This window comes from Papio anubis, chromosome 4 (assembly GCF_008728515.1).
Source record: "Papio anubis isolate 15944 chromosome 4, Panubis1.0, whole genome shotgun sequence".
Classification (NCBI taxonomy): Eukaryota; Metazoa; Chordata; class Mammalia; order Primates; family Cercopithecidae; genus Papio; species Papio anubis.
Window position 1 is genome coordinate 96166364 of NC_044979.1, and position 144179 is coordinate 96310542.

At 43.1% G+C, this 144179-nt stretch overlaps 3 protein-coding genes and 1 long non-coding RNA gene across 14 annotated transcripts; 3 read left to right on the forward strand and 1 right to left on the reverse strand.

Moving 5' to 3' along the window:
• Positions 1 to 3488: 3488 nt before the first annotated feature.
• On the forward strand, positions 3489 to 14901 carry LOC110742838. Its single transcript, XR_002521004.2, has 3 exons — positions 3489 to 6981; positions 9077 to 9170; positions 13928 to 14901. It is a non-coding gene; the product is annotated as an uncharacterized LOC110742838 (long non-coding RNA).
• Positions 14902 to 29498: 14597 nt separating this feature from the next.
• On the forward strand, positions 29499 to 58995 carry NFE2L3 (nuclear factor, erythroid 2 like 3). The gene is made up of 4 exons (XM_009203206.4): positions 29499 to 30397; positions 51052 to 51231; positions 56674 to 56757; positions 57550 to 58995. The coding sequence occupies exons 1-4, from the start codon at positions 29831 to 29833 to the stop codon at positions 58792 to 58794; spliced, it is 2076 nt and encodes a 691-aa protein (XP_009201470.2). The 5' UTR covers positions 29499 to 29830; the 3' UTR covers positions 58795 to 58995.
• Positions 58996 to 63240: 4245 nt separating this feature from the next.
• On the reverse strand, positions 63241 to 74120 carry HNRNPA2B1 (heterogeneous nuclear ribonucleoprotein A2/B1). 8 transcript variants are annotated; one of them, XR_644957.4, is made up of 14 exons: positions 73915 to 74120; positions 71144 to 71179; positions 70935 to 71045; positions 70624 to 70770; positions 70119 to 70329; positions 69873 to 69974; positions 69719 to 69799; positions 69153 to 69215; positions 66902 to 67021; positions 66545 to 66667; positions 65807 to 65889; positions 64735 to 65650; positions 64306 to 64441; positions 63248 to 63774 (listed from the first exon to the last, which is right to left on the reverse strand). XR_644957.4 is itself a non-coding variant. In XM_017956842.1 (12 exons), the coding sequence occupies exons 1-11, from the start codon at positions 73918 to 73920 to the stop codon at positions 65828 to 65830; spliced, it is 1062 nt and encodes a 353-aa protein (XP_017812331.1). In that variant the 5' UTR covers positions 73921 to 74120; the 3' UTR covers positions 63241 to 63774; positions 65807 to 65827. The 8 variants fall into 8 exon arrangements, 2 of the variants coding, with proteins under 2 accessions (XP_017812331.1, XP_003896220.1); XR_644961.1 differs by lacking the exon at positions 64735 to 65650 and having other exon boundaries at positions 63241 to 63774; positions 64369 to 64441; XR_644960.1 differs by lacking the exon at positions 64735 to 65650 and having other exon boundaries at positions 63241 to 63774.
• Positions 74121 to 74801: 681 nt separating this feature from the next.
• On the forward strand, positions 74802 to 86545 carry CBX3 (chromobox 3). 4 transcript variants are annotated; one of them, XM_009203202.3, is made up of 6 exons: positions 74802 to 74919; positions 76316 to 76367; positions 79660 to 79802; positions 81671 to 81833; positions 84881 to 84975; positions 85298 to 86545. In XM_009203202.3, the coding sequence occupies exons 2-6, from the start codon at positions 76344 to 76346 to the stop codon at positions 85422 to 85424; spliced, it is 552 nt and encodes a 183-aa protein (XP_009201466.2). In that variant the 5' UTR covers positions 74802 to 74919; positions 76316 to 76343; the 3' UTR covers positions 85425 to 86545. The 4 variants fall into 4 exon arrangements, with proteins under 4 accessions (XP_009201466.2, XP_031521188.1, XP_003919488.3 ...); XM_003919439.3 differs by lacking the exon at positions 74802 to 74919 and adding an exon at positions 75045 to 75173; XM_031665327.1 differs by lacking the exon at positions 74802 to 74919 and adding an exon at positions 75195 to 75800.
• Positions 86546 to 144179: the final 57634 nt, after the last annotated feature.

Consider the following 144179-nt stretch of genomic DNA (forward strand, 5'->3'; position numbering starts at 1 on the left):
CCCCAGCCACCGCTGACATCGCCCAACTGGCCTGTGAACAAAGTGGCCATGGTGACAGTGATGGAGGTTAAGCATGGGCTCAGCAACATGGACTTCCACTCACCAATACTGATCTGGCTACAACCACTGCTGAGTGCCCAATTAACCAGCAGCAGAGACCAACACTGAGCCCTCGATATGGCACCATTCCTCGGGGTAATCAGCCAACTACCTGGTGGCAAGTTAATTATATTGGACCTCTTCCATCATGGAAAGGGCAGAGGTTTGTCTTCACTGGAATAGATACTTACTCCAAATATGGGTTTGCCTATTCTGCACGCAATGCTTCTGCCAAGACTACCATCTGTGGACTCACAGAATGCCTTATCCACCATCATGGTGTTCCACACAGCATTGCCTCTGACCAAGGCACTCACTTTATGGCTAAAGAAGTACAGCAGTGTGCTCATGCTCTTGAAATTTACCGGTCTTACCATGTTCCTCATCATCCTGAGGCAGCTGGAATGATAGAACGATGGAATGGCCTTTTGAAGTCACAATTACAATGCCATCTACTTGACAATACTTTGCAGGGCTGGGGCAAGTTCTCCAGAAGGCCGTGTATGCCCTGAATCAACGTCCAGTATACTGTACTGCTTCTCCCATAGCCAGGATTCATGGATCCAGGAATCAAGGGGTGGAAGTGTAAGTGGCACCACTCACCATTACCTCAAGTGATCCACTAGCAAAATTTGTGCTTCCTGTTCCTGCAACATTACATTCTGCTGGCCTAGAGGTCTTAGTTCCAGAGGGAGGAATGCTGCCACCAGGAGATAAAACAACGATTCCATTAAACTGGAAAGTTACGAGTGCCACCTGGACACTTTGGGATCCTCCTGTCTTTAAGTCAACAGGCTAAGAGAGTTACAGTGTTGGCTGGGGTGATTGACCCAGACTATCAAGATGAAATCAGTCTACTACTCCACAACAGAGGTAAGGAAGAGTATGCATGGAATACAGGAGATCCATTAGGGCCTCTCTTAGTATTACCATGCCCTGTGATTAAGGTCAATGGGAAACTACAACAGCCCAAGCCAGGTAAGGCTACAGATGGCCCAGACTCTTCGGGAATGAAGGTTTGGGTCACTCCACAAGGAAAAAAAAAAAAAAAATACGACCTGCCGAGATGCTTGCTGAAGGAAAAGGGAATACAGAATGAGTAGTAGAAGTAGTAGTCATCAATACCAGCTATGACCATGTGATCAACTGCAGAAACAAGGACTGTAATTGTCATGAGTATTTCCTCCTTCTTTGCTAAAAACATGTTTGTGCATGTATACACTTATACTAATTTTATTTCACTTTATTTCCTATTTCCTTTATCATGTGACATAAGATGTGTTGACCTCATATCAGCATTTAAGTATTGTAAATTTTAGGTAATAATATTTTGGTTGGGGATTGGTGTGTTTCTGGTTGTATGAAGGATAGTTGTATTATGTTAAGCATAACTATGACCTTATTATTGTCTTTATTTGAAGACTATGTATGATCTCAGGAGATGTGTATGGGTTCAAGTTGACAACGGGTGGACTTGTGATGGTTAATACTGAGTGTCAACTTGATTGGATTGAAGGATACAAAGTATTGATCCTGGGTGTGTCTCTGAGGGTGTTGCCAAAGGAGATTAACGTTTGAGTCAGTGCTTCAAACTATACTACAAGGCTACAGTAACCAAAACAGCATGGTACTGGTACCAAAACAGAGAGATAAACCAATGGAACAGAACAGAGCCCTCAGAAATAATACCACACATCTACAGCCATCTGATCTTTGACAAACCTGACAAAAACAAGAAATGGGGAAAGGATTCCCTATTTAATAAATGGTGCTGGGAAAATTGGCTAGCCATAAGTAGAAAGCTGAAACTGGATCCTTTCCTTGCTCCTTATACGAACATTAATTCAAGATGGATTAGAGGCTTAAATGTTAGACCTAAAACCATAAAAACCCTAGAAGAAAACCTAGGTAATACCATTCAGGACATAGGCATGGGCAAGGACTTCATGTCTAAAACACCAAAAGCAACAGCAACAAAAGCCACAATTGACAAATGGGATCTAATTAAACTAAAGAGCTTCTGCACAGCAAAAGAAACTACCATCAGAGTGAACAGGCAACCTACAGAATGGGAGAAAGTTTTTGCAATCTACTCATCTGACAAAGGACTAATATCCAGAACCTATAAAGAACTCAATCAAATTTACAAGGAAAAAACAAACAATCCCATCAAATAATGGGCAAAGGATATGAACAGACACTTCTCAAAAGAAGACATTCATACAGCCAACAGACACATGAAAAAATGCTCATCATCACTCGCCATCAGAGAAATGCAAATCAAAACCACAATGAGATACCATCTCACACCAGTTAGAATGGCAATCATTAAAAAATCAGGAAACAACAGGTGCTGGAGAGGATGTGGAGAAATAGGAACACTTTTACACTGTTGGTGGGACTGTAAACTAGTTCAACCATTGTGGAAAACAGTATGGCGATTCCTCAAGGATCTAGAACTAGAAATACCATTCGACCCAGCCATCCCATTACTGGGGATATACCCAAAGGATTATAAGTCATGCTGCTGTAAAGACACATGCACATGTATGTTTATTGCAGCACTATTCACAATAGCAAAGACTTGGAATCAACCCAAATGTCCATCAGTGACAGACTGGATTAAGAAAATGTGGCACATATACACCATGGAATACTATGCAGCCATAAAAAAGGATGAGTTCGTGTCCTTTGTAGGGACATGGATGCAACTGGAAACCATCATTCTCAGCAAATTATCACAAGAACAGAAAACCAAATACCGCATGTTCTCACTCATAGGTGGGAATTGAACAATGAGATCACTTGGACACAGGAAGGGGAACATCACACACTGGGTCCTATTGTGGGGAGGGGCAGGGAGGGATAGCATTAGGAGATATACTTAATGTAAATGACGAGTTAATGGGTGCAGCACACTAACATGGCACATGTATACATATGTAACAAACCTGCACGTTGTGCACATGTACCCTAGAACTTAAAGTATTTTAAAAAAAAAAAAAAATTTGAGTCAGTGGACTGGGAAAGGCAGACCCACCCTTAATCTGGGTGGGCACCATCTAATCAGCTGCCAGCACAACTAGAATATAAAGCAGGCAGAAAAATATGAAAAGACTAGCCTAGCCTAGCCTCCCAGACTACATCTTTCTCCTGTGCTGGATGCTTCCTCCCCTCGAACATTGGACTCCAAGTTCTTCAGTTTTCGTACTCAGACTGGCTCTCCTTGCTCTTCAGCTTGCAGATGGCCTATTATAGGATCTTGTGGTCATGTGAGTTAATACTTAATAAACTCATATATATACATATAGCTATCCTATTAGTTCTGTCCCTCTAGAGAACCCTGACTAATACAGATGGGTGCAGAGTTTCAGGTGGGGAAGATGAAAACATCCTGGAAATGGATGGTGGTGATGGTTACACAACAAAAATGTGAATATACTTAATGCCACTAAACTGGACACTTAAAAATGGTTAAAGTTGTAAATTTTAGGCTGTGTATGTTTTACCACAACAAAAAAAATAGAAAAAAAAGAATGAATAATATACCCATTCTCCTATCAATGGACATTTGGGATATGTCCAGTTTGGTTTGCTTGTTTTTGTTATTGCAGACAATGCTACCATACACAGTCTTTACATGTCTCCTGGTACATATGTGCAAGAGATTCTGTAGAGTATACAACTACAAATGGAATTGCCGGGTCAACTTTACTATGCCAAATTGTTTTCCAAAATGGTCATATTAAATTAAATAATTTACATCATACAAATAATAATTTGTAAAAGATGTTCAGGAAATGTTAAATACAGCCAAAAGGAGGTAGGTGAATCTCTCAACCTGCCCAACCATTTAAAATTACATTGCCCAGAAAAGGGAGCTCTGACCAGACTACACCCGCCATATTTCATTTCTTTGCTGGGCACCCATTTTAAGACCATTGGCTAATTGATGCCCATCTCATGGTGGACCTCCAGAATGTGTAAAGCAGATTCACAGAACACTGGTAATTAACTTGTTTGAGTCGGATGAGACTGAACACCCACACACAAGTTACATGAAGGGGATTTATTACTTCAGACAGGCAGCAAGAGACAACAGAAGCCCAGGATTCAGGGTGAGCTGGTTCCCCAGGGCTCAGGAAAGCTGCCCGGAGTGGATGGAGTCTCCCACATGTGCTTCACTTGCCCAGCAGCTGAAGGTCCCCCAAAAAGCGACCTCCCTGGGTTTTATACCCCAGGGAACATGAGTTGCTGGGATAAAGCACTGAAGGACATCCTGTTTCTAGTAGGGGAGCTGGAGAGAATTCAGGCTGTTCCAGTCAGTCCCTCCCTATCTCGAGATGTTGCACTCCCAGCACATTCTACAGTTATTCTTGAGAACTGCAAGCAAGAAAGTCGGGGAGAACTGGGCCAGTCCAAGGTCACCCAGAAAACTGTCCTGCATGATGGTAAAAGATCTGGAAACTCTGCCAGGGAGGAATGGGTGCTGGTCTGGAAAAGTGCATGTGGGCCTTTTGGAGAGCCTGGTTCAGAAGCACAGCTACTGCTATGGCTTGGCTGAAGCACTGCTCTATGGGAAGTTCACCCTCTTTGATTAAGTGAGCAACTTCAGAAGCACCCAGATCTACAGAACTAACCTGGAAAAGGAAAAGGGAGAGTATGGGAAGCATAAGACCTAACTTCAAATCTTAGAAAGCCTGTTTTATAGAAGTGGGATTCACTGTGAGAAGTTCCAGAGATCAGGCCTCATGGTTAGAAGCCACAGGAGGACTTTATAAACTTCGAGCAGGGCAAGCACCCATGGGCTAGGCTGCCTGTGAGGTCCCGGGCATGTTCAACCATCTAGACTGTCAAAGAATCAATTGCAGGACTCGAAGCAGGGGAAGCTGGAGGAGATGCCAGCTAAGGTCCTCGCCTGCTCTGTGACGATGATTCAAATGCATCCAGGTGGTAGACACCCCACCTGCCAGGAACAGCTCTCAGTCTCAGAACCACTCAGTCAACACGTATTTTGAGTTGGATTTTCTAATTATTCTAGAACTTATTTGGATCTTGCCATGAACCAAATTAGCCCTTTCCACATTAGCTGCAGTCCCTGGAGTATTAAAAATGTTGCCAAGCCTTAGGTTTTACTACTTATAGAGTAAGCCTTGTGTTCTAATAAAATGATGCTTAAAGCAGATACATACATCTTTTTTTCTATATTCTAAACAGTACATAGTTTGCCACCTCTCCTATAAATGGGTCTACCATCTTTTCAAGATTTTCTCCCATAAGCACTTGAAAGCACTTCTGTAAGCCCACAAGATACTGAATTGAAAGATTTATATAAACACCTGCAGGCAGATCTCTTTTGATACTTGTCCAAGGCACAATCATGAAGAAGGGACCACAAAATAAGTCAGCTAATTACATGTCACTTTAAAACCACTGGATGTAGACTAAAGGCTGCTGAAAGGTTTTGAGCAATACTGACTCTGCCTTGGACACCATGAGTAATGTGATGCATGCTACTCATGTCTTTTCCTGGGCACCTCAATCTGGCAACTTCTTTTCTAAGCAGTAATTAAATCAGTGAAAATTGTATATAGTCATGTGAGTGGCAAAAATTTTTAGCAGCAATCATGAAACCAACCCCCCCCACACACACACACCGCTCAATACACTTTAAAAATCTACAATTGGCAAATTTGAAATGTCAGATCCATGCTAATTTATTTTGCAAGCTACTCCAAGGAAGCCAGACATCAGCCCGTCCCCTGCTGTTAGATGAAAGGTTCCAGAAAGTCCTGCATAGGTGACGGCAGGACGCAGTGGGCTCTCTCCTCCCTTCCCTGGCACCATTTGGTGGCATCATTGTGAAATGCTCTTTCTGCCGCTGGTACTGGCATCCTGTTAAATCTCGATTTGACACTCTGGTGTGCGCTGAGTCACAGCAGGTGCAAGACTTAGGTAACTGCTTTGTGCCCACATTTGAATATTTCAGCTCGTGAGCAAGTTGGCTCAGGTGTGCTTCCTTGTCTCATTAGCCATGGTTTTCTCAACCCAAGAGCGGTTGACTACCCAGCGTGACCTGAACTGGTTGCTTCATCAAATATTGACAGCATGTTTGAAGTTCTCCTTTTATTCTTACGAGGTAATTTCCTTCTGTGGTACTTTCCTTCAGAAAGTACTGTTTCAAGCAGTACCCAGACCTGGCCCTGAAATCATGTCTGCAGATGTCATGGAAGGGAGGCAGGCCTTGTATTTGGCCTTAGTAGCACCTCACCACCTTGTTCCTCACCCAGACTGCCAAGCACAGGGAAGCACATACCTCCTCTGTGAACAGGGAAAATAACCAGCTGACTCAGATTCACAAAGAACTTAGCAACAAATAATGAGAGCTTTAGCATCTCATGCTTGATAAGTGGGCAGGACCAAATAGATACTGTACCATTTTTTTTTGTTTTTAGAGACAGGGGTCTTGCTCTGTTGCCCAGGCTGGCGTGGAGTGGTGCAATCATAGCTCACTGCAGCCTCGAACTCCTGGACTCAAGCAATTCTTCTGCCTCAGCCTCTCGAGTATCTGGGTCCACAGACATATGCCACCACTTTGTCTGACTTGTACCTACTTTTTAAGGTTAACAATGATTATGAATTGGGAGGTGGCTCTCAGACTGACACAGGGACTGAGGCTGCTAATTAGAGAATGCCAAAGCAGTCTGTTAGAAACAATCAAGGCTTACTAGACACCCATGAGGTTTGCCTTTAACACACCAAGCTACTGTGTGACTTCACAATGGAACCAAGGATGAACCAAGGGCTCAGCTTCACGCTACACCTCACTGGACTGGCCCAGAGGTGCTGCTGAGAGAAGACAGAGGGACATAGAAGTGAGAGGTGGGAAGAACTAGAAGCCCAATATTCATTATTTTGTGCAGAAGTATAGAGCTGAGGAATGACCCAGAGGATGTGAGACCCTGTCTCTAAAAATAACAATAAAATAAGGAGTGCAGAGGCACAACCATAGCTCACTGCAGCCTTGAACTCCTGGTCTCAAGCCATCCTCCCACCTCAGCCTCACAAGTAGCTGGGACCACAGGTGCATACCACCATGTCCAGCTGATGGTTTTCTTAAATTTTTTGAGAGATGAGGTCTCAAACTCCTGGGCTCAAGTCATCCTCCCACCTTGGCCTCCCAAAGTGCTGGGATTACAGGTATGAACTACAACACCTAGCTTAAATTTTAAAAAAAACAAAAAACAAAAAACATCAGTATATTTCTAGAGCACCAAGTGTAAGGGGCCAGATTTTTCCAAGACAAAAGTGAAAATGGATGGTATCAGGAGGGGGGCAATAGTAGTTGCTTGGCCTGGCATTAGAGCCCCAGATTACCATGAGAGGGGAGGAAAGTGGGGCTGGAGACACTGCACTGGGCAGCTGGCATGGTACTGGCATAGAAGGTCGGATTCCTGCCCTGAAAAGCTGGGGCAGTGACTGCACAGAGCCCCTGGTGCAGACAGGCCAGACAGCCGGCCGCCGCAGAAACTTCTGAACCCCTGGGACTTTGAGGCACTTGGCACTCTCCCTACCCCACTTTCATCGAACTATTATCAAGAGGAAGGAAAAATATATTTCAGAATCCCATGAAAACTCTGGAATGAGCCAAATCTTCTTTTCTTGTGTAAAAAAAGAAAAAGCAAAAGCAAGCTGAGTGATCAGAAAATGAAAAATTATAACCTGACATTAAGTTTGAAATTTTTGTGAGTGACCTGAAGAGAACAGGATGGGAGATACATGGGGGCCTCTAGAAAGGAGGCCACCAGGGGAAATCAAGTAACCTAGAGACACAGATATGAGCCGGCCATCACCCCTTCTTACCCGGAAGAGAGCAGCAAACCATGACCTAGGCCTATGAGCCTGGAAAGGGGGCCTATGACCCTCCTTATCCTCGAAATAGCTGTCTGTGCGATGAGGACCACAGCTTTCCCTCACTCTCTCACTGGTGGCTATGTCTGCTCCCTCCCTGCCTCGGCTCCTGTCCACCTGCCCTGGAGCACCCCCTCCTTACCATGGCTTATCCAGCTTGCACTCAGCTCTCGGACACCTTACTGAAGTTACGGTCCTTTCCTCAGAGTGCACCGGGCTGAAATCACTGATCTGTCCTCTAAACCCACAATTTGATATTAACAGGTAACACTCAGCATTTGACCTTGTGCCAGGCACTGTTCTAAGTGCTTTTACGTATCTCAACTCCTTTAATCCTCATAACAACACTATGAGGGAAGTATTTGTCTCCACTTTATAGATGGGGAGCCTGGGACACAGGGAGGTGGAGCAACTTGCCTGAGGTCACATAGCTGCACTAGGATTTGAACCTTGGAAGGCTGGCATCAGCGTCTATAGTTTTAATCACTCCATTATCCTGGCTGTCCATTTCAACCTGTCCTATAGTGTTAGATATTAGGATGTGTCTGTTAATGTTTAGGCCCTGCTTTTTTTTTTTTTTTTTTAAGACAGAGTCTCACTCTGTCGCCCAGGCTAGAGTGCAGTGGTGCAGTCTCGGGTCACTGCAACTTCTGCCTCCCAGGTTCAAATGATTTTCCTGCCTCAGCCCCCCAAGTAGCTGGGATTACAGGAGCCCGCCATCACGTTAATTTTTGTATTTTTAGTAGAGATGGGGTTTCGTCATCTTGGCCAGGCTGGTCTCGAACTCCTGACCTCATGTGATCCTCCCATCTGGGCCTCCCAAAGTGCTGGGATTACAGGTGTGAGCCACCACGCCAGGCCAGGTTCTATTATTTTAGCCAGAGAAGACTCCCATAAGCGTACTCAGCCCTGCCTAACTTCTGAGCCCATCAGGACCAAGGCACTTTATTGCTGGGATCCTGGCACCCTGTCCAGCTCTTACCAGGTCCCTTCCCCAGGGGCTTGGCCCTAACTCTGTATCGCCAGCTCCTGGCTGGGGTCCTATCAAAGCAAACCTCTTACCTAGGACCACCATGCTGCACCTGGGCTGACTTTGAGTCCCATCTCTATATGGAATCCTGGTTACTTCACAGCAGTCACAGGACTGGACCCTCTTAATGGTAAGTTGGCCCAGGATCCCTACTTTCCTTCACACCGGACTGCTCACACCTCATCTTCTCCCCAGCTTCCTCCCACTCCCTACGAGCCCCTGCTTCCCTACAGCGCCTACCTGAATTATGACAAGCTCAGATATCCTATGAGGGCAGGGCTCTTGTCCATGAGGTCAGCACTCCGCACAGCTAGTGGACTGGTCCTGGCTCTTTAAAAGCAAGCTGGTAAGTGAAACACAATGAGAGTGGACACTTCTTCCTAAAGGTCACATGAAAGAAACACTATGAAATCCCTGCCTTTACAAAGTCAGTCAAGGGCCAGATGCAGTGGCTCATGCCTGTAATCCCAGCACTTTGGGAGGCCGAAGCAGTCAGATCACAAGGTCAGGAGTTCAATACCTGCCTGGCCAACATGGGGAAACCCCATCTCTACTAAAAATACAAAAATTAGTTGGGTATAGTGGCGGGCACATGTAATCTCAGCTACTCAGGAGGCTGAGGCAGGAGAATCGTTTGAACCCAGGAGGCGGAGGTTGCAGTGAGCCGAGATTGCGCAATTGCATCCCAGCTTGGGCAACAGGGCAAGACTCCTTCTCAATAAATAAATAAATAAATAAATACATACATACATACATACATAAAAGTCAGTCAAGGCCTCTACTACATCACCTCTCCAATGTCTCATTTGCTATCAGCTAACCACACCGTGCAAGCGGTGACAGAGTTGACAGCACTGTGACTCAGGGAAACAGAAGGGGAATGGTCCCCTAGGTGTGCTTCAGAGATTACGTGGAGGAAAGCAATGAAGACAGAGAGTAACTCTATCTAGTATTAGCATCCCTGGGTGCACCCCAATGTGGCATTTCTTGAAGGTTTATCACAGGGGCTACCAGCAAGCACTGTAAGATTGAGGTGATACATGAAATTGATATTTTCTTCTTTGCCTCCGGCATTCATTCCCAGGGATACAATGTCAATTCAGAGTTTCCAGGTGAACCTTTGCCAGAAATATTGCCAATTCTGCCATCCAGGGCTTATCTAAGAATGCATTCAGCTTATTGTGAACACAGCCTCCAGGAGACTGTCAGATTGGTTCCAGACAGCTAAGGAACACATGCATATATTAATAAGTGGCATTATTTTAAGTAACCTAGACACTAAAACAGTATTCTCCAAAGCTTACTCCAGTGGGTAGTAAAAGATATGATAAACAATGTTGCAAGTAGCAAACAATGTTGCAAGTAGCAACTAGCTGGGGCTGGTGGCACACAGTTAAGGAATTTACCAAGACAATTGTAAGTAAAAAAAAAAAGGCAGATTTATAGGAGAAAGTATGAAAATACATTGCAAGGGTGCAATGGGCAGATCAGCAAGAGAGGAGCTGACTGCCAGGAGACAAAAGTTTGCTGGGGAATTTATAAGATGGTGCTTGTGCCGGAGAGGGCTATACCGATATGTTATGCTGTGCTGATAACACCAAGGTTGCGGTGAGCTAACTTGGATTTTTCTATCAGCCGAGGATCTGGTGATAAATCAGTGCAGGGACTGTGAGTTTTTTGTGCAGGAGGGCTACATGTCCTGGACCATGAAGAAAGGCAGCCTTAAAGCTTATCTTCTTTTTCTTTTTGTTTTCCCCTGCTCCCACCAGCCTAACTCCCTTTCCCTTATTAGGACTCCACATAGAATACAAAGTTCGTAGTCAAGTGTACTTGGAAAATACAGAATCAAACAAAGCTAAATGGGCTTCTTTCCTGCAGAACTTCCCAGGGGCAGTGGCAGTGGAGGCTGCGGAAAGAGGAGGCCATCAGAAGCAGGTTTTTCCTCACGTTTTGGTCACTAATCCCTCCTTCACCTCCACCCCCATTTTTTTCCTCTCAGAGAGTCCCATGAATTTGGTTGCCTAAAACAGAGCTGCTTTAACGTTAACTAAAAGCAAAATGGTCACAGCACCTCACCTCTATGAAAAGCACACTGTAGGAACCCTACTGTAGTAGGCAGTGACTGTCAATGGCAGCTAAAGCTGTTAGATGAAAAGTCTCACAGAGAACTTAATCATAAATGGATCAGGTTGATGCCAACTGAACCCACCCATCAATCCTAACAACACAAAAAGAGAGGCAGCGAGGCAGGCCGCCTCCTGATGGGATGCAATGAGAAGTTCCCAGCACCTCCTATGAGGTTGTCTTGCCAAAAAATCCCACTGATTACGCTTCTAGAACTGACTACTATCTGTAGGAAATATAGAAGGAAGTGAAACATTTTCACTAATGTCATGGGAATGTATTCAACAAAATCCAGAATCAGGGACATCTAAGGAAAAATGGTCAAGTTTCTTCAACAAATAAATGAAAAGAAAGAAAGAGAGAGAGAGAGAGAGAGAAAGAAAGAAAGAGAGAGAGAGAGAGAGAGAGAGAGAGAGGGAGGGAGGGAGGGAGGGAGGGAGGGAGGGAGGGAGGAAGGAAGGAAGGAAGGAAGGAAGGAAGGAAGGAAGGAAGGAAGGAAGGAAGGAAGGAAGGAAAGAAGGCAGCCTGGCCAACATGGTGAAACCTTTTCTCTACCAAAAAATACAAAAATTAGCTGGGTGTGGTAGCATGTGCCTATAGTCCCAGCTACTCCAGAGGCTGAGACACAAGAATCGCTTGAACTCAGGAGATGGAGGTTGCAGTGAGCCAAGATCGTGCCATTGCACTCCAACCTAGGTGACAGAGTGAGACCTTGTCTCAAAACAAACAAACAAAAAGGATGGTAGGGTAAATAATCACGTTTATTCTTTTTAGATTTATAAGACCTATCAACCAAATGCATGCAGTGTTTGAATCTTGATTTAAACAAATCAACTATTTTTAAAAACACATTAATGAAACAACCAGGGAAATGTCATAACTGGCTGGATTTTTGGTTGTATTAAGAAGTTATAGTTAAACTTTTAGGTGTGATTATGGTATTGTGGCAATGCAAAAAGAAAAGGTTTTATTTTTAGAGATACATACTGAAGCATTCATAGATGAAAAGATATGTCTTGAATTTGCCTCAAAATAACTCAGTGTAAGGAAGGGAAAGAAAATGGATGGCAGAATAGAAGAAACAAGAATAGCCTTGAATTCATAATTGCTTGGAGATGCCTGTTCTATCTAATCTTGTATTGAATTTGAAATTTTCCATAAGAAGAAGTTTTTTAAAAAAAATACATTGCTGAGCAGCAAAATGTAGAGAAGGGCCTAAAGCCTTGGACATGGGGCCTTCATTTTCTAATAATCCTACCTTTTGTAGATGTAGGATGTGGAAATTCACCTAGAGATTACAAGACCAGGATTTTTATATTTGCTTTCCATCTTTTCTGTCAATTTTAGAAAAGACAATACCGTTAGAAAAAGACAACACAATTTTTATAAAGCAGAATAGAGAGCTCCTTTAGAGTCAAGGAAAAGTAAAATTTAAAGGTAGGCTTTTTTCAGTACTCACTATGTGTGACATATTGTGTTTTGTATGTATTAATTTCCTGTTCAAAATCCTCTAATAGGCTGGAGACAGTGGCTTACACCTATAATCCCAGCATTTTGGGAGGCCAAGGCAGGAGGATTACTTGAGGTCAGGAATTTGAGACCAGCCTGACCAACATGGTGAAACCCTGTCTCTACTAAAAATAAAAAATAGCCAGGTGTGGTGGTACACATCTGTAGTCCCAGATACTCAAGAGACTGAGGCAGGAGAATCGCTTGAACCCAGAAGGCGGAGTTTGCAGTAAGCTGAGATCATGCCACTGCACTCCAGCCTGGCTGGCAAAGCGAGACTGCGTCTCAATAAAAATAAATGAATAAAAATAAAATCCTCTACTAGCTTCCTACCCTTCTCAGAATGAAATACAAATTCTTCACCACAGTCTGTGATGTTCAGTATGATTTGGTACATAATACAGTTTTTCCTTCCTCCTACATTGGCCTCTCTCCATTCCTCAAACATGGTTGGTCCTCTCCTGCCTCAGGTTCTTTGTACTTGCTATTCACACTTCCTGAAATACTCTTGCCCAACCACCAATAACTGTGTGGCTTTCTCCCTCTTTCAGGTCAGACTTTCCCTGCCCACCTCCTTATGTAACACAGGTAGATGATCCCATCTACATACCATCACTCTCCTCCCCTTCATTCTTTTGCCCGTTTTATTTTTCTTCTTATCACTTAGTATCCACTAGAAAAAAAAAAAAAAAAAAATCTGTTGTCTGTCTCTCCCAAGTGGATTGCAAGCTCCATTAGATCTGGAACTTTGTTTTATTCATGGAACAATGTTCTCAGATCAATGCCTTAAATATAGCAGATGCCCATGAAATATTTTTTGAATTAATTAATTAACTTAGCACATACAAAAACCTATTTGGTAAACTTGCCCATGTATCTTTGGAGGCTGGAATTATGTGTTTCCATGGTGGCCAAGGTCCTCCTAGATGAGCTGTATCTAGTTAAACTGTGCTAAGATGTCTGCAGAGCAGCTGAATGCCTTGCAGTGGAAGAAGACACACGCTCCTGGTCTATTCCAACCTAAGGGAGGGACAACTGCAGGAGCTGGCCTAGGACCCTGGCTGAGGCTGGGATGACTGTTCTTTTCTTGGGAAAAGTGAGATTCGATGAAGGTCTAAACAAAGGGTGGCAGTATCTGTAGAAAATAAATTGGGAAGGAATGGCATAGCTGGATGGAGTGTTTGGGGGCTGCAAGAATGTTGTGGAGTCAGACTCTACAGATGGTTTGAGGTTTCCAAATTAATTCATTTTCAGGGAGAGCTAGAGGAGACACAGATGGATAGAAATTCTGAGGTGGCAAACATCCCACTGAGCAATCCACTGCAGGAGAAGAAATGGGTCCTGAAAACTGTCTAATGCATTTTGAAGAATTTCACTTTGTTGAACTCAAATGAAATACACAGCCAAATCTCTGAAATTAAAATGTTTTATTTGGGAAGAAAGAATTGCCATTTGGGCCATACACACAGACCAGGTGGTCTTCAGTATGTCTGAAGAACAAAGAGAAGGTCGGAAGTTTTCTTTAAAAGGATAAATGTTACATATTGCTCTTTGAGAAAGTTCATTGGCACTAGTAAGGTTTTAGGAAGCTGGCAAGTTTTGATTGGTAAATGATGGCAAAGGGTGAAATAATTCTTAGAGTCACAGGAGGTAGTTTCAGTAGCTAGTAGATAAAACTGGCTTTAGGCTACAGCAGGCAGTTTCAGCAGCCAGGCTTGCAGAGAATGACATTCTGGAGCAATGTTATGTGCCCTGAGGGCCTTCTCCCCCTGGCCTCTCAACTGTTTTAGTTGGGTAGAACAAAGATGACCCAATTTATTGATGAACTTTCACAATTCCCACCTGAGATGACCTTTTGAATTACTCTTCAGGTTACTATTTGAAGGAATCTTGAGTTTTCTCCAGAGGAATTCAGGTAGCTAAAACCCTCCTTTGGAACTCAAGTCAGATAACTGACCATACTCAGAAGCATGTTGAACACACTTGCCTCCTAAAAAGAAAGGCTATTGATGATGGGGGTGAGGTACCAGCATAGACCTGGGAACTGCAACACTCTGAGGTGCTAGACTTAGTGTGTTATGCTTCAGCCTGAAAACTGCAACAAAACTGTGTTTACATCCATAATAGGAGAAAGTAGTGAGTTTACTTGCTTCAGAGACAGCATAGTTGAAACAACAAAACCATGAGAGGGGCCTTGTGTTTTACCTATCAATTGCTTACTTTCTAAAATGCTGTACAACAAAATAACTTGTTAATGAACTGAATGTTTAAATCAATTAGGTAATCTTGCTGTTTAAAAGCTTCCTATGGGAAATACTTTGGTAAACATGGTAAACAATCTCTATACTTTCAAAAATGAAACACATTACTGTACTTCCAGTTTTCACATAACAAAGCACCTCTTTATTTATTTTAGACAGAGTCTCGCTCTGTCACCCAGGCTGGAGTGCTGTGGTGCAATCTCGGCTCATTGCAACATCCACCTCCCAAATTCAAGCCATTCTTCTGCCTCAGCCTCCTGAGTAGCTGCGATTACAGGCGTCTGCCACCATACCTGGCTAATTTTTTGTATTTTTTGTAGAGACGGGGTTTCACCATGTTGCCCAGGCTGGTCTCAAACTCCTGACTTCAGCTGATCCACCTGCCTCAGCCTCCCAAAGTGCTGGGATTACAGACGTGAGCCACCGCGCCCGGCCTAGATAAGCCAGTTTCTGATCTGTAAGCCATGTTACTGAATGTGTGTCAGTTATGCCAAATAATTGTCTCTTGGCTGGGTAAAGATTTTCCGGCAGGCCCTCAAAGACAAGGACAGATGGCATTCCATTGGGGGTACTCTTTGTTTTAACAAATATTGACACTTTTGTAGGAAACTGATCCAGATCCTGTTTCTTCCTAACTCTTCTTGGCAATCTTGAAGGTTTGAAGAGGTGTAGTTCAATAGAATTGTGAAACGCACTTACCATTGAATTATAAAAAGACATACATCTTGAAGAATAATGTTCTTGGTTAATTGCTGCTTCTAAAAGTCACAAAGTAATAAATAATACTGGGACACTGTGATCACAAAGCACTTTCAAGCAGAAATGAGACAGGAAAGAAACGGAGAGAGGAGAGGACAGAAGAAAAATGCTTCCCAAAAATTCAAATTGCTATATGAAACTTTTTAAATTTTTATTTTTATTGTTTTTGAGACAAGGTCAGCTCTGTCATCCACCCTGGAGTGCAGTGGTACAATCTCAGCTCACTGCAACCTCTGCCTCCCGGTCTTAAGTGATCCCCTCACCTCAGCCTTCTGAGTAGCTGGAACTGCAGGTGTGCACCACCACACCCAGCTAATTTTCATATTTTTTGTAGAGATGGGGTTTTGCCATATTGCCCAGACTGGTCTTGAACTCCTGGACTCAAGTGATCTACCCACCTCAGCCTCCAAAGTGCTGGGATTACAGGTGTGAGCCACCACCGCCAGCCTGAAACTTTTTTAAAAAGACCCTTTCCAACCTAGATGTTAGTAATAGCAAGGTTACGGTAGTTTACCTAGAAAATCAGGGAATATTTACTGTAATTCAAAATTTGTATATACTGTTTTTCTTGTTTGTTTTTCAGATGGAGTCTTGCCCTATTGCCTAGGCTGGAGTACAGTGGTGCAATCTCAGCTCACTGCAATGTCCACCTCCTGGGTTCAAGTGATTCTCCTGACTCAGCCTCCTGAGTAGCTGGGATTAGAGGTGTGTGCCACCATGCCCAGCTAGGTTTTGTAGTTTTAGTAGAGATGGGGTTTCACCGTGTTGGTCAGGCTGGTCTTGAACTCCTGACCTCAAGTGATCCACCTGACTCGACCTCCTAGAGTGCTGAGATTACAGGCATGAGCCACCATGCCTGACCCAATAACTCTCTTAGTAAAGCCTTAGATTTGTGTTTTCCTGAAGCCTTGTTGGGGATGGGAGGAGAAGGATGAAATGAAGATGGTACAGATCAACCTTGAAGGTGAGACAGGGACAGAAGAAAGGATTCAAGTGGTCTTCTCAGACAAGAACCCACTGTCAGTGCCAGACCATCTGCTGTGTTCATGCTCCATCATGTTAGACAAGTGCTGGCCCCGAGCGGCAGTATCTCAACGCCCTGCTTCAGCAGTACTCCCTCCTGTACTTTTGCTCCAAGGCTGCCTTGAACTTAGCAGCACCCAGAGTCCCCCAGTTTTTACTCAGGGAAAGAGTTCATTTTTTCCCCAGCTTTATTGAGGTGTAATTGACAAATTAAAATTATATATATTGAAGGTATACAATATGATGACTTGATACATTGTGAGATGATTACATCAAATGAATGAACACATCCATCACCTAACTAATGCAATTAGTTACCATTTATGTGTGTGAGTGTAGTGAAGACACTTAAAATCTATTCTCATTGCAAATTTCAAGTAAACAATACAGTATTATTAACTATTATCATCATGCTGTACATTAGATTCTCAGAACTTACTCATCTTATAACAAAGTTTGTACCCTTTAACCAACCTCCTAGCCCCTAGAAACCACCAATCCACTCTCTGCTTCTATGAGTTTGACTCTTTTTTTAAACGATTTGACACATTTAGCTGGGTGTGGTGTTGCACACCTGTAGTCCTAGCTACTCAGGAAGCTGAGGCAGGAGGATTGCTTTGGGCCCAGGCATTTGAGGCTGCAGTAAGCTATGACTGCACCACTGCACTCCAGCCTGGGCAACAGAGTAAGACCCTGTCACTAAAAAAAAAATTTTTAATTAAAAAAATTTTTAAGATTCTACACATAAGTGAAATCACACAGTATCTGTCTTTCTGTGTTTGGCTTATTTTACTTGGCATGATGTCCTCCAAATTCATTCATGTTGTGCCAAATAACAGGACTTTCTTCTTTTTATGGTTGAATAATATTCCAAAACTGAACATGGTGGCTCAGGCCTGAAATCCTAGCCCTTTGGGAAGCTGAGGCAGGAGGATCACTTGAGCCCAGGAGTTGGAGACCGGCCTGGGCAACATGGTGAAACTTTGTCTCTATCAAACATACAAAAATTAGCCAGGCATGGTGGTGTGCACCTATAGTCCCAGATACTTGGGAGGCTGAGGTGGGCCCATGAGGCAGAGGTTACCACGAACAATGGAGAATGCTCCATTGTACTCCAGCCTGGGCGACACAGCCAGACCCTGTCTCAAAATAAAAAAAAAATATATATATATACACACACACACACACACACACAGACACACACACACATGCACATATATTCCATAGAAATAGTTCTTATGTAGGCGGGGCACAGTGGCTCACGCCTGTAATCCCAGCACTTTGGGAGGCCGAGGTGGGCGAATCATGAGGTCAGAAGTTTGAGACCAGCCTAGCCAACATGGTGAAACCCCATCTCTACTAAAAATACAAGAAAATTAGCTGGGCGTGGTGGCACGCGCCTGTAATCCCAGCCACTCAGGAGGCTGAAGCTGGAGAATCGCTTGAATCTGGGAGGCGGAGGTTGCAGGGAGCCCAGATAGCACCACTGCACTCCAGCCTGGGTGACAGTACAAGACTCCATGTAAAAAAGGAAGGAAGGAAGGAAGAAAGGGAAGGAAGAGTTCTTATGTAATAATAAGAACAAAACAAAAAGGGAAAGAAAATAAAAATCATAGCTGTATTAGTTTCCCTGGAATGCCATAACAAATGACCACAAACTTGATTGCTCAAGATAACAGAAATGGGCCAGATGTGGTGGCTGACGCCTGTAATCCAAGCACTGTGGGACACCTAGGTGGGCGGATCACCTGAGGTCAGGAGTTCAAGACCAGCCTAGCCAACATGGTGAAACCCTGTCTCTATTAAAAATACAAAAATTAGCTGGGCATGGTGGCATGCACCTGTAATCCCAGCTACTTGGGAGGCTGAGACAGGATAATTGCTTGAACCAGAGAAGCAGAGGTTGCAGTGAGCTGAGATAGTGCCTCTGCACTCCAGCCTGGGCAACAGAGCAGGACTCCATTTCAGGAAAAAAAAAAAAAAAAAAAAAAAAAGACAACATAAATGTATTCTTTCATAGTTCCAGGGCCCAGAAAGTCTGAAATCAAGGTACCAGCAGGGCCATGCTCCCTCTGAAGGCTCTATATGAGGATCCTTACTTGCCTCTTCCAGCATCTTGTGGCTCCTGGCATTCCTTGACTTGGGACAGCATCACTCCAATCTCTGCCTCTGTCTTCATATCATCTGCTTCTCTGTGTCTTTATGTGAGTTTTTCTGTCTCTTTTAAGGCACTCTCATTAGATTTGTGACCCATACTAATCCAGTATGATTTTATCTCCATCCTTACCTTAGGGTTATGTCTGCAAAGACCCTATTTCCAAATAGGTCAAATTTTGAGGTTGAGGTAGATGTGAATTTGGGGATGGGAGGTATATTCAACCCACTACAATAGCATAGACACATTTGTTCAGCAAACTAAAATTATAACTAGCATTTACCTTTTAGAAAGCAGATAGAAGGCAGGGGTTGAGGGGGCTCAGAAGTTGGCCTAGATGGCTGGGGAGTCTCACCTTCTGTTCTGGTCCTGCCTTCTGACAATCAGAAGGCTGCTGCCTGGTTAAGGTCAGACAGAGATTCCACAGAGCTGACGATAAAACTTGGAATTAGATAAAGCCAGCAAGGACAAACAAACAGTTGAAAAGGAATTGTTTAATGATTTGAATTACTAAAGAGAGTATTGTAGCTGCTACCAAAAATGTAAATGTACTTAAGGAAGATGATTAAACAATTGAGAGAATTCAGGTGCTAAACTAACGGTCAGTTCAAATATAAAAAACCATCAACTTTATTAAATACTGATCAGGGTCACTGGCCTCAAAACTAAAGTTTTTTTCTAGCAAAGGAGTAATAATTAGGCGCTCTGCCAACTGTGCTTGTGTTAATTTTCAGTTACAGGTGCTTGGGTTTTCTACTTTGTAAATAATCAGTGACTTTGCCTACAGTCCAACTTACATATGTGCAGCTTTCCTACTGTCAAATAGTGTGCAATTAGGGAATGCAGATCCATATGAGTGTCACATGTTCACAATGTCATCCGGCAGATACATGTGCTGACAAAAAGAGTAAGATGCATCCCAAAGCCAGAGAGAGGCCTTTCAGATTCTTCCTCCAGATGGAGATTTAACCAAGAGTAGAGTGAAATATCTTCTTTCTTTTCCAAATCTATGTGGTAGTGCTTTTAGGGCTGAAAGCCACAGAGTTAAGCAAGAACACCAGAGTTTGGTCATTATTTAGCATAATTCCTCACTTGTTGCCAGGGCTTTCAGAGACACTCAAGGTGCAAAGGGAACTTAGAAATCTGTCCAGTTCAAGTCCTCACTGTGAAGGTGAGCGGCTCTGAGGTCCGGAGATGTAGTAGGTGTTCCTTCTAAAATGACTTGCTTGTGCCAAACTATGATGAGACCTAAACCCCAAGCTCTTTCCACGATGTGCCCCACTTTGACCATTCTCACCAGGCAGCATTTCCTAAACACCTGGACTGTCAGGGCAAAGTGCTGCTCTACCATGAACAAGTCATTGAGGTTTGTGTTAGTGTATTAATTCACTATGAGTGGCTAAAAGAATACGTTTAGTCAAAAAAGAGCAAGATACCCAGTAGGTATTGAATAAGTGGTTTGCAAATGAATGGAATACAGAATAAAACCAAAGGACAGTAACTTACCACATGCGGCAAAGATAGCCATCCATGCTCTCTTCTTGGTCTTGAGCAGAGTTAGGTCCTCCTTGCAGCTTCCCTTTGTTACCAGCAGTGAATCCATAAGGCTCTGCAGCAACCTCAATTCTTGCCTCCTCAGAAGAAAGAATGCAAACAAGGGGGAATAAGGCAGAGTGAGAGACTGAGGCAAGTTTTAGAAGAGGAATGAAAGTTTATTAAAAAGTTTGGGGCAGGAATGCAAGGACATAATGTATACTTGGAAGAGGGCCAAGCAGACAACTTGAGAGACCAAGTGCATGGTTTGACCTTTGACTTCAAGTTTTCTGCGTTGGCATACTTCTGAGGGTGTTTTGTTTTGTTTTGTTTTTGAGACGGAAGTACCCCTCTGTCACCCAGGCTGGAGTGCAGTGGCGCGATCTCCGCTAACTGCAAGCTCCGCCTCCCGGGTTCACGCCATTCTCCTGCCTCAGCCTCCGGAGTAGCTGGGACTACAGGCGCCCGCCAACACGCCCGGCTAATTTTTTGTATTTTTAGTAGAGACGGGGTTTCACCGTGTTAGCCAGGATGGTCTTGATCTCCTGACCTCATGATCCACCTGCCTTAGCCTCCCAAAGTGCTGGGATTACAGGCATGGGCCACGGCGCTCGGCTTCTGAGGTCTTGCTGTTACTTCTCCCCTGATTCTTCCCTTGGGGTGGGCTGTCAGCATGTGCAGTGGTCTGCCAGTGCTTGGGAGGGGCTGCAGGAGCAGTGTGTTTACTGAAGTTCTATGCATGCTCACTTGAGGCCTTCCTAGAGTAAGATCATAGAGCAGTTAAATGCTGCCATTTTGCCTCTTAGTGCGCATGCGTGAGCCCACTCACTCAACTCCTGAGATCGCGTTGGGAAACTGCTGATCACCAGTTTCAGGTTTTTCTGTCAGTTGGGAGACTGCCTTTCCCTGGTGTCGGCTGTGACCAATTATTATTTTAGAGAGACAGTTAACCATCACCTGATGGCCACCTGACATTCCTGGTGGGGAGAGGGAAGCCCTCTCCTGCCCTGTTGATGTCTGACTAGCTACCTACTGTAACACCTCGCCCTTTAGGTGTGGCCCTGTGGCGCGGTTCTGGCCAATGAAGTGTGAAGTGGAAGTCATGAACGCCACTTCCTAGCCTGGCCCATACCATCCTCCCGTGCTTGATTTTCACTTGTTCCATCCACCGGCTGAATGGACAGGACTCTGAGGATCCAGAGGAGCCCAGAGCCACAATAAGAAAAGAGCCTGTGTCCTCAAACGACTTTAAAGGACACGGTCTCCCTTTATCTTACACCCTTTTTCTGAACCACAAAATAAGCAAGAGGCCAGGTGCAGTGGCTCACGCTTGTAATCCCAGCACTTCTGGGAGGCCAAGGCTGGAGGATCACTTGAGCCCAGGAGTTCAAGACCAGCCAGGGCAACACAGCAAGACCTCGTCTCTAAAATACAAAAATTAGCTGTGTGTGGTGGTGTGCACCTATAGTCCCAGCTACTTGGGAGGCTAAGGTGGGGGGGGTGGATGGCTTGAGCCCGCAAGGCAGAGGTTACAATGAGCCAAGATCGTGCTACTGCATTCCAGCCTGGGTGACAGAGCCAGACCCTGTCGGGTTAAAGCACTGAGATTTGGGGATTGTTACAGTGGCTATCCCATCCTGATTAGTGCACTACGCTTGTGTGGGTCGTTAAACAGAACCAGATCCAGCACTTTGGATCTGATGGACAGGACAAAGGTTGCCAATGGTAGTTCCCCTTTGCTTCCAAATGATGTACGCTATAATCCCCACTGATCAGCTTGACTCCAAGGTCCCCTAGACCACTTTTCCTAATTCCCTTTCCATCCTCTGCACACACACACACACACACACACACACACACAGAGAGAGAGAGAGAGAGAGCGCGCAATCACAAACCCTGGAACCTTAACCTGAGTGTAAGAATTCCAAGTCACACCAAAGAGACTAGGTGGGAGTCAGCAAGCCTACTTAGCTTATGATTTCCCTGGGATAGGCCTGGTCCTAAACATGTTTCTCATATGAGGAGTCCCAGACTCCTCAATCAGTGGCATGCATTTCACCCTGTACACACCCTGCTTCCCTAATAAGACCGCAAGCTCTTGCCCTGACATTCTTTGTATCCCAGGGACTGTCACAAATGGATGCTTAAAATATGTCTTTGAGAGTAAACAAGGCCGGCATGAATCAATAGGAACAAAAAGAATGCAAGAATCACCAAAGAGCCAAGCAACAAGATAAAATGCTTTAAATACAGTTAGTTGTTTTTGTGTAAAAGATCAAGAAAGGCATCGTACGAAGGGGCAAAATCCAATACTTCATTTCTTCTGACACTTTGCAGAGAAGAGATTTTGGCAGATTTTACATTTTCCAAAGCTGGGAAAAGAATGCTTGGTTGAAGAAGGGCATTCCCTCTTGCAAAAGGAGGAGGCTGAGTCATGAATAAACAAGCAAAACAGTGCAGAGGAGTGGCGGACGGCAACAGAAAGTTGACAGATTGTTAATTTGCCGTTTATTGAGGGAATTTCCTTAGGCAGAGGGTGGCATGTCCCTGAGCCTCAGTGTCCTCATCTAGACTACATAAAATGGAGATAATTTTAGGAACTCTGGCTAGAGTTCCTAAAACCCTTGTAACTTCCTAAGTGATAAGAGTGATAAAAGTGGCCAGGCGTGGTGGCTCATGCCTGTAATCCCAGCACTTTGGGAGGCTGAGGCGGGCGGATCACGAGGTCAGGAGTTTGAGACTGGCCTGGTCAATATGGTGAAATCTGTCTCCACTAAAAATACAAAAATTAGCCAGTCGTGGTGGCGGGCGCCTGTAGTCCCAGCTCCTCAGGAGGCTGATGCAGAAGAATCGCTTGAACCCAGGAGGCAGAGGTTGCAGTTAGCCGAGATCGTGCCACTGCACTCCAGCCTGGGCAACAGAGCGAGTCTCCGTCTCAAATAAATAAATAAAAATAAATAAATAAATAAATAAAAATAAATAAATAAAGTGACAAAAGCATCTTTTGTTATGATATTTGGTTTTTATCCCCGGCTACCCTACTTCACAAAGATGCTGTAAGGAATAAATGCACAAAAAGGGGCCAGCGCAGAGCAGGGTTCAGTACATCGTGGCTACTATTGTGAATACTATGTGCAAGCACTTAGCGATCATTGTCCTCATGATGTCCAAAGCAACGTTAAAGTCAAACTTTTGGAATATTATAAACTAACCAAAAAAAAAGCACAAACTCATCCTTTGCATTAAGTATCAGTTGATTCTTCATCACCAAGATTGGTATTACACAGCAAATCAGGTCATTCATAAAGCTATTCTCTTTTGCAAAAGCCTTTGGCAAAATGTCCCAAGAATTTCAATTCTAGTGACTATACCTGTTTTAAACTAACTATACTTAATTATCCCTCCTAGATGATACAATGTATATCTTAATTTATGTCTTGGACTTTAACAGGCTATTTTGCTTAATCATGGAATTTCTACCACAAATTTAAATTTCCTGTGGCTAATATTAACAGACACTTTCTAAAAGAAGGATGTCAAGGTTTTGACCTGTTTTCTTTCTTGCTGATTTTGGATAGATGCTGTGATCTTGTAATACAATGAGAAATATATCTTTGGCTGGGTGCCGTGGCTCAAGCCTGTAATCCCTGCACTTTGGGAGGCTGAGGTGGGTGGATCGCTTGAGTCCAGGAGTTCAAGACCAATCTTGGCAATGCAGAGAGACCCCGTCTCTACAAAAACTACAAAAATTAGCTTAGTGTAGTCCCAGCTACTCAGGAGACTGAGGTGGGAGGATCTCTTTGGGAGGATCTCTTCAGCCCAAGACACAGGGGGTACAGTCAGTCAAGATTGCACCACTGCACTCCAGCCTGAGTGACAGAGGGAGACTCTGTCCCAGGAAAAAAAAAAAAAGAAAAGAAAAAAGAAAAACTCCAAACCCACCATATATACATAGGTCTTTGGTCTTTGTCTTGGCTCCTGGCCAGAGCACCTAAAACCCTTATAACTTACAATGTGATAAGAGTGGGAGAGGAAAGGGGCTAGAGATTGAGTTCAGTCCCCAAAGCCTAAGGAATTAATCAATTATGCCTACAAGCCTGGTGTGGTGGCTCACGCCTCTAATCCCAGCACTTTTGGAGGCTAAGACAAGCAAATCACTTGAGACCAGGAGTTCGAGACCAGCCTTGCCAATGTGGCAAAACCCTATCTCTACTAAAAATAAAAAATAAAAAAATAAAAAATAAAAAAAATTAGCCAGGCATGGTGGTACATGCCTGTAGTTCCAGCTACTAGGGGAGGCTGAGGCACGAGAGAATCACTTGAACCAGGAGGTGGAGGTTACAGTGAACCAAGATTGCACCACTGCACTCCAGCCTGGGCAATAGAGCAAGACTCTGTTTCAAAAAAAAAAAAAAAAAATCATGCCTACGTAATGAATACTTCATAAAAAATAAATAGACAACTAAAAGGACGGGGTTTGCAGACCATCTGGGTTGATGCACTCATAGAGATGCTGGGAGGGTGGTGTACCTGGAGAAGTTATGGAAGCTCTGTGCCCCTTCCCCATACCTTGCCCTATGTGTCTCTTCCATGTATTGTATCTTTTATAACAAACCCATAAACATGAGTAAATGTTTCCGCGTTTTATGAGCCATTCTAGCAAATTATCAAACCTGAGAAGGGGGTTGTGGGAACCCCCAGTGTATAGCCTGTCAGTCAGAAGTTCAGAAGGCAGAGATGAGATTGGCATCTGAAGTGAGGTCTGATGTTAACTCCAGGCAAATAGTGTCAGAATTGAATTGGGTTGGAGGACACCCTGTTGACCCCAGAGAACTGGAATCGAAGAATTGCTTGGTGTCGAAAACCCACACATTTGGTTGTCAGAAGTGTTGTGTGAGAGTATAGAGAGGAGGAAAAAAGTGTTTTCTATTTAGAAGTCTACAAGAAATTGCTATGTTGTGTTCATCTCATACCAGGTAGGGGTGGCCATGTTTTAGTGGTTACTATCTTTCATGGCAAGTTATAATTTTACATTTAAAGGGTTAAGCCCTTTAAATACATCTAGGGACTAGAATGTACTACTGTAAAGTTACTTCCTAGTTATAAATTATTGACTATATCATTAACTGCATGGCACAAATACAGTTACATTTTCAGCTTTTCCTTCTACTTGACTGATGTCTACCTCTTTTTCTTTTTTAAATAGAAACAGAATCTCACTATGTTGCCCAGGCTGGCTTGAATTCCTGGACCCTGGACTCAAGACTGGAGGTCCACCTCTTTTTTCTTTTTTTTTTTGGAGACAGAGTCTCGCTCTGTCACCCAGGCTGGAGTGCAGTGGTGCAATCTTGGCTTACTGCAACCTCCACCTCCCGGGTTCAAGCAATTCTCCTGCCTCAGCCTCCCGAGTAGCTGGGACTACAGGCGCATGCCACCACGCCTGGTTAGTTTTTTGTATTTTAGTAGAGACGGTGTTTCACCATGTTGCCCAGGCTGGTCTCAAACTACTGAGCTCAGACAATCCACCCGCCTAAGCCTCCCAAAGTGCTAGGATTACAGGCGTAAGCCACTGCGCCCGGCGATGTCCACCTCTTACACAAGGTATACAAGTTACCTACAACTATGCAGCAAATCATCCCAAAATGTAGTGACTTCAAACAACATTTATTATCTTAGAGTTATTTCTGGGTCAGGAATCCATGTGCAGTGTAGTCTTCTTGCTCAGGGCCTTTCACAAAGCTGCAATCAAGGAGTTAGCATGGGCTACAAGCCAACTTAGTCACTTCAAACCTCAACTGAAGAAGGATCAGCGTCTAAGCCCACTCAAGTGGCTGCTGGCAAGCCTCAGCTTCTCTCTCACTGGATATTGGCCTTGCCACATGAGCCTCTACGTAGGACTCCTTAAAACATGGTAGCTTCCTTGCTGGGCATGGTGGCTCATGCCTGTAATCCCAGGACTTTGGGAAGCCAAGGTGGGTGGATCAACTGAGGTCAGGAGTTCGAGACCAGCTTGGCCAACATGGTGAAACCCCACCTCTACTAAAAATACAAAAAATTAGCTGGGCGTGTTAGTGGGCACCTGTAATCCCATCTACTCAGGAGGCTGAGGCAGGAGAATTGCTTGAACCTGGGAGGTGGAGGCTGCAGTGAGCCGAGATCGCACCATTGCACTCCAGCCTGGGCAACAAGAGCCTCGTCTAAAAAAAAAACAAAACAAAACATGGTCATTTCCTTCCCCCAGAGTGAGGGCTCCAAGAGGGAGAAAGTGGGAGAGAGGGTAAGCAAGATAAAAGCCACTCCATCTTTTTGTAATCTAAACTCAGAAATGAAAGCCCTCCATTTTTGCCACATTTTGTTTATTAGAAGCACATCACCAGGTCTAGCCCACGCTCAAGGGAAGGGAATAATCACTGAACATTATCTTAGGCATTGCCTACCCTACCAGGATGCCATTTAAGGCAGTGCTTCTCAAACTAACCCTGGTGAAGAATCAATTTAAAAAAAAAATTCAATTTGTTGCAAGTCAGTACTTTTGTCAAATAAAATAGAAATTCATTTCTAGAAACCTAAAATTACAAAGGCATTAAAAACCCGCAAAATCTCGGCTCATCTGTTGATGTTGTAATGATGTCAAATTGCTATATAAATTTCTTTAGGCCAAGCATGGTGGCTCACACCTGTAATCGCAGCACTTACGGAGGCTGAGGCAGGAGGATCGCTTGAGCCCAGGAGTTCAAGACAGGCCTGGGCAACACAGCAAGACTTCATCTCTACAAAAAGAAAAAAAAAATTATTTCAATTCTCAATTCTATTACTTATCTCATTTGGATCAGAAGCAAATAGTTTACATATGGGCATCAGTTTCAGGTCAACCTTTGAGTAGCACTGATTTCAGGATTTTATGAATGCAGATGACTTTTCGAGGCTTTTACAAGACAATGGTTTGGACTTTTCACTTGGCTATTCCTAGATGGAGGATTCTAGAAATAAACCTTAGGAAGTTTTTCCTTCTAATTTCATTCCATTCTCTCCATGCTCCTAAAAATGGGACTTTTTATTGTGAGTAAAGTCAAGGGTATGTAGGATAGTCTCCTGGTTAACACTTTACTGCAAGATCTTTTAGGTACCATTGTTCCTGCCAGTCAGAAGCCACAGAGTTAAGCTACGCTTTTGAAGTGTGCAGTCTGAAAGATATTTAACACTGTGATTATCAATTCACATTGTAAAATGGTGAGGGGTCAGCCCACTTCCCAACAAATGTTAGAAGTTTGAATGCACTTCCTGTTCCTAGTCTATTCAGATTTCTCAAAATACATCTCAAGTGTAACCTCCTCAATTCAACTAATAAATATTTTTTTTGAGCATCAACTGTGTGTAAGATTCTTGAGGGCACCACTTTGAAGAAGGTACTGCCTCTACTCTCAATAGTTTATAGAGCTCCCTACATAAACCCTGAAGTAATTTACATCTAAGTATTTTGGCAATCGAATACATTATTTCTCTTGTTTCTTGGTATCTCACAAATTTTTATCTCATCTCCCTAGTGAAACCATAAACTTACAGAACGAAAGTACTCCATTTCATATCCTTCATGCCTCCAGCACAGCCTCAGGCAATTAGTAGGTTCTCAGTAAAAAGCTGAAGGCAGCATTTACTAAGCTGAGACTCTGAATCCCCTGTTCAGAGACTAAATGCTGTGAACGGGGTCTTGGTAAACTGGCAATCACCTTTCTTCATCCTCTTTGCCACCCCAACCCATCCTCCAAGGCTTAGCACAGAGGAAGCGACTTTAAGAAGTCTGTTTCTGCTCCTCTGGTCCCCGTTCTTTTCTCTTCTTACTACACTAGCCCAGGAGAGAGATGAAAAACCCAGGTGGAGGGAGGGGCCTTTTAAAACAAGTCTTGCTCAACTTTTTACACAACTGGCCATTCTCAGTTGGACATCCCCTCCTGTCCCCTTTTCTTCCAAGGAAGGGAGCTAAGGTTAGTAAAATCTACCCTTGCAAGGCCCAGTGCTGAGTACTGTGCATGCACAAAGGTGAACCAAACAGGTTCCTTGTCCTCAAGAATTTACAATGGGCAAATCAGACCGATTCTCATCTACAACACAGAGTAGAATGAGCCAACTGTTATAATGTTGGCGAACGGAGAAAGCACTGTGGAACAGATGGGGGAGAGATTAATGCCAACTGGTGAAAATTCAGAGGATGTAGCTTTGGAGCTAAGCCTTGAGGGTGAGTAATACAAACAATGGGTAGCAGGGAGCACTTCCTACCTATGCAGTGCTGTGGTCGGTGGTTTACATGCATTATCTCATTTGGGGCTCACAAAAGGTCTGCTGGGGAGGTGCTATTATTAGTCTCATTTTACAGTGAGAAAACTGAGGCACAGAGAAAAGGAGAGATTTGTCCAAGGTCGCCCCTCAAGTGGAGGGGGGACTTGAACTCACTCAGGGTAACTGTAGAGCTGGTGCTCTCATCCCTCAAGGAAACAACGGATAAAGAGCAAAGGATACCAAGAGAGGAGGTCTAGCACTATGCAGAGCACGCCCAGAGAAGAGAGAGGGGTCTGTGAGGCGGGGACTGGGGTGTGCAGAGTGGTAGGATGACTGATCCCAATGGCACATATAAATTTCACGTGTAATTTATATGTGAAACTCCGAACTGTACACAAAATATTTCATCTGACCTCATCACATCCCTGTTTGACAGGCGCTATGATCCCCATTTTACAGATAGGGGAACTGAGAGAAGTTACTCTTGCCCACTGTGCCCGCCAAGTGTCCTCACGTGGAGGTGGAAGCCCTTTGCAAGCTGCCAGAGGCCTCGCAGTTGCCCAGTCACTCTCCGCCTTATCTACACGTCCTGTCCCTTCCCACCCAGCTACCCTCCACCTAGTCCTCCACCCCAACTCCCGCCCTTGGCTTTCAGCTAGGATGGTGCAGCTCACGGGTGGCAAGGGGCCACTTGGTGCCCAGAACAGCTTCTGCTCCCAGAAAGCCTTGCGTTCCCCGAACATAAAGAGGCTTTGAGCTCGGGGAGCCCCGCCCCGCACGGCCCCTCCCACGGGCGCGGGCCCGGGGCGGCAGAGGGCGTGTTCCCGGCGGCTGCGCCCGCGGCCCGGGGCGGAGCTTGGCCACCGCGCCTGGCTGCGGGCGGCCGGGCGAACGGGCTCCGTGCGCAGGTGGCTCCTCCTTCGTTTCTCCCGATTCCCGGCCGTGCCAGGCACGGTGCCGGCTGCCGAGGGAACACCTTTGTGCCCGGTCCTGGGAACCCGCGACGGCCGCCGCGCGCGCCGGTTCATTGTTTCGCTTCTCCGGGTTCCAGGCAGGTGCGGGCGGCGTGTGGGGTCCGCACGTGTCACCCCGGCGGCTGGGGCGCGGGGACCTGCGGGCGCCGGCAGGGGCGTTCCCGGGCGCGCGGCAGCGATGAAGCACCTGAAGCGGTGGTGGTCGGCCGGCGGCGGCCTCCTGCACCTCACCCTCCTGCTGAGCTTGGCGGGGCTTCGCGTAGACCTGGACCTTTACCTGCTGCTGCCGCCGCCCACCCTGCTCCGGGACGAGCTGCTGCTCCTGGGCGGCCCGGCCAGCTCCGCCTACGCGCTCAACCCCTTCTCCGCCTCGGGAGGGTGGGGGCGCGCGGGCCAGTTGCACCCCAAGGGCCGGGAGCTGGACCCTGCCGCGCCGTCCGAGGGCCAGCTGCTCCGGGAGGTGCGCGCGCTCGGGGTCCCCTTCATCCCTCGCACCCGGGTGGATGCGTGGCTGGTGCACAGCGTGGCTGCCGGGAGCGCGGACGAGGCCCACGGGCTGCTCGGCGCCGCCGCCGCCTCGTCCGCCGGAGGAGCCGGCGCCAGCGTGGACGGCGGCAGCCAGGCTGTGCAGGGGGGCGGCGGGGACCCCCGAGCGGCTCGGAGTGGCCCCTTGGACGCCGAGGAAGAGAAGGCACCTGTGGAACCGACGGCTCAGGTGCCGGACGCTGGCGGATGTGCGAGCGAGGTAGGTGCAGAGCGGGACGCGAGCAAAGTGTGGCGTCTACGCCGCCCGGAGCCCCCGAGGCTTGTGTCGGATCTGGGCAGGGGCCACTCTCGCTGTGTCCTGACACCCTTAGTCCCTGGGCTTTGCAGGTTCGCAAAGCTACTAGTGCTGTTGCTGTGGCTTTTAGGTGTTTAAGGAAGAAGTGGATGAAATCATCCGTTTGGTTGTAGAGAACATCTTTCCTTGTGTTTGATGGCTGGCAAGAGTAGTTCGGGGATGGGGAGGGGAGAAGCAATGCCCGCTGCCTTCGCTGAGTACCTCATGTACACTGGGATGTCATTCTCTGGGACCCGTGCCCGACCTGGACGATGTGAAGGAAGCCGTGACCTCTGGGAGGATGCACGTTTTTAAGAACGACTCTCCCGGCCTAACGCAAGGGCCTTCGCCCTGATTTCAACCCAATTGCTGTTCGTTTTTGCTGCTTCCCTGGATTAAGGAGCCATGGTCAGGGTCTATTCAGAGGCCAGCTGGCAGGCGGTCCCCCTGTGACTTAACCATCCCCTGCACCTAGCAATCCTTCTTCCTGGAATTTGTGTAACCTCTTATTACCATAAAGAAAACAGGTACCTTGACAGTCACCTAGTGACTAACAAGTTCCCTTTGGTTTATGGGTCCAAACCCTTCTCTGGCTTAACTTCTTTCTGAAACCAAGTTTACCAAGATCTGTTGGTTGAAGTATCTGGTGCTCCCCATGGAACGTTTGAGTTCAGTGTAACGACACTTTAGCACCAATTTCCACAAAACCACTTTACTCAAAGTTCCTTCCATGGGACTTTTAAAATTCTGTCTTGGCTCAAACTTTAGTGTTTGCAACTGGTATCGATCGACCAGTGGTGATCAACAAGTGTTCTTCGGGTGTTGTTTTTGTGGGGCGCATTCTTATGCAAAATGGGATTTGGGGCTAAACTGGTTTGTTTGCTGCTCTTCAGAATTGCCGTTTGTGTAGGTAGTTGCCAGACAAGCTTCTCCACCCTCCTGGAGGGGTCATTGTGTGGAAGTGCTCGGTGATTCACTGTTATGCTGATCTGAGCCCTTCCTCTTCCTGGGGACCGGAACCAACGGGGTAGGGGCCTGTGAGAGTCTTGGAGGGATCCTTCTGTGTTCAGGATATACTGTGGGAGGTTCTTCCCCGCTCACTTATCCAATCTGGACCCTATGGGGTCTGTCTCACCTAAATACTCTGCCCTCTAATAAGCGAGTACATGCTGCACTGCCACCATTCCTGGTTCTGTAACACAGAATTGAAACCTAGTGCTGGATGCTGTAGCAGATGGCACTCTGCCACCCACACCCGAATGCCAGCCCGTGTGCAAAGTGTACAGGGACTTGGAGGTAGGAGAGAGAGGAAGCTGTTCAATCCTCAGAAACTTCCCTCCTACATGACCTGGGAGACAAGGTGGCCTTCCCTTGGCTGTTTTTTGTTTGTTTGGTTTTAAATACAGGGTCTTGCTCTGTCACCCAGGCTGGAGTGCAAAGGCGCAACGACGACTCACTGCAGCCTCGACCTCCCCGGTTCCAGCGATACTTCCACTTCAGTCTCCCAAGTAGCTGGGACAACTGGTGTGCACCATCATACTGGCTAATTTTTTGTAGAGAGAGGTCTCACTATGTTGCCTAGGCTGGTCTCGAACTCCTTGGCTCAAGTAACCATCCCATCTCCGCCTCCCAAAGTGCTGGGTTTACAGGCATGAGCCGCCGTGGGTGGCCTAGACTGGCAGGCCTGCCTTAGAGGCAGCTTTTGAGCCTGGGCCAGCCAAACCACTGTGGAGGCTCTGAGTCCAGCTTTCCTAGGGGAGAGAGTGAAGTTCCCCGATAACCATTCTCCTGGCAGTGCCTTCCTGGCTGGGCTGGCATGTGTGCACCATGTTCACTTCTGGGATGACCTGGTTACATTCAATCTGGCACAAATCAGCTGTCTGGCTCCTTACAGTTGTCACGGCCAGTTCACTTTTGTAGCCTTTTACATCAACCTTGTGTGATGCACTGGCCAGGCACCCTTATATACAATTTGTACTTAAGAAAAATAGGTCTGAGTGTGGTGGCTCACACCTGTTATCCCAGCACTTTGGGAGGCTGAGACGGGCAGATCACTTGAGGTCAAGAGTTTGAGACCAGACTGGGCAACATGGTGAAACCCCATCTTTACTAAAAATACAAAAATTAGTTGGGTGTGGTGGCACATGCCTGTAGTCCCAGCTACTTGGGAGGCTGAGGCATGAGAATCGCTTGAATCTGGGAGGCGGAGGTTGCAGTGAGCTGAGATTGTGCCACTGACCTCCATCCTGGGTGACGGAATAAGAATCTGTCTCAAAAAGAAAAAAATAAAAAGAAGAAGAAAACTAGAAGCCCAGGTTAGGGATTTGGCTAAAGCCACATGTCGGTGCAAAAAGAGGGACTAGAGCCTGAGTCTCCCGACTCCCAGACTGGCACATTAATTAAGTACCTGCACTGTACTCAGGCTCTCTGGACATCTGGGACGTCTCAGTGCATCTGGGATGGGGTGATTCAGCCTCCCACTGCCCACGCTAACCACTCTCCAGTGCTAGACTGTGCCATTCATAATGAAGAGGTTGCAATTTAGAACCATGACTTTGGGGAGAAAATGGGCTGGAAAAACAACACTGGTCTTTGTAGTCAGCTAGACCTGGGTTTGGGAGCATCACCTGCTAGTATGCCCTTCCATACGCTGCTTGAATCACTCCAAGCCTCAGGGTCTCATGTCAAGTGGGAGAGGAATGTGTACTCCAGAGGGAGTTGTGCTGATTAAGTGGGAAAAGCCCATTGGGAAGGGCAGCATGGTGCCTGGATTGTATAGCTGCTCTCTTCTGCCCTCCGTCCTTAACCCACCCTCCTTCACCTGTCCCTGCTCACTGGATTCCTTTTGGCTTTTTTGTCTACATATCTAGTTTGGTTGGTTATTAAAAAAGTGGGGTGTGCTAGACCCAGACTGCCTGGTTTTGAATCCCAGTTCTACTACTTCTGTGACCTTGGACAAGTTGCTTAACCTTTCTGTGCTTCATTCTCTTCCCCTGCACAGTGGGAATCAGAAGGGTGCTAACCTCAGAGGGTTGATGTGAGAATTAAAAAGTTCATTCCACGTAAAGGGCTTAGAACTTGCCTGTCACTTAAGTGCTTAGTAAATGTTAGCTACTGTTAACTTCAAAGAGAGGAAGTGCTTTGTCCCCTAGGAACATAATTTTTAATTTTAAAAAATAGATAATTCCAGTGGCTTACATTTGAGTTGCAGGAGTTTTATAGTATAATTTTCCATAATTTATGTACATATGCAAAAATACTTTGGAGTAGGGGATTTTCCAAGTATCAGAAGGAGTACTGCTTTGGTTTCACTTCTTACTGGGGCTTATCATTATCTGAAAACCGACTCTGGAATTCCCCAGGGCCGACACGCTTCCCTTCGTAACCACAGTCATTCACAACGGATGAAGCATGCATTCTTCCAAGTAACACACGGGTTAAACAAAGAAATGAACAGTTTTTGTAGAATTGAATGTGTAAACGTATGGAACAGCTGCTTACAGCCAGCTTCGGTATTTCAGAGAGTTGTTGCCACTTTGAAACTGAGAGGGCTTGTGGTCATTTTGATGTGGTTTCCTATCCTGGTACAGAGACCTTCTGCTGGGTGAGGGGTCTGGTAAGACCTCTTGATTAACTGCTTGAAGAAACTGTTGGGCTGAGCCGGGCATGGTGGCTCAAGCCTGTAATCCCAACACTTTGGGAGGCTGAGGCGGGAGGATTACGAGGTCAGGACATCGAGACCATCCTGGCTAACACGGTGAAACCCCGTCTCTACTAAAAATACTAAAAATTAGCCGGGCATCGTGGCCGGGCATGGTGGCACGTGCCTGTAGTCCCAGCCTGAGGCAAGAGAATTGCTTGAACCTGGGAGGTGGAGGTTGCAATGAGCCAAGATTGCTCTACTGCACTCCAGCCTGGGTGACAAAGTGAGACTCCATCTCAAAAGGAAAAAAGAGAAAAGAAACTGTTGGGCTGGTTTCTTCAGGGCACAGAAAGAATCTGATCTAGTCAATATTTATTTTTTTTTTTGAGACAGGGTCACTTTGCCTCGCAGGCTGGAGTATAGTAGTACCATCACAGCTCACTGCTGTCTCAACCTCCTGGGCTCAAACGCTTCTCCCACCTCAGCCTCCCAAGTAGCTCGGACTACCAACACGCACCACTGCTTCTGGCTAATTTTTTTTTTTGATAGAAATAAGGTCTCTCAATGTTGCTCAGGCTGGTCTCAAACTCCTGGGCCCAAGTGCAGGCATGAGCCACTGCACCTGGCCTCAATATTTAATTCTAAGAGTAAAGGAAAGAGAAAGAAGGTCCTTGATTGTTAAAGTAAAAATTGTTTTTCATTTCAGAATAAAAAACAGTCTCTAACGCCTGGGCAATTGGAAAAGAAATTTCAGACATTTGCCCGTTTTAAAATCACAGCTATGTTACGGAAATAGTCTTAAAATTACATACATTGCGTTTATGACAAGCGTTCACAGTGGGATTTGCATTTTGTTTACTAAAGGAAGTTTAAAGGTGCACTATTGTCTTTGTATGGGAAAGGATGTCGTCTAAGTCACTGTATGAGTTTGCTAGGGCTGCCATAACAAATACCACAGACTGGGTGGCTTAAACAGAAATTTGTTCTCTAACAGTTCTGGAGGCAAGAAGTCCAAGATCAAGGTGTCAGCAGAGTTGGCCCTCCTGTGGGCTGTGAGGGAGAAAGTGTTCCACAGCTCTCTCCTGCATTTTGGTGGTTTGCTGGCAATCTTTGGCATTCCTTGGTTTCTTCTCCATCACCTGAGCTCTGCCTTTATCTTCACATGGCGTTCTCCCTATGGGCATGTCTGTATCCAGATTTCCCTTTTTTGTTGTTGGGTTTTTTTTGTTTTGTTTTGTTTTTTATTTTTGAGACGGAATCTTGCTCTGTCTCCCAGGCTGGACTTCAGTGGTGCAATCTCGGCTCACTGCAACCTCTGCCTCCCCGGATCAAGCGATTCTCCTGCCTCAGCCTCCTGAGTAGCTGGCATTACAGGCGCCTGCCACCACGCCCAGCTAATTTTTTAATTTTTGTAGAGACGAGGGTTTTGCCATTTTGCCCAGGCTGGCCAAATTTCCCTTTTTATAAGGACATCAGTCAGTCATTGGATAAGGGTCTACCCTCCTTCCTATCTTAACCTATCTAGTTACATCTGCAATGGACCCAGTTTCCAAATAAGATCATGTTCTAAGTATGGGGTTAGGAGTTCAACATGAATTTTGGGGACACAGTTCAATCTATAACAATCACCATCTTCCCTCCATCAACTCTCGGGGTGTTCAGCCTGCTTATGATTAAAAGCTAAGTGAGCTGTTTCTGAAAGCAGCTGGTCTATATGGAAGATCATTTGCACAGGACTTGGTATGTGCTCCTGAGAAAATCTGGGGTTTTGCTGGCTTGATGTGCAACCCTGGGGAAGCTTGGCTCAAACCATCTTTTTCCAGTCAATATTTCCCCTCCATTAGTAGGTTGTGGAGAAATCATCTTTGCCAAGTCTCTTGTGTCATTCTCCTTCTTTCTGTGACCCCTACTTCTCAACCCAGACAGTGGGAAATTAGCATGCAGGGCCCAAGCCCTGACTTGATGCAGGCTGGTCTAGGGGTCTTGTGTGCTGGCCCTGGAGTCAGACCAGCTGGGGAATATCCCAGTGCCACACTGGTTGTGTGATCTGGGGCACACTTCTTAACGGTTCTGAGCCTTGGTTCCCTTATGTGTAAAATGGAATAGTAAGAGCATCTTAGGAAGTGGTGGTGAGGATTGAATGAAAGAGTGCAAGTTGAGCAGGGTTGATACACTGTTAATAATTTAGGTGGGGCTCCTACCGCTTCCTCCCCAATTTACTCCTGTCCATTGCGTTGTCAGGTGCAGGTTTCCAAAGCACACCTTGGTTCATCTCTCTGCTTTGTGTGGGATGCCTCCTCTAGCTCGCCATTGCCTACTTATTCAGTATTTTGTCATTCACGGCTGCCCTTGTGGCTTATGTGACCCAGCCCCCAGCTGCTCTTGCTGGGCCTCTCCATGTAGCCTTCTTTCCAGGAGAAAACTTTCTCCATCCCTTTCCCCAAACAACGCCATGATCTCCTGCCCTTTACTCTCTTACCTTTGCCCAGAATGCCTTCCTTTCATTCCTCTCTTTTATGGTTAAATTCTCAAACTGAGCTCAACCATCACCTCATCCATAAAACATTTCCTGTTCTTCCCTTTGAGCCCTATTGCACTCTGTAACGTTTCTTCTATAGGACTTGGCGTCCTCTCCTTTGAACTGCAGTGGCTGGAATGTGGAGACTGGGTCTTGGCTTTCACCTGAAACAGCAGCCAGGGACAGGGTTAGGAGCAGAGGTCAGTTCAGCCAGTGTCTGTCTGTTCAGCACTTATCATTCATGACATTGGCTTTGCAGAACTTCAAAGACACCACGGGTGTGAAGGTGTCTTGGGTTCTTCAAGGCCTGAGTCTCAACTAGAAAGTAGGTCAGATCTGAAATCCTGATGGGCCATCTGACTATTTAATGCCAACTGTCTGAGTGGATGGGGCAGTGGAAAGCAGACTTTCAGGCTGGCATTATAATTAATCAAGTGGTGAAACTTGGGATTGCCTAGAGTTATATAGCACGTTAGTGACCTTGCTAGGAATAGAACAGGTCACCGTTCTTAAGCACTGAGTAAACCACACCTCCTGCTCACTATAAACCTTCAAAGGTAAAAACAAAAGTCTCTCCCATTCATGGCAGCCTTGTGATCCAAAGAGTTTATTCTCAAAATCTTGTCACTTTTTTTTTTTCCTTTTCTTTTTCTTTTTTTTTTTTTCTGAGAGATAGGGTCTTGCTCACCCAGGCTGGAGTGCAGTGGTGCAGTCATATCTTACTGCAGCCTCAACTTCCTGGGCACAGCCATCCTCCTGCTTTAGCCTCCTAAGTGGCTGCGACCACAAGCATGCACTACTGCACCTGGCTAATTTTTTAAAAAATTTGTTTGCAGAGACAAGGCTCGCCATGCTACTTAGGCTGGTCTCAAACTCCTGGGCTCAAGCTATCCTCCTGCCTCTTCTCCTAAAGTCCTGGGATTACAGGTGTGAGCCACCGCACCCGGCTGGATCTATGTTGATATTCAAATACAGTTCTGGGCAGCTGAAGCCTGCCTAGGCTGAGGTACATCCCTGAGTTGTTTTTGGTGGAATTGCAGGTGGTGGTTGGCAGAATGTGGGCAAGTCACAGAGGCAAGACGTGATATTTTGAAATTGGGGAGAACTGGGTTCCTGTCTTTATCTGTCAGAGTTCTCCAGAAAAACAGAACAAGTAGAATGTGAATAAATAAATACACACATACACACAGATTTATTTCAAGGAATTGGATGATATAATTGGGAAGGCTGGCAAATTCAAACTCTCTAGGGCACCCAGAAACTCTGGAAGCTCTGCAGGAGCTGTGATGCTGCAGGCTTCAGGGAGAATTTCTTCTTTCTCAAGGAAACCCCAGTTTTGCTCTTAAAGCTCTTCAATTAATTGGAGACCCACCCAGATTATTGAAGATAATCTCCTTTCCTTAAAGTCAGCTGGTTGATTGTAGATGCTAACCACATGTACAGAATACCTTCAGAGCAACACATAGCTTAGCACTTAATAGAATGACTAGGAACAATAGCCTAGCTCCTTGACATTTAAAACTGACCATGATGCCATCCAGCTCCACCTCTTCCTGGGAAATCATGGTTTCCAAATTGGTGGAAAAGATGGAGAAAATTAACATCTTTCTTGAAGAGTTCTTATGAAGATTAAATGACACTGTATGTTTAAGGGCTGGTACAGTTCCTGGCATAGTAATAGATGGTCAACAGATGATTCGCTTTTATTGCTTCTGAGCTCCAGGTCAAACCTCCAGGACACCCTTCGTCTTCTAGAGGAAATTACCAAAGACTGGAATCCACTTCAGCATGAAAGGAACCCTTCCCTCCCCAAGGCGGAGGTCATACTGGAAATGGTTGAATGAATTGAGGCAGTTCCATGCTGAGAAGATCAGACTGAGGAAGGATCATGATCACCAACTTCAAATATTTGAAGAGCTGTTATGTGAAGGAGGCCTTGGACTTGTTGAGGAGGCAGAACTCTAAATGCCAACTGAAGTTCTGCTAAAGCTCAACCACAGGAAGAACTTAATTTCCTAGCTTTTCTCTCTCTTTTTTTTGGCCTTGCCTTTCTTTAGAGTTTCTCCAAGGGTCTAAGGGCAATTCAGTGACTAAATTGAGAGCCTCCTGGGGCACTAGTTAAAATGCAGATTGCCAGGCCCACCCATCTACCACCAGGCTGAATGAATACCTCTGGAGTTTTCCAGACCCCCAGGTGGTTCTTTTGCCATCCCAAGCTTAAAGTCCTCTGCCTTGGTGCTCCTCCCCCAGGGCTCCTCAGTGTCCAGCAATACCTGAATGGAAGGAGTGTCTGGCTGAAAGCCCTTCTAGGAATTTAAGGTCCAGAGCAGTTAAAAAACTGGGCCAAAGTGACTTACCAGGCACTTAAAAGTCAAGCCCAATTTCCCTAGCTCCTTTTATTATTTCCTGATATATTCTAAAGAACATCTCTCTGGGTGGGGGTGGAGGTAGGTTGGGGAATGGGGATCTAGCATGCAAAAACAATGAATGCAGAACTAGCTTGTACATAAGTGAGTTTAAAATTCATGCTTAACGCCAGGCGCAGTCGCTCATGCCTGTAATCCCAGCACTTTGGGAGGCCAAGACAGGAAGATCACTTGAGGTCAGGAGTTTGAGACCAGCCTGGTCAACATAGCGAAACCCTGTCTCTACTAAAAATACAAAAATTAGCTGGGCATGGTGGCACACACGTGTAATCCCAGCTACTTGGGAGGCTGAGGCATGAGAATCGCTTGAACCCGGGAGGTGGAGGTTGCAGTGAGCCGAGATCACGCTACTGCACTCCAGCCTGGGCGATACAGCTGGACTGCATCTCAAAAAAAAAAAAAAAAAAAAAATTCGTTCTTCAGTTCTAGAACAGGCAAAGCTGAGCTAAAAATATCAGGAGGGGAGAACTTTCTGAAATGTTCTGTATCTTGGTTGGGGTGTCAGTTACATGGGTGCCTCCGTTTGTCAAAGTGCTGCATTTCTGCGTGTATAAATCCTACCTAAAAACTATTAAAGAAGAATTCAGTGGGGAGGGCTGAAGGTATTGATGATAAAAGAGTGCTGATCATTGTTGAAACTGGGTAATAGTTACATGGAAAGTGCACTGTATGATTCTGTATTCTGTTTACATGTTTGAAATTTTCCATAATAAGGAAAAATACAAAAATATGTATTTTGAGGACCAGTTGGTCTATTCTGCCTGCTGGGATAATTTAACCCTAAATAAATGAATCATAAGTGATGCTCTTTACTGCCGCCCCCATGGAACATGGGCCTCTGTGTCTTAGCTTCAGCTACCTAGAGTATGTCTGCCAAGTTTTTCAGCTGTTTCCCTGCCTTCTCCAGGGGACTTTAGAAGTAAGTTTAGACTATTTGACTTTTTTTTTTTTTTTTCTTTTGAGACAAGGTCTAACTCTGTTGCCCAGGCTGGAGTGCAGTGGCATAATCAGGACTCACTGCAGCCTTGACCTCCCAGGCTCAGGTGATCCTCCCACCTCAGCCTCCTGAGTAGCTGGGACTTCAGGTGCGCACCACCACACCTGGCTAATTTCTTGTATTCTTCGTAGTGATGGGTTTCACCATGTTGCCCCGGGTGGTCTCAAACTCCTGGGCTCAAGTGATCCACCTGCCTTGGCCTCCCAAAGTGCTGGGATTACAGGTCCATATCACATTTTATTATGGAAAATATCAAGCATTTATTACTAGTGGAGAAAATGGAGATGGATAATGCCCCCCTTCCCATCACATAGCTTCAACAGTTACCAATTCATGGCCAGTCATGTTTCATCTTTAACTCTCGCCCTCTCTGTCTGCCCCTCTATTCTTTTGAAACAAATCCCAGACATTTCTTAGCAAGGAAAAGAGAAAAGACAAGCATTGTTCCTTTCTTACTCTTCCACTACCTCCATTAACTCAAAACTTTCTGTAAATATTTCAATATATATCCCCAAATCATAAGAACTCTTCTAAACATAACCACAATGCCATTAGCACACCTAAAATAAATTTACAAGGATTTTTTTTTTTTTTTTGAAACGGAGTTTTGCTCTTGTTGCCCAGGCTGGAGTGCAGTGGCACAATCTCAGCTCACTGCAACCTCTGCCTCCCGGGTTCAAGCAATTCTCCTGCCTCAGCTTCCCAAGTAGCTAGGATTACAAGCGTGCGCTACCAAGCCCGGCTAATTTTTGTATTTTTAGTAGAGACGGGGTTTCACCATATTGACCAGGCTGGTCTTGAACTCCTGACCTCAGGTGATCTGCCTGCCTCGGCCTCCCAAAGTGCTGGGATTGCAGGAGTGAGCAACCACACCCGGCCAGGATTCTTTAATAATCATCACATATCTAGTCACTGTTCAAGTTTCCTGTTATCTCATGAATAATTTTTCATAGTTGGTTTGAATCACAATCCGATGAGATCCATACCTTGCATTGCATCCAGCTGCTTTTGCCTGATAAAGTAATATTCAAGCAGACAGGTGCTTCACTGGATTTGTATGCAGTCAGCTCCTGCCAGCACTGCTGTTGTAATCTGTGTGATGCAGTGTGAAGCGAGCGGGTGGGACGGGGGGCGGGGGAGCAGAATTCACCCTGGATGGCTCAAAGGAAGACACTTAAATGAATGACTTCTTACAGCCATGTGGTCAGGGACAGACAGGGATGTTGGAGTGCCCAGAGGCTCCCGGTGAGAAGTGATGGAAGGAGTTGCTGGAGCCCAGGATGAGGGGCTGTCATCGTGGATCATGAAGGAAATGCTCTGACCTCCCTCCCCCTTGGCTACACCTGTGTTCTGCTCTAGCCTTCCCCTGGTGAACCCAGCTGGAAGCCAGCCAGCACAGGAGCCCTAGAGTTGCTCAGGGACACACATGGACCTGGAGGGGCAAACAAGAACCAGTACTGTGGCCAAGAACTGGCTGTGAAATAAAAACGCCTGCTGCCAAATCCTGGTTCTGTCATTTACTGGCTGTGTGACTTAAGGCAAGCTACTTAACCTCTCTGTGCCTCAGTTTCCTCTGTAATAGTCCTCTGTAATAACAATACCTACCTTGCAGGGATGCCGAGCAGCTTAAATGAGATAATGTACATAGGGCCTGGCCTACAGCCAGTGCTCAATCAACACAAGCTGTAATTATTACAAACTGCTATTAAAAACCACCCAGGCCAAACAGGACACAGTCTCTCTTTATCTGGCTCCATGTTTCTCTCTAGCCCTGATGACTCCAGCTTGCCTCTAGCCTAGAGACAGGCCTCAGAGTGCTTTGGCCTTACCACTTTCCCTCTGATGTCATCCTTCTCATAGGCACCACGCTGTTCTTTGTCTTTGAAGGTTCTCCCAACCCTAGAGGTCAAAGCAGGTCTCCATCCCTCCTCCTCCAGATGAATAAATGAAAGGCCTAGCTAAGGCAGCTGAGGCTGTTCACAAAGGGTATTTTCAGGGGCAAACCCTCTACCACATGACTCAGATCCCAGTACAGCATAAGCAGCACACTTGCCAGTTGACAGGGGTTTCAGAGACACTGCAAGGAGAAGAGAAAAGCCTAGCTTTTCTTCCTCTTTCCATTACATTACTGATTTCAGAAAACCTTTGCGCAAGACTCTTCTGCTCTGCTCCTTACGCGGGTGGCAAAGGTGAATGGCTGGAGGGCAGGTATGTTTACAGCCAGTAGGAAAGAAAAGACCCATATAATTTGTGATTTTAGATAGAACAGGATAAGTGCCATAAGAGAAAACCTAGAAGACATGGGATTTTTAGAGACAGGAGAACCCAGTTTTGGTTAAAGGGCCCAAACTGAGAATGTTCTGGATCCTTGCAGAGCACGGATGGTTCAGTTACCAGCACAGAGGGATGTGGTGGGGCGGGCCTTTCCAGCAGGTGCCAATTCTGTACAAGTCAGTAGGTGTTTAGTTGTGACTAAGGGCCCCAGCTCACAAGTTTACGATAGCTTCCTGTGTGGCAGGTGTGAAAATGTACTTTTTTTTTTTTTAATTGTCCCAGCCCCACAAGAGTAAAAGTCACCTGTTCACAAATAAAAAGTAACCTAATGATGGGTTTAACTTGCCTATTCTTTAAATAAAGAGCATGAACTATAAACCTCAAGTATACACAATAGAACTAGTAAAACATACTCTATCTCAGTTCCTTGTCACTGTGTTGAGAAGAAAAACAGAAAAAGAAAGCAGAGATAATAGTTACTGGCTACCAGGGCTAGCTGGTTTCACTTTCTCTTGAAATCCAGATTGAGTTATTGGCAGTTAATCATTAATTGCAAATCTTCAGAATCAAAAAGCAGTAGAAAGGAGTAATTCATGTTTATATAGCAGCTTAGACATATGAAGGGGCTATTTTTAAAATGAATATCTGATTTTTTAATTTTTAAATTATGTTTAATTTTTTTATTTCTGAACAGGTGGTAGTTGGTTACACGAGTAAGTTCTTTAGTGGTGATTTATGAGATTTGGGTGCACCCGTCACCCAAGCCGTATACACTGAACCCAATTTGTAGTCTTTTATCCCTTACCCCCCTCTTGCCCTTCCCCCCTCCCCTCAAGTCCTTGAAGTCCATTGTGCCATTCTTGTCTTTTTTTTTTTGAGACAGAGTCTTACTCTGTCACCCAGACTGGAGTGCAATGGCGTGATCTCGGCTCACTGCAACCTCCACCTCCTGGGTTCAAGTGATTCTCCTTCCTCAGCCTCCCAAGTAGTTGGGACTACAGGCACATACCACCATGCCTGGCTAATTTTTGTATTTTTAGTAGAGAAAGGGTTTCACCATGTTGCCCAGGCTGGTCTCAAACTCCTGACCTCAGGTGATCCACCTGCATCAGCCTCCCAAAGCGGTGGGATTACAGGTGTGAGCCACCATGCCTGGCCATTCTTGTCATTCTTATGCCTTTGTATCCTCATAGCTTAGCTCCCATTTATAAGTGAGAACATATGATGTTTGGTTTTCTATTCCTGAGTTACTTCACTTAAAATAATAGTCTCCATTTCCATCCAGGTTGCTGTGAATGCCATTAATTCATTCTTTTTTGTGGCTGAGAGATTATATATATATATAAAATACATATATGATGGAATACATATGTATGATGGAATATATATTTTATATATGATGGAATATATATATTATATATATAAAATCTCTCTCTATATATCCCTCTCACAATTTCTTTATCCACTCATTGATTGATGGGCATTTGTGCTGGTTACATATTTTTGCAAGTGCGAATCGTGCTGCTATAAACATGCATATGCAAGTATCTTTTTTGTATAATGACTTCATTGCCTCTGGGTAGATACCCAGTAGTGGGATTGCTGGATCAAATGGTAGTTCTACTCTTAGTTCTTTGAGGAATCTCTATACTGTTTTCCATAGTGGTTTACATTCTCACCAGCAGTGCACTTCCCACCAGCAGTGTAGAAGTGTTCCTGAAGAGGCTGTTTTCAACTAATTCCTTAAAATATGAATTAGATATTATCTTCTCATTTCGCACATGGGGAAACTGAGGGTCAAAGAGGTTTAGCAGCTGGCCCAGTCTTAACCAGCTATTGGGTAGGATAGGTCTTTTTACTCAGCTGGTTTGAACTTGGGCCCTCCTAGCCACTAGGCTGTTTTGGGCTTTGCAGACTGCATATTATATTACACTTGATTCTAGCCAAAAGGCTGAGAAGCAATTGCAAATTATATTACAAATTCCATAGGCCCTTTTTACTTTGTAAATATTACAGTAGCAAATCCTCCACCCCTCCCTGCCTTGAGATTCTCCCTTTCTCTCCCTCAAGGTAGAATAATTGCTAACTGTTACAAGTTGGGTTCTCTGGGAAGCAGACTCTGAGACTACCTTTAGGGTGAAGGAGGTTTATTAGAGGGAACCCTTGGGATCAATAACTGGAGACAGGCGGGATTAGACAGAAGCAGAAGTCGAATTGTGATGCAGGCTGGCAGAACCCAGCACCTGGGCTGACACGGATGCATCAGACTTGTCCCACATTGGGCCTAGATGGCCTTGTCTCTCTACTCTCACCTGATGGGTAATGGGATGTGGGCACACTGGGACGGGTGTGACCTTAGGGGAGGCAGCTCTTGGATGGTGGAGGCTGGCCACCCACAGGTATCCGGGAATAGCCACAAGTCCTCCTTTGAAGGGGACCTGGGCTGTACATCTCCACATGCATCCCACTAGCCCTGGGGGAAATGCTTCCTCTCGTTTATCACTTACGATGCTTGTTGTGTTTATTATATTTGCTTCATAATAGGCTCTCAAGAAAGAAAAGTCGAATGGATACAGGAAGGATCATCTAAGAAGATACTTATTCAATACCTAAGTCTGTGCAGGTTGAAGTATTTTTCTTCCCTCAGTTTGTGGAATTCAGTCTGCTATCCAGATTCTTGAGAGTGGCCGGGTGTAGTGGCTCACACCTGTAATCCCAGCCCTTTGGGAGGCTGAGGTGGGAGGATTGCTTGAGCCCCAGGAGTTCAAGACCAACCTGGGCAACATGGCGAGACCCCTTCTCTACCAAAAAAAAAAAAGTTTCTTAAGAGCTATGCAATCTCTTCTTCCCCTGTGGCCTCAAGTGGGTCACCATGTGGAATAGTCCTGGTTTATGCTTGTTGCCCAGCCTAATTGTTAATAGTACCCTCTTACCCTCTCAAAAGTGGATGCGTTTGGTGATAAATTATACGGTCACTTATTCATAGACCTTTGGAGTGTCAGAGCTGGAAGGGGCCTTCTCAGGAAACCAGGTTTTCAACACTGATGTGACATGGCCCCCAGGTCTTGCTGCCTTCCTCTCCTGCCTCTGTCTACCCGGCTAAAGAAAAAATACCCACTGTAGCCACTACCTTCCTTCCCTTGGCTCTTTTAGTTGCTCATCTTTAAGAGCAGGCAGACACTCTAACATTTCAAATCTATCCCCACCTCAGTCCAGAGTTGTGCCCTGACTGTCTTCATAGTCACCCCTTGTTTCCTATGTACACTGATACCCGCGAGACTGTCCTGCTAATGAGCTGTGTTTCTCACCTTTTAATTAGCAAATATTGAGAAACAAACCGAGGGTAGGTGGGCTGTGAGGAAATGGGTGTGCTCACATACCAGATGGCAGTATAGGTTGGAACAGCCTTTTTGGATGTCTGTTGGTCTATCCCATGAAATAAGTTTAAAAAGTTGTCAGAATAGTGTCTTCAGAAAAACAAAAAACTCCTGGCACAGACAGCATTCAAGGGGAATTCTTTCAAATATTCCAAGTATAAAGAATTCCGATGTTAAATAAACCTTCCCAATTCATTTTTCAAAACCAGGATAACAATGATACCAAGGCCTAAAAAAGCACATCAAAGAAAACCATGAATCACTCTTGGCCTGCATGACTCAGTCCTTTTGGAAGGCTGAGTGGGGAGCATCACTTGAGCCTAGAAGTTTTGAAACCAGCCTGGGCAAAACAGCAAGACCCTTATCTCTACAAAAAGTAAACATTAGCCAGGCATGGTGGCATGCTTCTGTAGTCCCAGCTACTAGGGAAGCTGAGAGGTGAGAGGATCACTTGAGCCCAAGAGTTTGAGGCTGCAGTAAGCCATGATCACCAGTTTTCATCTATCAGATTGGCACTTTTATCCTTTTTTGAAGGCCTTTTCAGTAGATTCCATCAAATAAAAAATACACATATCCATTGACCCAGCAAAAATTCCAGGAATGTATCCTACTTGCACACGTGTGCAAAGAACTATGGGTGAGGAGATTTTAATATCTGTTACAAGAAAAGATTACAGACAACTATCCACCATTAAGAAGCCAGTTAGGCTGGGTGTGGTGGTTCATGCCTATAATCCCAGCACTTTGGGAGGCTGGCAGGTGGATCACCTGAAGCCAGGAGTTCAAGACTAACCTGGTCAATGTGATGAAACCTTGTCTCTACTAAAAATACGAAAATTATCTAGGTGTGGTGGCAGGTGCCTGTAATCCCAGCTACTTGGGAGGCTGAGGCAGGAGAATCGTTGGAACCCTGCAGGTAGAGGTTGTAGTGAGCTGAGATTGTGCCATTGCACTCCAGCCTGGGCAACAAGATCAAAACTCCTCAAAAGAGAGAAAAAAAAGTCAGTTAAATAAACTATAGTAAGAGGCAAATGAGTATACCATTTGGATATTATCTATGCCGTGAATTCCTTTGTCTCCTTTTTTCACATAGCTAGCTCTCTCACTTACCATAACTTGCAGTTACTTCATTAGTTCACTTGTATTTTTGGTTCCCTCTCTCTTTAGAATGTGAGATCTGGCCAGGAGTGATGGCCCACACCTATAATCCCAGTGTTTTGGGAGGCCATGGAGGAAGAATTGTTTGAGGCCAGGAGTTCAAGACTAGCCTGGGCAACATAGCAAGACCCCATCTCTACAAAAAAATAAAAATAGAATGTAAGATGTGAAGGGGGCAGGGTCTGATTGTATTTTTTACTATCGTATTCCCAGCACTAGTGTTGTATTCGATATTCAATTTAAAATGACTGACTGTATCTCAAATACAAGTCATCCTTATTGGTGAAGCATTCTCATTAAAATTAATCAGCAAAAATATACCGTTATTATTTAGCATTATTTGGGAAGCATAGCCAAAGCAATTAGACAAGAAAATGAAATAAAAAATTTAAATGTTGAAAGAGTTGAAAATATTAAAGTTTATATGTCTATACACTTGGGGGCAAAATACAAATAAACAGAAAATTTAATGGGAGAATTATTCTGGGCTAACCCTTTGCTGTTGCCTTGGCCAAAGTGATTTTGCTATGTAGGCATTTTTAGGTGAACCTTTTAGCTAAATATAATTTCAAACTTTTAAAAAATGTATATATACCCTTTACCCAGATTTACCTATTTATGTTTTACCTCATTTAGCTATATTAATAACCATGTCTCTCTGTATACATATGTAATTCTGTTTTGAAACGTTTATAAGTGAAATGAAACCATTGCATCCCTGAATTGAAACCATTGCATCCCTCAACACCCAGATACTTATTAGTGTATATTTCCTAAGAACAGTGATTTTCTTTTCTATAGCCAGTTATCAAATCAGGACATTTAATATGAATGTAAGGCTACTATCTAATCTACAGTCCATTTTCAGAATCTGTCAGTATGTATTTAGTTGCCAAGTCTGTTTAGTCACCTGTAATGTGGAAACACTCCTCACTCTTGGTGTTTCTTCACCTTTAGATTGCTGAAGGGTATCAATCAGTTAGTTTGTAAAAATGACCCCCAATGTTGATTTATCTGATGTTTCCTCAATGATTAGATTGAGATTATGAATTTTTGGTGAGAAAACCACAGAAATGGTATCGTGCCCTCCATATCAGGAGAGCACAATGTTGGTTTAACTCCGTATTTTGATGATAGAGTTGACCATTTGATTTAGATGGTGTCTGCCAGATTTCTCCTGTGGTGTTACTATTATTATTATTATTATTTGTAATTAACAAGTAATCTGCAGAGTGATACTTTGAGACTATTTAAGTATCTTATTTCTCATAAAATTTTCACTCTCTAAGTTAAGCATCCATTGATGGTTTTCTAATTCATCATTCTTTTATATTTATTATTTGTATTCTACTTTAAGAAAGAGATTTCCTCTTTCCTTCATTTATTTGTTTATATTTGAGTGCACTCATTGATTCTTTTGTTCAACTCATTTTATTCAATGAGTTATGACCATTATTTTATTATAGGATTTTTGACCTAATTTTGGCTTCTTGTAGTGTGAATTTTGACCATATAGAATTTCTCTGCCTCCAGTCATTCTCTTCCTGAGTTTTCAGGCAAGACACCTTACATACCTTTGTTACCAATTCATTACACTCAAAAAGTTTCCCCCACAAAAAAAACCTTCCCAGACTAAAGTTTTCTTGATCAGTTCCTCTATGGGTTTGATCTATATCAACCACTTGTTTCCCTGTTACTATTTATGTAATATAGGTGACATTTTTGTGTTTGCATGTTTGTGTGTGTCCATGTGTGTTGTATTAATGCATATATTACATATTTAGGGGAGTTTGCTTCATGGTTCTAAAATAGATCATTTGATTTAGAGATTAGAAGTTCTCTCTCTACCAACAGCAAATTTTTAAACAAAGTTAGCTGCCTCAGGTATCCAAAGTTTTGAGTTTGATTATCTTCAGATTTAACAACAACAAAAAACCTTACCCTTGGCAAAAGATGAGAGGTAAAAAGTGATCAGTCACCTTTTCTTCCTTCCCCAGATTTTTATCAGTATTGTTGCAGGAAAGAACAATCCATCAGAAGTAGGATCTCTATCAAAGTCTTAGGATATTGTGTCTAAGAGTTCAGCTATTCAACAAATATGTAGTAAGGGTCTGTTATGTGCCAGAATCTGGGTTAGGAAGTGGCCAATAGCAGGAACCAAGCAGACAGAGCCCTTGCCTTCCAAAAACTAGCATTCTAGTAGGACAAACATCAAACAAATAAACATGGTAATATATCAGCTGGTGCTAAATGCTAGAGAAAAAATAAAGCAAGATAAGGGAAATAGATTTTGGTGTAGTTTTTTATGTAGAGTGATTAAGAAAGAAAACTGGGATGGCAGATATTTGAAGAGACCTGGGGGCAGGAGGATAAGAGGGTTGAGAGAGCTTATAGGCAGAAAGGGCTGCAAATACAAGGGCTGTGAAGTGGGAGAGTGCTTGGTGGACCTGAGGACTGAGCCTTGGGACATTGCTATGTTTAGATATCAAGGGGATGAAGAATCAGCAAAGCAGAAGTTCTTGATGAGGTAGGAGAATAGAGAGGTACTTGGATGCCAGGTGAAGAAGCTGTTTCCAGGAGGTGGTGGTAACTAAGTCAAATTTTGCTGATGGATGAAGAGAAAATACATTGAGTACAGATAACTCTTAGGAGGTTTTTGGTTTAAAGGGGAGCAGAAAAATGGGATGGGATCTGAAGACTAGTGTGGGACCAAGGGAGTGGTTTTTAAAGGTGGGGGTATTCGTGTATGATAGTAGGCTGATGGGAATTGTCCAGTAGATGAGAAACAACTGTTGATGCAGAAGAGAGGGGAGAGTAGCAGGAGCAATATCTTGAGCACATGAGCAGGGTTGTAACAGAATGTGCAAAGGGAGAGACTGAGCTAGGACCGAACATCATCTACAGTGTCTAGAGGGAAGGCACAGTGTCACAATTAGGCACAATCAGACAGAGAAGCCAGTAAACCAAGTGGGCCAGCAGAATATCAGCCTCCTTTTTTCCTTATCTTGCCATGATTTTTCTCCTTTCTTCTGGCATCTGTAAATTTCCATTTCTTCAACCTTCACTTAAAAATTTTTTTCCTGTGGTTTGGTGGGAAGGGGGTGTGCCAGTGTGTCTGTTCCTGGAAGAACAGAAATTGTGAAAAAGTTTGACAAGCTTTAATGTTATAGGGGGAAAAAATATATCCAGAGAGCTTTTGATATCATAGTTGAAACTATCTGAATATGCAGTACAGTCTAAATGGTAACCATATTTGAATGTTTAGAGGAATTCTCTAGCCTTTTAGTTATTTAGGTCTCCTTATTTATAAAGTAAATTAAGGTAGAAGGACATATCTGGGTAAATAAGTGTAGATCTGTGGAGATGTTTTATATTTATCATTTTCTTGATTATAAAAGGAATATGGCCGGGCACAGTGGCTCACGCCTGTAATCCCAGCACTTTGGGAGGCCGAGGCGGGTGGATCATGAGGTCAGGGGATTGAGACTATCCTGGCTAACACGGTGAAACCCCATCTCTACTAAAAATTAAAAAAATTTAAAAATTTTAAAAAATAGCTGGGCGTGGTGGCAGGCACCTGTAGTCCCAGCTACTCAGGAGACTGAGGCAGGAGAATGGTGTGAACCTGGGAGGCGGAGCTTGCAGTGAGCCGAGATCTCGCCACTGCATTCCAGCCTGGGCTATAGAGTGAGACTCCGTCTCAAAAACAAATAAAGCAAGATGTGTGTGTTGTAAAATATTCACAGTTATAGACATGTATAAAGTGAAGTAAACTCTTTCCCACCCTGTTCCCAACCTTCCAGAGAGAACCTCAATTAATAGTTTGTAATAATAGTTTCCATATTTGATCAGTGTTTGCTTCCAACTTAGCTGTTTGATTGATTTTGAACAGAAAACAAACTGCCTACTGGCAACATTAATTTCCATATCTAATCTAACTCATGAGTATTTTAAATTCAGGGGCTTTATAAGTGCGTGTTAATTTAAATTGCACAGATTCGAACAGCCTGTCTCAGGACAGGATATAAAACTGACCTTTGTTTCTGAATTAAATGTTTCTTTGATACTAAAATAATGAAATGCCAGTCTTAGCTTTTGACTTGTGGGTTTCATGGTCCCTGAACAATAAGCACAATGCAGTTTTAAAGACTGTTTGCTTATTTGATGCAATTTGGTACTTTTATAGGAGAACGAGGTACTAAGAGAAAAGCACGAAGCTGTGGATCATAGTTCCCAGCGTGAGGAAAATGAAGAAAGGGTGTCAGCCCAGAAGGAGAACTCACTTCAGCAGAATAATGAAGATGAAAACAAAGTAGCAGAGAAACCTGATTGGGAGGCAGAAAAGACCACTGAATCTAGAAATGAGGTACGCCTGTCAGAATATTCAAGCCTTGCCATTTTGGTTTTAATGTAGATTTTGTGGCATTGACAGTTTGTGTTAAGAATGAGCATGTAAGTATGCTCTACTGTTAACAAATATAATATATGAAAATACCTCTGTCTTTAAGTTATGGGAGTAGTAATTTGATTTATAAATGAATTAGCCCATACAGTTATTTCCTCTGGTTAAACTCAAGATTTTGTGTCTGTGTGCACACACCCCCTTCCAGGACCTTGCTAGCAGGTTTTGCTAGTTATGTTTGCCAAGGCAAGGGATGAAGAAATGGTGAACCTAGGAGTCCTCAACCAGCCACATGAACAGGCAGCCAGGCTGGCCTAGTCCAGGAGAGCAAGCTGAGGACCAACCCTACAGCCAAACACCCATGATGTCAGCTAAGGCTTGGACTCAAATCTTTGTTCAGTCTCCTGGCAGGCCTGGCCGAACCACTGGGCATCCATGGTCCAGTGGGACCACTTCCTTAACTCCTCATTGCCTAACCTTACTCTTTAGCTGTGAGAAGAGGTGTACAAATGAACTCCCAGAGCCAGGCTGAAGGGATGGATGCTTCCTGTGATCTGTGCTTCCTTCTCCTTTCATTTGGGCTATACTGCGGTTTCTCTTCAGCCCTGCTGAGGTCCTGCCCACAGCATAGCAAACAGGCACTCCAGAGATATTTAATAACCACGTGGCACTTCCACCTGGAAGGCATACCCTCACAGGTCTTGCCCTGATGGTTCTCTTAGCCATCACCTGCTTTAGCCTGTCCCCTTCCCAAGAAGGTGGAGTTTAGGGCTGCGTATTATTAGGGCTTGTAATATTACATGGAACATTACTTATTTGGCATGAAATCAGAAAACAGGTTTGTTCTCTTTGCCTACCTGCCACTCCCTTGCCCCTCCAGCTTCCACCTAGAGCCCATTGGTGAAATCTAGGGCAGGTCCCATAAATTCTAGATACTCATGAAAATCCCTTTGGCCATCCCAGTGCAGCAATTGATAAGAATAACCCAATGTGGCCATGTACAGTTGCTCACGCCTGTGATCCCAGCACTTTGGGAAGCCAAAGCAGGCAGATCACTTGAGCCCAAGAGTTGGAGATCAGCCTGGGCAACATGGAAAAACCACATCTCCACAAAAATTACAAAAATTAGTTGGTGTGGTGATGTCTTCCTGTAGTTCTAGCTACCCAGGAGGCTGAGGTGGAAGGATCACCTGAGCCTGGGAGGTCAAGGCTGCAGTGAGCTGTGATCACACCAGTGCACTCCAACCTGGGCAACAGAGTGAGACCCTGTCTCAAAAAAAAAAAAAGGTATAACCCAGTGTAATTTTCAAGAACGCTGAACCAAAAGTTAGCTGGGCGTGGTAGTGTGTGCCTGTGGTCCCAGCTGCTTGGCAGGCTGAGGTAGGAGGATCACTTGAGCCCAGGAAGTTGAGGCTGCACTGAGCCGTCATCATGCCACTACACTTCAGACAGGGTGACAGAGCAGGACCCTGTCTTAAAAAAGAAAAATCCAAAACAAAAAACACTGAGCTAAAAGTCAGCATCTTCCCTCAGTTTTGTGTGGCCTGCCCTGCTGATTTCTCTGGGGTTGAGGGTGTGGGGTGCTAAGAACATAGGAAATTGTTTCTCTTGACCATCCCATACATTTAAATATTATACAACTCTTTGTCACGTGGGCACTTTTTCATGTATAGGTTCTTTGGAGACCCCTGGCCCCACAGCTGGGAGTCTTCCTCTTGACAGAGGCAAATGCATCTCCACTGCAGCTGGTCCTTTAGGGCTGTTCCCTGAATGTTCTGTGGCATACATACATCTCACCTCTCCAGGTGGCCCTCTCAACCATTTGCTGGCCACCTAGCACCTTAGACCCTTTTTCAGTTCCCTAACTATGGCTCTTGCATGGTTTCTCACCCTTTATATTTCCCAGGCAAAAGTGGGACACTAAGCTTCTGTGTCCCCACAGTGCAGAGAACACACACCAAGTTCTAAATGGTCTCCTTGAGGCTCTTTTTGCCATTCTTCAGATGAAGGGGGTGGGTAGAGAGCACACCCCAAGGAACCCTCCCATTTTCACTCTGACCATTGCAGCTTCAACCCTTTTGTAACCCTCAATTGCAGCCTGGCATTTGGCAACTGCCTGTTCTTTTTTCCCAGCTGGTTTTCTCCCCAGCTCCTCTGACTTATCTAGGCTTTATATTTATATTTGGATGCGTTGTATGGTTTTACCACTCTCCCCACAGCGTACATACTGTATTGTCAAATCAATACCCATGGACTTTTACATTAAAATACGGACAGAACCATATGTATTTTGAAGGGGACATTTCTGACCACTTCCCTGAGTGTTCACAGTTCTCTTTGAGGGAAAAGATGTTTTCACTAGTCTTTCACTTACTTAACACTGAATTGTATATTGCCTTTCTCCGAGGTATGTCTTCATCTTTACTCCCTCACTGGGCTTCCCAGCAAAGCAAGAACTGTTTTCTCTACCTCTACCTGTAACAAATTAATTCACAGCTAGGCACAGAATAGGCACTTACTAAATATTAATGACAAGACAAATGAAGTAGAGAGCTTCCTTGGAGAGAATTAAAAATATAATTTGACATAGGACAAACATCAATTTGGACAAAACTTTTCAGAAACATACTAATCATTCAAAGCCAGGCATTTGTGCCTAGTTCTTATCAGGCTTGGTTCCTCATTGTGTATCTCCATGTTCCTAGCCTGAGCATTTACATCACATCTTTGTGTACTTACACTTTTTTTTTGGGTTGGGGGAGGACAGGATCTCACACTGTCACCCAGGCTAAAGTGCAGTGGCGCTATCATGGCTCACTGCAGCCTCAACCTCCCGAGCTCAGGTGATCTCCCACTTCAGCCTCCCAAGTAACTGGGGCTATAGGTGCACACCACCATGCCCAGCTAATTTTTTGTATTTTCAGTAGAGGTGGGGTTTCACCATGTTGCTCAGGCTGGTCTCAAACTCCTGGGCTCAAGCAGTCTGCCCACTTTGGCCTCCCAGAGTGCTGGGATCACAGGTGTGAACCACTGCACCCAGTCACATTTCTTATGGTAGTTCTGACAATATATTTCTGTTCTTTTATTGGGCTATTACTTAGAAGGTGCTTTTAAAGCTTGTTGAAATAAAAATGAGTTAGACCAGTGAATCACTGGCATTTCCATTCTTCCAGATGACAACTCTGGAAGAATATCTAGGAAATGGGGACTGGTACAATTCTGGCTATGCTTTAGAAATCAGAACCCCAGTGGGGGCCCCAAAGCTAGATATAAGATCTGAACTCACACTACCATCACCATCAAGAATCCTCAGCCAAGAGAAGTACAGTCTGGAAAACGATATAAACACTGGTTCTTGAAGAGAAGAATGCAAAACTGCTCCCCGAAAAGCTCACCTTTTAAGAATTAAAAATGACATAAATAGCCATGAGTCAGCATATGCAAGAGTCAGGATTCCTAGTCCTCTGAAAAAGACTCTAAAATAGTGTTTAAATTGTTCATGAAGGAACAGAATCTATAAGGCAAGAACAGACTATCATGAAAAAAGAAAAAGATCTAGAAAAGAGCCCACATGAAATTCTAGATATGAAAAATAGTCATTTTCATTGAAAATTCAGTGGAAGTGGTGTGAACAGCTAAAGAAAAGGGTAAGTTGGAAGACAGATCTAAGAAAATTATCTAGAATGTACCACAAAGATGAAAAATATGAAAGCAAAATTGAGACAATGATAGAAGAGAAAAATCTACGTTACTTCTAATAGGAGTCCCAGAAGAGATATAAAATATGAAAGAGAAGCAATATTTAAAATGAGTTTATGGCAGAATATTTCCAGAAAAGTCCTCAGATTAAAGGAGTACATAGAGCTCGTAATAAAGACAAATTAAGTCCCAGACATATCAGATTGAAACAGAACATCAAGAACTAAGAAGAAAAATCTTTTAAATTACCTGAGATAGAAAAAGTTCATTATAAATAACACTGAGAGCAAACTTACCATTAGTAATAAATGCCGTAAGACAGAGTAGTGAGGGAAAACATTAAACCTTAAATTTACCTGTTAACTCATCATTTAAGCATGAAGGCAAAATAATTCCATGTAGGCCAGGCATGGTGGCTCATGCCTGTAATCCCCTCTTTGTGAGGCCAAGGCCAGTGGATCACCTGTGGTCAGCAGTTGAAGACAAGCCTGGCCAACATGGCAAAAACCCATCTCTACTAAAAATATAAAAATTAGCCAGGTGCAGTGGCAAATGCCTGTAGTCCCAGCTATTCGGGAGGCTGAGACACAAGAATCACTTGAACCCAGGAGGTAGAGATTGCAGTGAAATAATAATTCCATGTAACAAAAACTGAGTTTACTGCTCAGGTTCTCTCTAAAAAGAATTCTGAAGAGTTCTTTCAGCTAGAAAGAAGCTAAACCATGAAGGCCAGGAGTGAGATGAAGCATTGATAAGTTGGTTTTTTAAAAAAAAAAAAATTGGAGTACATGTAAATAAATATTGACTGTAAAAATTACTTTTTGAGACAAGATCTCATTCTGTTAGGCTGGAGTGTGGCAGCGCTGTCACAACTCACTGCAGCCTCAGCCTCCTGGACTCGGGCAGTCCTCCTGCCTCAGCTTCACAGAGTAGCTGGGACCACAGGTGCACACCACCACACCCAGCTCATTTTATTTGTAGAGACGGTCTTGTTATGTTGCCCAAGCTGGTCTCCAACTCCTGGGCTCAAGCGATCTGCCTGCTTTGACCTCCCAGTTCTGGGATTACAAGCGTAAGCCACCACACCTGGCCAAAATTACGTAATTGTGTAACCAACTGGGAGGGCTGGCTGTGGAGGGGCAAAATAAGCTGAAACTAAGAACTAGCCAAAAATTATATGGAAGTTGTTTATGGAAGGTATAGAAATACTGATTAACTCTTTAAGTATGCATGTTGAAATATTGAGTACTATAAGAAAAGAAATAGACCACCTGCAGTGGCTCCCATCTGTAATCCCAGCACTTTGGGAGGCCTAGGTGGGTGGATTACTTGAGGTCAGAAGTTCGAGACCAACCTGGCCAACATGGTGAAACCCTGTCTCTACTAAAAATACAAAAATTAGCCAGACATAGTGGTGCACGGCTATAATCCCAGCTACTCCAGAGGCTAAAGCAGGAGAATCCTTTGAACCTGGGAGGCAGAGGTTGTAATGAGCTGAGATTACACCACTGCACTCCATTCTGAGCGACAGAGTGAGACTCCGTCTCAAAAAATAATAAAAAGTAAAACTTACAACCGAGGAACATAATAGGATAAAAACCCAGTGTGGAGGTAAGACCTGGTGATCCTTTAAAGATAAAGCCTAAAGCCCCAGACAACCAGTTCGGTCTTTTATGTGAAGGATGCACCTTTTGTGTTTCTCTACAGAGACATCTGAATGGGACAGATACTTCTTTCTCTCTGGAAGATTTATTCCAGTTGCTTTCATCGCAGCCTGAAAATTCACTGGAGGTAATTGGAACCTTGGCTTTTATCCTTGCAGGAACGTATCTGCACTGACTTTCTGGTGAATAAATACAACTCCTTTACTTGGTTGACACAGCAGTTTAAAGTAATGCTTATTTTTACAGAAGCACTTCAGCTCAGAATTAACCAAGTATGTATAGCATTCCTCTTTCCAAATCCCAAAGGTGTAATCAAATTTAGACTGGTCATGGAAAACAGTATGGAGGTTTCTCAAAAAACTAAAAATTGAACTGCCATGTGATCCCACTATCAGGTATTTATCCAAAGGAAAGGAAATCGGTGTATCAAAGGGATACCTGCACCCCCATGGTTATTGCAGCAACATTCATAATAGCTTTATCATTTTAGTGCTTAGAGGCATTTAAGCAACCTCTTTCCTCCAGACTACTACTTCACTGTAGTTTATTATCCCTGACCCGCCACAATGTGATTACCAACCTGCTAGGATGAGAGTTACATCTTATTATAAAGTAGTAAATTACAAGATTGTAACATTAGACTTTTTAATACGAAAATGCAGTTAGCTTTTATACTAATCAATCTTAATTTCTAGGTTACTCAGAATTCCAAGTATTCTGCAGAATTCCAAGTATTCTGATTTGGACTCACATCATGTATTGTATTGACTGCACTTTAACCAGGAAGTTACTGCCAACAGCATATCTCTATTAAATATAAAGGAACTGACAAGAGAGGAAACGAAAGTTGTGTTAGGTAATAGGACTGCTTCAGAAATAGGGCTATTCATGTTTAAAGTGTTTTTCCTTCGTTTTTCAGGGCATCTCATTGGGAGATATTCCTCTTCCAGGCAGTATCAGTGATGGCATGAATTCTTCAGCACATTATCATGTAAACTTCAGCCAGGCTATAAGTCAGGATGTGAATCTTCATGAGGCCATCTTGCTTTGTCCCAACAATACATTTAGAAGAAATCCAACAAGGACTTCACAGTCACAAGAACCATTTCTGCAGTTAAATTCTCATACCACCAATCCTGAGCAAACCCTTCCTGGAACTAACTCGACAGGATTTCTTTCACCAGTTGACAATCATATGCGGAATCTAACAAGCCAAGACCTACTGTATGACCTTGACGTAAATATATTTGATGAGATAAACTTAATGTCATTGGCCACAGAAGACGACTTTGATCCAATCGATGTTTCTCAGCTTTTTGATGAACCAGATTCTGATTCTGGCCTTTCCTTAGATTCAAGTCACAATAGTACCTCTGTCACCAAGTCTAATTCCTCTCAGTGTGTGTGTGAAGGTGCTACAGGTTATTGTACTGACCATGAATCTAGTTCCCACCATGACTTAGAAGGTGCCGTAGGCGGCGACTTCCCAGAACCTAGTAAGCTTTGTCACGTGGATCAGAGTGATTCTGGTTTCCATGGGGATCTTACATTTCAACACGTATTTCATAACCACACTTACCACTTACAGCCAAGTGCACCAGAATCTACTTCTGAACCTTTTTCGTGGCCTGGGAGGTCACAGAAGATAAGGAGTAGGTACCTCGAAGACACAGATAGAAACTTGAGCCGTGATGAACAGCGTGCTAAAGCTTTGCATATCCCTTTTTCTGTAGATGAAATTGTCGGCATGCCTGTTGATTCTTTCAATAGCATGTTAAGTAGGTACTATCTGACAGACCTACAAGTCTCACTTATCCGTGATATCAGACGAAGAGGGAAAAACAAAGTTGCTGCACAGAACTGTCGTAAACGCAAATTGGACATAATTTTGAATCTAGAAAATGATGTATGTAACTTGCAAGCAAAGAAGGAAACTCTTAAGAGAGAGCGAACACAATGTAACAAAGCTATTAACATAATGAAACAGAAACTGCATGACCTTTATCATGATGTTTTTAGTAGATTAAGAGATGACGAAGGTAGGCCAGTCAATCCAAACCACTATGCACTTCAGTGTACTCATGATGGAAGTGTCTTGTTAGTACCCAAAGAACTGGGGGCCTCAGGCCACAAAAAGGAAACCCAAAAGGGAAAGAGAAAGTGAGAAGAAACTGAAGATGGACTCATTATGTGAAGTAGTAATGTTCAGAAACTGATTTGGATCAGAAACCATCGAAACTGCTTCAAGAATTATCTTTAAGTACTGCTACCTGAATAACTCAGTTAAGGCTCTGGTTTTTTTTTTTTTTTTTTTGAGACGGAGTCTGGCGCTGTGTCACCCAGGCTGGAGTGCAGTGGCGCGATCTCGGCTCACTGCAAGCTCCGCCTCCCAGGTTCAGGCCATTCTCCTGCTTCAGCCTGAGTAGCTGGGACTACAGGCGCCCGCCACCACGCCCGGCTAGTTTTTTGTATTTTTTAGTAGAGACGGGGTTTCACCATGTTAGCCAGGATGGTCTCGATCTCCTGACCTCGTGATCCGCCCGCCTCGGCCTCCCAAAGTGCTGGGATTACAGGCTTGAGCCACCGCGCCCGGCAAGGCTCTGTTTTGAAGCTTACATGTCCGGCAAGGCTCTGTTTTGAAGCTTATATGGACAAATGTTTAGGACTTCAAGATCACACTTGTGGGAAATCTGGGGGAGCCACAACTTTTCATGAAATGCATTGTATACAAAATTCAGTTATGTCCAAAGAATAGGTTAACATTTTGAAAACCCAGTAAGACTTTTTGGCAGCCATCCTTTTTAGTAAGTCAGTTACTTCAGAAAGAGCAAACACTGGGGATCAAATTATTTAAGAGGTATTTCAGTTTTTTAAATGCAAAATAGCCTTATTTTCATTTAGTTAGCACTACAGTAAGCTTTTCAAACACTATTTTAATCTTTATATTTAACTTATAAAAATTTTGCTTTGTTGAAATAAATTTTGTATTTGTATTAAAAATTAACTTTTCCCTTTTATATAGAAATCTCAAGCAAATTTCTTGTTTTCCTTCCAAAATATCCACATTCAAGAATATAGATGAATAACAAATAGGGCAGCATAGCAAATTGATCAGACTCAAGCCAAATTGAGGCCAACATAGTATGCCAAAGTAAGGCAAATCCACCCCCCTCCATCCCAATACTTAACACACTGAATACTATGTGATATAGAGTGCATTGAAGACCTGGAGTCACTGGTAGTTTAAGCCACAGGCCTTCCTCATGTAACCAGAGATAGAATGGGCTACTTGCATAAACAGAACTCCTTGTGCGTGTATTAAATCCATAAAATCTCTGGCAGTAGTAAAGCCAGCCTGAAGGGATGGCCTCACATCTTAGAATACTGAGATCTCACCAGAACACTGTAAGCCATATAAACAAACCAACAGTAGGGGAAGAGTAACAGTGAAACCATCTAAGATTGTTTAAAATAGGCAAAAGCTATTGGGGGGAAAAAACAGGTGAATGTGAAAATAAACCAGGGTAAGGTAAATTCTAGAAATAATGGCATTTGAAATGAAAACCTCACTAAGTTCACTCTAACAGTAAACAGATTGAGTTTTCTGAAGACAGCAATGACTTCACCTAGATGACTGTCAAGTCCGGGGAACGTCAACACATTATGTGTACTATAATGTGTACATAAAATTTTATGTCCAATTTTTCAAAATGAAGTTTCTCAGATGCTATTTCTGCCGTTACAGTGTAGAGTATCACATAAATATCTTGGGCTAGAGAAACGCAGTTTATATATACCGTTGGATTTTTGTAATAAAAGTTTTTTTCCCAAGACCTGTTATTTTGCCAGCAATGCTTCTAGATAAAATTATTGCCCCATTCAATGACTCATGGTGTTCAATGATCATTTGTTTAGTCTGCTGACGAGCTGCTTTTTACAAGGGAGTATTTCAAATGTCTTAAGCTTTTGATAGTTATAATTTAAGGACACACGTAAAACATTTCAGTCCACAGTAGGAAATCCTACAGTACCAATTTACTTGTTTCAAAGTTGACTAAGTGCACTCGCACGAGTGCCTGCTTATCAGATAGCATTCTTCAAACCTCTAAAAGGAAAAGGACAGCAGAGAGCAGAATTGGTAATCATGGTGAGTCTTGGCACTGCTGAAGTGCAGTGGCCCCCAAAGATCCAGCCTCGAACTCAAATCCGCCTACCTCAGCCTCCCAAGCTGCTCAGATTATGCACCATGTCTGGCCTGAAGTTTAAGCTATAAAAAACCTTAAATACAGCACACAGATCAAGTAACTGCAAATGGAATATAAAGATAGTAATGTCTGTACTGAACTTTGTCAATTATTCCCCATACAATGCAGCATACTATTTACCAAGCTTCTATCTTGGATTAAATGAGAGTAACCTAGAGACAACTCAAGTGTATGAGACGTGCTTAGGTCATGTGCAAATACACGTTTCATACAAGAGGACTACAGCATATTTTGGTAGTGTAGGTTCCTGAAACTGATGTCCCCTCTCCCATACAAGGGACTTTTAATTGGTGCATTAAGCAGCCAGCTTTACAAGATCTAATTGGTTATGGGTTGGCTTCCTGACACAACCCCGTCTCCATCTTAACATGCTGGATTCAAGGCATATAAACGAACTGCTTTTCCAACAGTCCAGTTTTAAAGGTAGAAGGAATTCCACATTTGCTTTCCAGTGCAAACCAACTAGATTACAAAGTCAATGCCGAAAACCAAACCACCATTGCCTAGGACCCTCCACTTTACCTACCTAGTTGAGTAATCTTGATTACAGTATCTAACGTCTTAATCAGAATGAGGAAGATAGGGATAAAGACAACCCAAGTGGGTAGGATATCTTTTTCCAATTAAAACTCACTTGAGCATCTTCCGAAGTGTGATCAGATTTTAGGCCAATTGTATGGAAAAGGCAGGCTTCAGTTGAGCAGAGCTACAGAACCAGTATACAGGGTTTTTGTGGTAATACTAACTTCCCTAAATGCACTCAAGTGGCTAGATCCTTCTTTCCCCACCTCAGTTTTCGAACTATTTGTTCTCTGGTAAATCCATGCAACTCACTGGTTACCCCAATTCCCCTCCCAAAACAAGCCAGTGTTAGTGCATTACTAAATAGTACAAATGTCAAAATTATGTAGGGCCTGTCAACCATCTCAGTACATTAGTTCCAAACCTTAAAAAAGAAAGCAAATTTAAATAACATGCACTCCAGGTGACCTGAGATAGGTGTTTTCTACCTTTTGCACTTTTCAACCATCAGTGACAAACTGAGACTTGTTGCCTTACATTGTTAGCTCCCAATACCTAACATTTATTAGGTCAAGCAATTTGGCATCTACCAAATTGGGCTACAAGGAAAACCTTACACAGGGAAATCCGGTTTTACACTTATGCATAAACTGAATAAGGGCACACCCTTGAGTGTGACAGCCAGCATCTAAGATAGTTCCCAATGATCCTTGCCTGCTTGGTAATTTACCAGTGAATAGAACCCTCCCACCACATTCTGTGACCACAAAGGATGTAAGATGGCATGACTAAATGTAGTGTGTTCATTTTACAGCTTTTCTTGCTCACTCACCGAGGGAAGATGACAACCAGCATTAACTTTTCAGCCCTGTTAGTATGCCACTCTGGATATATAAAAAAAAATTATCCAATCCTAGTTTTCTGTGATTGCAACTGTGAGCTTTACCCAGAATCAGTTAAGTTGCTCCCAACTGCTGACCCATAGATGCTGAAGTTTGTTTCTCTAAACTGCTCTAAGAGTAAGTTGTTACACAGCAACAATATAAAGCCCCGGACAAAAGGCAGCCTTTCTTCATTTTAGGGCACTGTCTCAAAGCTGCACAAGAACTACCTTAAACTTCAATTTCTCCAAGAAAAACAGATTCAACACTATACACACAGAAAATAAGCCTATGTTGAATATCCAACATTACACCATGTTTCAGTAAACTCTTCTTCCATCAGTTCATTTCAGTCTATTGTGTAATTACCTAATTCTCCCCTATTTGTGTGATATTCCCTTGACCTTGCTGGATAGGAGTTGGTATTTTGAGGTTATGCATATCAACCTGATGTATTTCAAAGTTCAACGTCTTTGTACATCCAAACATTTTTAAAACTTCAAAATTTTCCTGAAGTTGGGATATTTGTACAAGTCTGTGATGAATTCAGCTATTTAAAACAGAAAAGTGCTATGTGTTACCCACTGTTAGTGTGACTTACCTGTTAGATCTCAAATTATCAAAACCAAAACAAATCATAGAAACAAATCAATTAACTTGGCCCTTATTTTTTGGTTTTCTTAATTCAGATAAATGTCCAAATAAACACATAAAAAGAAAAAAACACTGATATTCATTTACTCTGTGTGAAACACAATAAAACTAATTGACATGTGACAATCTAGTACATATTTTAAGCCTCAGTGCTTTTGCAAAGCCAGTTAATCTAGACCACTCTGGCCGGTTCACCTTTAAAATCCATGATTTTCAAAATGCCACCAGTATTGCTGAACATACAAGGTAAAGCCAGAAACTTTAGTAGGAGTACTCAAACGCTGAATATACAGTGCATAATGAACAGCATTTTATTGGGGACAGTCAATAATGTCCACAATGCTCTTCTCATTTATCTGTTAATATTAAAAGAAAATATGCATAGCCCCAAACTGCTTTAAAAAATTTAGGGGATGGTGATCTTTTAGACAACCGAATGTTTATAGAACAAGATTCACACATTTTATGTGTAAACATTACACGAAGTATTTGGATACAAAAAATATTTATTTTATAAACTTTATATTTAAAATAGAATTGTAATCTGTCTACTCACAAAACCTAATTTAAAACATGATACATTTATCTCTCTAGCCAATTTGATGTTAGTTTTACAAACAATACTCATTTTTTAATTGTTTTATATCAAGAACCTGAACTAAATGTTTGTTTTATCAAAAAACATTTCCCTTTTATTTTAAAGAGTGCTTTTTAAATGAAGGCACCAACAAGAACTACTTTCAGATGGTACAGAATTTCTTATTTCTTGAAGACTCTGTGGTTGACCACTTCTTCATTAGTTACCTGCAGCAAGACACCTTCCTGCCAAAGGAAAAAAAAAGTATCTGAAGAAGTTTATCATGTTTGTCCAAAAGAACCTAAACAACTTCAGTGGTGGTCTTAGGATCAAAGAAGACTCACTGGTGCATATAGTAGAGTAAGCCCTGAGTATCACATTCCTGTAAAGGCAATAAAGCCGGGCAATCAAACTGATGGTATCTAAGGAATGAATTTCAACAGCCAAACTACAACTTTCTCTTCAGGGTAAGACACTGAACTAAAATAACCACATTTAACCCACCTACTTGGTACTGGATACATACAGGCTTCATAATGTAGACAGACACTTCACTCGAGTATGAACTACTATCTGAAAATAGATTCAACCATTTTTGCCCTACCTTCAGTCTCTTCCTAATAAGCATGTACAGTTACAACCATAAATACAACAAATGTCTTTAATAAAAACCCCTAGTTCACTCAAAATGTTTGATCCAAGAAATGTGAATACACAAGGGTGTAACGATGGGAAATCTCATGATTTATTGAACTTGCAGCCTAACTTTTACCTACCATTTTACTACCAACACCACTGAAGGAACCAAGAAAAGCTTTATTAATGATCACTTGGCTTGCCTCAGCTGTTGAAATGAAGCACTTTACAGTCTTTGTGGCAGCAGAATATACTTGTCCATGGTTCATATCAATGCTAAAATTCCAGCAGGGAAAAAAATGATATGTTAAGCACCCAAATCTTCACACGGAGGGGGAGGGGGTAGGAAAAGAAGGAAAAAAAGGGAAAAACAACCAAAATAATTTAAGTAAATGACAGATTGGAAAACAGGGTTTATAAAAATTATTCTCTTGAGTTTATAAATTGTTAAACTCAATTTATAGCTATGTTAAACTACGTAAGAACCACTATACTGAAAGACCATTTAAGAGTATTAGTTTATCTTTTAGGGAGGAAAATTAAGAAAGGAAAAGTAAATAAGATCTTACCTAAAGAAGTTTAACTGAAGCTTAGAACTATTTTGCTCTACACCCTCAGCTTTCGTTGGCATCCTTAAAAACTACTGTAGTTAAAGTTTTGTAGAAACAGCACAGTTTTTTAAGACTGGCTGAACTTAGTAGCCGTCAAGAGTTCTCTTGTACTAGACCTGTGTCCCTGAAGAGTACCTCGCTGGGGTTATTTCCTTTCCTTGCATTGAAGAAGCAGCATCTAAAAGATCTAAAAAGGTGTTTCTCCTTGCAGAGATATCCCTTAAGTTATCTACATAATTTAATCCTGATGAATTGCAGACAACACACTTATATCTGACCAGCATTTATCTTATACAAATATAACAACAGCTTTGCAACGGACCTTAATTATACTACCCACTCCTTAACTTATTTAAAATAAAAAGTCTATAATTACACAATTTCCTTTAGAATTATTTTATTAAATCATAAATGTACAACAGCTTCTTAACTCTACACACGCACTTAAATTTTTTAAAGGAAAAACGTTATGTCTTATTACACCATGATCCTGGCTAATAGCTTTTCAAAACTTTGAGAAAAATCTTAAAAAAGGTTTCACATGTCACCTGAAACTTACAAATTTAACATTATCAAAGAAGGAATGCTTCTACACTCTTACAAAGACCACTAGAAAGAAACAACAATTAAAAAGCTAAGAAACTGTCTCAAAGGCATTTTTTTTTACAATCCTTCCTCCACAGTAAGGTAATGTTATTAAATAATCCAATCCATTCACAAAATGGCTCTCTGCATCTGCTCTGGTGTCTTCTGCCATATCACTGCATATTTATGCATGACTGAGATAAGAGTTTCCTTAACATTGTTATTTCGATAACCTGAAGCTGTTCTGTTACCTCTGGGCTCTCATCCTCTCCTATTTATACAGTGAAGCCTGTTTCAACAGAAGTAAAGAGTAAAAAAAAAATAGGTTATGAAATTATCCATCTAACCAGATTTTAAGGAAAGATAACATGATCCTAAAAAGCTTTTACTCCTGCAGCTATGTCTCCCAAGATAATAATAATTGTAAAACTCAAAAGCTACTTACCCATGGCAAATAGGAAGAAGCTCAGTATCGGCTCCTCCCACCATAACCCCCACTTCCTCCACTGCCTCCTGGACCATAGTTTCCTATAATTGTTGGAACAGCAAGAGAAAACAAACTTACTTTGATTTCCCATGATCACTATAACACTACAGCTGATTCTATTTTCTATCCATCCAGTCTTTAATAAAAACAAGCAGATCCTAACCCTTTGCAGCCAGTTAGCAGAATTACTTGGGAGATAAATTACTCAGGTTCATAGACATTTTTATTTCGTGGCTGATGCTATGCTATTCTTTAAAGGGTCCTCTCATCCTCATTTGGACTAAGGGATTTCTTAAAAGTACACCAAGAACAAGACACAGAAAATGTTTACTCCTGCTAAAAACCTCAAGAATAAGCTAAGCAATGGTTTGAATCATGGTTTAATAATTTAACTTCAAAGACCCTCATTCCAATTTACACCACTTGCAATGTGGGTTACAATTTTACTTAGCTGTTTACCAGCCCCCACCAGAAATTAAACTACTGAACTTCCCCACCTCCAACACCCCTAATCCCAATTTGATGTTGTAACTGCTTGCTGAGTACTTCTGTGGAGATTTATGCAAAATTTCTTTATTTTCACTAAGACCGTATATCCCACAACCCAAACTACTTAGTATGTTATTTTCCCTTTAAGTCACAAAAGGCTAATCCTTTAATCACAAAAATCTGAAAAATCTCAATTGTATAAATTACCTCCACCATATGGTCCCCCCATGTTCCTGCTACCACCAAAGTTTCCACTCTTCATTGGACCATAGTTAGAAGGTTGCTGGTTATAATTTCCAAAATCATTGTAATTTCCACTTCCATAATTTCCTATAAAAAAATTGGAATACTAGTATAATGGACCTCAGAACAATACATTAAACCAAAAGAACATTAAACCAGAAAAACATTAAACCAAAGATACATGCTAAGGATTTAGGACAAAGCTCCCACAAAAACAAAAGCAAACACTTTATCTAGTGACAAACATTGAAATAAAAGATCAAGTGTTACAAAGCCATTAATTCCAAATTCCCACATAAAGGTTGCAGGTGAATTTATTACCTCCTCCATAGTTGTCATAACCACCTCCGTAGCCCCCACCCTGGTTGCCATATCCAGGTCCTCCACCACCATATCCTCCTCTTCCTCCTCCATAACCGGGGCTACCTCCAAAATTGCCACCTATTATAAAATAAGCCTTTAAGTAATCGCTTAATATTTTCAATGCCATTTTGAACTGTCTCCTCACATCCATTTCCAAGTTTGCATGTGAAACAGTCAATGAAATTCCTCTAAAACAGCTTCAAGGACTGAATACCTACCCTTGGTAAACATGTGGTGGCTAGAGTGCCTACCCAGCCAAATGGATAACACCATGTGTACCCACTTAAATACCTGTAACGCTACAGCTTTCCCTCAAAACTAAAAATCTTAAGTTATCTTGAAATACTACATGTACATAGTGGGTAAGGTTGTGAGGCTAGACTAGCAGTGTGGGTTAGGGAGAAAGTAAGAGCACTTCCCCTACTGGCCCAAAAGAAAGTTTCTATTATGTCTCCCTACGAATTACATCTTTTAAAACAATGTTCTCGGTCAGGAACGGTGGCTCCCGCCTGTAAACTTTGGGAGGCTAAGGTGGGTGGATCACAAGGTCAAGAGATAAGACCATCTGGCTAACACGGTGAAACCCCATCTCCACTAAAAACACAAAAAATTAGCCAGGTGTAGTGGCAGGCGCCTGTAGTCCTAACTACTCGGGAGGCTGAGTCAGGAGAATAGAGTGAACCAGGGAGGCAAAGGTTGCAGTGAGCTGTTATTGCGCCACTGCACTCCAGCCTGGGCGACAGAGAGAGACTCTGAAACAAAACAAAACAATGTTGTTGGCCAGGCCCAGCAGCTCACATCTGTAATCCCAGCAGTACGGGAAGTTGAGGCGGGTGCATTGCTTGAGCCCAGGAATTCAAGACCAGTCAGGGCGACATAGCAAAACCTCTACACCTCTACAAAAAAACACAAAATTAGCTGGTTAACAGTGGTGCACCCTGTAGCTCCAGCTACCCAGGAGGCTAAGGTGGGAGGATGGCTTGAGGCTAAGGGTGCAGTGAGCTAAGATCACACCACTGCACTCCAGTCTGAGCAACAAAGCCAGACCCCATCTCAAAGGAAAAAAAAATAGGCGTAACACTCTACACAGTATGTTCTTTACTGTAAACAGAACTAGGGACAAATGAAACACTTTCACATAATGCAAAACCTAAACAAAACAAAACAAAAAATCCGGGCACAGTGGCTCACGCCTGTAATCCCAGCACTTTTGGGAGGCCAAGGTGGGCGGATCACGAGGTCAAGAGTTTAAGACCAGCCTGACCAACATGGGGAAACCCTGTCTCTACTAAATACCAAAATTAGGTGGGCATGGTGGTGCACACGGGTAATCCCAGCTACTCAACAGGCTGAGGCAGGAGAATCACTTGGACCGGGAAGGCAGAGGTTGTAGTGAGCAGACACACGCCACTACACTCCAGCCTGGGCAACAGAGCAAGGCTGTCTCAAAAAAACAAAAGCCACCTTATAAAAAGGAAAAAAAGAAAAAAAAAGGCTTCTGTTGTGGGCTGAGTCTCAAATTACTTGTAGTTAAATACAAGAACTCAGCTTTCTCTAAAATTTTAAATGGTAGAACTTAAGTCACACCTAATGAGTGGCAACACCAGAAATCAAGTCTATTACCAGCTCATAGTTTTAAATGTCCCTTCCTTATCACAGAATCTGTCTTGTGTACCACCCTTTCCTGTACACCAATAAAACTGATATATTTATTATATCACATTTCAGGTTCAATGGTAGTTCACAACCTTATCTGTAGCCAGGAGCACAGTGAACATTTTGGAAAATTTCCTTAGGTTACTTTTTGAAAGTCATCCTGGGATGCTTACCATCTAGTTAAGGGTTTAGACTTATTTTACATTTTTCTCCTACGTATTCTCCCCCCTTAGATTTTACTCAGTTAAATCCAGTCTTCTGCACTTTTCCAGAAAGCACAGTACAAAAACATATCTAGATCCAATTATTTTGCTTAAGATGGAATACTGTGATGATTATCTTTAAATTTTCATTTTAAATAGCACTGTATTCCTTAGGCTGTAACAACTAAAATGTCAAATTACTTATAAAAGAAATAACTGGACCACTATCACCTAAGCCCTTTATAAGGGGCAATATAAAATGTTTAAAAACTCAAAATATAAATGAACTAAATATACAATATGGTTAAGTATTAGTCACATAAACAAACCAAAATATAGAGGAAACTGACCTCCAGGCCCTCCTCCATACCCATTATAGCCATCCCCAAATCCACGTCCACTGCCATATCCATCTGTTAGGGGGCAAAAAAGATTACATTTATTATAAGCTGTTCACCATTATTACTAATACTCATTTTTTCAGTTCTCTTAATACCTCAGCACAATAATTAAGAACCTCAGAAAAGAACACGCTAGTGCTACTAGTTTATTCACAAAACATGAAAGCATATAGTTAAATCTCATTACCACCTAAATTTTGAACTCTTAACTGAACAAGTCTCAATTTTAGAGATTCCATTTCATTTATACATAAGAATGACACTTCATGGGGCCAAAGCTTTTCTGATGACACTTCATTTTACATTATCAATCCAGATAAATATAACTGTTATTAACACAACCCTATTAAACTTCTTGTCTGGCCAAGTCACAGGAACTTGCCAGGATACTATCTATTTGAAGTCTTAGGGAAAGGTTTTGATTTAGGTTGATTTCCTGATTCTACTAATGAAAACCTAATCATATTTAAAATAAAAGCACACTCATCCTTTAAACACATAGAATTTGAACTTACCAGATCCTCCTCTGAAGTTACTTCCTGGTCCTGGTCCGAAATTTCCACCGCCACCACGCGAATCCCCGAAGCCGAAGTTGCCTACAATAAATGCCCCAGTTAGAAGCAAGCCCTTATGTGAATAAAAATAAAGAAGAAACAGAATTGAAATTACCTCCTCTTCCACTCCTAGAACTCTGAACTTCTTGCATTTCTTGTCTAGACAAAGCCTTTCTTACTTCTGCATTATGACCATTGATGGTATGGTATTTCTGCACTGCAATGAAAAATTCAAACTCCTTTTAAATTAAATCAACAACATTAAACAACTTTAAAAGTTTACCTTTCAATAAAATCAGATGTTAACATACACAAAATTGAATACATGGTAAAAACAGTACATTTGTGGTTAGACACTTACATACGATTTTATCCACAGGATCATGGTCATCAAAAGTAACAAAGCCAAAGCCTCTTTTCTTTCCAGACTGTCTATCAGTAATTATCTCAATGGTATCAATTTTTCCATATTCCTCAAAGTAATCTCTAAGGTGATGTTCCTCAGTATCTTCTTTAATTCCGCCAACAAACAGCTTCTTCACAGTTACATGAGCCCCTGGTTTTCCAGATTCCTAAAATATTGGTGGGGTAAAAGTCATCCCGACAGAAAAAAACACAAGCATGATTCAAAGTAGCCGACCTTTGTACCATACTTGGCTTGTATCCACCTTAAAACTACCAGATCTACAACAACAGCTTTTAGGGACCTAGCTTTTGAAAAATAAGTTAGCTTCAGAAAATGGTCCAGAAACCCAACAGAGCTTTAATAAAATCTTGAGTTAAAACTAAATTCAGAAATACTTTCCGATGTTCAGCAAGGCAGCATTCTTTATGTTAATTGCACAAGACAGTCATGGTTTACTTACCTCTCTTGCTACAGCACGTTTTGGCTCAACTACTCTCCCATCAATTGAATGAGGTCTTGCAGCCATGGCAGCATCAACCTCAGCCATGGATGAGAAAGTTACAAAACCAAATCCTCTTGATCTTTTGCTTGCAGGATCCCTCATTACCTTTCAAACCAAAGAGGAAACTTTAGCATTTAATCTCATTATAACTTATAAGTAAACAGTCATTATAATAGAATTTTTTACTACGCTGACATAGTTACTTCCTCCATGATTCACTTAAACAGCTACGATACTAACATACAGTAACAATTCAGTAACTTACGTACCACACAGTCTGTAAGCTTTCCCCATTGTTCGTAATAGTTCCTCAAACTTTCTTCTGTGGTTTCAAAGCTTAAGCCACCAATAAAGAGCTTACGGAACTGTTCCTTTTCTCTCTGCAAAGGAAAATACCATTTCAATTTTTATTTACATTTTCCTCTTTGTATGCAGGAAATTAAATTCTTAAATATGAGGTGACCTGCTGGCAGAGTACCTTTTTCCTCTCCAAAGGAACAGTTTCTAAAGTTTTCTGGGGGGGAAAAAAAAAACTTACATCAAATTTAAACCATATGTTAAACTGCATATTAGTTGTGTTACACCAAAAAAATTGCCTCAGCTGATCTACACAAGTTTCAAAGTCATTAATGCTTGATCTAAATTTACTCAACATTAAATTATCTTAAACAAATGTATTATTACTTAATTTAAAAAATTTCTAAGGAGAAATGAACAAATGTAGACCGTGGTTATCAAAAGATTACTAAATCTTTACCAAAAATTTCAACCCTATAACCTAAAAACGCAGATTTCTATTTATAAACATCAGAAAATAACTTTTGGTTCGATGGTTATGACCCAAAGTTTTTATTTCACGATTCAGTAACATTTTCCCTTAACTGCCCCCTCTGGTGGTGATTCTAAGTATATTAGCCAAAAAAAAACTTTTTAAAATACTGTTTCTCCCTATGACTCTGTGACAAAAATATTTAAAATCATGATATGCATTAGCAATAACCTTAAAAATTACTTAAAACCAAGACAAATTTATTTTTATGACCAGCAGCACTCAAAGCTTAAAAGTTTTAACAGGTTTTTGGTGGACATTGTCTATAGAAGATATGACAATACAGAATATGAATTACTCAGCTTAACCTTATGTACAATAAAATACATTCACCTGGCATAATCTCTAAGCTATTACTGAAAGCTGAAGCTTACTGAACTTGATTGGCCATGTGGCAAGCGACACGGCACGAAACAATTTTCTAACTCAATAGGAAAAACCTCAGAGTTGAAATCTTTAATACCTGCAAACAAGCAAATATGTCGTATCATACAGCCCTGTATTTTGGGCAGTTAAGAATGTTAAGTAAACCTGTCTTAAAAGGTAACTACGTTAAAAAAAAAAAAAAAATTAAACGAGAGGAAGTGATATCCAGGACCAACTACTACGAATGCATAATGCACACTAAAAAGTCACACGTAATTTTGAATGAAGAATTATTTTTTGTTCCTAGCAAGAATTGCTGCTCTCAGCCCAGTTCTACAGAGCTCTCTCCCTCCATTCACATGCTCCCAACTGCTAAAAAAAAAAATAGTGGTAAATGCCAGTTCGGATTTTTTCCTGTAATTGTTTTCAGGACTGGTAAAAATTAAAAAAAAAAAAAAATATTAACCGAAATGATCAAACTACTTCCTATGAGACAGAACGCAGTCTTGAAATGGTTACTTGCCAAAATAGATATTTTCATTTTCTCAATTAGTTTTTTCTTAATTGTCGTCAGCACATAGATGTCTCTAAACTGAAATTACCGATAATGTACATTTATAACAAGTCTTACAGATCACTAACAAAAAGCAAAAACTCATTACTTACCTCACAATTTTTCCAAACTTACCCGATGTCCACTATCGATTTTAAACAATGTTATTTTATAAACGTGCTTAGGGTCAAAGAAAATAACCAGGTAGACCCCCTTCGCTTGAGACCTTATGCTTATCAATGTAATGTTCAACCAAGATTGCAAACATAAATGAGAAAAGTAACAAAGTTCAAATACAGAGCGGCCCAGGCCCAAAACAATTTTGCACAAAAATACACACGCATTACAGGAAAGAGCCTCTGAAGCCATGTTTTAACCGAAGTACAACTAAGGATAAAATCGTTATTTCGCTTTCCTCGTAATTTCTAACTAATCATCTATAATGGTCCATGGAACTGTCCCGTAAGGATTAAACTTCTCAGTAAAAACATTAGTTAAAATTCGAGTCGGCTCTACAACTTAAGCCGAATCCTTAAAAACAGTAAAGGCTTCTGACGCGAATATCCCTCCCCCGCCCAGAAAACCATCCTCGTCCCTGCCCCTCGTGGCCGATGGCTTCCAAAGTGTTTGTTTTGCTGCTGTTCATCTGCCGTTTTAGACCCAAATATATCCGTTACTCAAATAAATTTAAAAAACAAGAAAACTACAAAACGGTTTCTTTGTCCTATAGCTCGCATTAAACCCGGCCCGACGCCCTGGGTGGTGGTATCTTCTCTGAAACCGGGCCAGCAAACCCGGAGCACCCCCCCCGCCCGCTCTTCGGTGTGGCTTCCGAACGCAATGGCGCCATTTCATCGAGGGGAAGGCTGAGCGCCTTTAATGAGGTGCGCAGGACTCTAAAGATCCAAGCTCACAAAACACTCCAAATCCACCTCGAAACGATATGAAAAGAGCCCGAGAAGAAAGAAAAATAGTTAACCACTTCTATGCCTTGAGAGAGAAAGCACACTAAAAGAATAAAAGAGTTAAAAGAAAAACGCTGAGAGGAAGGCGAGCCATGAAAATGGCGGCCGCCAAATCCGGTTCCCGGGAGAGAGGGGGAGGGGAAGCTCCGCAGCCTCGCTCACGGGGACCCGCTGCCCGCCGAAACACTCGCCACGGAGACGCCGTGGCCCGCGAAGCACCGTGCTTTAAAAAGGGAATAAGAATTCCCGCCTCCGCGCCCCACTTTCACTCCAGCGGGGCAGCGTCCGCCATGTGAAAGCTCCCCATCCCCCACCCCCAGTGAAGGGAAATGGCGCCGGGAGGCTGAGGGTGGGGAAGCTTGTTTGTACGCTCAGGCCTCCGGTCAAGACCCCGTTCATAAACCTCAAGCCCCACTGCTACTGAAGCGGTCCGATTTCCTGCCGCTCTCCCACGGAGGCGGCTGGCCGACTTCCACAAGGGGGCCAACGGCCTCGCCATGCCCTTTCCAATAACTCATTGATTTCAAACCCGTTACCTCCATCGCGGACTCAGTCGCTTCAGCCCGATTTCCCGCAGCCGAGCGAGATGAGAGAGATCTCCGCGGACGAACACGAACCGGACTCGTCCTGGCGCTGTAGTGAGAACTGCCGCTGCTCGAGAAACAACACCGCTAGGAGTACCTCCGCACGGGACCCGGCGCTGCTGCTACTGCCGCTAGAGCCGCTGCCGCCGCTTTTCTAGAACCTTCCCCCCCACTAACGCGTCTTCCTCTACGTCAGGCCGTTGCGTAAACGCCCTAACCGCCGCCAATGGCGGGAAGGCTCTACGCCCCTCCTTACGCCAAATGCGTACTCCTCCCCCTCCTGTGGCCAGCGACAGTGCCCTACGTTACTTCCGTAAATGCGCTCAGTGAATTGCGGAAGGCTCGAGTCCCGCGAGTTACTACCTCTCGGAATAGGGTCCCGCCCCCCGCCTTGGCGCAAGGCAGGTGAGAAACGGTCGCGCAGTTTGAAATTAACGCCGACGGGAGGAGCTTAATCCGGAGCCCGGAGATCCAGCCCTCTCAACCTGGGAGGTGGTCCCTGCAGCTACGCCTTTGATAACCCCCGCCAGAAAAATCGTAGTATAATATGAGCCTTCCCTTTTCGTTTTCCGTGTCCCAACTCGGCGGATTGACTCGGCCCCTTCCGGAAATACCCGAATCAACTTCTAGTCAAATTATCGTTCACGCCACACTGACTTAACGCTGACCCGCGTCTATGCAGCTGACCCCTGGGGTACAGGAGGGGTCTCTGCTGAAAGTGGTCCCAAAGGGATACTAGTTTTTAAGCTCCCAACTCTCCCCAAGCGTTTGGAGGATTCCGCACCCTCGCACCGCAGGGGCGAGGAAGTGGGCGGAGTCCGGTTTTGGCGCCAGCGCCAGAGGCTGCAAAAGCAGAAAGTAGCTTTTCACCGCTTTAGGGAGGACTCCGGGTCACCGTCCTCGCCCCTCCTCCCCCTTCCCTCCCCTGGGGGACCACCAGGCGCCACGCTGCGAGCGGTAAGTGCCGCGGTCTTCGCAGCCGCCCTCCCCCTAGGGCCCCAATTCCCAGCAGTGTGGCGTGCGGCCCTCCCCTGCTGGGCAGTGCCCGCTGCCCTCACTCTTCGTGGCTGCCTCAGGGCGAGCACCCTCTCCCCCGGCGGCCCCGCGCACAGCTCCCGGCTCCCTCCCCCCTCGGATGTGGCTCGAGCTGTAGGCGCGCAAGGCCGGAGACGCTGCAGACCCGCGACCCGGAGCAGCTCAGAGGCGGTGAAGTCGGCGGGTTTTCCTCTTTCAGTCTCCGCTCTTCGGGTGGTGCATCAGATGCTGCACGCGCCCGGGGCCTGGCCTCCGCCCTCCCCTTCCTTGTTTATCACCGCGCCGGGAGCTGCGGGAAGGAGTGGAGAGGATCGGGCGGTGGCCTCGCGGCTGACCTGGCTCGGGGCCGGCGCCGGCAGTTAGTGGGGGGACTGTTCGGTCCTCGAGGGGGTAGGGAGCTGTGGCGACGGTCGCCCTATTTCGAGACAAAGCGCATTTTCTCTCCCCTCCCCCACCAGCGTTCCGGCGGAGGCGCCCCCTCCCCCAGCCGCCACGCGGGGCTGGGTCGAGACTTGGGCCTCCGGGAGGGCGGCGCGTGGTCCCGCGTCCGCGAGGCTTGGCGGCGCGCGGCCGACTGTCCCGAGGTTGCGGCGGCCGTCCGGTTAACGTGGCCGCCGCGGGGGGTAGGCGCGTGCCGTGTGGCGCAGTGCCCTTGAGCCCCCGCGCCGCGGCCTTTGTTTCTCCCTGCGGATGCGCTGACCACGAGGCCCGCGCTCCCGGGTGGGGGCGGGCAGCTGCGCTTAGGCCTCGGGACGCAGAGCTCCAGCGGAGAGGGTCGGAGGGGGAGTGGGTGTGTGCAAAAGGTGATTGCGTCTTCAAAGTGTCACGAAACGGGGTTGAAGCATCATTAAGTTTTTTCCTTTAGTTAGTTAACTGCTGATTGGAAAAAGAGAGGGTTTCTGAGCAGAAACAAACTTAGGATTGCAGAACAGAGAAGATTCACAGTGGTTTACAGTTGTGAGTTGTTTGGGTAATCGTGCATGGTTTTAAACCGAAAGGATTGTCCTTTAAAAATGGAACATGGACTTTATTACAAATGGGACTTAGATTAGAAAAGATATTTGTCCCCTATGTTAAGCCATGTGAAGCTGCCTTAGGTACCAAGATCCTCAGTAAAGTCTTTCTAGACTCACATGTTTAGAACACGTACTTACGTGCATCATAAGCAATGTAGGTAGGAGCGCAAATCTACTCTGGATTTGTATCAACGTTTGAAATGTGCGCTCCCTACTTGGGGGTTGGAATCCAAACAGAACTTGTATTTAGTTACCTTTTTTGTGTCGTGCAAACTTCTTTTAACTGTCATGCATTTTTCTAGTAATAGTTCTTCAAGTCTGCAATAAAAAATGGCCTCCAATAAAACTACATTGGTAAGTTAATGAAAAGCTAAAGTATGTAAGGATTTAACCCAAGGTTTTTTCCCCCAAAGTATAACTTTGCATCTTTGTGGTTGAGAAATTTACATCGACATATTTCCCAGCTCTCCCAGTATAATTATAGGGGAAAATTAGGAGCAAAACCAATTCATTACATGGAGATACTTGCTGACTTGACTTAATAGCGTCTTAACTAGTTTAATCTTTGAAGGACAGTGCAATGTGGATTTTGCTGAGGATTTTTATCTTCAGATAGAAATACCCACGTTTTTACAACGTGGAAAAATATTACATAAAATAATAAAGCCCTTGTTGGTTGGCATAATTTTCCTTAAATCCCCAGAATTCTGGAGAAGTATTTTCATTAAAGCCAAATTTAAAGAACCAGGTACCTTGTGCACCTAGGTTGGAGCAAGTTAGTGAATCTTTCAAATTGCTTTGGTCACTTTATCTTGTTTTAACTTACTCTGAAATATAGAAGAATCTTAAATATAATTCATTGCGGTGTTTTGTTTTTTTTTTTTAAAAAAATGATCGAAATAGCAAATACGATCCAGAAGGGAGAAAAGGCTAGATTTTTTGTATCTTATTCAGCCATATCATGTTACAAGTTTTTTAAAACCCTGGAATATTCACATAAAAATCATGAAATTCAAAGTTACAGTTTTCACAATATTTAACTCTCAACATATTGCATTAATCTTAAGCGCGTAAAGGTGAATGTTAATGTCTTCTAGGTAAAGTAAAGCATTTGTTTTTGGTCTGTATATGTTCTCTCTGGGTTTCACACTAGAAAGGGCACGTTGGTGATTTTTAATTTGTGCCATCATTAGATTCTATGTTAAGTCAGATACCCTGGAAAACAGAATTTGTTTTTGCATGCAATTGATACTCTTTGGGGTCTGTTATTTATTGGTATTTAAATAGTTTATTTTGTGAGGGATCACAGGTTGGCCACTTTAAAACTTTTTTTAACTTTTCATTTTAAAAATTCATTAGTGTTGTGAGATATATGTGCTGTTAATTTCACTTAAATAATGGGAAATTTATTTTGATTCAAATCCACATTTGGAAAAAAGTGCTGGGTTAAGCCAAACATATACTACAAAAGAAAATGGTGAGCATTTGAAACTAGCTTATGAATGCCATAGTAGTAAATACTGTATGGTATTTTGTCTGCCCCTTTTTTTTTCTTTTTTTTAACCTTAGTGTGTATCCTTTTCATTTTCTATATTTATTTTTTACTTCTTCTTTATTTTGTTAGCCTTCTCCCTTTGTGGCAGTAGCTGTTTTGTTTTTCATGTAGTATAGGTATCTAATACACTTCTGTCTCTTCCAGTTTGTTTTTGCTTCTCCCACTATTATTTCTACTTTCTTGTACTGTACAGTGACAGAAATCTGTTTGGGCCCAGTACTCAAGTATCTTGACTAATGAGAATCATAAGACCTGACTTGGAAATGGTATCCGAAAAAGTCAGGTGTTTGCTGCATTTTTTTGTATTCCAGGGGATTTTGTGTGTGTGTGTGTGTGTGTGTGTGTGTGTGTGTGTGTTACCTATATGCTTGCTTGCATAGCTTGAAATGTCATTTTGCAGTCTTGAGGCCTTTCTTACATGTGTGTCTGCGCACTTCATATGCCTGCATAGCTTGAAATGTCCTTTTGTAGCCTTGAGGTGTTGCTGTTAACTTTTTTCTGCTTGCTGCTTTACTTGTGGGATGGCTTTAGTGACTGGGCAATTAAGGTTTATCTTTTTTTAATAGTATTTGGGTTTTTTGGTTTTGTGGGGGGGTTTTTTTGAGACAGTTTTTCTCTTGTCCAGGCTAGAGTGCAATGGCGTGATCTTGGCTCACCGCAACTTCGGCCTCCCGGGTTCAAGCGATTCTCCTGCCTCAGCCTCCCAAGTAGCTGGGATTACAGGCATGCATCACCACGCCTGGCTACTTTTTTATTTTTAGTAGAGACAGCGTTTCTCCATGTTGGTCAGGCTGGTCTCAAACTCCTGACATCAGGTGATCTGCCCACCTCAGCCTCCCAAAGTGCTGGGATTACAGGCATGAGCCACCACACCCGGCAGTAGCATTTGTTTTAAGATGAAATGTTAAGGTGGATTCCTTCTCTGCCCCATAGGATCTTCTGATTAACCATTTCGGGGTTTTTCCCCCCCATTTTTAATCTCATAAAAATTTTCCCCATTTTTAATCCTCTCATAGCAAATCTTGAGCTATTGGAGAGAGCTGATTGAGGTTGGTCTCCTGCTTCTCTTAAATAGTGTCATACAAAAAAATGCCTGTTTAAAGTGAAGTTGGCTACCAATATAGACTTTGTCTTGAGAAACCAGGAAGGAAGGATTTTTTTCACCTTAGAGAATTAAAATCTCCCCTTTTGTCCTCTTGAAGTGACAGCTTTATAGGTTCTAAGTGGTAGGAAATATTATCTACAGAGATGGAAAAATAATCTTGTCCTTTAATTTAACCTCCTAGTGGTCTCCATAGTTGACCTTGCAGTTGGTATCAGGATTGTGAACCACGTGTTCATTCTGCACTTACCTTTTATCTGTATTATTGAAGCTTTTGACGTTAGTATTTGAATTGAGAAGGAGGCTCTTAGGTCTGTCGTTGACCTGTCACTACTATTTTCTTCTCTGTATCACCCTGTAAGTACTTCCTGCATAGTTGCTGTGTTGTTAAAATGAGTGAAAACTCTAGTAAACTTGGTCTTTTAAGACTACAGGGCCGGGCGCAGTGGCTTACGCCTGTAATCCCAGCACTTTGGGAGGCAGAATCACTTGAAAGGAGTTTGAGACCAGCCTGGTCAACATGGTGAAACCCCGTTTCTAATAAAAATACAAAAAAAATTAGCCCGGCATGGTGGCATGCGCCTGTAATCCCAGCTACTTGGGAGGCTGAGGCTTGAGAATTGCTTGAACCTAGGGAGGCAGAGGTTGCAGTGAGCCGAGATCACGCCATTGCACTCCAGCCTGGGCAACAGAGTGAGAGACCCTGTCTCAAAAAAAAAAAAGACTGGAAAAAAAGTAATTTTTCCAGATAGTGTTTTTGATTGTATTATTTTGGTGGTGGGTCATAAGTTTGAGCTACATCAACAAAATAAAGCATTCTTTTATTTTATTGTCTGTTGACTTTTAATCTTTCCCTGTCTGCCCTGGGATGTGGAAGTAAAAAGTAAAAATTTATGTTGAATGTAATAATAATGTAAGCAATTGAGCCTTGAAAATGTGCCCAAAATTCAAGAAGAATATTTCTTAATTTCTCATTTGTTTTATTTTAGCAAAAAATGGGGAAAAAACAGAATGGAAAGAGTAAAAAAGTTGAAGAGGCAGAGCCTGAAGAATTTGTGGTGGAAAAAGTACTAGATCGACGTGTAGTGAATGGGAAAGTGGAATATTTCCTGAAGTGGAAGGGATTTACAGAGTAAGAAACTTTAGTGCATCTGTATTGTATGTTTGACTGCAGCTAAGTGGTTTTAGAATTTGTTTTTAACCTGACTCTTTTACCTGCTTTCCCATAGATGTCTTTAAATGTAAAGACACCTTGAATTTAGGTATCTTATTTGAAGTCTATTTAAAAAGAACCAAAACTTTATTGTACAGTTGAAGCTGAGCAGACTAGAGACTAGTTTATTACCCTGGGGAGTCAAATTTGTAAAATTATAGAGTGTAGTTTACTATATAATATATTTTAATGTGGTTAGATATTATACTGATTATAACAATCTGCATTGTTTTTCCTCCACACAGAGGGTACTAAAAAACATTGAAGCTATATAGTATAGACTAGTGGGTCTCATACAGGATTACGTATAATCTAGGCTTTATACTAAGTTTATTGTGTCCTAATACCTAAGAAGTAGAGCCTGGGCTTGTTTTAAAGCTCTCTGGTTCCTTGTGTTCTTTGATATGGATTCTTGATAATTTTCACAAAATGTGAATAACTTGAACATGTAGCAATTACATACTTTAACACTTGGTGTTTGTTGTGCTTATCTGCTTTGATTCTTCCCTGTTACACCACAAAGCTCCATAGGCAGTGACAATTAAAAATGGATAGGTGGAGATCAATTTCCTGAGCTTGCTGGAGATAGAGCATATGGTAGTCAAATGATTGGGCTTCACATATCTGTTATCTTGTGCTTTCCCTGCTTTTCACATTTAATTCATAGCAGTTTGGGAAATATGAGTTGAATGGGAGATTTACGTTTTCCTGTTTTATCCTCCAGTGTTTTTAGTTGAAATTAAGTATGTATCATAAGTCCATACTTTATTAAGCCCATAAAACATGAAAAATTATTTTTACCCAGCAAAACTTTAGGAAATGAATGGGCTCCTCCCTTTTTCTTCTCCCAAAACTTAAGGCCACTAGCAAAATTATACTGCATTTGGCCATGTGCAGTGTAATAAGTAATGTAAAAGACTTTCTTTTCTTTTTTTTTGAGACGGAGTCTCGCCCTGTTGCCCAGGCTGGAGTGCAGTGGCGTGATCTCAGCTCACTGCAACCTCTGCCTCCCGAGTTCAAGCAATTTTCCTGCCTCAGCCTCCCGAGTAGCTGGGACTACAGGCATTTGCCACTATGCCCAGCTAATTTTTGTATTTTAGCAGAGACACGGTTTCACCATGTTGGCCAGGCTGATCCCAAACTCCTGACCTCAAGGGATCCACCTGCTTTGACCTCCCAAAGTTCTGGGATTACAGGTGTGAGCCACCACACCCAGCCAAGAAGACTTTAATGAAAATAATACTACAGAGCAGAGACTTTTATTGTTCTCTACCCAGTAATTTGGATTTACTAATTTAGAGTCTCAAATTAGAATGTAGGGCCTGGGTGCAGTGGCTCACACCTGCAGTTCCAGCACTTTGAGGGTCCAAGGCTGGAGGATCACTTGAAACCAGGAATTTAAGACCAGCTTGGCCAACAAAATGAGACCCCTTCTCTATTAAAAAAAAAAAAAAAAAAAAAAAGTGTGTGTTTTAAGTTAGCTGGGCATGGTGTTGCATACCTGCAGTCCCAGCTACTTGGGCTAAGGCGGAGGATTGCCTGAGCCGGGAGTTGGAATCTTCAGTGAGCTGTGATTCCACCACTGCACTCCCGTCTGGGCAACAAAGCAAGACCCTGTCTTTAGCAGAGGCAGGCCGGGGGGTGGGGTAATGTAGGGAAGGAGGAAATTACTAGTATCTGCAGTACAGAGGATTTTTTATTCCCCCAGGTGTCTATTAAAATGGATCTGGATAATGGTGATGAATCATGTCTAATTCAATCAAATTTTTTTTTTAAACTAAACACAGTGCTGACAATACTTGGGAACCTGAAGAAAATTTAGATTGTCCAGAGTTGATTGAAGCATTTCTTAACTCTCAGAAAGCTGGCAAAGAAAAAGATGGTACAAAAAGAAAATCTTTATCTGACAGTGAATCTGATGACAGCAAATCAAAGAAGAAAAGAGATGCTGTAAGTATAAAATATTGCCCACCAGCTTGTCCTTCTGTAAAACGTCGATGGCTTGATTTCTTTTTTTCTCCCCCCCATGAGATGGAGACTTGCTCTTGTCGCCCAGGCTGGAGTGCAGTGGCATGATCTTGGCTCACTGCAACACCACCTCCCAGGTTCAAGCCATTCTCCTGCCTGAGCCTCCCAAGTAGCTGGAATTACAGGCTCCCGCCTAATTTGGTATTTTTAATAGAGATAGGGTTTCACCATGTTGGCCAGGCTGGTCTTGAACTCCTGACCTCGTGATCCTCCCGCCTCATCCTCCCAAAGTGTTAGATGACAGGTGAGCCACCACCCAGCTTTTTGAGACAGAGTCTCCCTTCATGTCAGCCCAGGCAGGAGTGCAGTGGTACACTATCTCCGCTCACTGCAGCCTCTGCCTCCAGAGTAGCTGGGATTATAAGGGTGCGCCACCACACCTGGCTGATTTTTGTATGTTTAGTAGAGACAGGGTTTCATCATGTTGGCCAGACTGACCCCAACTCCTAACTCTGTAGTGATCCACCAGCCTCCCAGAGTGATGGGATTACAGGCGTGAGGCACCCCACCAAGCCCAGCTTTGATGGCTTGCTTTTTTAAAACTCAGATACTTTTATAAAAGGCCTCTTAATCGTATTTTAAATATTTTAATATTTAGGACAATAAGGATGGGCATGGTTTAGCCTACATTGTGTTAAATGTGCAGTAAGTGCTTATGCCACTTAGGTTGTGCTAGTGCAATTTTTCTTAGTTTCATGGATTTGATCCCTGAGTAGACCCATTAATTACCTGTGATCCCAGGCTAGCAATCTTAGGTACAAACAATACTAAGATTGGATTATTGAAAGCCTTTGCACTATAGTAAAAACAATGCAAATAGAACTTTCTGATTATAGTCCATTAATGGCATTGACCACCAAAAAGTACTTATATGTCATCTTTGTATTGCCAAACAGTGCCTTGATTTTGAAGTCTATAATCTTTGATAATCGTTACACACTTTCTTGACATGAATTGAGACATTTAGTTGATTCACTCTACATGTGTTTTGGTCCAGTCTTTGCTTTACTTATGTCTCTGTGGCTTCAGGCAAGTCAGGTAACTTCCTACTTACATCCTTGACTGTAAAACAGATTATACTTATGTTGCCCACTGTCCTAATGTGGCAATTTGGGGAAACATCTTGGTGCTGAATTAGGTTCTAGGCTTAGGCACTATAAATGAGATTTAAAACTTGATCATTTGAACTAGAAGCAAAGAAGTACAACCTTCATGATAACTCTGTATAAGGTCATAGGTATAATTGCTATTATAGATGAGGAAACAAGAGAATGACTACAAATTTGGTTTTGAAAGTAAATCACATGCTTAACAGAAGCACAGTTTTGGCCAGGCACGGTGGCTCGCGCCTATAATCCCAGCACGTTGGGAAACCAAAGCAGGAACATTGCTTGAGCCCAGGAGTTGGAGGCCAGTTTGGGCAACTTAGTGAGACCCCATCTCTAAAAAGAAAAAAAAAATTAGCAAGACATGGTGGATGCCTCCTGTAGTCTCAGCTACTTGGAAGGCTGCGGCAGAAGGATTGCTTGAGCCTGGGAGTTGAAGGTGCAGTGAACTGTGATTATGCCAGTGCACGTCAGCTTAGGCAATGGAGCAAGACCTTGTCTCCAAAAATTATTAAATAATAAATCAAGCACAACTTTTAACAATACTTATTGAGCCCTTACCATGTGCCATACTGTGTGCCAAATCTTTTGCTTTTAATGTGCTGTGAAATACCTGTGCTGTAGATACTAAAATTCTGCTTTATGAAACCACAAAGAGGTTGATTAACTTGCCCAAAGCCACACAGTTCGTAAGTGGGGTAGGTCCATCATTCTCACCCTGGCAGTGTTACTCCAGAGCCTATGACATTGACATAAAGCTCTGACAGGAATAAAGGATTTATTGATATCATTCGTTCTCCAACTTTTTTTGGTCTTAAGGCCTGTTTACACTCTAAAAAAATTATTGAGGATCCCCAAAGAGCTTTTGTTTGTATGGGTTATAACTATCAATACTAACATAGTAGATATTAAAACAAATTTCTAAAATGACTTTTCTAAAAAAGTTGAGTAGCGTTTTACATTTTTACAAATCTTCGACTTGGGTCTTAAGGCAATTTTACTTAAACACATTTGATTGCTGTGGCGTATTGTTTTGGTGGAGGTATATGAAGACAATCCAAAGTCACAAATAGGTGAAAAAAGGGGGCCTTACACAACCCTCTCCCAAAAAGAACTCTGGAATCCCCAATGAATCCGTAGACCACATTTTGAGAACCACTGGTTTATATTAAGTACTTTCTAATGCAGGGCGTCCAATCTTTTGGCGGCCCTGGGCCACGTTAGGAGAATTGTCTAGGGCTACACATAAAATAGACTTAACACCAACCACAACTGATGAGCTAAAAAAAAAAAAAAAAATCCCAAGAAAGTCTCAGTATAAGAAAGTTCACAAATTTGTGTTGGGCCGCCTTCGGAGCCGTCCTGGGCCGCAGGTTAGACAAGTTTGTTCTAACATTTCCTATCATTTAGAATGATCACAGATAGTTGGTGTGAGTTTTAACATTTTTAATATTTCTCACTGTTTGTGTTTTGTTTATGCTTTTAAAATGCATTGGTAATTCAGACTAATTCCTGGAAGTAATCTGAAATATATTAACTTTTAAGACTTTATTATTACCAGAAATAAAGAGATTAGTTTTTCTGTATGCCCACACAACTCTGCCTTTGGTGTCACTGAATGCAGTAATTTTCTTGAGTTTTGATTCTGAATGTTTTTGGAAATTTTAAGTGTTCTGCATATCAAACTCAGGTTGTTTTTCTACTTGTAAAGTTAATGGAAATCAGATGTTTTTAATTACCAAATATGGGTTCTTGCTCTAGTCGTGTCTGTCTCGCTATTGGAACGTGTTTATTTAAAATAATGCCATGAAAACAATTTAATACTCTTGAGTTTGCTGTATGAAAAAAATGTCTTCTAAACAGGCTGACAAACCAAGAGGATTTGCCAGAGGTCTTGATCCTGAAAGAATAATTGGTGCCACAGACAGCAGTGGAGAATTGATGTTTCTTATGAAATGGTGAGTATGCAGGGACTGTTAGATTTGAAAGAAAGAATAGACTTTTTTTTAAATTTGTGAAATGGTTTTTATCATTAGGCAGGGAAAAATTATCTGCCGAGAGGATGATTCTGGTTTTACTAGTAGTGTTTTAAAGCAAGGGTCAGCACACTGTGGCCTGTTTTGAAAATGAAGTTTATTAGAACATAGCAACAAGTATATATATATAACCCTCCTGGAGCACTTAATATCTTTTGTTTGGATTATTATTTTTTTAAATGAATGGTTGTCAGTTGACAAACAACTTAGACTTGTAACTGAATTTTTCTTTTTCTTAAAACAGGAAAGATTCAGATGAGGCAGACTTGGTGCTGGCGAAAGAGGCAAATATGAAGTGTCCTCAAATTGTAATTGCTTTTTATGAAGAGAGACTAACTTGGCATTCTTGTCCAGAAGATGAAGCTCAATAATTGTTCACATTGTTTTTTTATATATATTTATATATATATATAAAATTTGGGTCTTGGATTTTGATTTACTAGTGTGACGAAATAACTACATCCTAATGAAAAGTTTGATATGTTTGTTTTGAAAGTAGCGTTGGAAGAGTTGTTGGGGGGTTTTTTGCATTCATAGCACTGGTTACTTTGAACAAATAAATAAAAGCTTTCTGTAGTTGCTTCCTTTATCAGAAAAGAACATTTGATACCATGGTATATTATTTCCTCTTCATTGAAGAACAGCTTTTCTAAATGTTGGGGGAAATGTCCATAGTCATTAATCAAAACTTGTGTTCTCATAAGCCTAAGGACCATTTTAGGTTTTTTACATGTTTTTGTGTGTGTGTGTATCCATAAAATGCATATGTAAATTTTTCTTTGTTTTTAAGCATTCACCCAAACAAAAAATCACAGGTAAACCCATGTTTCTGAGATGCCATTATTCTGACCAAAATAAGAGATAATCACTTCAAGTTAAATTGAAATTTTTCCTGAAGCCATACATTTCAAGTAGAATAAGTAATTCTAAATAGGACAATTTAAATTGGATAATTTTAAAGTATCTATAATTGCAGTGGTTTATTTGCAAAATTCCTAAAAGGAAAAATTTTATCACTGCCGTCACAGCAGGTTTCTTCATCCAGATAAGGACACTAGACAAATGCTAGTGTGTTTTAACTAGCTAAACAAAACTTAAGTTAAATGAAAATTTAAAATTTTCCCTAGTGAGCCATTCCTTAACAAAATGTTGAAATCCCTGTTGCTACATTGACTAAAAGGTAATGAATGGAATATGTAAGATTTGGCTCATATAAACCTAATCAGATGGTTAGAGATGTTGGCAGTTGAGGACCTGCTGCCATAAATGTGTGAACAGCCTTTTGTAATCCAACCTATTGACCTGCATGTTTTTTCTTTACCCCAACTGATTACTTACATGTAGGCTCAATCTTCAGTTATTTGCTTTACTGGTTCAACAAAAGCCAGGAAGAACAACTTTGTAGTAATCAGAGTGTTATCCAACTGTATATTGTTTACTTTATTGTAAATACTGGTGAACAGTGGTTAATAAATAGTTTTATATTCCTTTATGCAATTATTAGACTTCTCTTTATTTGATACGCCTTTACGGTAGAAATAGAAACGCCCACACTCATTGGATTATCTTTGTTTATAAGTCGGATGATACCAGTAAGGCATTAGAGTACATATCCTAGATCTTTTGAGCTTATGAGTTTTAAACTTGAATATGTATTTCCACAGGAGTGTTTCCACAGTTGGGAGATAAAAGTTAGTTTCATGTGATCGCTAGGAGGAATTGTCTCATTAAAATGAGGTTTTAAAATCTGGTGGTTGTAACTGTCTTCTAAAGAACGTAAAGTATTCTGATAGGGCTCAGTGATGATAGACACATTTTAATTGATTTCCAAAATCCATACAGAAAAGGAAATAACTGATGTCCTGTAATCCCAAAATTTGGGGAGGCCAAGGCAGGAAGATTACTTGAATCCCAGGAGTTTGAGATAAGCCCGGCAACATAGCGAGACCCGCACCTCTACAAAAAAATTTAAAATTAGCTGGGTGTGGTGTCTTGTACCTGTAGTCCTTGCTACTTGGGAAGGTCCTTTAAGCCTAGGAGTTTAAGACGCTATATATACATGCCACTGTGCTCCAGCCTGGATGACAGACTCTGTCTCTCAAAAAATTTTTTAAAATACTATCCTTTTATACTCGTGTTTGTATTACTTTCCTATTGGTGCTTTAACAAATTACCACAAATTTAACCCATTTATGGCTTACAATAGTTCTGTGGGTCAGAAGTCCAAAAATCAGCGAGCTGAAGTCAGGTTATCAGGGGAGTTCCTTCTGGAGTTTTTGATGGCAGAATCTTTTTTCGTTGTCTCTTCCATTTAAAAGGCCACCTATATTCTTTGGTTCCTGGCCCTTTCCATCTTCAGAACCAGCAAGCAGTAGAGCATCTTGCATTATCTTTCTCCCCCTTCCCCTCTTCCTCTTTCCATCTCTCCTGGCTACCACGGTGTATTATGGAAGGATTGAGCCAAACCATTCGTTCAAGTTCTTGAATTCCTGGAGCTTAGATCTTTAGATGAAGAGAAAACCCTTTTTCTATCATTTCTACCCTCTGATGTCTGTGTAATAGGCTTCTTGTAACAACTCAGATGCTGTAGAAGTAAGGCCACCTCGCCAGTTTCCTTGCTTCAAACTCAAAGTTTAATTGACACCCATATCTCTGCGTATATGACTTTATACTTTTTTTTTTTTTTTTTTTGAGATGGAGTTTTGCTCTGTCACCCAGACTGGAGAGCAGTGGCATGATCTCAGCTCACTGCAACTTCTGCCTCCCAGGTTCAAACTATTCTGCCTCAGCCTCCCCAGTAGCTGGGACTACAGGCACTCACCACCACACCTGGCTAATTTTTGTATTTTTAGTAGAGATGGGATTTCGCCATATTCGCCAGGCTGGTCTCAAATTCCTGACCTGGTGATCCGCCCACCTCAGCCTCCCAAAGTGCGGGGATTACAGGCATGAGCCACTGTGCCCGACCCAGCTTTATACATTTAAATACAGTTTTTAGGCCAGGCATGGTGGCTCATGCTTGTAATCCCAGCACTTTGGGCAGCTGAGGTGGATGGATCACCTGAGGTCAAGACCAGCCTGGCCAACATAACAAAACCCCCTCTCTACTAAAAATACAAAAATTAGCCAGGCATGGGGGTGTGTTCCTGTAATCCCAGCTGCTGTGGAGGCTGAGGCGGGAGAATTGCTTGAACCCAGGGAGCGGGGATTGCAGTGAGCCAAGATTGTACCATTGCACTCCATCCTGGGCAACGAGTAACACTCTGCCTCAAAAAAAATTTGTTTTTAACAAAAATAATTTTATTTTTAAATTTTATTTTGCAACTTATATTTCACCCAACTCTTATCTTGAGCCATCTTACTTAATACACTAAAATATATTCTAGCATAGCTGCTAACCACTCCAGAAAAGTTACCAGGGTTGGAATCTGCTGTCTATTATTTGATTCTGAACAAATTAATGTACTTCACCTCCCTGTGTCTGAGTTTCCTCATCTGTTATTCATGGGCTCGTATAAGGGTGAAATGTATGCATGTGAGACAGAACAGTGCCTTGTGTTTGTTTAGTAATCAAGATGTGTTTTACCTTTTTTAATAGGGACATAGTAGGATATCATATGGCAGCTCCCCAACTTAACCAATTGCTGGGTATGCGTACCTAGGTGGTTGGTAGTTTCCTGCTATTAGATTAATGTAGGGAGGCCAGGCGAGGTGGCTCATGCCTGTAATCCCAGCACTCTGGGAGGCGGAGGTAGGCAGATCAGGAGGTCAGGAGTTTGAGACGAGCCTGGCCAACATGGAGAAACCCTGTCTCTACTAAAAATACAAAAATGAGCAGGGCATGGTGGCGCGCACCTGTAGTCCCAGCTACTTGGGAGGCTGAGGTAAAAGAATCACTTGAAACCTGGAGGCGGAGGTTGCAGTGAGCTGAGATCATGTCACTGTACTCCCACCTGGTGACAGAGTGAGACTCCATCTCAAAAAAAAAAAAAAGATTAATGTAGTGCTCATTCTTACATATAGTGACACTTAGCAGACAGATGGATTCTCAGAAGTCATCAGAGAAGTCAAGATTGCGGTGATTTACTCTTCTATCAATAGCCATTACCCCATTTCCTCACTAGTACTACAAATTAACAACATTGATCTTACTAATTTTTAATCTTTTTTAGCGATGGGGCCTCACTATGTTGCCCAGGCCAGTCTCGAACTCCTGGCCTCAAGTGATCCTCCTACCTCAGCCTCCCAAAGTGCTGGGATTACAGGCATGAACCACTTGCTAGGCCGATTTTACTAATTTTTAGTCAATCTGATGCCATCTTGGTTTAATTTTACATGTTTGGTTTTGTTGAGCATTCTTTTCATACTTAACTATTTGCATTTCCTTTTATGTAGATTAGTTATGCTCTGCATAACAAGGCTTTGATCAATGATGTACAGCATATACAATAGTGGATCCCATAAGATTATAATATCAGTATTTTTACACTACCTTTTTTATGTTTAGATCCACGAATGCTTACTGTTGTGTTACCGTTGCCTACAGTGTTCAATATAGTAACATGCTGTATGGGTTTGTAGCCTAGGACCAATATCTAGCCTAGGTGTGGAGTAGGCTGTACCATCTAGATTTGCCTAAGTACATTCTGTGATGTTCACACAGTAATGAAATTGCCTAATGATGCATTTCTCAGAACATCCCTGTCATTAAGCAATGCATGACAGGAAATCATGCATTTGAGTTTGATTATTACTAGATCTTCCTTTTCTATTTCTGTCACACAAAAAACAGCCCAGTTTATTTTGTCTTAACCACACAACCCTCAGACTCCTAGCTGGACTCATATGTATGGCTCTATTCCCCCAGAAGGCTAATGAAGACAAATGTGTTTTAATGGGAAAAACTCATAAGCTGTCTTATATTTGATTCTTACAGTAGGCTTTTATCTCCCCCCCCCCCCAAAATGGGGGTCCTCATCTGTCATCTGCACTGGAGAGCAGTGGGACAATAACTCACTGCAGCCTCAAACTCCTGAGGGCAAGTGATCCTCCCACCTCAGCCTCCTGAGTAGCTGGGACTACAGGCACGTGCCACCATGCCTGGCTACTTTTTTTGGAGCCGGGTCTTACTCTGTTGCTTAGGCTGATCTCAAACTCCTGATCTCAAGTGATCCTCCTGTCTCAGATTACAGGTGTCAACCACCATACCTGGCCCTTTCGTTTTATTAAGCCAATATGGACATTGAGTATCAAGAAAAAAAGAGGCCGGGTGTGGTGGCTCATACCTGTAATCCCAGCACTTTGGGAGGCTAAGGCGGGAGGATTCCTGGAGCCCAGAAGTTTGATGCTACAGTGAGCTATGATTGTGCCACTGTACTCCAGTGTGGGAAACAGAGCGAGGCCCCATCTCAAAACAACAACAATAAAACAATCTCTAATATGAAGTGGAATGTGAATGTTTTGTGTCTGTATTTGTATGTTACCTAGACAATAGAGACTCATCCTTTGTTGAATCAAGTGAATTTATGCCTTGAATATTCACTGAACAAGGGGAGCAATTTTAACAAGAGCTCTAGTAGTCGATCGGCCCGTAATCCCAGCTACTCGGGAGGCTGAGGCAGGATTGCTGGAACCTGAGAGGCAGAGGCTGCAGGGAGCTGAGATTGCACCACTGCACTCCAGCCTAAGTGACAGAGCGAGACTCTTTCTCAAAAAAAAAAAAAAAAAAAAAAAAAGGAAATTCCTGGCCTAGAGACAATAACAAAGTAGTTCAGAGCACTGGTTCTGGAGCTTGACCCCTTCAGTTTAAATCTGAACTCAGCTATTTATTGTATGAATTTAGGCAAGTTACTTAACTTCCCTACACCTCAATATTTTCATCTGTAAAACAGGCAGGATAATGATGGTACTTACCTCATGAGGTTTTCAGAATTAAATGTGAAATGTGAAAAACACCTAGAGCTGATTATCTGGTATACAAGAAGAAGAACCAGGTCAGTATTATTGCCAGTCTCCACTGTAAGCCTCAGATGTCTGGAACCTTGACCCCGCACAACCTCAAGACTTGCCATCCCTGGTTTCTGCTGCTTTCCTTACGTTAGCTCTCCTCTTTGGGACTGATCTCCACAAACCGAAAACAGCTGCTAGCAACTCCCAGCTCCCCAGGTTTGTTCTAAGGAGACTGAGATTCACTCTAGTGTCCAGTTTAAAAATCTTCTGGCCAGGCGCAGTGACTTACACCTGTAATCCCAGCACTTTGGGAGGCCAAAGTGGGTGGATCACAAGGTCAGGAGATCGAGACCATCCTGGCTAACACGATGAAACCGCGTCTCTACTAAAAATACAAAAACTTTGGCGGGCGTCTGTAGTACCAGCTACTCAGGAGGCTGAGGCAGAAGAATGGCATGAACCTGGGAGACATTGCTTGCAGTGAGCAGAGATCGCACCACTGCACTCTAGCCTGGGCAACAAAGCGAAACTCTGTCTAAAAAAAAAAAAAAAAAAATCTAGCCGGGTGCCGTGGCTCACGCCTATAATCCCAGCACTTTGGGAGGCCTAGGCAGGTGGATCACCTGAGGTCAGGAGTTTGAGACCAGCCTGGCCAACATGATGAAACTTCATCTCTACTAAAAATACAAAAAATTAGCTGGGCATTGTGGCAGGCGCCTGCAATCCCAGCTACTCGAGAGGCTGAGGCAGGAGAATCGCCTGAACCTGAGAGGCAGAGGTTGCAGTGAGCCGAGATCAGGCCATACACTCTAGCCTGGGCAACGAGAGTGAAACTCAGTCTCAAAAAAAAACAAAAAAACAAAAAAAATCCTCTAAGGCTGGGCGTGGTGGCTTACACCTGTAATCCCAGCACTTTGGGAGGCCGAGGCAGGTGGATCACAATGTCAGGAGTTCGAGAACAGCCTGGCCAACAGAGTGAAAACCCATCTCTACTAAAAATATAAAAATTAGCTGGGTGTGGTGGTGCGTGCCTGTAATGCCAGCTACTCGGGAGGCTGAGACAGGAGAATCACTTGAACCCCAAAAGCAGAGGTTGCAGTGAGCCGAGATCGCGCCACTGCACTCTAGCCTGGACAACAGGGCGAGACTCCATCTCAGGAAAAAAAAAAAAAAAAAATTCCTCTAAAAGATCTCTGATTGTCCCGGCTTGCATCAGATGTCCTCCCTGGAACTATCAAGCATAAGGAGATGTGTGGAGTACTATGATTACATCAATCACCAGAAGAGTGCTTTCCAGGAAAAGATGGATATTTGCCCTATATAAACAAAATGTGTAACTAACGTGGAATTTCAGCCAATTTGCAAATGCCTTCTTATTTATCTATTTATTTTTTGAGATGGAGTCTTGCTCTGTCCCCAGGCTGGAGTACAGTGGTGTGATCTCAGCTCGCTGCAACCTCCACCTCCCAGGTTCAAGCAATTCTCTTGCCTCAGCCTCCCAATTAGCTGGGATTACAGGCACACACCACCATGCCAGGCTAATTTTTTTGTATTTTTAGTACGTACAGGGTTTTGCCATGTTGGCCAGGCTGGTCTCGAACTTCTGACCTCAGATGTTCCACCTGAGTGCTGGGATTATAGGCGTGAGTCACTATGCCTGGCCGAAAATGCCTTCTTAAAATATCTTTTGTTCTTGCTTTTTAGATCTTTTTTTTTTTTTTTTTAATTTTGAGATGCTCTTGCTCTGTCACTAGGCTGGAGTGCAATGGCATGATTACAGCTCACTGCAGCCTCAACTTCCCAGGCTCGAGCAATCCTCCCATCTCAGCCTCCCAAATAGCTGGGATTATAGGCACACACCACCACATCCAGCTAATTTTGTTTATTTTGTAGAACGAGATCTCACTATGTTACCCAGCCTAGTCTCAAACTCCTGGGCTAGGATTACAGGTGTGAGCCACTGCGCCTGGCCACTTTTTAGAAAACTTAAGATCATAGACTCCTTTTTATCCTTATTCAGAAATTCTGCATTTTAGCTCCTTAAAGGAGAAAATAATATGACACTGAAACTAATATTAAAGAATCTTTCATACCAACCTTCCCTTTTTCCTTATATGTCAATTTCCTTTTTTTTTTTTTTTTTTTTTTTTTTGAGATGGAGTTTCACTCTTGTCATCCAGGCTGGAGTGCAGTGGTGTGATCCTGGCTCACTGCAACCTCCACCTCCCGCATTCAAATGATTCTGCTGTCTCAGCCTCCCAGGTAGCTGGGATTACAGGCGTGTGCCACCATGCCCCAGCTAATTTTTGTATTTTTAGTAGAGACAGGGTTCTCATCATGTTGGCCCAGGCTGGTCTTGAACTTCTGACTTTGTGATCTGCCCGCCTCAGCCTACCAAAATGCTGGGATTACAGACAGGAGCCACCGCGCCTGGCCATATTTCAACTTCTACTATAAGGCTCAGTCAAGCTCAATGGTATCCAACCACTACCTATTTCCCTGATGCATTTATTAGACACCCATTACACCATAATTTAATATGCTGAATTGGTCATTCTTATATATTAAGCTAATATTTTTAGTGCTCTAAAGCCACTTTTAGTGTCTCTATGCTCTTATTCATTTTGATGAAAGTAGGAGAAAATCAAGGGGCAGACATCAAGGGGAAAAGTGTAGGTGAGAATGGGTATTGGGAAGTTTAAGAATGAAATTAAGAAACCAAAGAAGATATATATTCAATATCCATGCCATCACTTAAGGCCTTTTTGGTATTTCAGTAACTGAACACCTTTGGATAGACCCCAAGATGGGCGCATTTTAAAGGGAAATTCATCTTTCTAGCAAACAGTGTTGCAGGGAGATTCCTTCCTCTTAATTCTCTAGTCTTTTTATTTAACTTTTATGAGTATCTGATTTCTTTGCCCCAAGAAAACTTTCTAAGTAATATTATAGAAACCTATCTCTGACCTAATGAAAAGGATAAAAATTGGGACATTTTGCACAGAGAATGCCGTAGCTTTCTTGCAGTTGATTACATAGAGTGGCAATACAATGAAAAACTCAGATTTACTCTGAAATCCCAGTTGTTCACCACGGAAAGCCATAGTCAACCATTTTCTAGCACCAAAACATGACATCTAGTAGGACAGAATTCTTAAAGCAAATTATACTGCTCCTTTGTAGTATCATGAAAAAATAAGATACTGATCTTTCCACAGGTGGTTGTTAGGCAAACCAGGGCAGAGGATGACTGAATCTTCTGCTTTCCCCTCTTCTAGAACATGGGAACAAGTACTTCTCTTTTTCACTGGTGTATTCCTAGCACCTGGAAGAGAGGACCTAGCATCTATTTGGGGAAAGGAGTGTTGGAGGAAGGGCCCGAGATTTAAATTTGGGCTTGGAGTACAGTGGTTCTACTTTTTTTTTTTTTTTTGAGACAGAGTCTTGCTCTCTCAGGTTGGAGTGCAGTGGCGTAATCTCAGTTTACTGCAACCTCCACCTCCCAGGTTCAAGCAATTATCCTGCCTTGGCCTCCCAAGTAACTGGGATTACAGGTGCCCACCACCATGCCCGGCTAATTTTTGTATTTTTAGTACAGACGGGATTTCACCATGTTGGCCAGGCTGGTCTCAAACTCCCGACCTCCAGTGATCCTCCCCTCTCGGCCTCCCAAAGTGCTGGGATTACAGGTGTGAGCCATCGCACCCAGCCAGTTCTACTATTAAAAATGCAAGACAGCAAGCTTGGCATATGGATTATATATTAAGGCTAGACAGCGCAAAATTGTGTGTGTGTGTATATATATATATATATATTTTTTTTTTTTTTTTGTAACTTAAAAGCGCTGCTGGGTGCAGTGGCTCATGCCTGTAATCCCAGCAGTTCGGGAGGCTGAGGTGGGCGGATCACAAGGTCAGGAGTTCGAGACCATCCTGGCCAACATGATGAAACCTCGTCTCTACAAAAATACAAAAATTAGCTGGGCATGATGGCGGGTGCCTGTAATCCCAGCTACTCGGGAGGCTGAGGCAAGAGAATCGCTTGAACCTGGGATGCAGAGGTTACAGTGAGCCAAGATTGCACCATTGCACTTTAGCCTGAGTGATAGAGGCAGACTCCGTTTCAAAAAAAAAAAAAAAAAGTGCTATAGTCAGGTGCCTGAATGCCTGGATTAATAAGATAGTCCTAGGAATGAACACTACTTTTTTTTTCCCTCTCTAAATCACGAAGCCTGCTTTAATTGACCCCACATAATCTACAATGGCGTTACTTGTGTTTATCATTGTCTATTTTTTTTTTTTTTTTTTTTTTTTGAGACAGAGTGTTGCTCTGTCACCCAGGCTGGAGTGCAGTGGCGCGATGTTGGCTCACTGCAACTTCTGCCTCTCAGGTTCCAGCAATTCTCCCACCTCAGCCTCCCGAGTAGCTGGGATTACAGGCGCAAGCCACCACACCCCACTAATTTTTGTATTTTTAGTAGAGCTGGGGTTTCCCCTTGTTGGCCATGCTGGATCATTGTCTTCTATACTGTTAATAATTTCTCCTTTTATTACTTCTCTTTTATCTAACTAAAAGCATATTTTTCTTCGGGAGCAGAACAGTGGACTAATATGGTCCCATACCCTATCATTTTGCTATAAGAAAAGAGGGAAGAACAAGGGGAAGTGAGAAGAGCTCAGGGATTTTGAGTACATGGTCATTTTCAAGGATGAATTAAATCCATGATGAAAATTAGTATTCTTTAAACAAGCAGGCTTAAATTTAAAATGGTACTATTATTATGAAACAATAGTACCATTCGCTCTGTACTGAGCTGGTACTGTACTAGGTGTTGGACCCAAGTCTATTCTACACAGACATATTTCTTTTCCTGGTGGCATTTACATTTTAACATGGACGCTGGTGAGAACACTCAATCAAACTGGATTGAAATACAGGAGTGAGTAAAGCAGACATATGCAATTGGGACACCTTGTTCAGCCAGCCAAAATAAAAGAGCATGCCACATATGAGTCATGCCTCTGGTTGCACAAGCTTTATACTAAGATATTTAATTGTACATTATAAATGGGTAAATAGTATGGTATGTGAATTATATTTCAATAATTCAATGCTTAAAGAAAAAGCTGGCTGGGTGTGGTGGCTCACGCCTGTAATCCCAGCACTTTGGGAGGCCAAGGAGGGTGGAACACCTAAGGTCAGAAGTTCGAGACCAGCCTGGCCAACATGGAGAAATCCCATCTCTATTAAAAATACAAGGCTGGGCCCAGTGGCTCATGCCTGTAATCCCAGCACTTTGGGAGGCCGAGGTGGGTGGATCACCTGAGGTTAGGAGTTCAAGACCAGCCTGACCAACAAGGAGAAACCCCATCTCCACTAAAAAAATACAAAATTAGCTGGGCGTGGTGGCATATGCCTGTACTCCCAGCTACTCGGGAGACCGAGACAGGAGACTTGCTTGAACCCAGGAGGCGGAGGTTGCGGTGAGCCGAGATTGTGCCATTGCACTCTAGCCTGGGCAACAAGAGCAAAACTCCATCTCCAAAAAATAAAATAAAATAAAAATACAAATGCAAATACAAAAACATTAGCCTGGCATAGTGGTCTGTACCTGTAATCCCAACTACTCTGGAGGCTGAGGCAAGAGAATCGCTTGAACCTGGGAGGTGGAGGCTGCAGTGAGCTGAGATCGCACCACTGTACTCCAGCCTAGGCAACAGAGTGAGATTCTATCTCAAAAAAAAAAAAAAAAAAGAAAAGAAAAAGTTGCAATATGAGAAAGCAGTGAGCTGAAAAAATACTTTTAAAAATCATTTTTTAATCTGGTTATTATTTTCTTGCTATTGAGTTGTTTTGAGTTTCTTCTATATTTTGGATATTAACCCCTTATTCAGATGTATGGTTTGCAAATATTTTCTCCCATACCAAAGAGACCAGAGTTATATAATAAAATGCTTAACATTGCGGCCGGGTGTGGTGGCTCATGCCTGTAATCCCAGCACTTTGGGAGGCTGAGGCGGGCGGATCACAAGGTCAGGAGATCGAGACCATCCTGGCTAACACGGTGAAACCTCGTCTCTACTAAAAAATACAAAAAACAAGCCGGGCGAGGTGGTGGGCGCCTGTAGTCCCAGCTACTCGGGAGGTTGAGGCAGGAGAATGGCGTGAACCTGGGAGGCGGAGCTTGCAGTGAGCTGAGATCCGGCCACTGCACTCCAGCCTGGGCGACAGAGGGAGACTCCATCTCAAAAAAAAAAAAAAAATGCTTAACATCATTAATCATCAGGGAAATGCAAATTAAAGCCATAATCAGCTATCACTGCATACTTGTTAACAATGGCTATTAGCACAAAAACAAAAGATACTAGTGTTGGCAAGGATGTGGAGAAAAAGAAAGCCTTGCATACTGTTGGTGGGAGTGTAAGTCAGTACAGCTATTATGGAAAACAGAATGGTAGTTCCTCAGAAAACTAAAAATAAAATGACCATATGATCCAGCAATCCTATTTCTGGATATATATATGTAAAGGAAATGAAGTCAGTGTGTTGAAGAGATATCTGCACTCCCATGTTTATTGCAGGATTATTCACAATAACCAAGATATGAAATCAACCTAAGTGTCTGTCAGATGAATGGGCAAAGAAAATATATCTATATACATACACACACATGCAATGGAATATTCTTCAGCCTTTAAAAGATGGAAATGCCATCATTCGTGACAACATGGATAAACCTGGAGGACATTATGCTAAGTGAAAAAAGCCAGGCACAGAAAGATAAATACTGCATGTCTCACTCATATGTGGAATCTGCAAAGGTTGACCTTGTAGAAGGAAAGAGTAGAGCTGGGTGCGATGGCATGTGCCTGTAATCCCAGTACTCGAGAGGCTGAGGCAAGAGGGTCACTTGAACCCAGGATTTTGGGGCCATAGTGCCCTATGGCCACTGCACTCCAGCCTGGGCAACATAGCAAGACTCTGTCTGTAAAGAAAAAAAAAAAGTAAAAGCAGAGAGTAGAATGGGGGTAAGGTGGTTATATCAAAACATTACATTGAGGCCTCACGCCTGTGATCCCAGCAATCTGGGAGGCCCAGGTGGGTAGATAGCCTGAGCCCAGGAGTTCAAGACCAGCCTGGCCAACATGGTAAGACCCTGTCTCTACAAAAAATACAAAAAAAATTAGCCAGGCATGTTGGTGCATGCCTGTAGTCTCAGCTACTTGGGAGACCGGGGTGGGAAAATTTATTGAGTCTGGGGGGTCAAGGCTGCCACCACTGCAGTCTAGCCTGGGTGATAGGGTGAGACCCTGTCTCAAAAAAAAGAAAAAAAAAATCACATTGAACATTGTAAATGTATACACTTCTTGTCACTTATGCCTTTATAAAGCTGGGGGAATTAAAAAATAAAATTAAACTAAATTTTAAAAATGTCATGCTTCTTAATTATCTCCTTCATAGACTCTTTGATTTGATCATGCCATCATTTTCTGTCACCTCGAAACTTTCTCTCCTACTTTTACCTTCATGTCTTCCTTTGCTCACACTTCTATGGTGTGACATCAATTTAAAAAGTCATATTATACATCTTACAGTGTTAACAGGGAAATTATGAAAGTGTTGGTATACAATGGCCTGAACTGGGTAAACACCTGAATCCTGGAATGCCCTGTGCACCCACAAAGCTGGGCTGGTGCTTCTTACAGGTAGATTTCCTAGTCAGCTAGTAGGGAAATTAGCCGAGCATGGTGGTGTGTGCCTGTAATCCCAGCTATTTAAGAGGCTGATGCAGGACGATCTCTTGAGCCCAGGAGTTGGAGACCAGCCTGGGCAACATAGTGACACCCTGTATTAGTACATTCTCACGCTGCTAATAAAAACATACCTGAGACTGGGTAATTTATAAAGAAAAAGAGGTTTAATGGACTCACAGTTCCACACGGCTGGGGAGGTCTCTCTGTCATAGCAGAAGGTGAAGGAGAAGTAAAGGCTTATCTTACATGGTGACAGGCAAGAGAGCACATGCAGAGGAACTACCCTTTATAAACCATCAGATCTCATGAGACTGACTCACTATCACGAGAACAGCATGGAAAAACCCACCCTCATGATTCAATTACTTCCTGTTGGGTCACTCCCATGACATGTGAGGATTATGGGAGCAACAATTCAATATGAGATTTGTATGGGGACACAGCCAAACCATATCACACCCATCTCAAAAAAAAAAAGTAAGAAAAGAATAGAGAAAAGAAAAGAAAAGACAAGGCAAGACTACTGGGGAAATGTATTTTGTGCTGTGTGATGGCTTATACCACAGAACCCAGATGCAATGTATAAGTACTGACCAGCGGACTCTGAATTTTGTTTCATATTCTGCCACATCCTCAGCTATTGCCCCTGGGATTCATTACTATGACTTCCATGTTAAGTCTTTTGGGGGTCCCCCATACATTGTTCTGACCCTACTGGGGTTGCAGTGATTTCCTACAGACTAGAAACCCGACTGTCAGTCAAGAGAAACTAATCAGGATGAAATGTACCTTCCAAACAATTTCTGAACTTTGGCTGACTCTTCAACTTTTTGATAGAAAGCAGTTATAACTTTTTTTTTCTTTTTTCTTTTTTTTTTTTTTTACTATTTGCTTACTGGTTGATTCTTATCGGTTTGTCCCTGCCCCCCAGAAAATAAAGCATACTTACTAAATTCCAAAATAAAAATGCAGAGAAATCTGTAAGGTAACCCAAGTGAAAACTTCTAAAATAAATTACTAAAGAGCTGGTGGGTTTTTAGAATAATTTCTCCTACCATGTCAATTTAACTATTATTGCCAACTTGTTTTTATTCAGCAAAAAGCCAGCATTTTAATTCTCAAACACAGGAAACAAATATCTTTAAGATAAAGACTCTTTTTTGTTGTTGTTGAGACAGAGTCTCGCTTTGTCACCCAGACTGGAGTGCAGTGGCCGGATCTCAGCTCACTGCAAGCTCCGCCTCCCGGGTTCACGCCATTCTCCTGCCTCAGCTGGGACTACAGACGCCCGCCACCTCGCCCAGCTAGGTTTTTGTATTTTTTAGTAGAGACGGGGTTTCACCGTGTTAGCCAGGATGGTCTCGATCTCCTGACCTGTGATCCGCCCGTCTCGGCCTCCCAAAGTGCTGGGATTACAGGCTTGAGCCACCGTGCCCGGCAGATAAAGACTCTTATTAGAAGATTGTAAATCAGTGGCTCATGCCTGTAATTCCAACACATTGGGAGGCCAAGATGGGAGGATCACATGAACTCAGAGGTCGAGGCTGCAGTGAGCTGAGATTGCACCAGTGCACTCCAGCCTGAGCGGCATAGCAAGACCCTGTATCAGAAAAAAAAAAAAAAAGAGTCTTTAGAATTGGACAGAAGTTTTTCTGAAAAGCCTCACATTTTATGCTCATAGAAAGGACTCTTGGACTATACTGGTCAACTAAATATTAGGAGAAAAACAAAACCTTATGTAATCATCACAGTGCTTTCATTTGTAGCATACAAGATACTAAAGATGCTTAAATAAATAAATACCCTGGTTGTATAGCAGAATGGCTATACGTCCTCACCAGTGAACAGACAATTACACTAAGGGTGTAAAAGATAGGATGGGAAAAATATAAAATTATATCTCAATTTTCATATCATTTGTCTCCTATACTTTAAATAAGGTATCACCCTAGATTAATAATTTATGTGCAGACTTATGACATACTTTAAATTGTCTTAGCTTTAGTGATATGCTTCCTAAGAATATTTCTTTCTTGCTTGCTTGCTTTCTCTCTCTCTTTCTCTCTCTCTCTTTCTTTCTTCTTTTTTAAAATAGGGTCTTTCAGTGCCACTTAGGCTAGAGTGCAGTGGTGACATTGTAGCTCACTGTAACCTTGAATTCCTGGACTCAAGTGGTCCTCCCACCTTAGCCTCCTGAGTAGCTAGGATTACAGGAGCATGCCACCATGCCCAGCTTTGATGGTTAATACTGAGTGTCAAATTGATTGGATTGAAGGATACAAAGTATTGATCCTGGGTGTGTCTGTGAGGGTGTTGCCAAAGGACATTAACATTTGAGTCAGTGGGCTGAGGAAAGGCAGACCCACCCTTAATCTGGGTGGGCACAATCTAATCAGCTGCCAGCACAGCTAGAATATAAAGCAGGCAGAAAAATGTGAAAAGAGAGACTGGCCTAGCCCCCCGCCTACATCTTCCTCTCATGCTGGATGCTTCCTGCCCTCGAACATCAGACTCCAAGTTCTTCAGCTTTGGGATTCAGACTGGCTCTCCTTGCTCCTCAGCCTGCAGATGGCCTATTGTGGGACCTTGTGATCGTGTGAGTTAATACTCAATAGACTCCTATATATATATATACACACACACACACACATATATATGTAATTTATATATTTTTTAATATATTTTAGTAATTTATATATATTCCATTAGTTCTGTCCCTCTAGAGAACCCTAATACACCAGCTAATTTTTTTTTATGTTTCATTTTTTGTAGAGAAGAGGTCTTGCTATGTTGCTCGGTCTGGCTTCCTAAGGATTAATATATATATCATACTGTAGGTGAGATCTTTTTAAAAATTTTTCTGTCCTCTAAGTGATGTATAAGAAATGATCTATTTTTATGAAAATAGTTATTTCTTTGATATTAGCCCCAAATAACTCACACTATCACTTAGGTCTCTTGATGCCTACTAGCTTTATCCTAACACAGAGGTTGGCAAACTTTTTCTGTAAAGGACCACATGGTGGTATTTTAGGTTTCCATGAGAATTATGTTTTCTGTTGTAACTACCAACTCTGCCACTAGCACAAAAGCACAACAGATGAATGAGCGTGGCTGTGTTCTAATAAAACTTTACTGACACTGAAATTGGAATTTCATGTAATTTTCATATGTCATGGAATATTATTCTGTTGTTTATATTTTTCAGCCACTTAAACATTTAAAGATCCTTCTTAGTTTTTGCATCACTATAAAACAGGCAGCTGGTCATACAGAAATAGGCAGAGGGCTGATTTAGCCTGAAAACTATAGTTTGACATTATTCCATAGCAGGGGGCCCCCCACCACCGAATCTAGGGCCTCGCACTGGTACCAGTCTGTGGCCTGTTATGAACTGGACTGCACAGCAGGAGGTGAGCAGCAGGGGAGCCAGCACTACTGCCTGAGCTCTGCCTCCTGTCAGATCAGCAGCAGCATTAGCTTCTCACAGGATCAAGAACCCTATTGAGAAATGAACATGCTAGGGATCTAGGTGTGAGCTCCTTATGAGAATCTTATGCCTGATGATCTGATGAACTGATGAACAGTTTCATCCCAAAACCTTTTTCCTTGTCCCCTAACTCCATGTCCATGGAAAAATTGTCTTCCATGAAACTAGTCCCTGGTGCCAAAAAGGTTGGGGACCACTGTTCTACAGGATTAAGGTGTGTAGGTAAACCTTTCCTCTAAAACAATCTCTACCTGGCTGGGTGTGGTGGCTCATACCTGTAATCCTAGCACTTTGGGAGGAGGAGGTGGGCAGCTCACTTGAGTCTAGGAGTTCAAGACCAGCCTGGGCAACATGGTGAGACCTCCCCCCCGCCCCCCCATCTCTACAACATGGCATACCTACTTTTTTGGTTTTGTTCTTTTTTTTTTTCCTTCAACTTTTAAGTTCAGGGGTACATGTGCAGGATGTGCAGGTTTGTTACATAGGGAAACATGTACCATGGTGGTTTGCTGCACAGATCATTCCATCACCTACATATTAAGCCCAGCAACTATTAGCTATTCTTCTTGATGCTCTTCCTTCAACAGGCCCCAGTGTTGTGTTGTTCCCCCCATGTGTCCATGTGTTCTCATCATTCAGCTCACCCTTATAAGTGGGTGTTTGGTTTTGGGTTCCTGAATTAGTCTGCTGAGTTAGTGTGGCTTCCAACTCCATCCATGTCCCTGCAAAGGACAAGATTTTATTCCTTTTTATGGCTGCATAGTATTTCATGGTGTATCTGTACCACATTTTCTTTATCCAGTCTATCATTGACGAGCATTTAGGTTGATTCCATGTCTTTGTGTATGTTCGTTGCAGCAATATTCACAACGGCATACCTACTTTTTATCATAGTATGGACCATTACCTTCCAGGGCCAATCACTGAAAAATTGTGAAATTTCTTTTTTAGTTCCTCCTCTTTTCCAGAGATTTCCTTTCCCCTCTGTGTTTTCCCTACAGCTGTCTAGGGTGTCCTCACATGGCATTCCACTGGAGACCGTCCACACCTTTACTTCAAAACAGAAGTTCTTAACCTGATGCAAGAGGCTCCATGAATTTAATGCAATACTTTGGGGGAGAAATTTCAAGGCAAACAGTCCAAAATTGCAACATATTCTCAAATAATTAATTCATCACAAAAAAATTGACTTAAAACTAAAGACCTATTTTAGGTCTTTTCTTCACTTTTCATTTTTTATTTTATTTTATTTTATTTTTTGGAGACGGAGTCTCACTTTGTCGCCCAGGCTGGAGTGCAGGGGCATGATCTTGGCTCACTGCAACCTCCACCTCCTGGGTTCAAGTGATTCTTATGCCTCAGCCTCCCGAGTAGCTGGGTTTACATACATCTGCCACCATTCCTGGCTAAGTTTTGTATTTTTTGTAGAGACAGGGTTTCACCGTGTTGGCCAGCCTGGTCTCAAACTCCTGACCTCATGATCTGCCTGCCTCGGCCTCCCAAAGTGCTGGGATTACAGGTGTGAGCCACCGTGCCCAGCCTTCTGCAGTATTTTTTAAACCCACCTGTCCTGTTTCCCACCCCTCACAACCATGGATTCTGCTTTCCAAGGTGAAATCAGTAAGCTAAGAAATTACTTTGCCCTCCTTCCTTCCCCATCCTTTCAATATATGTGCACTCTAACAGTGTCCTAAAAATGATGCTCAAACACGAAGTTTCACTGTTGGAATTACAGGCGTTCTGGTGGGCTGAAGTTTTCCTGGTGCCCCTCAGAATGCTCATGCACAGTCCTTCGACATGCCCTGCCATTCTATGATCTCTCCTTTCTTTTACCTCCCCCTTCCATTTCTTACCAGCCTCCTCCTGCTTTCAATTACCCTCTACCTGCTAACTTACATTTTTCCCCCAAAAGAAGTTTATGAGTTAGGCCTCCTCCCATGAGCTTCTGTCTCTACCCCACCACCTCTTCCATTGTGGTATTGTGATTGCTAGCTAATTGGCCTGACGTCCCATGACAAGCTCCTAGGAGCAGGCACTATATTTTGTTCACCGTTTTAGCCTCTGTGCCTAGCATACAGGCAGCTAGTTTATATTAACCATTCTATGAGGATATGAATAAAATCTCAACCAGTTGGCCAGGCACAGTGGTTCACACCTGTAATCCCAGCACTCTGGAAGGTTGAGGTGGGTGAATCACCTGAGGTCAGGAGTTCAAGACCAACCTGGCCAACATGGAGAAACCCCGTCTCTTCTAAAAATACAGAAATGAGCCAGGCATGATGGCGGGTGCCTGTAATCCCAGCTACTCAGGAGGCTGAGGTGGGAGAATTGCTTGATTCCAGGAAGCGGAAGTTGCAGTGAGCCAAGGCCGCACCATTGCACTCCAGTCTGGGCGACAGGGTGAGACTCCATCTCAAAAAAAAAAAAAAAGAAAGAAAAAAAATTCAACCAGTCACTTATCTAAGTACCCCATACATCCATGTGCTCCCAGACCCTAAGGGCCATTTTCACCGAAGCTCACAGGTTCATTCTTTGCAATGTCCTTACCTGCCATTCACCAAAAATTCAACTAACTTCACAAACCAGACACTTCCAGTCCCAGACAGATGCAGTTAATATGTGTATATGACATCTCATAAAAGTAGAAATATCTCTAATAGGATGGTTTATCTGTATCATACAGTATTACTATACCACAGCAATAAAGAAGCACTAGTCTGATTATTTATTGACTTCATATCAATAATTCATAAACCTCTTGCTCCTACATACAGAATCCATTGTTCAAGTAGAGTCATCATCTATAAAAATGAGATGGACTCCAAAAAAGCTATTTTTTAAAAATCCACTCTTCAATAAAAGAAATTGGAAGGCAGGGAAAATTGTTTAAATGTATAATATTTTTGACTAAATGGCTAAAAGCCCCATGACATTCTTATTTCTTCATGGCATTTCTGGAGCACATTAATAGTATTTTTAAAGCTCAAGTAGTTTCGGGATTACATTATCCGGTATCCCAATCATTCTCACGCCCTTTCTTTTCTTAATTTTTCCTTTCTCTAAATTCTGTGCTTGCTGAGGTTGATCACTGCACTGATTCTGGAGGGAGATATGAATTTTAGTCATCAGAAACCAAGATGCAGGCCGGACACGGTGGCTCATGTCTGTAATCCCAGCACTTTCGGAGGCCAAGGCGGGTGGATCACTTGAGGCTAGGAGTTTGAGACCAGCCTGGCCAACATGACAAAGCCCCATCTCTACTGAAAACACAAAAATTAGCCAGCATGGTGGCAGGTGCCTGTAATCCCAGCTACTTGGGAGGCTGAGGCAGGAGAATTGCTGGAACCTGGGAGGCGGAGGTTGCAGTGAGCTGAGATTAATGCCACTCAACTCCAGCCTGGGTGACAGAGGGAGACTGTCTCACAAAAAACAAAAAGAAAGAAACCAAGATGCAGCCTGTGAATGGGGTGACTGTTTGGATGTCAGGTGAGGAGGTGTCTACGCAGATCGCAACTCTGAAAGTGACTGCAGTCTTTATTAGGTGGATACTTGCTTTTCTCCATCTACCTGACTGTTGCCTGCCAGCCCCCACCGGAATGTAAACTCCAATAGAGCTTCACTGTTTTGTTCTCCACTGTATCTTTGCTGCCTAGAATAGACCCAAGTAGAGCAGATGCTTAGTAAATATAATTTCTGGGGAGATGACGTCTCCAGTATATAATTAACCCAGTTTCACCGTTTCCTATCTCCCATGAGTTGGATCAAGTTGGATTCAAGGTGCAAAAAATCATCTATCCTCAGGGATTAGAGTAAGGGTTTCTTAGTGGATTATACTCTCAACTTAGCAACTATATAGAACATGTTTACCAAACATTTTGATGGGAAATATTAAGAAGAAATAAATTCTGCTGGCCAGGCGCGTTGGCTCACACCTGTAATCCCAGCACTTTGGGAGGTCGAGGCGGGTGGATCGCTTGAGCCCAGGAGTTCAAGACCAGCCTGGGCAACAAGGCAAAACCCTATCTCTACTATAACACAAAAATTAACCGGGCATGGTGGCGTGCGCCTGTAATCCCAGCTGCCCAGCAGGCTGACGTGGGAGGATCACTTGAACCCAGGAGGCAGAGGTTGCAGTAAGCCAAGATGGCACCATTGCACTCCAGCGCGGACCACAGAGTGAGACTCACTCTCAAATAAAATAAATAAATTTATTTTACATTAACATAGAACATATACTCTACCACACATATATCTGAAACTAAAGTTTTACCAAACGATACTTCTATATGTTTTCTAGTCTTTCTTATCTTGTATTATTACGATTGCTGTGGCTGTTGCTATTTTTGCTGGTCACAGACCACCACTAATTTCATGCACAACCCATGAATAAATCAGAAGCTGCAGTTTGAAAAACACAGGCACGCAGCAGCCTCAGTCCTACCCTAGCTGCTCCTGATTGGCAGTCAGCAGACGCTTCCACCGAGATGGAGGTGGTGGAAAAAAGAGTAGACTCTCTAGGCAGAGTCTTGAATGCAAGTACTAGTTCCACCCAGGAGCTAGGGAAAATAACAGTCTCAGTTTTCTGGAAAAGGATACTGAGGAAAGCAACAGCCTCTTTATCTGGAAAAGGAGGTTATTAGAATCCTTGTGGGGCTTTTATAAAGACTAAATAAGGGCTGGGCGCGGTGGCTCAAGCCTGTAATCCCAGCACTTTGGGAGGCCGAGATGGGCGGATCACGAGGTCAGGAGATCGAGACCACGCTGGCTAACACGGTGAAACCCCATCTCTACTAAAAAATACAAAAAATTAGCCGGGCGAGGTGGTGGGCGCCTGTAGTCCCAGCTACTTGGGAGGCTGAGGCAGGAGAATGGCGTGAACCCGGGAGGCGGAGCTTGCAGTGAGCTGAGATCTGGCCACTGCACTCCAGCCTGGGCGACAGAGCGAGACTCCGTCTCAAAAAAAAAAAAAAGACTAAATAAGACCGATCACGGTAGCTCACGCCTGTAATCCCGGTACTTTGGGAGGCCGAGGCGGGCAGATTGTTTGAGGTCAGGAGTTTAAGACCAGCCTTGCTAACATGGTGAAACCCCAAACCAAAAACACAAAAATTAGACGGGCGTGGTGGTGCATGCCTGTGGTCCCAACTACTCGGGAGGCTGTCAGGAGAATGGCTTGAACCAGGGAAGCAGAGGTTGCAGTGGGCCGAGATCATGCCACTGCAACTCCAGCCTGGGCGACAGAGCAAGACGAGACTCCGTCTCAAAAAAAAAAAAAAAAAAGAAGAAGAAGAAGGCTGGGCATGGCACGGTGGCTCATACCTGTAATCCCAGCACTTCGAGAGGCCGAGGCTGGTGGATCATGAGGTCAGGAGTTCGAGACCAGCCCAACCAACATGGTGAAGCCCTGTCTCTACTAAAAATACAAAAATTAACCAGGTGTGGTGGCACATGCCTGTAATCCTAGCTACTGGGGAGGCTGAGGCAGGAGAATTGCTTGAATACTGTAGGCAGAGGTTGCAGTGAGCCAAGACTGAGCCACTGCACTCCAGCCTGGGTGACAGAGCAAGACTCCGTCTCAACAACAACAACAAACTAAATGAGCATATAATCAGGGTTTCTCAACTTTGGAACTATTGACATTTTGAGTTGGAGAATGTTTTGTTGTGGAGACTGTCCTGTGGATTGTAGAATGTTAAACAGTATTCCTGCCCTCTACCCACTAGATGCCAGTAGCACCCCCTCCAGTTATGACGATCAAAACCATCTCCTGACATTGCCAAATTTCCCCTGGAAGACAAAATCACCCCAGATTGAGAGTCACTGGTATCTGTAAAGCATCTGCCACAGTCCTTGGCCACTATTATTACCCTAATGCTTCTTACTTTGAAGAAACTAGAATCGAGTCTATGGGAGAGGACATACAAGAAGCACAGTGCCAAGCTGTGTGTCCACCATCATAAGTGAGGACATGAACACTGTAATGGCTGAACGATAGGCATAAACTGTGTCAGCAGTGGCCATCTTTAGGGGTCAGATAAGTGTGGAGCTGGAGGAACATGATACAGCAAGAACACTGTACGCAGGAAGGTGCATTACAACGGGGCTGTGGGAAGAGGAAATGAAGAGCTGGCTTAGACTCTGATTATTGGAGATAGGAATGGGTAAGCGGAAGCGGGGCCTGCTGATGACTGAATGTGGAAGGTGAAGGAGGCTAGAGCAAAAGCCCAGCAAGCGTCCCTACCTGCATGACTTGGTGGCACAGAGGGGCAAGGACACAATGTGAATGGGGACAGTCGAAATGAGGTAGCAGAAGAAAGGCTAAAAGTCGATAAGTGTGCCAGGTGCGGAAAGTGGCACATTTCTGGCTAGAAGGCAGAACTCCAGACTTAGGACACAGCTCATGGTTTCAAACGATTATCAGAAGTAATTTCACCGTCTGCATAAAGGTGGAGAAAGGAATCTCTTGAGTCCTGCAACAGCGGGTGTATTTCCTTAAAGAGTCTGCAGTAGTACTCAAATTGTGCAAAAATATTGGTGAGGAAAAGATGGGCAAACTAAACCATATATCAAATGAAATTACTTTTATGTATAGTTCTTTTTTACTTTATTATTTATTTATTTATTTATTTTTGAGACAGAGTCTCGCTCTGTCGCCCAGGCTGGAGTGCAGTGGCCGGATCTCAGCTCACTGCAAGCTCCGCCTCCCGGGTTTACGCCATTCTCCTGCCTCAGCCTCCCGAGTAGCTGGGACTACAGGCGCCCGCCACCTCGCCCGGCTAGTTTTTTGTATTTTTTAGTAGAGACAGGGTTTCACCGTGTTAGCCAGGATGGTCTCAATCTCCTGACCTCGTGATCCGCCTGTCTCGGCCTCCCAAAGTGCTGGGATTACAGGCTTGAGCCACTGCGCCCAACCGAGACAGGTTTTCACCATGTTGGCCAGGCTTGTCTTGAATTCCTGACATCAGGTGATCCACCTGCCTTGGCCTCCCAAAGTGCTGGGATTACAGGAATGAGCCACCATGACTGGCCTTGTATAGTTCTTTTTTAATTGGAAAGAGTAATTACCCAAGACTGCATTATTAACATCACAGATAATATCCTTCATTGGGCATTTGTATCCTTTATTGAGAAACGGAATGCCTAGGACCATGTACTACAATGTGGAAACAGAAGTGGTTTTTTTTTTTTTTTTTTCAGGATTTTACATCACTTTTTGTAGAATATTGGTTGTAAATGATTCTTATCTAGTTTTTTTTTTTTTTTTTTTTTTTTTGAGACAGAGTCTCACTCTGTTGCCCAGGCTGGAGTGCAGTGGTGCGATCTCAGCTCACTGCAAGCTCTGCCTCCCGGGTTCACGACATTCTCCTGCCTCAGCCTCCCGAGTAGCTGTGACTACAGGCACCCACCACCTTGCCCGGCTAATTTTTTTTGTATTTTTAGTAGAGACGGGGTTTCACCGTGTTAACCAGGATGGTCTCAATCTCCTGACCTCGTGATCTGCCTGCCTCGGCCTTCCAAAGTGCTAGGATTACAGGTGTGAGCCATCGCACCCGGCCAGATTTTTAATTTACATTGTGAGTTAGCTAATAGCAGCTATTATTTAAACATAAGTGAATATAAGAATAAATTATATATATAGCTCTGCATTCTTTTTTTATTTTTTATTTATTTATTAATTTTGAGATAGGATCTTGCTGTGTCACCCCGACTGGAGTGCAGTGACATGAGCACAGCTCACTGCAACCTCCATCTCCCGGGCTCAAGCAAACTCCCACCTCAGCCTCCAGAGCAGCTGGGACTGCAGATGTGTGCCACCATACACGACTAATTTTTGTATTTTTCTGTAGAGACAGAATTTCACCATGTTGCCTAAGCTGGTCTCAAACCCCTAGGCTCAAAGGATCCTCCCACCTTGGCCTCCCAAAGTGCTGGGATTATAGGCATGAGCCACCGTGGCCAGCCTGTATTCTAATAATCACTGAAATGCCCACAATAGTTTGCTGATGCGGTTTGGATCTGTGTCCCCACCAAATTTCATATTGAATTATAATCCCCCATATTGGAGGTGCGGCCTGGTGGGAGGTGACTGGATCATGTGGGCATAGTTCTCATGAATGGGTTGGCACCATCCCCCCAGTACTGTTCTCATGATAGTGAGTGAGTGAGTTATTGTGAGATCTGGTTGTTTAAAGGTATGTGACACTTGAGAATCTGAAATAAGTATAAGAAAAAATAATAAGTAGGCCGGATGCGGTGGTTCATGCATGTAATCCTAGCACTTTGGGAGGCCAAGGTGGGGCAGATCACAAGGTTAGGAGTTTGAGACTAGCCTGGTCAATATGGTGAAACCCCGTCTCTACTAAAAATACAAAAATTAGCAGGGCATGGTGGCATGGCGCCTGCAGTCCCAGCTACTCAAGAGGCTGAGACAGGAGAATCGCTTGAACCCAGGAAGCAGAGGTTGCAGTGAGCCGAGATTGTGCCACTACACTCCAGCCTGTGCGACAGAGCGAGACTCCATCTCAGAAAAAAAAAAAAAAAGAAAGAAAAAAAAAAGAAAGAAAATAATAAATAAAAATAATTAGGAAAAAAAAAAAGTGTGTGGCACCTCTCCCTAGCCTCTTGTTCCTTCTTTGGCCATGTGAAGTGCTGCTCCCCCTTTGCCTTCCACCGTGATTGTAAGTTTCCTGAGGCTTCCCTAGAAGCAGAAGCAGCTATGCTTCTTGTTCAGCCTGCAGAATGATGAGCCAATTAAACTTCTTTTTTTGTTTTTTTTGTTTTTTTTGTTTTTTTTTTTGAGACAGAGTCTCACTCTGTTGCCCAGCCTGGAATGCAGTGGGGCAATCTTGGCTCGCTGCAACTTCCACCTCCCAGTCTCAGAGTAACTGGGACCACAGGCTCACGCCACCATGCCTGGCTAATTTTTATATTTTTAGTAGATATGGGGTTTTGCCATGTTGGCCAGGCTGGTCTCGAACTCTTGGCCTCAAGGAATCTGCCTGCCTTGGCCTCCCAAAGTGCTAGGATTATAGGCATGAACCACCGTGCCTGGCCTAAATCTTTTTCCTTATAAATTACCCAGTCTCAGGTGTTTCTTTATAGCATCATGAGAATGAATTAATACATATGTGTATGTCTTTTCTAATATATGCTGAAGTATGTGAATTTAAGCCCAAAGTAACACAAAGACTCTATGAAAAGGTATCATAATTACGTTGGCAACCCTCAGGGATAAAAGTATTTAATGTAAAAAGCATCAGTAATGTTAGAGAGCTGGTGGAATTTTATATAAAGTTAGTTACTTCAGTGGGGAAATGAAGACCTATTATGAAGACCAGGCAAACATAACAGAAAATGTGGCAAAATGCTAATTAAATATCATTGAGAGAACAAAGAAGTTTCCACTCCCTCCAACATATGCCTCTACAAACCACACAGGACTTGACGAACCATGGGTAAGTTTACAGTTCCCAGAGTGACTAAGCGGGAAGCTCACTGTTTAAGTGTGAAATTGTGTTTCTACCGATCCTCAGGAGATAAGAGTGGGTTGTAGAGGCGATAGGGCTTGACTGGATGCTGTGATAGCCAGCTTCCAAGATCTCCCTCAGTGATTCCTCCTCTAGGTATTCACAGCCGTGGGTAGTCCTTTCTCACATTGTACCAGTCTTGGTCTGTGTGACCAAAAACGTGTAGCAGAAAAGCTGGTATGTCACTTTTCCAAGAGTAGATTATAAAAGATTGCAGCTTCTGTCTTGTGTGCTCTCCCCGCTTCCACTCCCAACCTAGATCACTTGCTCTCAGGGAGATAAGCGGCCATGTGCTAAGCAGTCTTATGGAGAGAACTACCTGTTGAGGAACTGAAGGCTCCAGTCAATAGGCAGTGAACAAACCATGCCTACCAACAACTATGTGTGAGCCTGGAAGCTGATTCCCCAGCCCCAGTCAAGCCTTGAGATGACTGCAGCTCCAGCCAATAGCTTGACTATAGCCTCATGAAAGATACTCAGAACCACTCAGCTAAGCCACCCCTGGATTCTTGACTCTCAGAAATCGTGTGAAATAATACATGTTTGTTGCTTTAATCTGCTAAATTTGGGGGTAATTTATTATGTAGCAATAGGTAACTAATACATATACCTTCTGCAATGCAATGAATGTTTCTGTCCCCACTCCCAAAATTCATATGTTGCGATTCTGACCTTCAAGGTGATGATATTAGAATGTGGGCCTTTGAGAGATGATTAGTTCATGGGGGCAGAGCCCTTATGAAGGGATTAATGCCCTTATAAAAGAGGTCCCATAGCTCATTAGCTGCTTCCCCCATGTGAGGTTACAGTCACAAGATGGCCATCCATGAACCAGGAAGCCAGCCCTTACCAGACACCAAATCTGCCTTGAATTCAAACCTCCGCAACTGTGAGAAATAAATTTTGTTGTTTATAAATCACCCAGTTTATGGTATTTTGTTATAGCAGACTGAATGGATTAAGACAACTTCTTTGTCTTTCAGAGAGAAAATGCTTACAAAAAAACTGGATGAAACTAGTTTTGTTAATCTAACAGACCATCAGCACGGGGGTAGGAGAAAGAGGAGAGAAAATCAAGCAAAAGAATAATTCTCCAAGGAGAGCTGGTATCTCATTAGATGACTCCTATAGTGCTTATCCCTTTATTAATGAAAAATTAACGTCCATGTCAGTCTTCAAAAGATTCTAATTATACCCCTGAAACTCTGAGAGGTTTAGGGTGTCTGCTGAGACAGAGAAGAGAGAAAACCCTTAAGCAACTCCTCTCAACTGTCTTCGGGGGTTGGTGACTTGGTCAATAACTGTCTATTGAACTCCTACTTCTCCAAAACTATAAATGATGTATAAAAATAAAGTCCAAATGGCACACACCCAGCAAAATACTCAACATACCAGGGAAATGGTAAATTATGGCACAGCTACAGTATAAACTGTTTTTTGTTTGTTTGGTTTTGTTTTTTTTTTTTTTTTTTTGGAAACAGGGTCTGGCTCTGTCGCCTAGGCTAGAGTGCAGTGGGTGCGATCTCCACTCACTGCAAACTCCACCTCCCAGGCTCAAGTGATCCTCCCACCTCCGCCTCCCAAGTATCTGGGACTATAGCGGTGCGCCACCAGGCCCAGCTAATTTTTGTATTTTTTGTAAAGATGAAGTTTCACCATGTTGCCCAGGCTGGTCTCAAACTCCTGATCTCAAGCAATCCTCCCACCTTGTCCTCCCAAAGTGCTGGGATTACAGGCGTGAGCCACCACACCCAGCCAGTATGAACTCTTAATGCAGCCGTTTGAAAGAATTTTGATGAAGAACATAGAAATTGGAAAGATAGTGTTTCAAGTTGATAAACTATACTGTTCTAGATATAGACGTTGCTGATGAGAGACACTTCACAAACATTTGTCCCCTATGTATTTTTCCTGTGATAGTTAGTGTTTTGGGGCTGGAAAGTTCAGGTTTTGGATCTCTTGTCTCACAATCCAGTCAAACGTTGGCCAACTTTTAATCTTTCTTTTTCTCAGTTTTATCATCTGTAAATGGCATAACCTTGCTGTTTTCAGAATATATAATACTCCAGCCGGGCTGGTGACTCATGTCTGTAATCCCAGGACTTTGGGAAGCCACGGAGGGTGGATCACCCAATGTTAGGAGTTCAAGACCAACCTGGCCAACATGGCAAAACTTCATCTCTACTAAGAATACAAAAATTAGCCAGGCATGGTGGTGCGTGCCTATATTCCCAGTTACTCGGGAGGCTGAGGCAGGAGAATCGCTTGAACCAGGGAGGCAGAGGTTTCAGTGAGCCGAGATCACACCATTGCACTCCAGCCTGGGCAACACAGCAAGACTCCATCTCAAAAAAATAAACAAAAAATAAAATATATAATACTCTGAGGACATAAGAACCTGCATGCAAAAAGATTTTAAAAGAGCTCTTAAATAGCATTCTCCGGATCTAGGGCACTATGCTGAACAGCAGGAGACCTTGCTAGGTCATTGTTTTTAACCCTTTTGGAAATAGGGACTTAGAGGCCTCAGACATACCTAATTAGCAATAGAGCTAAGATCAGAATTTAGGGTATGGCTTTGTGTCACCTCCAGGTTTGACTGTCACACACCAGACTTCTCTCTTAGCTATATAATTAAATAAAGAAAAATAAAAGCCTAAAATAATCTACAGAAGCCATTGTCAAATTTTCTTTCATTGGCCTAATTTTTTTTTTAAAGGACTACTTCATATTAGAGACTAAATAATCATTATCTCATCATTGAATACTTTTCACCAACTCAGTGTCATCCATATCCATGACAATAGGCTCCAGTGCCTACTCCTGCCTTCACCATAGGAATATGGAGAAATACAAGCCTAACTGAGAGGAAAAAACGCAGAAAGCTGGATTTAATACAAAGTAAAAAAGATAAGCTTGGCACAGTCATTAGCTGTTAGTATAAACACCTTCATAGTCAGCTGTAGAGTGGAAACTGAGTATTTGCAGTATATTATTAAAAGCAAAGCAGGAAATGTTGTACTCAGAGATATTTCTAACAACTTTTTTTTCAGCCGGGTGCAGTGGCTCTTGCCTATAATCCCAGCGCTTTGGGAGGCTGAGGTGGGAGAATCACTTGAGCCAAGGAGTTCAAGACCAGCCTGACCAACATAGCGAGACCCTGTCTCTACAAACAATTTAAAAATTAGCCAAGCGTAATGGCATATACCTTCTACTCTGGAGGCAGAGGTGGGAGGATTGCTTGAGCTCAGGAGGTCAAGGCTGCAGTGAGCTGAGATCGCTCCACTGCATTCCAACCTTGGTGACAGAGCAAGACCCTGTCTCATACATAAAAAAAGAAAAAGTATTTTTTATGACCGGGCATGGTTGCTCACGCCTATAATCTCAGTACTTTGGGAGGCTGAGAGAGGAGGATCACTTGAGGTCAGGAATTAGAGACCAGCCTGGCCAACATGGCAAAGCCCTGCTCTTGGCCAGGCACAGTGGCTCATGCCTATAATCCTAGCACTTTGGGAGGCAAAGGCGGTTGGATTGCTTGAGCCTGGGAGTTTGAGAACAGCTTGGGCAGTGTGGCGAAACCTCATCTCTACAAAAAATACAAAAACTTAGCTGGGTGTGGTGGTGCGTGCCTGTAATCCCAGCTACTTGGGAGGCTGAGGTGGGAGGATCACATGAACCTGGGAGGCAGAGGCTGCAGTGAGCTGAGATTGCGCCATTGCACTCCAGCCTGGGCAACAGAGTGAGACCGTGTCTCAAAAACAAAACAAAACCCTTCTGTTAGGCAGCTTTTGTGTGTGTATGAGTGTGTGTGTGTGTATGTGTGTGTCTCACTTTGTTGCTCAGGCTGCAGTGCAGCTGTGCAACTTTGGCCCACTGCAGCCTTGATCTTCTGGTTCAAGCAATTCTCGTGCCTCAGCCTCCCAAGTAGCTGGGATTACAGGTGCACACTGCCACACCCAGCTAATTTTTGTATTTTTGGCAGAGATAGGGTTTCACCATCTTGGCCAGGCTGGTCTCAAATCAAATTCCTGATCTCAAGTCATCCACCTGCCTCAGCCTTCCAAAGTGCTGGGATTACAGGTGTGAGCCACCATGCCTGCACTTTTTTTTTTTTTTTTTGAAACAGGATCTCCCTTTTTTGCTCAGGCTGGAGTGCAATGGCATGATCAAGGCTCACTGCACCCTCAATCCCCCTGGCCTCAAGCAATCCTTCTATCTCCTAGTAGCTGAGACTACAGGCATTCATATCTTTTTGTAGAAATGGGGCTTCACCATATTGCCCAGGCTATTATTAGCCATCTTGATGGGCATTTTTATTTGCTTCTTTAGTATAAATTCCTTCCAGTAAAATTGCTACCATCATATAGTATGCACATTTTTAAGGATTTTGGAACATAATGCCAAAGTATGTTTGTACATATTGTTGGAATTTACACTTCCATCATCAGTGTAAACTCCTATTTATTTATAAACTCCACAAAATATGTTTTTGTTCTTTCAAAATAGACATAAGAAATCATAAAATTGATATATATGTTAATTGTTAGAAAGAAAGAAAGAAAGAAAGAAAGAAAGAAAGAAAGAAAGAAAGAAAAGTAATCAAGCTGAACCAAAGTGAAAACCAGTAGAGAGTAAAAGCCCTGCTTCTCCCAGCTCTAATCCCTAATTTTTTGTCAATATATTTCCAGGACTTTTTCAGATAATAAGGTAGAGATAGATAGATTGTAGATAGATTTAAAAAAAAAAAAAAAGAGCACACACTTGCAAGAAAGTGCAGTAGACACAGAGATACATATATTGGTTTTTTAGAACAAAATTTAAAACATGTATGTTACTGCATAACTGCTTTATAATTTTATTATTATTATTTTATTTTATTTTACTTTTTGAGACAGAGTCTGGCTTTATTGCTTAGGCTGGAGTGCAGTGGTGCGATCTGGGCTCACTGCAACCTCCACCTCCTGAGCTCAAGTGAGCTTTCTGAGTAGCTGGGACCACAAGTGGGCGCCGCCACACCTAGCTAATTTTTGTATTTTTAGTAGGGACTGAGTTTTTTCATGTTGGCCAGGCTGGTCTCAAATTCCTGGGCTCAAGAGATCCGCCCACCAACGTATTTACCAAAATAGGCACTTTTTGTCTTTTTAATTGTTGCCAAACAGATAGGTCAAACTAACAAACAAAAGCCCCAGTTCCTCATTTTATTTTGATTTTTAGTTACTACTTTATTCTATATGCATTTGAGAGCACCAATAAAACTTTGCTGATCAGCATGAGGGCTGGAGTTGAGGGAGGAGACTGAGAGACAGAAAGACCAGGAGAGGGAACCTGGCCCTGATGCTCATGAGTGAATGAATGATCTGCCCCAGTATACCCTCGGATAGAGTGGGAGCGTTCATTCACATCTACCATGACCTGGCTTTTTTTCTTTTCTTTTTTTTTTAATTCTGTAGAATAATTCCTTTTCCCCTAAAGAAAATCATGTACCTGGTTTAAAAAAAGAAAAAAAATCAAACATTACTCATGTTTACATAGTGAAAATCAAGTGTCCTTGTCTTAAGACTGCCAGGGCCAGGAGCAGCGAGCAGTTCATGCCTATAATCCCAGCACTTTGGGAGGCGGAGGCAGGCAGATCACCTGAGGTCAGGAGTTCAAGACCAGCCTGGCCAACATGGCAAAACCCCGTCTCTACTAAAATACAAAAATTAGCCGGGCGTGGTAGCACATGCCTGTAAGCCCAGCTACTCAGGAGGCTGAGGCAGGAGACTCGCTTGAACCCGGGAGGCAGAGGTTGCAGTTGAGCCAAGATCATGCCACTGTACTCCAGCCTGGGCAACAGAGCAAGACCCTGTCTCCAAAACAAAAACGAAAAAAAGATTGCCAGACTTAGACACTATCTTCCCTCCCTCTCTAGGTCTAATACTACTACTACTAGTAGTAATAGCTCACATTTTTTGAGTTGTTACTATGTGCCAGAAACAAAATTTCCTAGACTTATTAATTCATTCAAATTCCCTATAACTTTCTGAATATGTACCGTTTATGATCCTCATTTTTTCAGATAAGAATATCACATCACAAATAAGTTAAATAACTTACCCAAAGTTGCACAACCTATAAGCAATGGAGCTGGAATTCAAACCCAGGTGGTCTGGCTTCCCAGCCTGTTTGCTTAATTTAATTCACATTACCCTAAATTATTTTCATTGTAGTGGCGTAGAAATTTCTGATACAAAGTGACAGGGGTCAAAAGGTTTTGCATGGTTCCCTATCATAGGTGATACTAAGCAGATCTTATCTACCTGGTCCCTGAGCTGGTGTGGTTCCCAAGTGTTTTGCCCACAGCCGCCCACTATCATCATTTCTCGTATGTCCTTCCTGGGTTGTGTAAGCATAGGGATAGTCTCTCTACAGAATTATAAACCAAGTAGTTAAAATTCACCTTGAAAGTCATTTATTTTCAGTTTGTAACTCATTTTTTTATTAGCTAATATTCTATTTATTTATTTAACCAATCCTTTGGCGATGGACATTTATATTGTTTCCAAACAACACTATAGTGAATCTCTTTCGATAAAAATCTTCTGCATAAAGGATTTATGCATAAGTAAAAGCTACACTATATTCCTGACAGTGAAATTGTTAGATGAAAAGTTACGCGCATTTTAAAATTTAACAGACTGTACTTTTTTTTTTTTTTGATACGGGGGTCTCAATCTATCGCCCAGGCTGGAGTGCAGTAGTGTGAGGCTCACCACAGCCTCAACCTTCCCAGGCTCAGGTGATCCTCCCACCTAAGCCCCCTAAGTAGCTGGGACTACAGGCATGTGCCACCATACCCGGCTAATTTTTTTGCATTTTTAGTAGATATGGGGTTTTGCTATATTGCTCAGTTTGGAACTCCTGGGCTCAAATGATCCGCCTGCCTTAGCCTCCCAAAGTGCTGGGATTATAGACGTGAGCTACTGTGCCTGGCCCATGTTAAGTTTTAAAGTTAACACTGATAGGGGGGTATGTGAGGGTAAAATATATAGAGCCTTGCAGATCACTGAAAAGACTGCATTTTACTCTGTGGTGGGAATCTATTGAAGAATTTCTATTAGAGGAAGATCTTTTTAAGGGGAAAAAAATGCAGACAAATTATCCTTCTTTCCTTGGTCTCTGCTCCAAAGAGGTTTTGTGAGAACCTGTGGTACGATTTTGGATGTTTAAGATGGGGAGCACACCTCCAATGGTTAGGAGGGACACAAGACAGAAATAAAGATTGCTTTATAGGCCTTGGGGAACACGTGGTGCACTTGGAGGCCACACACCTGGAGGTCAGGGAGCACAGGCTGGGAGAGAAAGAGAGCAACACATGGGCCAACGCCCTTATTGGGTCCAAGGTGTTATCCAAACAGGTTTCCCATTGGGGAGTTTTAATTGGTGGGTTTAAAGCAACCAGGCATGAGTTCCAGGTCATGCAGTGACTGAGAGGTGGTCATTGTGTCATACCTGCATGGTCAATGTAGAGTGCGAGGACCATTCAAGTAGGTTGCATGTAGCTGTCCCATATGGAAGTGGTCACCAGGGAATAACTATAAGGGCAATATCTGGACTGGCCACATTGAGGAATGGAGGTAGGGTGAGGGTGAGGTATAGAACAGGAAACTACGTCAAGGGTGACTGAGCCCTGTTTCTGGTATTGGAAAGTTAAACATAATCAAAATGGATGCTGAGGCAACACAAAATTATAAGAATTCACTATAACCAGGTTAGGCAGTAGAGCATTTAGAAACCCTCTACTTAGTTGTTCTTTCAAATCGAAAAATGAATCAGCGAATATTTTCTATCCAGAATCACTTTGTAGGTTTGGTGCTTCTGTGGCATGGGCACTGCTGTATGTGGCTGGATCTGCTCCACAGAGGAGGTAGGGACAACACATTGCCTTATAGATCTTCAGAATGCCTATTATTCATAATTTCACCACTGCTTTTTTTTTTTTTTTTTTTTGAGAGACTGAGTTTCACTCTTGTTGCCCAGGCTAGAGTGCAATGGCATGATTTCGGCTCACTGCAACCTCCGCCTCCCAAGTTCAAGCGATTCTCCTGCCTCAGCCTCCCGAGTAGCTGGGATTACAGGTATGTGCCACCACACCCGGCTAATTTTTTGTATTTTTAGTAGAGATGGGGTTTCTCCATGTTGGTCAGGCTGGTCTCGAACTCCCGACCTCAGGTGATCTGCCCACCTCAGCCTCCCAAAGTGCTGGGATTACAGGCGTGAGCCACCGTGCCTGGCCAAACCACTGTTCTTTAGAACAAGTAAGTACCTGGTTTTGAGTTATCAATGGAACTACTTTGATTTTGGGCTGAATAGTTCTTTTAGGTGGTATTAATCTAGCTTTGTTCTCCTTGATTTCCTCTCCCTTATACTCCAGACAGTCTCTTTACATGTCTCTGTCTTCTTATGTTCTTTTTACGGAACTTGAAGAAATAAATTGCTTGAAAATGGCAATTCCTGCCTTTTGGGAAAGATTATGCCAAGAATTCAGAAGGTGGAAGAAAAGTCAGGTGGATCTGGAATCGATCCTTGGAGAAATGTGCAACAGGCTCCAAATTTGGTGTATGTGAAGTAGGGAAGAGGCAGGCTGATCCCCAATGCAGGGATCCTAGCCTCTGCAGAGATTTCTGGTCCCCCACCCCCATGTTGCAGGGTGGCCAGGCCAGACTAGACAGGAACCATGTGGCTTGAAAATGAGGATATGAATGGTAACTGATAGCCTGGAGATGTTCTAGAAATTTGAGATCTTCCATTTTTTTCCAGATACCCCAGAGTCTTTCAGGTTTTTGTATGAAAGTAAGTGCTATGGTTTGTGTCCCCTCCAAAACTTATGTTGAAACATAATCTTTGGCCAGGCTCAATGGCTCACGATTGTACTCCTAGCACTTTGTGAGGCTGACGCAGGAGGATCACTTGAGCCCAGGAGTTGGAGACCAGCCTGGGCAACATGGTGAAATCCTGTTTCTGCAAAAAAATACAAAAATTAGTCAGATGTGGTGGTGCATGCCTATAGTCCCAGCCACAGAGACTGAGATAGGAGGATTGCTTGAGCCTAGGAGTTCGAGGCCACAGTGAGCCATGATCGCATCACTGCACACTAGCCTGAGTGAGAGTGAGACTGTGAGGAAGGAAGGAAGGAAGGAGGGAAGGAGGGAAGGAGGGAGGGAGGGAGGGAAGAAGGGAAGGAAAGGAAGGAAAGGAAGGCCCAGGCAGGCAGACAGGCCAGGCATGGTGGCTCACACCGGTAACTCCGGCACTTTGGGAGGCCAAGGCAGGTGGATCACTTGGGGTCAGTGTAAGATTCTCCCCGGGGCCTGAAAGCCTAAGGAGATGAATAACTCCTCCCTTCTCAGGCCCAGTCTTAAGGCACAAGGCTACTTGTGCCAGCAGCATGTGTCAGCAAAGTAGCAGAAGCAGAAAGAGAGCCTGCGGGAAGACACGCCCTGAAGATCTGAAGATCTAGAAAGAGGCCATCCGGGTACAATGTAGCAGTCACGTCAGACTAGGAGGCTCCTTGTTTACAGGAGACTATAAAACCTTTGCCCCTCCTCACTTGGGGCTGACACCATTTTAGGCCTCAGCCCACCTGCACCCAGGCGCTCATTAAAACAGCATGCGGTTTCACACTGCCTTGTATTGTCTATTGGCAGGCTTTCAGGTTTCAAACCGATAAAAGAACCTTACATCTGGAGCCAAAACCCAGGAGGAGCTCAGGTCTGCGTCCCGCATGGACCTACCCCTCCACCCCGGAGAGCAGGCCACAGCAGCTAGACAAGGGAAGCTCCTCAGCCTCCAGTTGCCTCTCTGTGCATGCACATCGGTCACTGGTCTCGACTAATGGTAAGTTTCCCGGGGAGCCCAGTTAACAGGGAACAATTCGCATGGCCTCTCAGTTTCTCCCGTCTGAAAATCCAGTTTTGGTCCAAGAAGGGTCTGGTGTGTGCCAGGTACTCACTGATCATCTGGTCTTAGGGGGATGCCTCCAAGCCATTTGATCCCGTTCCAGAACGAAAAAGGCAGCGGTGATGGTCACTCCTTTTATGGTCTCCCTCCGGCTGTCCAGGACGGTCTCCTTTTTCCCTGTTCTCCCGAGCCTACCCTCTGTTATAGGAAACTCCTGGTCCTCCATTACAAAAAACAGCACTCTAGGCTGCCTCATAAAAAACCTGCAAACCTTAGGCCTCAGGCAAAATATCTACCCTAAGCACCTTTTTTTGCAATACAGCCTGGCAGCAGTACAAATTAAATAACAGGTCCAAATGGCCCGCAAATAGAACATTCAACTTCACAATTTTAACTCATTTAAGCGATGATTGCCGACAACTAGAGAAATGGGAGGAAATTCCTTACGTCCAGGCCTTTTGCACTCAGATCACAACCCGACCTCCGCAGTTCTTGCTAACCTGTTCAAATCCTCCTCCTCCATTCCCATCACCCAGATCGCCTTTCTCCTCCCAACCGTACCTCTTTTTTCTGGTTTAATCCAGCTGACTACTGTCCTACCAGCCCCTACGTTTTCCTCTCAACTGTCTTCTTTAATCCCCCAAGCCTCCTCATTGTCTTATCAGCCGCCATCTTCCCAGCCGCCATCTTCCCAGTCAGCTGTATCCACTTCTTTTCCTACACCATCCCCCCTCAGGACAATTCGAGTATTGCTTGTACCCATTCTCCTCCACAGCTGCCCTCTCCTGAGGCTTGTAAACCCATCCCGCCACCTTACACCGCTATCTATTCTCCACTGTCTGTAAATGCAACCCTCCTTCCCCCTTCAAACCCTCAGCAGGAACCACTATCTTAAATTTTCGGTTCATCTCCCAGTCTACCCCTAATATTCCGCGCAAGCTTCAGAAGCTTGATGACAGCCCTCAAACCCCACAAGGAGACCTTCTTAATTTAGCCATCAAAGTCTTTAACAATCGTGATGAGAAAAGTAAAAGGCAAAAACTGGCAGAGTTTCAAATGCCTGCCTCCGCCGTCAGGGGCCCTGTAGGCCCTTGGGGCCACAGCTCCCCAGGGAAGCCTCCTAACAATCCACCTCCACCTGGTGCCTGTTTCAAGTGTGACGGTGAAGGCCACTGGTCCAGACAATGCCCAAACCCAGGTAAGCCCACCAGGCCATGCCCCCTCTGCGGAAGACCCCACTGGAAGTCAGACTGTGAGTGGCCCCCGCGAGGACCGCCCCCATCCCTTCCTGAGCCGGCCTATTTGGATCTCATTGGCCTTGCTGCTGAAGACTGACGGTGCCCTAGAAGGGATGCCCCAGCAACTACCATCACTTCATCCAAGCCAAGGGTAACCCTGGTGGTGGCAGGTAGGCCAGTATGTTTTTTTAATTAATCCTGGGCAACCTGCTCTGCTTTACCTAATTTTTCAGGACCCACCCAGTCCTCCCAAGTCTCTATTGCGAAAATTGACCGACAAGTCTCCAAACCCCAAGCCACCCCTCCACTTTTCTGCTCCCTGCACACTTTTTCCTTCACTCACTCTTTCTTAGTCCTGCCCTCATACCCAACTCCGCTCCTAGGCAGAAATATCCTTTCAAAACTCCACACTACTCTTCACTTCCACATTCCCCATAGTACCCAATGCATCCATCCAGACCCCTCCAGTACTTCTAGCTTTCTTCTACTCTTTCAACCTCCCACCGTAAAACGTGCAGCCTTTCTTTGTCCTCCATCCGTAGTTAACCCTGCTGTTTGGGATACTTCCACACTCTCAGTCACAGAATACCACACCCCCATTCACATTACCCTTAAAGAGCCTCCCCAGTTCCTATCACAGAAGCAGTATCCTATCCCCCAAGCAGCTCTCATAGGCCTACGGCCTATCATTTCTCACCTCCTTGCCAGTCACCTACTCTGCCCAACAGACTCCCCTTTTAACACACCAATTCTACCTGTTACAAAGCCAAACGGAACTTATCACTAAGTCCAGGACCTCAGGCTCATTAACCAAGTTGTACTCCCAGTATGTCCAGTAGTTCCTAACCCATATACTTTACTTTCCGCAATTCCCTCCAATATTACCCATTTTTCTGTTCTAAACCTAAAGGATGCTTTTTTTCACAATTCCTTTACACCCTAATTCCCAAAACCTCTTTGCCTTTGCGTGGGAAAACCCCGACACCCACCTTTCATGTCGGCTCACCTGGTGCGTACTATCTCAAGGTTTCATAGACTGCCCCCACCTTTTTGGACAGGCCCTTGCTGTCAACTTCTGTACCTTATTTCTAAAACAGTCCACTCTCCTTGAACATGTTAATAATCTACTCCTGTGTAGGCCCTCTCAAAGAGACTGCAACGTCCGTACTCTCTTTTAAATTTCTTGGCAGAACGGGGATATCAGGTCTCCCCTTAAAAAGCACAAATATACACCCCCTCAAGTCACCTATCTAGGCCTAGGTCTTACCCCGCGAACCCGAGGGCTCACAACCGACCACATATCACTCCTCCAGTCCCTCCCGCCTCCACAAACTAAGCAAGAAATTATTTTTTCTAGGACTAGCGGGGTATTTTAGGCTCTGGGTTCCCTCCTTTGCTCTACTTGCCAAACCGTTACGCCAAACTGCTAAAGGCCCTCTCCATGAGCCTTTAAAACCTACACAGCCTACGGGCGCAGTGGCTCATGCCTGTAATCCCAGCACTTTGGGAGGCTGAGGCGGGTGGATCACGAGGTCAGGAGTTCAAGACCAGCCTGGTCAAGATGGTGAAACCATGTCTCTACTAAAAAAAATACTAAAAATTAGCTGGGCATGGTGGCATGCGCCTGTAATCCTAGCTACTCCAGAGGCTGAGGCAGAGAATTGCTTAAGCCTGGAGGGGCGGAGGTTGCAGTGAGCCGAGATCATGCCACTGTGCTCCGGCCTGGACAACAGAGTGAGACTCCGCCTCAAAAAAAATAATAAAATAAAAAATTAAACCTACACAGCTTATTACCCAACCTTTCTGTCTACTCCAAAAGGCTCTCATCTCAGCCCCCGTCCTCACTCTCTAGACCTCACCAAACCTCTCTCCCTCTATACTGACAAACGGCCTAGAATTGCACTAGGTGTTCTAACCCAGTCTAAGGGACCCACCCTCCAGGTTGTTGCCACCTCTCTAAACAGCTTGAAGCCACAGTTCTCAGATGGCCTGCCTGCCTCCAAGCATTGGCGGCAGCTGCTGTCCTCACTCTTGAAAGCCTAAAACTATCTCTCCAGGCCAACCTAACAGTTTATTCAACCCATAACATCAAAGATATGCTAGCTCACCACAGTGTACTAAGTCTCATCTCTGCCCCACCGCTCCTCCAACTGAATGCTCTATTCATAGAAACCCCCCAAATCCCATGCGAACCAGCTCCCGTCTAAACCCGGCCATGCTCTTACCAAGACCCTACACATATCTGTGTGAACACTGTTCAAATCTTTCTTATACTTTTCTAAATCTAACAGATGAACCCCTTCCAGATGCCTCCTTTACTTGGTTTGTCGATGGGAGCTTCTTCCTACATCAAGGACGCTGGCATGCTGGCTATGCTATAGTGTCACCTCTCCATACTATTGAAGCCAATCTGCTCTGCCTAAGCACCACCACCCAGAAAGCTGAACTCATCGCTCTCACTAGAGCTCTCACTTGAGCAGCCAGACAACAGATCAACATATATGCAAATCTTGGCCGGGCGCAGTGGCTCACTCCTGTAATCCCAGCACTTAGGGAGGCTGAGGCGGGCGGATCATGAGGTCAGGAGATCGAGACCACCCTGGCCAACATGATGAAACCCTGTCTCCACTAAAAATACAAAAATTAGCTGAGCGTTTTAGTGTGTGCCTGTGGTCCCAGCTACTTGGCAGGCTGAGGCAGGAGAATCACTTGAACCTGGGAGGTGGAGGTTGCAGTGAGCTGAGATCGCACCATTGCACTCCAGCCTGGGTGACAGAGCAAGACTCCATTTCAAAAAAAAAAAAATATATATATATATATGCAAATCCTCGTTATGAGTTCCACATAGTGCACCCACACTCGTCCATCTGCAAAGAATGGGGTTTCCTAACTGCAAAAAAACTCTCCTGTCATAAATGGCTCTCTCATCAGCAAACTCCTTCAAGCTGTCAGGCTCCTGCAGAAAGTTGCCGTCATTCGTTGCAGAGGCCACCAAACCCCCGACAATCCTATAATAGCTGGAAATGTGCTAGCAGATCGGGCAGCCAAAGAAGTAGCTCTACAACCCATGCAAGGCCAGTTTCTGTCCCTGTCCCTGTTCTCTTCTCTTTACTCCTCAGAAGAAAAGGAGGACTTCTGAGCCCAAAACCTTCAAAAGCAAGGACCATGGTATGTCAAGGAAGGGCACTTCGTTCTTCCTCACTCTCAAACAATCCCTATCCTCCAAAGCCTCCACAATTCTTTCCATGTTGGTTACAAACCTCTCTTGCAACTTCTGTGCCCTATTCTCACTTTCCTCATCTTTCCAGCCATGTTCAAGAAATTAACCAGTCCTGCTCTATCTGCCACTCAGTGTCACCCCAGTGCTCCCTTCAGCCGCCACCTTCTCCTACCCACCAACCCCGGGGCCAGTTACCCGGGCAAGATTGGCAAGTAGATTTCACTCACACGCTGCCAGATGAACGGCTCCGCTATTGTCTAGTCTTTGTCTGTGCTTTCTCCGGGTTGGTAAAAGCGTTCCCAGCAACTTCAGAAGGTGCAAATATCCTCACACAAACTCTCGTCATACATATAAGTCCCCGTTTTAGACTCCCAACATCCATCCAGTCCAATAACAGGCCCGCCTTCATCAGCCAAATCAACCAAGGCGTCTCTACATCCTTAGGAATAAAGTGGGTTATCCACACACCCTACAGGCCTCAATCTTCAGGCAAAGTTAAAAAAAAATTAACTCTGTCCTTAAAGCCCAATTCATCAAGCTGGCTCTAGAAACCCACCAGCCGTGGACAAAAAATCTCCCTTTTGCCCTCATAAGACTCCGCACAACACCAAAGGCACCCTCTTTTCATAGCCTTGAAATCATGTATGGCCAAACTTTTGTCTTGGGGCCTCCACCCTTACCAGACTATGAGCCACTCAGGAATTACCTCCCCTCCTTAATCCAGATGCGGTCTTTCATTTGTGAAGCAGCAAATGAGACCATGCCTCTCCCTGTTGACACCACCTTGTCCTCTCAACATAACTGTCTTGCAGGCACAGATGTGTTTATCTGTCAATCCGACCCTCACCAAAAGCTACAATCGAAGAGGAGAGGCCCCTACCCTACACTGTGATACTCACTCAGCATGCCAACTGCAGTGAGAGTCCAAGGACTGCCCCACTGGGTCCATCGCACCAGGGTCAAGCTCACCCCCAAGGGTACTCCTTCCTCCAAAACATTAACAGCGGGCAACACCCTCAGCGTCCTTGTATATAATAACCTAAACAAAGAAAAACGATCCTTAAAGGTAGGAGGAAGCCAAAGATGGCAAGGGAACGAATGGCCTCCGAAACAGATCATCGAATATTACGGTCCTGCCACTTGGGCTGAGAATGGTTCATGGGGTTACTGCACTCCTTTATATATGCTAAATAGAATAATTAGACTACAGGCTATTCTAGAAATACTAACCAAACCGCCTCAGCCCTGGAAATGCTCGCGCAACAACAAAACCAAATGCGCACGGCAATTTATCAAAACAGGCTAGCACTAAATTACTTATTAGGAGAAGAGAGTGGAGTCTGTGGTAAATTTAATGTATCTAATTGCTGTCTTAACATAGATGATAACAGAAAAGTGGTTCTAGAAATCGCTTCAGGCCGGGCGCGGTGGCTCAAGCCTGTAATCCCAGCACTTTGGGAGGCCGAGGCGGGTGGATCACGAGGTCAGGAGATCGAGACTATCCTGGCTAACATGGTGAAACCCCGTCTCTACTAAAAATACAAAAAACTAGCCGGGCGTGGTGGCGGGCGCCTGTAGTCTCAGCTACTCGGGAGGCTGAGGCGGGAGAATGGCGTGAACCCGGGAGGCGGAGCTTGCAGTGAGCCGAGATCACGCCACTGCACTCTCAGCCTGGGAGACACAGCGAGACTCCGTCTCAAAAAAAAAAAAAAAAAAAGAAATCACTTCAAACATCAGAAAAGTTGCCCGTGTACCAGTCCAAACCTGGAAGGGATGGGACCCAGCAAACCTTCTAGGAGGGTGGTTCTCTAATTTAGGAGGATTTAAAACGCTGGTAGGGACAGTAATCTTCATCACTGGACTCCTCTTGCTTCTCCCCTGTGTTATCCCACTGATAATAAAAGCCATTAAAACTCTTGTTGAAATTACAGTTAACTGCCAGATTATCCAGGTGACACTCCTGCTACAACGACATGATGGATACAATTCTCAAGAATACCCCCAAAATTAAGTTTTTCTTTTTCCAAGGTGCCCACTCCACCCCTGTGTCACGCCTGAAATAGTTATTGAGAAAGTTGTTCCTTTTCCCTTTTGTATAACCAAACAGACAGGAATGTATAAGATTCTCCCCGGGGCCTGAAAGCTTAAGGAGATGGATGACTCCTCCCTTCTCAGGCCCAGTCCACAAGGCTACTTGTGCCAGCAAGATATCAGAAGCAAGAAGAAAGCCAGCAGGAAGACACGTAACCCTGAAGATCGAGAAAGAGGTCATCTGTGTACAATGTGAGACTAGGACACTTCCTGTTTACAGGAGACTATAAAACCTTTGCCCCGTCCTCACCTCAGGCTGACGCCATTTTAGGGCTCAGCCTGCCTGCACCCAGGCGCTCATTAAAACAGCATGTTGCTCCACACCGCCTGGTGTTGTCTGTTGGCATGCTTTTGGGGTTCGAACCAATACAAGAACCTTACGGTAAGGAGTTCGAGACCAGCCTAGCCAATGTGGTGAAACCCCATCTCTACCAAAAATATAAAAAATTAGCCAGGTGTGGTGGCACGCACCTGTATTCCCAGCTACTGGGTGGCTGAGGCAGGAGAATTGCTTGAACCTGGGAGGCAGAGGTTGCAGTGACCCGAGATCACACCACTGCACTCCAGCCTAGGCAACAGTGAGTCTCTGTTCTCAAAAAAAAAAAAAAAAGAAAAGAAAAAAGAAAAGGAAGGAAAGAGAGAGAGCGAAGGAAAGAAAGAAAGAAAGTCCTCAATGTGGCAGTATTGGCACTATGGCAGTATTTAGAGGTGGGGCCTTTAAGAGATGATTGGATCATGAGAGCTCTGCCCTCGTGAATAGATTAGTTCATTCACAGATTAATGGATTATCATGGGAAGGGACCTAGTGACTTTATAAGAAGAAGAGATCAAGGCAATGGTGCACGACTGTTCTCCCAGCTACTTGGGAGGCTGAGGTGGAAGCATTGCGTGAGCCCAGAGATTGGAAACTGCAGTGAGCTATAATCACACCACTGCACTCCAGCCTGTGCAAGAGAGTGAGACCCTGTCTCTAAAAAAAGAAAAGAATAGAAAAGAAAATCACCAATTGGCAACCACCATAATAGTAAATGATTCAGACAAGAATCACCAATAAATCCTGAAATTTATGGACAAAAATTGGATGAGGAACAGGACATTTATATAGTCTAAAGTAGCTCATCACAAAAATAATCATTGATTATTAATAGTACAAAATACTGTTTCACATAACAGTAATGAAAAAAGAAAGACATTATCTAAACCAATGGATAAAAAGTTGACGTCACAACTGGACGTGGTGGCTCATGCCTGTAATCCCAGCACTTTGGGAGGCTGAGGCGGGGAGATCACCTGAGGTCAGGAGTTCCAGACCAGCCTGGCCAACATGGTGAAACCCCGCCTCTGCTAAAAATGCAAAAATTAGCCGGGCATGGTGGCAGGCGTCTGTAATCCCAGCTACTCATGCCGCTGAGGCAGGAGAATCACTTGAACTCCAGAGGCGGAGGTTGCAGTGAGCCAAGATCGTGCCACTGCACTCCAGCCTGGGCAACAAGAGTGAGACTCCGTCTCAAAAAAAAAAAAAAAAAAAGTTAGCAGTAATGGGACAAATTGCCATGTGCTTTCTGATGTGTGGCAGGAAAACCTATCACTGTGTGTTTTTCACCAAAAATGCATAGATTAAATCTAATTATAAGAAATTATCAGGTAAGCCTAAATTTCAGAACAATCTACAGTGTAACTAGACTGTTCTTTTTAAAAATGTCAAGGTCCTGAAAGACATGAAAGTCCGAGGAACTGTGCCAGATTGGAAACACTAAAGAGGCAGAATAAGTACATGCAATTCAACCTTGGATTGGACCCTAGACCTATAAATGACATCATTAGGATGACTGGTGAAATTTGAATGAGCTCTGTGGATAAATGAAAATATAGTATCTATGTTAGTTTCTTTATTTTGTGGATATTACGTGGTTATGTAGGAGAGTGGTTTTCATTTTAGGAAATATGCACTGAAAGTATTACGGGGTAATGGAACTTCATATCCGCAATTTATTCTCAAAATGTTAAGAAAAATAGAGTCTGGGCGCAGTTGCTCATGCCTGTAATCCTAGTACTTTGAGAGGCCAAGGTGGGAGGATAGCTTGAACCCAGAAGTTCAAGACCATCCTAGGAAACAGAGTGAGACCCCATCTCTATTTTAAAAAGAGAGAGAGAGAGAAGTGTGTGGCCAGGCACAGTGGCTCACGCCTGTAATCCCAGCACTTTGGGAGGCTGAGGTAGGTGGATCATCTGAGGTCGGGAGTTCGAGACCAGCGTGACCAACATGGAGAAACGTAGTTTCTATACAAAATTAGCCGGGCATGGTGGCACATGCCTGTAATCCCAGCTACCCAGGAGGCAGGAGAATCTCTTGAACCCAGGAGGCAAAGGTTGTGGTGAGCCAAGATTGCGCCATTGCACTCCAGCCTGGGCAATAAGAGCAAAACTCCATCTCAAAAAAAAAAAAAAAAAAAAAGCATCTGTGTGTGTATGTGGTGAGAGAGAGAGAGACAGAATAATAAGACAAATGTGATAGAACGTCAATAATTGGGTCATCTGAATGAAAGTTTTATGGGAATTCTTTGTGGTGTACTTGTAAGTTTTCTATAAGCTGAAATTATTTAAAAATAAAAAAATAAGATAGTGTTTAAAAATAAACCACCATGCCTACAAGAAAATTTTTCTAACCTTTCAAGGAACAGATAATTCCAATTTAATACAAGGCTTCCAAAGGATATAAAAAGAAGAAACATTCCTCAATTTAGTCTATGAGGCTAGTGAAATCTTGATACCTAAACTAGATACAGATAATGTAAAAAATGAAACAGACTAATCCCCCTTATAAACATAGGTGTGAAACTAACCAAAATATTAGTTTTTGTTTAGTTTCAAAACTGAATGCAACAAAACATAGAAAAGATACTACCACTTAAGTTCACTTTATCCCTGCAATATATTTCATCTAACACTAAAAATGTTTGTAAATGTAATTTATTACATTAATAGATTAAAGAAAAAAAACCACATATTCTCAATAGTTGTAGGAAAAGCGTTTATGGAAAAACCCTTAGCAAACCAAGAATAGAGAGCAATTCTTGGTAACCAAATAAAGACTATCTACAAAAACCTATAGTAAACATCATTCTTAGTAAAACATTAGAGAAACATTAGAAAATTTCTCTTTAAAAACCAGGATCAAGAAGAGGACGCTTACTGTTCTCATTTCTGGGGCTTGTAGCCAATGCAATAAGACAAGAAAGGGAGGGAGGAAGGAAAGGAGAGGAGAAGGAGAGAAGGGAGGTGGGCAGGTATTAAGAGTGAAAAGGAAGAAACAAAATGGGTTTATTCAGAGATGATATAAATGTTTGTGTAGAAAACTCAAAATCCTTTAGACAAAGTATTATAATTAATAAGCTTATTAAGATAGCTGGATATAAAGTCAATATACAAAATTTAATTACATTTAGATTCATCAGCCTGAAAGAAAATATAACATCTCAAATGATACCAATAATGATAGCAAAATAGAGAACCTACTAATAAATTTAATAAAAGACGTGCAAGAAATTAAAGGAGACCTAAATAAATGCAGAGTTAGTCATGAGCCAGGTTCCTGGATAGAGAGATAGAATCTTTAAAAATATGCTTTAAGAGCATAAACTTGATGGTTGACAAGTTATCTGACTTATCTGCAAAATGGAGGTAATAATAGCACTTACCTCACAGGGCTGTTACGAGTGTTACAAGACAACACATACAAGAGGGATTAGAACAATGCCTGCCATGTAGGAAACTTGTCTGGTACCATGCAGTGATCTTGGAATCAGAAGCCACACACAGCAGGGCAAAAAAATCAAAGCCTGGTTCCCTGAACAATACTGCAGTGACCACCTCTCAGTTTTTATGTGAGAGTGAAATACACTTTTTTTTTTTTTTTATTTTTTTTTTTAAAGACAGAGTCTTTCTCTGTTGCCCAGACTGGAGTGCAATGGTATGATCACTGCAGCCTCAAACTCCTTGGCTCAAGGGATCCTCCCACCCAAGCCTCCCAGGTAGCTGGGACTACATGCACGCGCCATGCTGCCTGGCTAAATTTTGTATTTTCTTGTAGTGACCGAGTCTCTTTATGTTGCCTGGTCTTGAGCTCCTGGGCTCCAGTAATCTTCTTGCCTTGGCCTCACAAAATGCTGGGATTGTAGGCATGAGCCACCATGCCCGGCCCAAATGCTTTTTCTTTTTTTTGAGATGGAGTCTTGCTTTGTTGCCCAAGCTGGAGTGCAGTGGCACAATCTTGGACAGAGATTGCAACCTCCACCTCCCAGGTTCAAGCAATTCTCCCACCTCAGCCTCCCCAGTACCTGGGATTACAGGCGCCTGCCACCATGCCTGGCTAATTTTTGTATTTTTAGTAGAGACAGTGTTTCAACATGTTGGCCAGACTGGTCTCGAACTCCTGATCTCAAGTGATCCGCCTGCCTTGGCCTCCTAAAGTGCTGGAATTACAGGTGTGAGTCACCACACCTGGCCTCCAAATGCATTCTTTTTTTTTGAGACAGACTCTCACTCTGTCACTCAGGCTGGAGTGCAATGGTGTGGTATCAGCTCACTGCAACCTCCACCTCCTGGGTTCAAGCTATTCTCCTGTCTCAGCCTCCTGAGTAGCTGGGACTATAGGTGTGTGCCACCACACCCGGCTAATTTTTGTATTTTTAGTAGAGATGGGGTTTCACTATGTTGGCCAGGCTGGTCTCAAACTCCTGACCTTGTGATCCTCATGCCTCGGACTCCCAAAGTGCTGGGATTACAGGCATGAACCACCGTGCCTGGTCTCAAATGCATTCTTGAAGGTCATACTTCCTTTCTGTTGATGTTTCACACCTAGCTTAATCTCAGTGGAGGGTTTTGGAAGCCAAAGCTAGGAGATGCAATACTTCTGATTTTTGCTTGAATGGGAGAAAAAGGAGGGGAAGAAAAAGACAGAGGGGAAGGAAAAAAGAATATGAATTGATCCTTTAAAAAATTATCCTGCCACAGTGGTTCATTCCACCTCAAGCTTAGAGTCGGGAGGCCAGTTCCTGCCTCTAAATGAATTCAGCAGCCCCAGCTCTCACTTTGGTGTGTGGTCCTTCTCAACGAAGAGAGTCAAACTCTGTAAAATATTTTAAGAGATTTATTCTGAGCCAAATATGAATAACATGACCCATGACATAGCCCTCAAGAGGTCCTGAGAACATGTTCCCAACGTGGTTGGGCACAGCTTGGTTTTATACGTTTCAGGGAAGCATGAGACATCAATCAAATACACAAGAAATACATTGGTTTTGTTCAGAAAGGTGGGACAACTCAAAGCTGGGGGCTTCCAGGCTATAGGTAAATTTAAACGTTTTCTGGTTGACAATTGCTTGAGTTTGTTTAAAGACCTGGGATTGATAGAAAGGAATGTTCAGGTTAAGATATTGTGGAGACCAAGTTTTATTGTGCAGAGGAAGCTCTCAGATAGCAGACTTCAGAGAGAGAGAGAGCAGGTTGTAAAATGTCTCTTTCTTTTTTTTCTGAGACAGAGTCTTGCTCTGTTACCCAGGCCGGAGTGCAGTGGTGCCATCTTGGCTCACTGAAACCTCCGCCTCCCAGGTTCAAGCGATTCTCCTGTCTCAGCCTCCTGAGTAGCTGGGATTACAGGCACACACTGCCATGCCCGGGTAATTTTTTGTATTTTATTTTATTTTATTTTATTTTATGTTATGTTATGTTATGTTATGTTATGTTATGTTATGTTATGTTATGTTATTTTATTTATTTTATTTTTGAGACAGAGTCTCGCTCTGTCACCCAGGCTGGAGTGCAGTGGCCGGATCTCAGCTCACTGCAAGCTCCGCCTCCCGGGTTCACGCCATTCTCCTGGCTCAGCCTCCCGAGTAGCTGGGACTATAGGCGCCCACCACCTCGCCCGGCTAGTTTTTTGTATTTTTTAGTAGAGACGAGGTTTCACCGTCTCTAGCCAGGATGGTCTCGATCTCCTGACCTCGTGATCCGCCCGTCTCGGCCTCCCAAAGTGCTGGGATTACAGGCGTGAGCCACCGCACCCGGCCCAATTTTTTGTATTTTAGTAGAGATGGGCTTTCATCGTGTTGCCCAGGCTAGTCTCAAACTCCTTAGCTCAGGCAATCTGCCCGCCTCAGCCTCCCAAAGTGCTGAGATTACAGGTGGCACCCAGTCATAAAATGTTTCTTTGAATTGGACCTAAAAGGGTCCCTGGCTCTTAGTTGATTATCTCCTGGATCTGCGAAGGAAGAAAGGAAAACAAAGGGGAAAGAGGATTCTCTATAGAATGTGGATTTTTCCCACAAGAGACTTTGCAAGGCAATTTCAAGGTACGGCAAAGAAATATATTTTGGAGTTAAATATTTTCATTTTCTTCCTTGTCTCATACTGTTATGCCAGAGTCAGATTGGAAAGTAAGCCACGACATACAGGATTAAATAAAACCCATCTGATGAGAATTTATGGTTTGTAGGGCATGACTCCCTAGACCCTTAGATAGGAATTTGGGCAAGATTAAAAAATCAGAGCTTAGGCCTCAGTCCCCGCGCTTGGCCAAAAAGCATTCCATAGAATGCATGTGCAGGCCAGCGAAACAGCAGCAGGTCCCACAGCGCTAGGAAGGCTCATTCCTAGCGTTGTCTGATTTGGCGATCTGGCAAGGACCCACGGTGCTATGAAGTCATGTTCCTAGAGTTCTCTGATTTAATGGTAATAATTTTAAATATTTATATTATATTTAAATATAATTTTAAATATTAGTGATTTGGATCATGGTGGGAGGATATGGCCTAACCCGATGTAATAGCCAATTGTTTAAGGGGTGAGATGGAGTCAGGCTTGGGGTTTAGTCTAAAAAATTCTGGATCAGATCCATTTTCTGAGTGATCATGATTCGGGTCTTTAAATTTGCCTTTTCCTTCTGCTGTATCTGACATAACATTTACAAGAAATGTCTAATGTTAATACAGTGACAAATATAAAGATAGTGAAGATTTGGACATTCAAGGTTATGTCCAAATCAGAGACAGAGAATCAGAGGGCAGTAAACAATCGAATCAGCCAGAAGAAAACCCCTGTGCATCATCATATTCTTTGATCAGACTCACAGTGTGTTTACTGTCCTTATCAAGGGTTATTTGGACCTTGTGATAAATCTTACTTGAAAATTATGGGACCAAAATTAAATTATAATTTAGTAAATTTAGTCTCTCTTCCGGCCCACTTATCTCCATAGGTATAGCATCCTGAAGAGGGTATAAATTAAATGCAAGAAATGCCTGGTCCTCAGTGTCTAAATTGTTAAAGACTTGTTAACAGTAGACAAATCTCTTTTTCCCACCACTTTGTATTGCACCATATACTGGTATTTGGGAGAGAAAAGGTTTTGTCACAGGAGAAGTCATATAATTCCACAGTGTCAGTTTTTCCTCTGCAGGACTCCCTATGGCTGAGGGCTTTAAGAGTCAAAAGACTTATAGCCAATTAATTGTTCCAGGCCAGATAGGAATGAATGTGGACAGGCATTCATTACTTCCTAAAATTATTTTAAGTTAAAAAATCCCAGTACTTTGGGAGACCGAGGTGGGTGGATCATGAGGTCAGGAGTTTGAGACCAGCCTGGCCAAGATGGTGAAACCCCGTCTCTATTAAAAATACAAAAATTAGGCTGGGTGCGGTGGCTCACGCCTGTAATCCCAGCATTTTGGGAGGCCGAGGCAGGCAGATCACGAGGTCAGGAGATCAAGACCATCCTGGCTAACATGGTGAAACCCCATCTCTACTAAAAATACAAAAAATTAGCTGGGCGTGGTGGTGGGCACCTGTAGTCCCAGCTATTCGGGAGGCTGAGGCAGGAGAATGGCGTGAACCTGGGTGAGCTTGCAGTGAGCCGAGATCGTGCCACTGCATTCCAGCCTGGGCGACAGAGCGAGACTCCGTCTCAAAAAAAAAAAAAAAAAGCCAGGCGCAGTAGCAGGCGCCTATAATCCCAGCTACTCATGAGGACGAGGCAGGAGAATCACTTGAACCCAGGAGGCGGAGGTTGCAGTGAGCCAAGATTGCGCCATTGCACTCCAGCCTGGGTGACACAGCGAGACTCCATCCTCCCTCCCAAAGAGAGAGAAAAAAGCCAGCATTAAGCCAAAACGCAGTTACAAGACCAACTTATTTTTAACTTCTGTGTGTTGAGCTACTGTAAGCTTGGTTTATGTTACAGACGTATAGCAATTAGCAATACAAAACATAAGCACTGTTCTGAAAAATTATTAAAAATGTATATATGTGTATAGATATATTTATCTTCACAACTTATAATTGGGAGTATCATGCCCAGGAGGCTTTGTTACAAGGTATTTTACCCCATTAATAAAGATATTTTTAAAATTTTATAGTAAGCAGAAAATTTTTGTGGTTGGGGTGTATGCAAAAGTGACACATAATAGTTTAGAAGGCAACTAAACTTGTTTTACCAGCTGTTTAGGAATTTTTTGTACCCCCTTCTTGATTGGGAAGTTTGATCTTCTCCTAATTTTATCCCTCAAACCTGGCTTTTGCAATCTTACGTGCCCACCTCTTTCCTCCGAGATAGTCCTGGGCCTAGAGGGAGGCAGCTTGTATAGTTTTTTTTTTTTTTTTTTTTTTTTTGAGACAGAGTCTCACTCTGTCGCCCAGGCTGGAGTGCAGTGGCATGATCTCGGCTCACTGCAACCTCCACCTCCTGGGTTCAAACGATTCTCCTGCCTCAGCCTCTCAAGTAGCTGGAATTACACATGCATGCCACCACACCTGGCTAATTTTTCGTATTTTTAGTAGAGACGGGGTTTCGCCATGTTAGCCAGGATGGTATCTATCTCCTCACCTTGTGATCCGCCCGCCTCAGCCTCCCAAAGTGCTGGGATTACAGGCGTGAGTCACCGTGCCTGGCTGTCTTCAGTTTTATAATACTAGAAAGGGGAACATCCCTTAGTTACATATAGCACCCACTTTCATAAGACATTTAGGTAAAAGGGGTTACAACTACCTTACATAAAGCTCGTTTAAACATCTTACATTTTATAATTCTATTAACCCGTATGTGTTTATGTTCTGGTCCCAGGAAGCCTTTTTTAATCTCCAGTCCATTTTACCTTTTCTGGTGAAAAGGGTTTGGTTTCCCAGCAGGGAGTCGCATCTGTAAGACCTATGAGGGACAGCAGATTTGATAAGGCAAACAGACCTATGATTCTGTGGGAGGGGCACCATGAAAAAAGGGCTTCCTTAACCTCCAAATTTACCATGACCTGGGTAATAGACATACTAGGTTGGAGGATATCCCAGTTGTCATAAAGTTAGTCCAACAAAGCTTGCATAAGAAACATATTAGCTGCTTCATCTGCGGTACTTCACTTGGTATTTTATTAGGGAGAGTTAGGCAGTCCCCTTCTCAGGGCAAAACAGACTTTATAATGGCATTATCTGGCCCACTAGGCTGATTGCTTTTTCAGGAATAACTCCCTGTGCATTTGGATCATAGATACTCGGTGATTGTTCAGTAATGAGCTGTGGGTTCTGCATTAATCCAAACAAGCTCTTAAATTCTGCAGCATTTAAAATTAAGAATTTTGTGGCCTGGCGGGGTGGCTCACACCTGTAATCCCAGCACTTTGAGAGGCCGAGGCGGGCAGACCATGAGGTCAGGAGTTCCAAACCAGCCTGGCCAACATGGTGAAACCTCATCTCTACTGAAAATACAAAAATTAGCCGGGCATGGTGGCGCATGCCTGTAATCCCAGCTATTCTGGAGGCTGAGGCAGAAGAATCGCTTGAACCTGGGAGGCAGAGGTTGCAGTGAGCCAAGATCATGCCATTGCACTCTAGCCTGGGTGAGAAGAGCAAGACTCCGTCTCGAAATAAATAACATAACACAACATAAATAATTTTGTCCCTAAGTGGTTTTTGGTTTTGTTTTTGTTTTATTTACTTATTTATTTTTGAGACAGAGCCTTGCTCCGTTGCCCAGGCTGGAATGCAGTGGCTGGGTCTAGGCTCACTGCAAGCTCTGCCCCGCCGGGGTTCACGCCATTCTCCTGCCTCAGCCTCCCGTGTAGCTGGGACTACCGGCGCCCGCCACCATGCCCGGCTAATTTTTTGTGTTTTTAGTAGAGACGGGGTTTCACTGTTTCAGCCAGGGTGGTCTTGATCTCTTGACCTCGTGATCCGCCCGCCTCGGCCTTCCAAAGTACTGGGATTACAGGTGTGAGCCACCGCGCCCGGTCCCCTAAAGTAGTTATTTTTACGATCCACTGTAGTAAAGATTTTTTTTTAAAGAAGCTGAGTGATACCAATCTACAAAATGGAACAATTCCTTTACATTACACCCTTTGGTTTTAAAGTTACTTGGTTTTGCCCTTTCCCCATATCGACTGTTTTCTTGGATAATCATAGGACTCAGAGTTTTGTTGCCTTGGCTTTTTAAAACGTTTATTTGAATTTATTTAGTTTATCTGCATAATTTCCTTCGTTAGAAATCAACTAAACAACTTTTTTTTCTCTTTTTTAAATCTAAGACGGAGTTTCCCTCTTGTTGCCCAGGATAGAGTGCAATGGCGCAATGTCGGCTCACTGCAACCTCCATCTCCCAGGATCAACTGGTTCTCCTGCCTCAGCCTCTCCGAGTAGCTGGAATTACAGGCATGCGCCACCACGCCTGGCTAATTTTTTGTATATTTAGCAGAGACAGGGTTTTGCTATGTTGGCCAGGCTGGTCTCAAATACCTGACCTCAGGTGATCCGCCTGCCTTGGCTTCCCAAAGTGCTGGGATTACAGATGTATAAAGCAACTCTTAAGTAGTTTTCTTAACCAAAAAGACACTTACTTTTTTTTTTTTTTTTTGAGAATTGACATCTTTGTGTTTATAAAATTTTAACAAAAGCATATTTTATGCTCCATTCTTTTAACTTTTAGTAACCCAGACTTCCAGTAGGGAAACAAGTCTTAACATGACTTTAAGATGTTAAATTACTGGGGAGAGTTCTGAGATTAAGTTTATCAAATTTATTTTATCAATGATTACCAAGGTTATGTAAATTAAAAGGCATCTGAGCTAGCTTTTACCAATGTGATAAGCACTGAAATTTTTTTTTTTTTTTTTTTTTTTTGAGACGGAGTCTCGCTCTCTCTCCCGAGCTGGAGTGCAGTGGCCAGATCTCAGCTCACTGCAAGCTCTGCCTCCCGAGTTCACGCCATTCTCCTGCCTCAGCCTCCCGAGTAGCTGGGACTACAGGCACCCGCCACCTCGCCCGGCTAGTTTTTTGTATTTTTTTTTTTTTTTTTTTTTAGTAGAGACAGGGTTTCACCATGTTAGCCAGGATGGTCTCCATCTCCTGACCTCGTGATCCGCCCGTCTCGGCCTCCCAAAGTGCTGGGATTACAGGCTTGAGCCACCGCGCCCGGCCTAAATTTTTTAAATTACTTGTTTAGAGCTCTTTTTTGAGACTGAGTCTGGCTCTGTCGCCCAGGCTGGAGTGCAGTGGCCGGATCTCAGCTCACTGCAAGCTCCGCCTCCCGGGTTTACGCCATTCTCCTGCCTCAGCCTCCGGAGTAGCTGGGACCACAGGCGCCCGCCACCTCGCCCGGCTAGTTTTTTGTATTTTTTAGTAGAGACGGGGTTTCACCGTGTTAGCCAGGATGGTCTCGATCTCCTGACCTTGTGATCCGCCCGTCTCAGCCTCCCAAAGTGCTGGGATTACAGGCTTGAGCCACCGCGCCCGGCTTAAATTTTTTAAATTACTTGATTAGAGCTCTTTCATGTAGCTGGGAAGTGAAATATCACTTCCACGTGACACATAAAGATAGAGATAGGCACGCAGAATAAAAGGCATGTTCAAAAGATACTTTATTTGCCTGTTTTCAAAACAATTTTTCTCCCTTGCTTTAGATAATTAGTAAAAGTTACAGGAGCCAACAAAAGGTGAAGGAGACAACCATCATTCAAGGCCTTTTCAAAAGTGAAAGAGTAGCACTTTTAAAATATCAATCTGAAGAATGTTAAAGAAACAGATTATAGACCCGGCGCGGTGGCTCCCAGCACTTTGGGAGGCCGAGGCGGGCCGATCACGAGATCAGGAGATCGAGACCATCCTGGCTAACATGGTAAAACCCCGTCTCTACTAAATATACAAAAAAATTAGCCGGGTGTGGTGACGGGTGCCTGTAGTCCCCGCTACTCGGGAGGCTGAGGCAGGAGAATGGCGTAAACCCGGGAGGCGGAGCTTGCAGCGAGCCGAGATCCGGCCACTGCACTCCAGCCTAGGCGACAGAGTGAGACTCCATCTCAAAAAAAAAAAAGAAAAAGAAAAAAGAAAAAAAACAGATTACAGAATTTAAAATTTTAAATACTTCTTGTATTAAAAATAAGTCAATATTTGTAATAAAAGCTTGTTTTAACCAGTTATTTAGTTTTGTGTTAGTGCATTTTTTAATATTAAAGACCTATTTCTAGAAAGATTATTATGGTTTCTTTTTAATTACATCCAACTGAATTATATAACCCCTTTAAAAAATTCATTTTACTAACCTTATTATGACTTACATAGTTCATTTACAACGTGTTTAGACTGTTTTGTCATATATAGCCCTCTTTCTTGTACAACCCCATCATTTTTATTTTAGGACAAAAATTTACCACGCAAGATTGTTTCTTATATAAAGTTACTTTCCTTTTTTTTTTTTAACCAAAAATACCTCTTTATATCTTTAACTTTCTTTATATCTCTTATTTGCTGATTCTTTTACCTTGTTTTACACATAACCCTTATATAAGCCTTGAATTAGACAAAGATATTTTGCCTTTAATAAATTCTTAAATTTATTTTAAGAATTCTTTAATTCTTTAATTATTAATAAGTTATTTAATTCTTAAATTGGAATTGCCCAGATACTTAATATCAATTAATAACCTTAGATCCTAAATTATGACGAGTTTGTTCCATTACATTTTCCTGATTAATTTAGTAATTTAGCTAGATGATTTACAAAAAATTATGATAGCCAATATTTAAAGTTATTTTTCTATTAACCATTTTTATAGCTGTGAATTTCAGGTATTTACTTAAGTAATAAAACTTATGATTAGTTTTAAGGGTATTTGTAACAATATCTCAGTATTCAGCTGTTTTCATTTAAGTCAACAATCCTAAGCATATACAAGCAAAGATCATTCTGTCTTGGGCTGGGTTTTATAGTTTATAAACCTTATGGCAAATCTTATAGTATTCTGCAGGAATAAACATGAAACTACTTATCAATAAATGCAAACAAAATGCTAACAATTCTGAAGACATTGCTGATATTATTTTACCAATAATTTAAAAGCCGCCTTATTTAGTAAAGGTTTCACTTATGTCAAGTGAACTTGCATTTGACTAGACTTCTTTTTTTGTATGTCTGATGTAAGCACTTTTTGTTTGTTTGTTTGTTTTGAGACGGAGTCTTGCTCTGTCGCTCAGGTTGGAGTGCAATGGCGCCATCTCGGCTCACTGCATTAAGTGCTTTTTTTAAAAGCCAATTAATTAGAGCTCTTTATATATTTTTAGTAGTGAGAATATTGTGTACACACAAATATATAGATGTATTAGACATGCCAATAGAAGCACATCGTATAGACTCATAAAAACGTCCCTTTTTTCCCCGTTTTTTAGAAATCTTACCCCAGGCAATTGTCAGCTAAGTAGCCTTAGATTTGCATATTAAGGGCAACTCAGGTGAAAACCAGATAGCAATATTTACATCATAAGGTACAAAGAGAAAGTCTGGAAAGTCTGGTGCTAGAGGGAAATTGAAACGGATTTAGACCGGGTGCGGTAGCTCAGGCCTGTAATCCCAACATTTTGAGAGGCCAAGGTGTGTGGATCACCTGAGGTCTGATGTTTGAGAACAGCCTGGCCAATACGGTAAAACTCCATATCTTCTAAAATACAGAAATTAGCTGGGTGTGTTGGCGGGCGCCTGTAATCCCGGCTACTAAGGAGGCTGAGGCACAAGAATCGCTTGAACCCAGGTGACAGAGGTTGCAGTGAGCCAAGATCACACAACTGCACACTCCAGCCTGGGCAACAGAGTGAGACTTGGTCTCAAAAAAATAAAAACAAAAAACACAACAGATTCAATTGTCAATTGAACATAAAATTATGGAAGTCTATCATAAAGGTCTTTAAATATATACACACACATACACATACACAGTTTCCATAGCTATTACTTCAGTACTTGAGCCATGAGATAAATACAACTTAGCTTGCAAAAAACACTGTTAAATCCAAACAGTGGTTTTTATCTCAGTAGAAAAGTAATAGCAGATTAAAGCAGGAAGAAAAGAAAATAGAAGAGAACCTAAGCACTCTATAGTTTGCAGGTGGACCTTAGGACTCTTTTTCCTTAATGTAAATGTGCACAAAGACCATAGTACTTCCATTTTATATAAACTCTGGCAAGTAGTGGTGCCATAAAACCTACAGAGTGCCCAGAAGGGGGTCATTCTCCTTGTTTTCTCCTTATTCTTAGATATGTTTCCCGATTTTTGTTTTCCTTTTTTCTTAAAAGGAGGAACTGAGCAGTAGCCTAGGGTTTTTGTGTGGTGGATTGATGCATGCTGCTTGTGGGTAGGACTCCACAGTGTGTCACCACTGAGTTGTTTCCACCTTCTTACGGGTCTCGGTTTCTCTCTTCAGGAGTCTGTGACCTCTGAGAGGGCTCAAAATGCTGAGTCATCAGCCCTTATATGCGTTTCCGGATGCGCCATTTTAAAATTAATTTTTGGGGGGATTTCCCTGCAGGGTCACTGCATGTTGCAGGGGATCAATCTCCCAGGCACTCCCATGAGGCCCCCAGTCACCCAGGGGTGTCTTGGCTGGGAGGAGCAAGTGCCCTTTCTCTTCGGAGCTGAAAAACTCAGTCTCTCATTTATCTATGAAAACAACAGTTCAGTTCCGCACAGAAATGCGCACAGGAAAACTGAATCAGGACAAATTTTAGGAGAAAAAGCAATAGAGAATTCCCTTGAGAGTGCATCTCCTAACTAGAATTAGGATCCTTAAACAACAACTTCCTAGGAGAAAACCAGCTCAGAATAAATCAAGAACCATCAACCAAAGGGAAGACTCCTGCCTGGGGCTCAGGAGGGCTCACCAGTTCCACCGGAGGAGAAGCTTGAACTCAGGGGAGCATCAGTGGACCTCTGCTGGTACCTCAGCTCCGGTTTCTGGCAACTCCTTTGGGGTCCTGAGTCCTCTCTGAGGCCCCATGTATTTAGACGCCAAAACATTGTCAACAAAAAGAGTCAAACTCTGTAAAATATTTTAAGAGATTTATTCTGAGCCAAATATGAGTGACCATGGCCCGTGACACAGCCCTCAGGAGGGCCTGAGTACATGTGCCCAAGGTGGTCAGGGCACAGCTTGGTTTTATATATTTTGGGGAGGCATGAGACATCAATCAAATACATTTAAGAAATATATTGGTTTTGTTCAGAAAGGTGGGACAACTCAAAGTTGGGGGCTTCCAGGCTATAGGTAAATTTAAACATTTTCTGATTGACAATTGGTTGAGTTTGTCTAAAGACCTGGGATCAGTAGAAAGGAATGTTCGGGAATATTGTGGAGATCAAGTTTTGTTGTGCAGAAGAAGTTCTCAGATAGCAGACTTCAGAGAGACAGCAGGTTGTAACACGTTTCTTATAAGACCTAAAAGGGTCCCTGGCTCTTAGTTGATTATCTCCTGGATCTGAGAAGGAAGGAAGGAAAACAAAGGGGAAAGGGGATTCTCTATAGAATGTGGATTTTTCCCACAAGAGACTTTCCAGGGCAATTTCAAGGTATGGCAAGGAAATGTATTTTGGGGTTAAGTATTTTGATTTTCTTCCT

Coding starts and splice junctions, on each gene's coding strand:
- NFE2L3 (XM_009203206.4), top strand. CDS start 29,831: ATGAAGCACCTGAAGCGGTGGTGGTCGGCCGGCGGCGGCCTCCTGCAC. Junction 51,232..56,673: donor CCACTGAATCTAGAAATGAG/GTACGCCTGTCA, acceptor GTTTCTCTACAG/AGACATCTGAATGGGACAGA. Junction 56,758..57,549: donor AGCCTGAAAATTCACTGGAG/GTAATTGGAACC, acceptor TTCGTTTTTCAG/GGCATCTCATTGGGAGATAT.
- HNRNPA2B1 (XM_017956842.1), bottom strand. Junction 70,771..70,934: donor GAAAGCTTACAGACTGTGTG/GTACGTAAGTTA, acceptor TTGGTTTGAAAG/GTAATGAGGGATCCTGCAAG. Junction 70,330..70,623: donor AACGTGCTGTAGCAAGAGAG/GTAAGTAAACCA, acceptor CCAATATTTTAG/GAATCTGGAAAACCAGGGGC.
- CBX3 (XM_009203202.3), top strand. CDS start 76,344: ATGGCCTCCAATAAAACTACATTG. Junction 76,368..79,659: donor CCTCCAATAAAACTACATTG/GTAAGTTAATGA, acceptor GTTTTATTTTAG/CAAAAAATGGGGAAAAAACA. Junction 84,976..85,297: donor TTGATGTTTCTTATGAAATG/GTGAGTATGCAG, acceptor TTCTTAAAACAG/GAAAGATTCAGATGAGGCAG.